This window comes from Argiope bruennichi, chromosome 11 (genome assembly GCF_947563725.1).
Source record: "Argiope bruennichi chromosome 11, qqArgBrue1.1, whole genome shotgun sequence".
Taxonomy (NCBI): Eukaryota; Metazoa; Arthropoda; class Arachnida; order Araneae; family Araneidae; genus Argiope; species Argiope bruennichi.
This window is the reverse complement of record NC_079161.1, coordinates 90,230,126-90,363,182: the sequence shown is the minus strand read 5'-3', so window position 1 is coordinate 90,363,182 and position 133,057 is coordinate 90,230,126. Positions and strand designations below refer to the sequence as shown.

At 35.0% G+C, this 133,057-nt stretch overlaps 3 protein-coding genes across 3 annotated transcripts; 2 read left to right on the top strand and 1 right to left on the bottom strand.

Moving 5' to 3' along the window:
• The first annotated feature begins 13,321 nt into the window (after positions 1–13,321).
• LOC129956478 (uncharacterized) lies at positions 13,322–83,514 on the top strand. Its single transcript, XM_056068379.1, has 2 exons — positions 13,322–13,388; positions 82,646–83,514. The coding sequence occupies exons 1-2, from the start codon at positions 13,371–13,373 to the stop codon at positions 83,297–83,299; spliced, it is 672 nt and encodes a 223-aa protein (XP_055924354.1). The 5' UTR covers positions 13,322–13,370; the 3' UTR covers positions 83,300–83,514.
• Positions 16,498–29,069, bottom strand: LOC129956477 (putative methyltransferase DDB_G0268948). Its single transcript, XM_056068378.1, has 6 exons — positions 28,925–29,069; positions 25,428–25,588; positions 23,830–24,046; positions 22,044–22,141; positions 20,979–21,116; positions 16,498–16,763 (listed from the first exon to the last, which is right to left on the bottom strand). The coding sequence occupies exons 1-6, from the start codon at positions 29,036–29,038 to the stop codon at positions 16,664–16,666; spliced, it is 828 nt and encodes a 275-aa protein (XP_055924353.1). The 5' UTR covers positions 29,039–29,069; the 3' UTR covers positions 16,498–16,663.
• Positions 83,515–94,719: 11,205 nt separating the features above from the next.
• Positions 94,720–95,928, top strand: LOC129956756 (uncharacterized). The gene has a single exon (XM_056068697.1). The coding sequence runs from the start codon at positions 94,720–94,722 to the stop codon at positions 95,926–95,928; it is 1,209 nt and encodes a 402-aa protein (XP_055924672.1).
• The last annotated feature ends 37,129 nt before the right edge of the window (positions 95,929–133,057 follow it).

The window sequence follows — 133,057 nt, the reverse complement described above, 5'->3', positions numbered from 1 at the left end:
GTCAAACTTTTCGAGTATCATCTAACTCAGTGATTCTCGACTTTTTTTTTTCGCGGCACACTTTTAACGATTTATTTTTTTGATTAAGTATAATAAAATGAATATCATCAAAAGACCGCATATACTATCTTAAAAAAACATGCTACAGAAAGAAAGCCAACAATAAAGAATACCAAATAGTATGAAAATTTTATGCATCTCAATAGTACCAAAACAAAAACAAATGAAGTTATGCGGATTCTTTTCCGAATCGGAACTTTCCCAACTAAAGTCAAACTTTTCGAGTATCATCTAACTCAGTGATTCTCGACTTTTTTTTTTCGCGGCACACTTTTAACGATTTATTTTTTTGATTAAGTATAATAAAATGAATATCATCAAAAGACCGCATATACTATCTTAAAAAAACATGCTACAGAAAGAAAGCCAACAATAAAGAATACCAAATAGTATGAAAATTTTATGCATCTCAATAGTACCAAAACAAAAACAAATGAAGTTATGCGGATTCTTTTCCGAATCGGAACTTTCCCAACTAAAGTCAAACTTTTCGAGTATCATCTAACTCAGTGATTCTCGACTTTTTTTTTTCGCGGCACACTTTTAACGATTTATTTTTTTGATTAAGTATAATAAAATGAATATCATCAAAAGACCGCATATACTATCTTAAAAAAACATGCTACAGAAAGAAAGCCAACAATAAAGAATACCAAATAGTATGAAAATTTTATGCATCTCAATAGTACCAAAACAAAAACAAATGAAGTTATGCGGATTCTTTTCCGAATCGGAACTTTCCCAACTAAAGTCAAACTTTTCGAGTATCATCTAACTCAGTGATTCTCGACTTTTTTTTTTCGCGGTACACTTTTAACGATTTATTTTTTTGATTAAGTATAATAAAATGAATATCATCAAAAGACCGCATATACTATCTTAAAAAAACATGCTACAGAAAGAAAGCCAACAATAAAGAATACCAAATAGTATGAAAATTTTATGCATCTCAATAGTACCAAAACAAAAACAAATGAAGTTATGCGGATTCTTTTCCGAATCGGAACTTTCCCAACTAAAGTCAAACTTTTCGAGTATCATCTAACTCAGTGATTCTCGACTTTTTTTTTTCGCGGCACACTTTTAACGATTTATTTTTTTGATTAAGTATAATAAAATGAATATCATCAAAAGACCGCATATACTATCTTAAAAAAACATGCTACAGAAAGAAAGCCAACAATAAAGAATACCAAATAGTATGAAAATTTTATGCATCTCAATAGTACCAAAACAAAAACAAATGAAGTTATGCGGATTCTTTTCCGAATCGGAACTTTCCCAACTAAAGTCAAACTTTTCGAGTATCATCTAACTCAGTGATTCTCGACTTTTTTTTTTCGCGGCACACTTTTAACGATTTATTTTTTTGATTAAGTATAATAAAATGAATATCATCAAAAGACCGCATATACTATCTTAAAAAAACATGCTACAGAAAGAAAGCCAACAATAAAGAATACCAAATAGTATGAAAATTTTATGCATCTCAATAGTACCAAAACAAAAACAAATGAAGTTATGCGGATTCTTTTCCGAATCGGAACTTTCCCAACTAAAGTCAAACTTTTCGAGTATCATCTAACTCAGTGATTCTCGACTTTTTTTTTTCGCGGCACACTTTTAACGATTTATTTTTTTGATTAAGTATAATAAAATGAATATCATCAAAAGACCGCATATACTATCTTAAAAAAACATGCTACAGAAAGAAAGCCAACAATAAAGAATACCAAATAGTATGAAAATTTTATGCATCTCAATAGTACCAAAACAAAAACAAATGAAGTTATGCGGATTCTTTTCCGAATCGGAACTTTCCCAACTAAAGTCAAACTTTTCGAGTATCATCTAACTCAGTGATTCTCGACTTTTTTTTTTCGCGGCACACTTTTAACGATTTATTTTTTTGATTAAGTATAATAAAATGAATATCATCAAAAGACCGCATATACTATCTTAAAAAAACATGCTACAGAAAGAAAGCCAACAATAAAGAATACCAAATAGTATGAAAATTTTATGCATCTCAATAGTACCAAAACAAAAACAAATGAAGTTATGCGGATTCTTTTCCGAATCGGAACTTTCCCAACTAAAGTCAAACTTTTCGAGTATCATCTAACTCAGTGATTCTCGACTTTTTTTTTTCGCGGCACACTTTTAACGATTTATTTTTTTGATTAAGTATAATAAAATGAATATCATCAAAAGACCGCATATACTATCTTAAAAAAACATGCTACAGAAAGAAAGCCAACAATAAAGAATACCAAATAGTATGAAAATTTTATGCATCTCAATAGTACCAAAACAAAAACAAATGAAGTTATGCGGATTCTTTTCCGAATCGGAACTTTCCCAACTAAAGTCAAACTTTTCGAGTATCATCTAACTCAGTGATTCTCGACTTTTTTTTTTCGCGGTACACTTTTAACGATTTATTTTTTTGATTAAGTATAATAAAATGAATATCATCAAAAGACCGCATATACTATCTTAAAAAAACATGCTACAGAAAGAAAGCCAACAATAAAGAATACCAAATAGTATGAAAATTTTATGCATCTCAATAGTACCAAAACAAAAACAAATGAAGTTATGCGGATTCTTTTCCGAATCGGAACTTTCCCAACTAAAGTCAAACTTTTCGAGTATCATCTAACTCAGTGATTCTCGACTTTTTTTTTTCGCGGCACACTTTTAACGATTTATTTTTTGATTAAGTATAATAAAATGAATATCATCAAAAGACCGCATATACTATCTTAAAAAAACATGCTACAGAAAGAAAGCCAACAATAAAGAATACCAAATAGTATGAAAATTTTATGCATCTCAATAGTACCAAAACAAAAACAAATGAAGTTATGCGGATTCTTTTCCGAATCGGAACTTTCCCAACTAAAGTCAAACTTTTCGAGTATCATCTAACTCAGTGATTCTCGACTTTTTTTTTTCGCGGCACACTTTTAACGATTTATTTTTTGATTAAGTATAATAAAATGAATATCATCAAAAGACCGCATATACTATCTTAAAAAAACATGCTACAGAAAGAAAGCCAACAATAAAGAATACCAAATAGTATGAAAATTTTATGCATCTCAATAGTACCAAAACAAAAACAAATGAAGTTATGCGGATTCTTTTCCGAATCGGAACTTTCCCAACTAAAGTCAAACTTTTCGAGTATCATCTAACTCAGTGATTCTCGACTTTTTTTTTTCGCGGCACACTTTTAACGATTTATTTTTTGATTAAGTATAATAAAATGAATATCATCAAAAGACCGCATATACTATCTTAAAAAAACATGCTACAGAAAGAAAGCTAACAATAAAGAATACCAAATAGTATGAAAATTTTATGCATCTCAATAGTACCAAAACAAAAACAAATGAAGTTATGCGGATTCTTTTCCGAATCGGAACTTTCCCAACTAAAGTCAAACTTTTCGAGTATCATCTAACTCAGTGATACTCAACTTTTTTTTTCGCGGCACACTTTTAACGATTTATTTTTTTGATTAAGTATAATAAAATGAATATCATCAAAAGACCGCATATACTATCTTAAAAAAACATGCTACAGAAAGAAAGCCAACAATAAAGAATACCAAATAGTATGAAAATTTTATGCATCTCAATAGTACCAAAACAAAAACAAATGAAGTTATGCGGATTCTTTTCCGAATCGGAACTTTCCCAACTAAAGTCAAACTTTTCGAGTATCATCTAACTCAGTGATTCTCGACTTTTTTTTTTCGCGGCACACTTTTAACGATTTATTTTTTTGATTAAGTATAATAAAATGAATATCATCAAAAGACCGCATATACTATCTTAAAAAAACATGCTACAGAAAGAAAGCCAACAATAAAGAATACCAAATAGTATGAAAATTTTATGCATCTCAATAGTACCAAAACAAAAACAAATGAAGTTATGCGGATTCTTTTCCGAATCGGAACTTTCCCAACTAAAGTCAAACTTTTCGAGTATCATCTAACTCAGTGATTCTCGACTTTTTTTTTTCGCGGTACACTTTTAACGATTTATTTTTTTGATTAAGTATAATAAAATGAATATCATCAAAAGACCGCATATACTATCTTAAAAAAACATGCTACAGAAAGAAAGCCAACAATAAAGAATACCAAATAGTATGAAAATTTTATGCATCTCAATAGTACCAAAACAAAAACAAATGAAGTTATGCGGATTCTTTTCCGAATCGGAACTTTCCCAACTAAAGTCAAACTTTTCGAGTATCATCTAACTCAGTGATTCTCGACTTTTTTTTTTCGCGGCACACTTTTAACGATTTATTTTTTGATTAAGTATAATAAAATGAATATCATCAAAAGACCGCATATACTATCTTAAAAAAACATGCTACAGAAAGAAAGCCAACAATAAAGAATACCAAATAGTATGAAAATTTTATGCATCTCAATAGTACCAAAACAAAAACAAATGAAGTTATGCGGATTCTTTTCCGAATCGGAACTTTCCCAACTAAAGTCAAACTTTTCGAGTATCATCTAACTCAGTGATTCTCGACTTTTTTTTTTCGCGGCACACTTTTAACGATTTATTTTTTGATTAAGTATAATAAAATGAATATCATCAAAAGACCGCATATACTATCTTAAAAAAACATGCTACAGAAAGAAAGCCAACAATAAAGAATACCAAATAGTATGAAAATTTTATGCATCTCAATAGTACCAAAACAAAAACAAATGAAGTTATGCGGATTCTTTTCCGAATCGGAACTTTCCCAACTAAAGTCAAACTTTTCGAGTATCATCTAACTCAGTGATTCTCGACTTTTTTTTTTCGCGGCACACTTTTAACGATTTATTTTTTGATTAAGTATAATAAAATGAATATCATCAAAAGACCGCATATACTATCTTAAAAAAACATGCTACAGAAAGAAAGCTAACAATAAAGAATACCAAATAGTATGAAAATTTTATGCATCTCAATAGTACCAAAACAAAAACAAATGAAGTTATGCGGATTCTTTTCCGAATCGGAACTTTCCCAACTAAAGTCAAACTTTTCGAGTATCATCTAACTCAGTGATACTCAACTTTTTTTTTCGCGGCACACTTTTAACGATTTCAAAATTTGGCGACACACAAAGAAAAAGATAAGTTTAAAAGTTGTTTACTTACCTATAATACACTGTGTAAAATAGCTTATGATAATCATTTTGAATGTAAAATATAACAATATAATATGAACTACAAAAATAACAGTACATTTATTAAGGGATTAATTACAAGGTAATAATAAGAATACTTTTAATGAGAAATTTGAGCTTGAAGTTTTTTGACACTTTCATTTATATTTGGTCGTAAAAATGACAATGCTAATTCACACAAAAAATATGTAGAAAATTATAATAATATTTTTAAAGCTTTTTTGACTATCATGGGATATCGACTCTAATGTTAATCCAAAATAAATTAATTGATTCTTCCGAATATTTTAAAGTTAAATCTCGATTATTAGCAAGCGAAATTAGCTCTTCCTCTTCATTCAACGTTGATTTAAATACAAAAGTATTCGTTATCACAAATGGATTCCGAACCCAATCAAATTTTTTATATCTAAATTTGAGAAATAATTAATAATTATCTCCTTTAATGTTGTCAAATGGTAAATTACAATTTTATGACTAGTTTTATTAAAATCTTTTGGGATTGACTCAAACTTATGCAAATTGCCTTCTTAAACTTTATTCTTTCATAAAGCTATTCGTTTTTAGAATCCCACCAGTTTATCTGTTGAGTTTATTATATTTTCTTTCGGCCTTTGCATGCTTCAATTTATTTTATTAAAAATAACAAAAATCTCTGATAAGTAAGCTAGTTTAGCACGCCACATTTCATGTTCCAGCAAATGAGCAAAATCATAATTTTTATTTTGTTCATAACACAGTTTCATTTCGACTTTTAATTGCAGCACACGAGATAAAATTTTTCCTCTGGACAACCTCCTTATATACATTTCTAAAATCTGGTAGAATACTCTAAGAATTTTGCGACATACAACTGACGCGGCACAGTGGTTGAGAATCACTGGTCTAGCTCCTTTTCCGCTACGCTTTGCTTGCAAGGATAACCAAAATTTGAAACATAATATTTTTCAGTGCATACAAAATATGAAAAACATAGAGTAAAAAAAGAGGTTGGATTCATTTCACTTATTCAAGTGGATTTTCGATCTCTCTCTGCTAAAACAAACAAAAAGAAAGAAAGAAAGAAAGAAAAGAAACTTACGATTGCAAATTTCAAGTTAACTGATTAACAATTAAACCGGTTTGAAACAATCACGAGATTTCTCTATCGGTCTCTATCACTCTCTCTCTCTCTCTGTGAAGAAGACCGTCCACGTTTAAAAACAAACTGAAGTGAACGAACTGTTCACGAGCCTGCGTGCTCTTGTTCCATCAAGGGGCTCAGAATTTTATTTTCATGGATACCTGCTCATGTCGGCATAACAGGTAATGAGCAGGCAGACACTGCAACTAAATTTGCTACTACGTATCGTCCTCAGCCTCTTCATTATACAGATATCAAGAGTGCACTACGTAAGTGGATGCTGAAGACTTGGCAAAATGACTGGAATCAAGAAGTGAATAATAAACTCCACGAAGTAAAACCCTATATCACTACATGGACTTCATCTTTCTACAGGAAATTTGGTGTAATTTTAACTGACTGCGTATCGGCCATTTCACGTATCACACACAGACACTTACTATTTGGTGAATCTCCACCTGTGTGCGGTTCATGCAATGTTCCACTGACTATACGTCATATTTTAATTGAGTGTTCTGATTTTTACAGAGACCTATCGACTTTTTTAACTCCTCTGTTTTTAACTTGTCTTTCCATATAGGAGAAAGTTCTGACACAAATTTATTTCCGTTCTTGAAGAAAATCGGAATTTTTAGTGAAATTTAAATTTACTATTATAGCACTTTTACCTACTGTTTTACCAGTTTTTTACGTTGGATCTTATGGAATTAAATAGAAACTCGATAAGTTGACTGTGTTTTTGGTGCAGCATATCCTAGAAAAGGATCTTGCGCCAGAGAATTATCACATCCAATCCAATCCAATCCATCAATATAAAATATATTTCGTAACTTATTGTATATAAGCATTTTACATAACCGTGTTTTGAGTGTGAATTGATGAAAATATGCTGCATCTAAATCAAATAAATATCTTAAAATACAAGTGACTGTATTTGCTGCTGGATTTTACCATCTTTTTGAGTAATTCACCGAATTAAAGAAGAAATCGGGTAGATTTAAAGGGTCTGATATATCGAAACACTTCTGAAACGAAATCGGATTTAACATTTGTGGCGTCCGGACAGGACACTTTAATCTGGTGAGTGATTTATAGAATATTATTTGCATTTGAAATCATGGATGCTCTTAAAATGAAGCGAAAGTCGTTTAGAACTTCATTTACCAATGCAGAGAGAAATTTGGCGCAATACTTGGCGATACTTGAAACTGACGCCAAGGGTACTGATAAACTTTACGTATTAAATTCACAACTAGAGGATAAATTTTCTTGTTTGGATGAGATTCAAAACAAAATATCCTTATTACTTTTAGAAGAGAACACGGCCGAATACGAAACAGATTTTGAACCGGCAGAAAATTACGGAGGTAGATATCTCGAACTGAAATCGAAAGTGGCGACATTCTTGAATAAAAATTAAAGATGTGTTTCAGAATGTTCTTCAAAAAACAATGCTGTGAAATTGAAACTACCGAAATTTTCTGGTGACCCGAAAGAATTCCTCACATTTTGGAATATTTTTTCTAAAATTCATGAATAGGATGTGCTATCTGAAATCGATAAATTCCAGTATTTATATCAAGCGATGGTGTCTGAATCCAAAGATACAAGATTGGTTTGCAGTTTTCCAATAACATCTGAAAATTATTCTAAAGTGGTTCAATAGTTGAAAATAAGATTTGGTAGGGACGATCTTTTAGTACAGATCTATGTTCGAGATCTTCTTTCTCTTGTTATGAAGAATGCTGGAAGAAATTCTCCTGATTTATCGAGCCTCTACGAAATGTTGGAAACGAAACTAAGAGATTTGGAAAGTTTGGAACGCACGAAAGAAAAATGTGCTAACTTTTTGGAGCCTCTTGTCGAATCGTGTCTACCTGAAAACTTTCTATGTGCCTGGGAAGGAGCCGAGTTTCGGAAGATAATAATGACTCTACAAGTCAAAGATCTCTCGAAAAATTAATGTGTTTTTTGCGTCATGAAGTCGAATAGGAGTAGATGATCAGTTTAGCTCGAGAAGGATTTGGTAAAAATAATGGAGAAGTTAAACGAAATAATAATAAAATTATAGTTGTAGATGCCCCGGATGTAGCAACGGCAACCATGTTAGAAAGTACAAATGCTTCTTATGACGGGATATCCAAAGGTAAGCTAAATTGTGTATTTTGTGAGAAATCTCATTTGAGTTCTGATTGTCTTTTGGTTCAAAAAACGTCTTATAATAAAAAGAGGAAAAAAAAAAGGAAATAAAAAGGGAATTTGGTTTAAATGTTTGAATTACGGCCATACAAGTAGAAAATGCAGAGTTAAATTGAAATGTTTAAAATGTAATAAGCAGCATGTAACTTTAATGTGTTGTGATAAAAAAGAAATTTATTAGGTTAAAGCTAATGAAAGTAGTGAAGTTGCAAATAATCTGTAGAATAATAATTATGATGATAAAGTATATTTGCAGACTATCTGTGTAGAAATTGTAGGTCAGGGAAATAAAATTCGATTTCGGGGACTCTTAGACAGTGCGTCTTCCCTTTCATACGTTAGTAATAGAGTTATTAAGTACTTGAAACTAAAACCTCTCAGACGTGAAAAGGTAATTCATTGCCTTTTCGGAGGGAAAGAAACTGCTAACTGCTCCATTAGCGCATGGTATACATGTGATAGAAATTAATGATTTACATGGCTCATTCAAATTGTGCAGTGAAGTCTTTTCTGAACGTAAGATTTGTGGTTTTGCTCCTAAAATAGAAAACCAGCATATATTAGAGAATTTAAGAATAAATAAGATCGAATTATCTGATGCTTTTTGTAACGATGATGAAATTGACCTTTTATTAGGAGCAGATCTAATTGGGAAATTATTAACGGGAAAGTGTGTTCAGTTAAATTTTGGCTTAGCTGCAATTCATACAGAATTAGGATGGACTGTTATTGGTAAAGAAACTAGACTCGGTACCAGTAATGATGAAATAGTTGTAGATTCTTCTGTGCAAACAGTTTTGTCTTTGTATGTTAATGACATTTCCTTAAAAGAACTGTGTCAAATTGATTCTTTAGGTATTCGTGACTCCATTGAAAATGTTTCAAAAAGGAAATTATTTGACGAGCAGTTAAAAGAGTTTCGTGAAAAATTAACTGTTCTTCCCGATGGCAGGTACGAGATGGAATTACCATGGAAATTAGATTCTTCAAACTTGCCAGATAATAAAGAATTAGCTTCGAAACGACATGAAAAAATTATAAAGAGAGCGCGAAATGATGGTTATCTTTACGAATATCAAAAAATATTCATTGAATGGGAAAATTTAATAATGATTAAAAGAGTCCCAGAATTAGAATTAAACAAAAAATGCCATTATCTTCCGCATAGACCTGTTATTAAAAATAGTAGCCAAAACACTAAGATAAGACCAGTTTTTGACGCGTCGGCACGAGAAAACAGAAAACCGTCTTTAAACCAATGTTTATTTATTGGACCCAATTTAATCGAATTATTACCTGATATTCTTGATAGATTCAGAATGATCCCGATAGGTTTTTTTTAGTGTAGACATAGAAAAGGCCTTTCTTCAAATTGGGATTGCTCCACATGATAGGGATTATCTTCGTTTTTTCTATCCTAATAATGAAATAGAAATTTATAGACACTCTAGGGTTGTGTTCGGGGTTACTTCTAGCCCTTTTATTTTAAGTGCATCAATTGAACATCTCCTTGATCACGTTCCTCATGACTTTGCTGACGTGGTGCAGAAATTAAGACATTCATTTTATGTTGATAACTGTCTTATAAGTGTGAATAATGTTACTGAAGAAAAACATTTTATTGAAGCAGCTCAAAAGGTGATGTCGAGAGCTTGCTTCAATCTCCGGGGATGGGAAAGTAATTTTCCATGTGGATATATGTGCAAATCATCTGGTGTAACTTGTATTTTAGGTATGCTATGGGATCTTGATAATGATTCTCTAATGTGTAACATTAATTTTAAAACTTCAACTTGTGAAACTAGAGTTACTAAAAGATTAATTTTGTCCCTTGTACAGCAAATATTTGATCCCATTGGTATTTTAGTCTCAGCCACTTTGCTCCCCAAACTTCTCTTACAGGAAACTTAGAAGAGTAAAATTTCTTGGGACGAAATACTCCCAAGTTATTTTATTGAACAGTTTTGTAAATGGCTAACTGATATATCGTCATTGAACAATGTAAAAATTCCGCGTTGTATGGTAATTCTAGAAACTTCTGAATTTCATGTTTTTGTAGATGCCAGTAAAAAAGCATATGCAGCCTGTATTTTTGTACGATCTGTTGATTCGGATAGAGTAAAAGTTTCTCTTGTACGGGCGAAACCTAGAGTTGCTCCCTTGAAAACTTTGAGTATACCGCGCCTCGATCTGATGGCATGTTGCATTGGGGCAAGGGTGGCGTATTCTGCTCGTAATGCCCTTGACTTACCAGTTATGAGAATCACGTTCTGGACTGATTCTTCTGATGCTCTTTGGTGGAGCAAGATTAAGGAGATTGGTCAGATTTTGTTACGAATAGAGTGAAAGAAATCAAACAATTATCTAGATCTCAGTTATGGCGCCATGTGCCAGGAAATATTAACCCGGCTGATTTATTATCAAGAGGTTGCTCTATTAAATATATGCTGAAGTCTGAATGGTGGAATGGCCCCAATTGGCTCTTAGTATCCTCGGAAATGCTGGCCATTAGATAATATTTGCTATGACATAAACGAGATAGAGACACAAAGAAGAAAAACAAAATTAAGTAGTGTAAATTTGTCGGAAGAAACAACCCTCTGGTATGCCTCTAGGTTTTCTGATTATGATAAAATTATAAATGTGGTTGCATGTACTTTACGTTAAACTTAATAACTGTACGTTAAACTTAAACGTTAACTTAATAACTGTACGTTAAACTTAAATAACTGTAAGGAAAATTCTGTTTCTAACTCTTCAAAACTTTATCTGTCAGAAATCGAAAACGCAGAAACTGTATTGATACGTTTAATCTAAACCAATATTTTGCTGATAAAAGTTTGATATTGTTAATTGACATTTTTAAAGATGCTGCTGGTATTTTAAGAGTTAAGACACGTATAACTGAACGTAAGATGTATCAGACTTTTTGGGACCAATTCTTTTGCCAAGTGATTATATATTTACTAAGTGTTTGATTGAATCTGTTCACAGAAAGAATTGTCATGCTAGAACTCGGATCATGCTGTCTATTTTAAAAGAAAAATTTTGGATTTTAAAATCATGTAAAACTATTAGAAATATACTTAATGGTTGTTTGAAATGTAAACGTTATAAAGCAAAACCATTGGCTACTGAGTCTTGTCCGCTGCCTGAAGATCGAGTTTTCGACACAGGGGTCTTTGAAGTGACGGGAGTCGAGTTAGCTGGACCACTTTTCTTGAAGAACATTTCGAAGGTTTGGATTGGATTTTTCACTTGCGCTGTATGCCTATCACTAGCTGTTCATCTAGAACTTGTGGCTTCTTTAAGTACCGATTCCTTTCTAATGGCATTCCATCGATTTATAGTTAGAACGGGTAGACAAAGAACCGTCTACTCAGATAATGGCACTAATTTCATAGGTGCAAATAATGAACTATCTGAATTGGATTGGGAAAAAATCACTAGGAAGGCAAACATTCGTAGAATTTTGTGGAAATTCAATCCTTCCACAGCTTCCTGGTGGGGAGGCTTTTGGGAACGGTTGGTTCGAAATCTCAAAGAACTGTTAAGACGCTCTCTCGGAAAATCGATCGTGTTTTTTAAGGAACTCGAGACTGTGTTATGTGACTGCGAGTTTGTTATAAATTCGCGTCCCCTAACTTATATCTCTGAAAATTCCGATGATCTTATTCCTTTACTCCTTCCATGTTTTTAATTGAGAATCGAAATTTTAGAACTAATGATATAGACATAAGAGACCCAACGTTTAAGAAAAAGGATAAGATATAGAACTAAGTTGCTGAAAGATTTAAGACTTCGTTTCCGAAAAGAATATTCGAATTTATTAATTCAAAAAAAAAAAAAAATTAGAAAAAAAAACATTCACGAACCCAAGATTCGTGAAGTTGTATTAATAGGAGACGACAGTAAAAAACGATTGAATTGGCCTTTGGCGATAGTGGTAGATGTGTTACCAGGTGTGACGGAAAAATTCACACCGTTAAAGTAAAAAGACAGTTTGATGATTCTCTGAGACCTGTGCAGCGAATTTTTCCACTAGAATTAAACATTAATGAAAACGATTCTCTCACAAAGAGCGAGAATAAAAGTATTCAAAATGAAACTATATGTAAGGACGATTTTTCTTACACTTCCTCCACCCCTGAAGCTACCGAATGCGAATTTACACGTTCTAGCAGATGCATCAAAGCTCCCAATAAGCTTTATTTATTCAACCAAATTATGTATGTTTTTCAGTTGCAGTAATCACTCAAAAAGTGGGCAGGAAAGAAACATACGTAATAATAAAGCAATACCAGTAGAAATAGGCCAACCTTTTATAAACGTATCTGCTTTCAAAGAAGAATACATAATAATAATACAATACTCGTAAAAGCAGGTAAAAATATGCGATTAAAAGATGATGATGAAAATTATCATTTATGCTTTATTCATTACCTTCGCGATTTCGAGCTTCGAAACTTCCTAAACAAAACGTCATTTTCTCACATGATAAAAAGAAATTAATCGTGATGAAATTTCTTCACTTCCAAGGCTTTGCCTTTTTCTGATTTTAATATTTAAATCATTCTTCTCTTTCTTTTCTTTCTTTTTTTATTTAAATATTTTATCCGATAGTAATTCTAAAATCTTTTCATAATGTAGCTTTGAATAATAATGAATTAAAGGAACTGAAGTGAGCAAAGCTTTCAAAATTCAAATCAATCAGAAGCCTAAACGGCTTTCTCTTTACCTCTGTACTGCCGTGAGTAATTTTTTTTTCAAGATGAAACAGCTTTTTCCTGTATGTTGACAAATGATGCTTTTCATATCTTACATAGAAATGTATTCAATAAATTATGCGTTTAGAGAATATGTATGAAATGAGAAAAATAATTTCCAAACCTATTCTTTGCACAAAGGAACTATGTGATAGACCCTTTCCTCGGTTAATGGATTTAATAGTTCATTATGATACGCAGATATTACCATATATCTATGAACTGTGTTTGTATCAAAGCAGCTTCCAAGTAAAGTAGTTATAAGTGGTTCCAAGGAAAGTGGTACTTTGCGTTTCGATTTAAATTATTGGCTCTTATTGTACCGATTGCATTCTTCACCATTTTTTCAATAATTTCAAGAAGCATTCTTATATCGTACAAAAATGTATGATATAGAATGTGTTTGTTGTTTTGATGGACTCAGGAAAATTGTCTTGTTATTGTTGTAGTATATTTCCAAAAAACTAATATTTTTTTTTAAAAAAAAGAGGCTTAGAGGAGGGAAAAACTTTTCAAAATGCAGAAAAAGTTTTGGGAAAAATATTTGCCTATTACTTAATTGTGATAAAAGTATATTTAAATTATATAATTTTACACAAATGGATAATTTTATGCTTGTATTTAGGAATTAAATATAAAAAAAATTAACTACAGAGAGGTAATAAAAATTACTCTTTTATTCTTATCCAAGCTGATATGTTCTAAATATTTGTTTCCAAATCTATTTTTGATATAAATGTTGTGTGTTATGCTAGAGTTCATATAAAAATGAAGCTCTTGCAGTATCTTTTGTGATATATTCTAAATATCTGGTTGTTGATTGCAAATAAGACTTGGAGCTATAATTTTCATAAGAATGTCTCATTGGCATATTTTGTCCACATTAAAAATAAGATAGAAATATTTGAAGTATTAACAGATGCTCATTGGGGGGAAAAAAAATCATCTCTGGAAAAGAATATTAAAACAATGTTGACATTTACAGTTCTGTTCCTAGTGTTTATAAATTTTACTATTCTTCACATGATTATTGATAAATTATTATCAGCAACTTGAAGCTGTTCATTTTAAAATATTTTCTTATGATTTCATTCTAATTAGTGTTTGTGAGAAATTCATTTATGACTATATTTGGTACCTTCCTTTATTTAGTACTTTCATTCATTCTGCGAGTGTTTGCGAGAAATTCTTTTATCTATTTATCATACCTTCATTCCTTTATTCTGATTATTTGTATTTACTGACTAAGGCAGATGCTTTCTTAAAAAGGTATAGTAAGAAGTACTTAAATTCAACTTTCCACTTTGGTGATCAGCTTATTCACCTAGATTGACTTTTTAGACTGTTAAACCATCAATATGAAAAGCATTTAAAAAACTTCAAACAACTGAAAAAAATAAATTTAATTGAATCACTGTGGGTTGAAATGAAAGAATGCATATACTCTGAAATAAAGGAATTGATCATTATTTCAAAGATCACTGGCAAAGCCTAACTTCCCAGCAGTATAAATCACTAACATATAACTTCATATTATTTTTATTGTAGATTGTGTATTTTACTTAAAAATTAAAAAACAAACAAACATATGCAATTGAAATTAATATCATTAAAAAAAAGCTATTTTTTAAAAAATCCTAAAATAATGCACAAATCATTTTTGTGAAATATAGTTTTGTAGATATGGTCATCAATTTTTACAGGTAATTTCATTGCTTTTACTCATTGGATGATGAATAAGCCTATATTCATGCTGTACATTTTCTGCTTGACGCCTATTTCTATATTTCTTCTATGTCATCTCTGAGTGAATGAAATTTCTTTTTATGATTGCTTATTTCTGGATTTCCTTTGTGGCATCTTTCCTCTAAGTGAATGAAAATTTGATATGCATTGAGTTCTTTCTGGAGCAATTAAAAAAATATTCTCTAATTTCATGAATTGACGATGCATTGAATACTGTTTACATTTGACTATTGCCATTTAGTAATAAGTAATGATTGATTTCTGTGCCTCGTATATTAGCTTTATATATATATATAAAGGTTATTAATCAATTATATTTTTGCCGTTGATTAAATAAATACAAAGATGTTTGTTTGTATTTGCCCATTGAGTAGCAAGTTTAAAGATTGTTTGTCTGCATGCCACATTTTAAGAACATTTCTCCCTTGTGTTTATTATATTTATTATAGTCAATGATGATAATTGGACTATTTACTATTAAATGTAGACACTTTTGGATATCTTTCTCTAAAACGAATGCTTGATTTGTTGATCCTGAAAAAAATTTTGCTGTTCTCCGATGTGAAATATTTCCCATTAAATATGTATCAACTTATATCTTTTTTGAGTGCTTAAAACATAAAAGGTTAAAAGCCTTTATAAAAAAAAAAAAAGCCTTAAAAGATTGTAAAATTCCGTTTGATATCCTAAAAGATTCATTGTAAATTTTCCCCCTTGTTTCTGATGATGAAAAAATGTCACAGAATTTAATAACTGAAATTTTTAATGGATTTTTGAAGATTTACTTGATATTAATCATCCATGTGAAATTGTTATGAGGTTCCAACATAAAGAAATAACTTTTAGAGTGACTTGCCTAAAATATATATTTATATAATCTTTACTAATATAATTTTTAATCTTGGATTCTAGTTTTCTTCAGTTCTCAAGATTGAAAATGTTCCAGATTTTAATTTGGCATTTTCAGTATATATTTGAAGAACCAGTCTGTAAAAATTATTCCTATAAAAGTTTTGTCATTTAAAGTGTTGCATATTTTGTTGAAAATTAACCTGTTTCGAAACTTTGCTGGAACCTGTTGTACTGTTATATCGATCAAATTTTTAAAATAAGGCCTTTAAATTCATTACTTTTTGGAATTGATAAAATCTCAGCTTTTATAGACTATTGTGGAACCATTCTCAGTGTGAGATTATAATTGAAAGGTCTGAATTTTTTAATGAATTACTTAGTAAAGGTTAGAATCTTTTTATAAGTTAAAAAAGAAAGTGTTTTCAGAGGTATTTATATCTTGATTACTTGTGTACATGAACTGCCTTTGACTTATATATTGAAGGAACTAAAAACCACTTGCATAATAATTTAGCAAAAATAACTTTTCCACATATGCATTTATTATTTTAACAGGAGCTATCAATTTCAAAGAATTGTGAAAACACACTTTTAATCTTTGTTTCATAGCAAGTAATAAACAATACAAAATTAAGAGTTTTGCTACAAATGCGATTTTACATTAAAATTTTCTTGGGTTTTTTTTTTGCCATTTCAAGTTTTAGATTTCATCATTACGGCATATAATCAGAAAATAATCCTTCTTGTAAAGTAGTGGTGTGAGTTCAGGACTTGTATTAGCTTTCAGGATATCCATGATGCTGAAAATAGAACAACCAGATTAAATTTAGGAAGAATTACTCATAGCATTTGTTTTAATACTGTGCTAGATTTGCATACTAGCAAAAGACTGCACAAACATGAAGAATAGTTTTTTTTTCACTACTTTTAGAAATTTTTTAGAGGGAAGTTTTTTTTTTTTTTTTTTTTTTTTGTAGAACTTGTTTCATATTATGTAGTTTCATAAAGTGTTGTATTTATATACTTACCTTATTAAATACTAATTCATACTAATAAAAAGTTTCGCCTAACATTTTCCTATTATTTTTTTAATTTTATTTTCTGTTAATTCTGTTTGTTTTCCTTAGAATTTGACTGTATAAAACATAATTTTGTTCATGCAACATCAGATTCAATAACTAAAATTATATTCAAGCATGCGCTTGTATTATGCTGATATTATGCTAGTCAGATTATGCTTGTCAGCTGTATAAACTTTTAAATAGAATCAGCAAAGAAGCAGAATTTGCTGAATGAACAACAGATGTAACTGAAAAATTGAGAAAGAATAATTTGAACCTGATAGGCCAGAATATTGATAAAAACAAATAATCGTGGGATTTATTTATTATTATTTTTTTTTTTAAGTTTGTCTTTCAGATAGAAATTACGAATAATTTTCTAAAATTCTTCTGAAGGAAGTGCACTTTTGTAAATTATAACATTAATAAAGTTTGTAAAATTATTTAAAACTATTACTGAATTTACATCTATATTTAATCAAGTATTATGGCCAGTTTTAGTCAAATCTAACTATTTATTGATTTCAGTAATTTAGACTAATAAGAAATAAACTACAATTTAAATATACAGATGATATGAAAACCTTAGACCACTAAAAGTGAAAGTTCATAGAAGTTTGTAGTACAAGCAGTAGTTATTGTATAGTTCAGTTAATTTAAAAATTGTTACTAATTAATGAAACTAAAAGTTTTTTATCCATTTCTAACACTTCTGCTCAATCAAACCCTTTCATTTGGTTTTTAAATCTATCTAGTGCAGAAAAATTTCAAAAGCTTATCTTTAAATTCTTTTTTAGTTAATGCATTTGCTATGATTTAATATTTATGAAATTAAAATATAAAGTAGCAGAATTTATTTTTTTTATTTATTTTCTCTCATGACAAAAATGGTAGTATATATACATTTGCTTTGTTCTTTAGGTTTCAAGATATTTTGTCGAATTTCAGCATTCTATATTGTTTTTAACAGCTTCATGGATCTTTTATTTTCCATTCTAATTAAGCTTTATGGAATATTTCAGAGTTGCAAAGCTTCATTCAGTAAAAATTTAACTTCATGCAATATATTCTGATTTAGTACTCAATAAAAGTATAGTGGCTCACTTTTTTGTAGTCTGTTGCACTAGAGTAGAACATTTTAAAAAGATATTCAGATATTTGTCTTTTATATCATTAGCTACTTAGCATCAACATATTCATGATTTTTTTTTGTTGGCCCTTTTCCAAAGTATAGACCTTTTTTCTTTTTTAGACTTTTTCCAAACTTATTGTCAAGTGACTCCTTTCAAATAATGTAAAATCTCATTTCAAATATTTCCATTTTGTGTCATTACCTTTATTTTGAAATTTAAAATAATTGACAGCAAAGCATACATTTTGTTTGAATCATTATACAAATTAAACAACTCTTTATAATAACTTTGTTTATTCTTTTTTTGTTTGAATATTTTTACAGTTTTATATTTCAATTGAAATTGGAATTTCCCTCCACGTCAAATCTCTTTATTATGTTACAAATGTAAGTTCTATGAAAAAATTCAATTATATTATTTACTTTTTTATATCTTATATTTAATCTATGAAAATATTTCAAAATCCCAAATTTTTTAACTCAAACTCTTCACAGAGTTGCTGCTTCATGTTTATGTGATTTTCATCAATTCCAATAATAATATCATTCATATATGGAGAAATAAACATTTTGTTGTTATTAGTTATTTTACTGTATAAATCTTGCTGCTAACAGTAATTTGATTTGGGCCTGTATCTAAGATAAAGTGCTAATTCATTGAAACTGTCATTCCAGCATTTTCATGATTGTTTCAAACCATATATTGATTTGTTGAGTCTGCACACCCATTTATTGTTATTTGTAGAAAACTAATTTATTGAAACTGTAATTCAGTATTTTGAAGATTTCTTCAAACCATATATTGATTTGTTTAGCATGCACAACTATTTATTATTATTTGTAGAAAACTAATCTTGCTTTGTGCCTTTATTAACACTATCCTTTTTCAGTTTAAATATTCAATTGTAATTTGTTAAATTTGCATTCTTTGAGGTTTTCAGAAAAGTCCAAGCTTCATTTTTCTGCCATGATGACATTTTCTGCCATGATCTGCATTCAACTTATTTTAGACTTCTAGGACAATTATATATGTACCGCTTAGTATTCAGTGGCAAATGGGTATTTTTGCAGTCATTAAACCAGGATGGCTTTCCTTGTGTTACTTTGCTCAATTGAGGTTCCACTAATTTTATTACAGTTTAAAGAGTCTGAATTTTGTATTTCATCTTTTAATGTTCTCTTCGACGTATTGGTATAAGTTTGGTTGTGACATTTCTTTAGAGACAAATTAATCATAGAAAATGACATCTCTTGATATAACAATAAGTTATATACGAAACACAGCGGTACTTTACGTAGGATGCAAAGGAAATTTTACTGTAAACTCGGCATGTTAAAATATTTTGAGAGAAAGTACATAGTACCTAAGATTTAAATAAAATAATAGGAAACAAAAGTTTATCTTTCATTTTTTTTTTCACATTTATGTAACTAAATTTTGGTAACCAAATTTGACTACTCTTGTATTAATAGTAATCTTCGATTCCATAAGTTCAATGAGATACTTTTCATTATTTATTAATATGCTTTGCACAATGCATTTTGCGCACCATAAAACCCAAAACAACAATCTTTATTCTTTAAATTATCAGTTTTATCTTTGAACAGTCATTAATTAAAAAAAATGTCAAATTTTTCATCTTCTGTTTTGACACTGGCAACTTGTTTTGCTGTCAAAATTTACACTCGCTTTTATTATATCCAGTCTGTCTATGGTGATAAGATTTGAATTTAAATTTCACTTTAATAAGATTAGCAAATTAAGTAGAACAATGACTGCTTTGAAATGTATTTAATGTTTAGTGACATATAATGGCACATGGTATCCGTCATTTCTGAACGATTGGTTTCATCAGATTTCACTTAGTACACCTTTATTTTTTTCATTTACGTCAATTTCTTTCTTGGATATAGATGGCTAGCAATGCCTTTTCTTTCAAAAGTAAGAAACTACTCTAGATTTCTCTTGTTTGTCTAATGCATTCCAAGTGCAAATCTACTATACGTTATACATTAAGTGATGTACACTTCCTTTCTTTTTCCTCCACTGGATGTCTTTTGCTTCTGATTTGGTTTTTCTGTAGCATTCATTTAAAATCATGCTGATCTCATACAGCTTCCATTTGAAATTACCAGTTATCAAAATTCGTTTCATCAAATTACCTTGAGATAAATTTCGTTTTCAAAAATGATGAACTGGGATAGCATGATTAATAGGGCGTTGGATTCGTATCCCTTAGCTTGTGAGTTCGAACCCCGCTGGTCGAAGACTCCGTGTTCATGGTGGCTGGTGCACGTATAAATCTGTCTTAAAGTTCTTAAAAGTGAAAATAATGTTTATTTTACAGATAAGTCATTTACAAATTGTTATCAACTAATAAACCCGAAGATTTGTTTGACCATTTCTAACGAAATCTGTATGTAACTTGACAGGAAATGCTTTGTTTGTAACTTGATAGAAAATGAATTATTGAACATTGGAACAAAATTACTAATTTTTGATATTTTCTCCTACATTTTGCTCTTGCATTCTCAAATTTAGTTCGATAAACTGTTATCAGTTAATATCAGCTCTTATAAGGATTTGATGAAGATGTACGAGTATATGCAATATACATTTCAATAGATGGGTTGTTACTTTTTCGAAAAAAAAGTAGAAAACTTCTATTAAATGCGATTTTAAAAATAAATTACTATAAAATAAGCCAAATTTTTAATATAAACCCAGCCTCTCAATGTCGACTCAATAAACCCATGTTTATGTATTTTTTAAACCAAAACGAGCGTTTTCTTTAAGATTAATATACTAATCTAAATCTCACCTGTCCTCGTAATCCTGTAATAATTGGTCTGCCTTCAAAGAATTGACGGCCCTTAAATTCTGGAAGGTGGACATGGATTTGATGTATCCGGCCGCATCTGCCGCTGTTCCTATGTATGTTTGGCCAATGTTTTGTATTCTATACATTATGAAAGGAAGAGAAAAAAGAAAAGCAATCGGTTATCAATTCTTTTGGCATGATCTGACATCGCATAAAAATAAGGCTCAATAAGAAAGATGTATTCTTCAATGGTTAATCTCGGAACTCCAATTCTTTGAAATATATGTGCTTTACGATTCCTTCAAAGTAAGGGTTCTAAACCTTTTTATTGGATTACAATTCGCATGAGAATATTCTAGCCCAGAAACTGTCGATTTTGCTGCAAAATTTGTTTCTTTCATGACCTTGGAGACTTCTTTCCTATGACATTAAGAAAAATACACAGCTTGTTTTCACCTGTTTTTTATTGTTCAAGAAAAAGGGGATCTTCAGATTTCTAACTAATTGCATTCTATAAAATCTTTTATGGTTTATTTGGGAAATGAAGATTCGCATTTCTAGTTATTTTTTGTGAGTAATTTAAAATTATTCATTAACTCTGTGGAATCAAAATTTTTAAACTTATCATTCCAAAAATTAATAAAAATTATTTCATTGATTTGTATCTTGGAAAATAATGCACATATTAGAAGCTCTTAGGGTATTTATATTGTGAGGTATAAACTCGGTATTGAGATCACATTATTATCCAGTGGGTTGGTTGGTTTTTTGGCGCAAGAGCCATTTTTGGCCATGCTGTGCCAAGTATATGGTTTTACATCTGGCAAGATTAAAAGAAATTATCAAGTGGGAATACACTGAGCAGGTAATTGCGTTCCCATGTTTTGCTTAGTGCCGGACCTTGCTGCTCAGGCTTGAATAGAAATTGAACCAATAAAATTTTTTATTAGTTCATTTCCGATTGAGGTGACGCTGCTAAATGAATTAAATTTTACCTCATACGACTTGCAGTGCTTTGCTGCAAAAGTTTATAGGAGGAATAGAATGCTGTAATTGGTACTTTACCTTACGACATTGTCGAATGGGAATTCGATATTGTTGTATTGTTCGAATACTTGCTGCACTTTGGACGATCTGTATGGTTTGAGGTCGTCATACAGAAACTGAAAAATAAATTCATAATATTAACTTCTGAAGACACTTTTAAATAAGGCAGTCTGTGAGATTCAACTAATCAAGGCAAGGTTTTTTTTTTCAACATTTTTTTTGGAAACAACAATATATTCAGTCTTTTTCATTGCTATTTTTTGTATTTCATTTTACTCTCATTAGTACTGTCAATACATTTAACTTGTTCTGAAAGCAGAACTAGTCTTTTTTTGGAAAAGTATTTAATACCATTACCAACCAAATGGGAAAAAATTATCTTACTTAATGACGATATCGTGAAGTAAAGATAATTTTTTCGACATTGGATAATCTTGGAACTATGCTTGGAAATATGGCATATTTAAAGATAATTTTAAATTGCTTGGAAACCTTCTTAGCTTCATTGAAAAATTCGTCAAGTTTCGTACAAAGAGTGTTTCTGAAATGTTTAATTATTTAATTTAGTGGAAGGCGTATCTGAAGAAAAGTTTTGATACTTATTAATTTAAATGTGTATGACATTTTAAATTGCTAATTTTTTGCTTGGGGATATTTTAACATTGTAACTCGTACATTTCTTCTACGGGGGTCCATACGAATATTATGGAAAGACAGTTTTATATGGCGTTACCAGGATTGCATCATGGTATACAAACAGCTTTAAAATCTCTACTCAAAATCAATAGATGTCTATGTTTGCTTGAAACATATTCCGAATTTAAATTTGAAAATTGAATTCAGTGATTAAATATTTACTCCACTATCGAAGCTTTGATGAATAATATAATAACTTAATATAAGCCCGTCGTTTCCAGTTAAAAGTTCTGCCTTTCTCATGTAATGTCGTTCTGGAAGGAAATGCATCTCAAAATGCCGAACATCATTAAAAGTCTTTTTTGCTGCAAAGACTTGAAAAATCGATCGACTTTATAGGTTAAAAACTTTTAAGGCTATCCTACTTTTGACGTCAAACTACCCTCTGAAATTATGCATCGCTTGGTCCTTTTTTGTCTGTGATCTTCCAAGGCATGTATAGTTAAGTTTTATGATGCCTTTTTGAGTGTGCATTTGATTTAAAACAAATACTATGTTATTATAATATGATTTTAAAATTACTTCTTCAAATTTCAGATTTATTTCATTTTTTATTCAATTCCAGGAAGCAGGATAATCTTTCTATAAACATTTAATAAAGTAATATAAGAAACAATGCAACAAAACGATAGTTTTCTTTCTTGTAATTCGCTAAAATTATACTATTTAAATCCTCTTAGAAGCCATACTAAATTCGAAACAGCTGATATTTCTCGGAAATCAACATCAAACAAAGACAGTCTTATCAGGATTTCATTTCCATTTATTCAAATAGATCCGTATTGCAACATTTCATTCACTTCAAATCTTTTCACCTCTTTTGAATGTTATAACTTCATATAAAATATGGTTTTGTTTTCCTTCATTCGTTTGCGAATTATTACTATTGATCTTTCGAATTTTTTTTGCATTTTTGGATCATTTACTTTGTTCTCTATATACTTAAATGCTCTATAACATTTTAAATAATACATTGAATCTAATACACACCAATAATTAAATCATATTTGCAAAAAGTAAATATATGACCTTCACATAATCCAAACGAATCCTAGAAGCCGTATCATTTATCAAATCTAAAAATCCTTATTTGTGACTTAGAACTTACCTTATTGGTCAGAAATTCCAACTGATTATCCATGGTATCATCTCCTATGATGGGATATATAACAGGAGAGGAATATATAGCTAAGACACCTCCAGGTGCTAACACTCTGCCTGCCTCTTTGAAAAAGGCTTTTGTGTCCAACCAGTGAAAACAAGTGGCAGCTGTTAGCAAATGGACGGACTTATCACTGACTGGCAAACATTCAGCTGGAGCAACCCTGGAAAGTATACATTAAAAAAATTATGCATTGTATTACAAATATAAATGGTCTATAGACATAACTGTAAAGTTCTCAAATGCTCTGTGTGCTCCCTCGATTACATGACGGTAGTTTAACTTATTTAGCTATTGACCTTCCTCTCGGTAGTTAAACTCTTTCCACATATTTTGTAGCATCATCTTGCCGATGGTCATCATTGATCTGTCCCCTGAATTCTAATGTTTTTGGTATGGGGTACATAAACAAGTTAGTGAATGTATTTACAGAGGAAGAATTCACAAGGCAAATCAAATGGTTTGAAGGGTCCAAGGAAACAAAGTGAGATCACCCTCACAAACATGACCAATCCATCGATGTGGAAGTTCCTCGTGCTGGTATCGATGAATTTGAATGTTTGAACTGATGTGGTATCCCTGGAATCAATAGCCAGTTGTGATGATTCCGATTATATATTTCTTGAGTTTGAAATAACTTATGTTCCAATAAATACACTGAGCGTCTACTTTATTATAACCACCTAACAGTTTTATGAAAATGAGCATATTGCGTAACAGTGTTGCTTCTAGAGGGCGAGATAGTCACAAAAAGAAAATGCAGGACAAGTGAACTATCAGTTACTTTGTGTTGCTTGCGAAGATAGGGCAAAAAAACATGATTTAAATGAGTTGGAACCCCGGATGATTTTAGGTGCTCGGAGTGTCGGAACGAGTATCAGCAAAACAGCTGCACTTGTAAAATATTCGAGAGCAGTAGTTAGTAATGGACTACCAAGCAGAAAACCTGGTCTCAACGTCAGGCTTATGGTTATCATAGGCTACTGAATGCTTGAGCTGAAAAGATACTTTTTAAAGTTGTTCATATTAACAGAAGAGCAACTATAGGTCAAATAATAGGGAATCTTAATTAAGAAGCAACTGGGACGGTCTATGAATGAATAGATAGCCGCACGTTACACCTTATGTTTTGAATGGTTGGATTGAATGAATGAAATGATTCGAAGAGCATGACGGAGCATTTACCTTGCTTCGTTGGCCGCAGAATCATCAGAGGAAATATAAGGGAAAGATATGAACCCCTTTTCTTATATAACATATCATTTAACTAAAAAATATTTTTTAAATAATGTTTGGAAATAATAGCCTTTGATATAATTCAGCCGATTTGTATTTTGAGTTGTAAGTAATAAATTTATTGTAAAATTATTACACGAAATTCTTAATACCATTCATTGATTTATACCTTCATATTTATTCTAATTATACCCTGTAGTATTTATAAATGCACACCTTCCAAATTTAATTAATTCAGTGTTATTGAAAAATAAATAAGTTATTCTCCAAACTATTCCATTGGAAACTTCCATGAAAAATTATCCTACCTATAATCTATATTGCCAATTTTTCTTGTCAATATAGCCTCTCGTATCTGTGACTTACTGACATCGCAGCCAATCACAGACCGGAAATAGGGTGCCAAGACTACGGTACTTTGTCCAGTGCCACAACCTACATCTACAGCCGTGCCGAAAGGCATAGGAACCTGAAAAAAAAAATGTATTCACAATGACATCAAAATTCGTATTATTTCCTCTTGTATGATCATGATGAAATAACAGTCAAGACAATCGTTTAATTTTTTTCATGAGAGACAATGTAATTGGATTTCATAAATTTCTGGCAAAAATGTTCCATATTTTTTATACAAGGACTAAGCGCATTCTAACAGCAGTTGTCATTATTTTGTTGCGCTGTTATACATTGGTACAGGATAAAAATAATTTTTCGAAGTCTTAATATAAATGCAGAAATGTTGAATGTAAGAATTAAATGAAGGGATTCTATTTTTGTTATAATAAAAACTTGTAAATTTAAAAAAATAAAAATTGTCATTGACAATATTGCATTTCTTAATTCTTTATTAGTTGTTTTGAGATATTCATTCCATTGTTGTTGTCGTGTCTATGGAAATTCAAAAAGTGAGGGAGGAAAGTTTCCGGTTAGTTCTTGCAGTAAATATATGTTCTTGTCCCATCCGGAAGGATCTTCATTCCCTTATAATGATTTGTTCTTAATCTAGCCAGTGTAGTTATTACATTTCTAGGGAAATCAGAGTCGGTGATTAAAGACTTCCTAGTGGGCTGATTTATAAGTCTACATCTGGCCACAGTGTTCGCATCTGCAAGTGTGATGATTCGAGTGGCGCAGCATAGCCAGATTTGGCTTTTGTGCCAAAAACCCTAAATAACCAAACCAAACCTGCAAGTGTGATGGTGGAACTAGGTTGGACAAGATTTCGTGCCTCTGGCCAAAGCATTCGCAATCTGATTACCCTCGATGTTTACATGTGCTGATATCCACTGCTGCACACAAGATTTCATTCCGTTAAGAAATTATTATACCACTTTTTTAATTTAGGAAATTTTTAAATAAATGTTTTAATTATTATTTAAACATTTAAAAGAATATATTGCAACATGATTTATTGCAATTGAATTTCAATAATTTTAAATAATGCAATAAATGATTGTTAAACAAATTGTGAGAAATGAATGAAAAATACACTTGTAATAAACTATAATACTGTCTAAAATATTTATAAAAATTTATACGGTATTGATTCTCTAATTGTTTCTATAACCTCAAGTTCTGTTTTCCATTGAAATGGCTAAGTTGTGAAGTTCAAATTTGAAAATATTGTACCATTGTTTTACAATGGTTTTTTTCCAGTTCATTGCCAAATGAAAACTTTAGTATAAAATTAGCGAGCTAATATACCTCAAAATTTTTCTATGGTGTTCAAGTCTGTACTTCGATTTTTCCTTGGCAAAACATTAGCTTTTTCTTTTTTAAATCATCCATGAATGGATTTGGATGTATGACAAGAAGCATTGTCCTGCTGGAATTTCATTATTTGTTAGTTCATTATTTGTTTGTTTCAATTTAGTATTTTCTATCATTAGTTTCATGTTTTGGTTAGTAGTTCAGATGCAAACAGAGTGTGTGTCACTTTGAACAGCTAAGACACAATATTGAGGTCCCAATTCAATAAATTTAGGGAAATCCATTTTTATATTGCTAAATTTAAAATGAGCAGAATACGCTTCCTGTAGTAGCATGTCAGTACTGCATTTCATGTCTCCAGTCCTACAACCTGTTCAAAAATCAATCTAAAATCTTGCACTCTCATTAGTTTCAGATGATTTTAGTGAATTTTTTTTAATGTTAATTTTGACGGATTCTTGAGAATGGGATTTTTTTTTCATTTATAATGTCTCGCAGTCTATTTATGTTTTTATGTATTCTATTATTTCTTTATAAACTATTTCAGCCCTAGTTTCATAAAATTTTCAATTATAAATTTATTGGAAACTTTAAATGTTAATTTAATTTTTAGTTTTTCTAAATTACTGACCTCCAGTGCTTTTAAAGATAAATTATATCCATATTTAACATTGCTTTTTTTTGCGCAATTTCGTCCATCAATTTTAATATTAATCGAAGCTTCCTCAAAATGTCAGATTTACAATAAGGTCTCTCAATTATTTTATCAATAGAGTCAATGATATTATCGATAGTTTCAGGTTATGATTTTTTGGACTATGATTGTGAATGAGAAAAAAACTGAGACATTCCTTTTGATTGATTGAATTGTTATTTGTTATTACAGTATTGCCCGAAACTAAATAATTGCCAATATCTTCCATCTTAGTCAGTCAACGTCTTAAACATTCATATAACTTCGGCTACGAATTGAATCAGCATATTAAATTCATTTGTTTCAAGTTTATTATTTGCTTCTCGATAACTCTTGCTAATTGCGCCAATAGAAATACCGGCAATGTGGCGCATTTCAAAAGACTTGTAAGGGGGTTAATTCCCTGTTTTCTGCTTCTCTGTTACAATATTTAATAACATTAAATAGCATGGTCAACATCATGGCTCCTGCACTAGAAAACCCCAAACAAACAAACAAACAATAACATTAAATAAAATATTTTTAGTGCCACTCCTAAAAGCTTTATTTCCATGTTAACTAGCCATAAGAATAATAAATATACAAATTTCGAGTTAAAATTGCATGGTTCAGAAGGAGACCAGAGGAAAAGAAAACAACTGAAAGAAAATGCTTCTAATGGTGCAGATATGAATCTGAAAGCCTAAATAATAATTTCCGAAATGCATTTATCCTAATTGCGTATCACCTCCTGACGGAGTAATCGACCAAAAGTGCTGATCTTAAGTTCCTGAACGAACAGCAATGTATGGTTATAAAAATATGTGCATTTTTAACTTTGAATCAAGCTGTTCAGATGATCTTCAACTGTACGCGATGCACTTAAGAACTACTTATCAATTTCTTGCAAAAAATAAGGTACAATTGATGCAAGTCTGATCATTTTATTTTATAAGGTTTTGTGATAACCCTTAACTTATTTTGGAGAATGCAAGAATATGTACTACACTATTTTACCATGAATGTTTTTGTACTATTTTGAGAGCGATACTTTTTATTCGATCAATTTCCTATCTAATTAAACATGATAAAATAAAATTTGAAAAAGTCATTCTTGCTATATTTTAGAGACTTAAAATATACCAGCATTGAACTGAAAAGATAGTTTGTTCATTGAAACAGTTTGTTGATTTTTTTTAAAAATTGGCGTTAAATTATTTTTACTTAAAAATATCTAAAACTTGACTAAAAAAAATCCAAAGAATTGAATTTGTTAGAATTAGAAAGAATTGAATTTTCGGAATTACCATTCTTATGAAATGGATCAAACGCATTTAAATAACAAACGAGTTTTTAAAATAATGTGCGTGAACAAGTACAAGTTAGACAAAAATAATGTCATCTAGGAGATATTTCACTGACCTCTTCGCTGAGATAGCTGACAATGATGTCCAGTAGTTCTTGAGGTGGTTCAGGCCTGAATTTGCTGTAAGCTTTGGCCTGATCCAACCTTTCGTACTGCTGACTGGAGATCATGGCTGTCTGGATGCTGTACCTAGTCTGATAATTTTTGTGTGGCAGGTTCTTTTTATAATAATTGGCTATACAGCTAGCTATATTGAACACACAACTCTGTATTCAAAATAACTGTATAGTCACTGTTTATAAAATTAACAGCTCACAAAGACTTCTGTGGCAGTTTGCTTATGGAACATTTGTCATCATTAAAAAAACAACTTCTATGAATACTTCTATTGCCAAAGGCTTCCTTTTCTTAATGACTACGTAAGGATCGTGGATAATAATAAGACGAGAGAGTAGTCTGCCAGAAATAATGGAAGGGATGTATCAAAATAGATGTGCCATAAACCTGGCGAAAATAACAGCGTGTAACTTTCAGTGCAACATAAACCTTGAATACTTTCTTAAAATAATTGTGGAGAATTGAATAGAAAATCAGCTACGTCAACAGATTTAAAGATTCTGAAGTATTTTCTCGTTGATCTTTTTTTAAATTTGACGTGTAGAATGTCACGATATAGAGTTGATATTAATGGCTTCTACTCAAATATTTTGAATTGGCATTAATAATATTATTCTAAAATTACCAAAATTGTTTTTATCAGCGATGAAATAGTAATTGCTAATTTTGATTTTTAAACCTTCTAAACTAGAAAAGAATGTTTAGTAGTTACGAAACAATTGGAAATAATTATTGCTTAATGTGCTATTTTCTCATTGATTTCTGTTTTTTTTATTGGAAAACATTTTTATTAGTTGGACAAATAATTATTTTTAATATAGTTGTGCTTGGCAACCAGCAAGTGTTTTAAAGGTAATAGTTAAATTTTTTTTTCTTTTTAAATTCAGAACGAATAATACTTTTGTTGAAAATTCTTTTTAATAATTTTTATTTTAATTTCTTATTACAATTAGTGTAAGTGGATATGTCTTTAGGAAAGCTATTAGCTCCTGAATATATATTCATTCCAAAATATTAAGAGCAATGCCCTTCATGTGCAAAATGTCATTAATTTTGACAATCCGAAAGGTTTTGAGAGAATACCCTGATTTTAATCATCGCTTAAGATTTTTTAATTTATTATCCTGCGAGTTGCGAGACTTATAGGTGAAAGTCCTCACCCTAACATTTAAAATTTTTTTACATACTATTGTTTTTTTACATTCTATTGAGTTTTGCTTTCTCAATTTCTTAAAATTTTCAATTTTATGGTGTTTGACGTTTGTTTTAGAAAATCTGAAGAGTATACATTTGTTATGGTCCCAATTTTTATACATACGTTGATTTTCGAAATTTGACTTTTTATACATATTCTGTTATTACTACTTTTTCGTATGCATTGGATTTTTCCGACCTTAACAACCTAACTTGAAACCGACCTTAAACTTAAACAACCTAAGCTAACCGAACCATTCCAAAATATCATACCTATTTGTAAATTATCTTATGGGGCCAATTCACCAAATTTTACCCACCTAACGGTTTATTTAAGTTATAGTAATCGTTTTCATTTGTACATGTAAGGCACGATACAATTAAAAGCGAATATTCTTGAAAATCTGAAGGCCAAGTTTTTTCATGTTTCAACAAAGTTTTACCTCTGAAGAAACTCGACTTTTGTGCTGACAAATATGGAACTTTCGTGTTCTGTTATTAAAGGAGAGCTTGTATTTTAAAATTTAACTAAGCAACTGGCTTATATGAAAAATCTCGAATTCATCATTAAATTGTTAGCTGTGACTATACTAAACTTCGGAAAAGAAGAGCTCTTTTGAGTTTTGATTAAAATAGAAAAGCACAAAACTACAAAATGACCATAAAAATGAAAAAAAAAAAAAAAAAAAATATTAGGAGTTTAATTTTAGAATAAATTTTTTTCGTATTTCGAATTTTTTTTTCTCTTAGGGAAAAAAGTTATGAAGAAATGATGGAAAATATTTCGTGAAATGAATGTATGAGGGCACTTATTGTATATCAAGTATCATGTTTATTGTGAATTACACTTTAGAGACTCTCAATGATCTTTTAATTTTTAATCGTTGGCAAACGCCCAAGTATCATTCATCGTCCATAATTTTTTTTTAGGTGGGTTGAAACAACATCGAGATGTTTTTAAATTTTTAAAAGTAGTCTTTTGTTGTTTTTGGATTTAGCACTTTGTAACTTAGCCATCTAGTTTGTGTTAGAAATTTCTGAACATAATATCATTACTATCTTATTTTACTTTTGCTTTAGAATCATTATCACTCTGATTTGATATTTTGGCTTTCATATATTAATAGTTGGATAATTAATGGATTGTTTATAAATTCAATTCTCTGTATTCGTTAAGGTTTATACTAAAATCGGTTTTCAAATTCAATATTTCCAAAAAACTGGCTTTAACCAGTTTTCGAATTTTTGTCAAAAAAAAAATAGAATAGGGAAAATATTTTTTTTAATTTATATAAAATAACAAAAAAAAAAAAAAAACTGAAATAAATATCAAAGTCAAAATTAAAAAAAAACAGTTAAGGATTACATATACATATTACTTACACAAAGTAAGAAAAACTGAAACAAAAATTTCAAATGATATTTCTATTCTACTCTATTTATATTCTATTATATTCACTAATTTTATTTTCTCCAAGACCTAAAAATTTAGGATATTCAGCTTCATCCCACATATAAGATGAAATAATAATAAAAAAACAATCTTTTACTGCCAGAAATCTTCCAATTATGTCCTCCATATAAATTCCATCTTGTTTTGCAGTCAAGAATTAAATTTAATTCCTTTCCTTTTTTTTCCTAAATAAAATTTTGAAGAATGGTGTTTTTTATTGGAGATTTTCTAAAGAATGTAAAACTTTTTCTAATTTGTGAAACTGGTTGTTTATAACTGTCAGGCAAAATAGGAATAGAATGTTCTCGGTTACAGACATAATAAAGAGAACTTTCATAATCATTATATTCGTCTTCATCTTCCGATTCCTCACTTGAAATATTTCCCCTCAGCGGCTCATCTACTATAGGTGAGTACGGGTGTCCCAATCCCGAGGTACCCAGGGATCTTTACTCCCTTCATGCTTACTCTCCTCTACGCCTTCTGCTGTTTGCTTGATCTTTCCATCCCTCGACGGCAAGCTAGGGAGCTCTCCATGAGAAACTATCGTCGCTCTGTTTGCTTCTTGCTTCTCATGGACAGCCTAAACCCCCACGTGTTGGCTGTGCGTGGCGACCCATTAGAAAGACGGTTGGTGCACTGTAGTCCCCTGTGCATCAATCGGCTGGTAGCTAGTAACTTAAGTGGCTAGTCTGCTTGGGATCAAGCGAGAGGGTCATTCTCTGGGACTTGGCGTTAAGGGTGGTCAACGTTCTTGGAGATGACTCCTAGGCATTGGCTAGCATCAAGGTAAGTGCCGAGGCTGGGGATGTTCAGTGCCGGTGGCTGAATTCCCTTGTTGGGCTCCGTGATGGGCGGTGCCGTCAGGGCCTGAATTTTATCATTTCTGTGCATGGGGTCTTGTCAAAATTTTTCTGGTGTGTGGTAAATTCTAATCTGGAAAGGAGCAAGCAACATAGACTGTTTTAGTAAATTCGTAAGATTTTTTTATCTTGTCTTGATAAATCGAAAAACATTACTTCTCTTTCACCTTTTGCAGTCTACAAAATATTACAGGCATTGATGGAGAACCAAAATCAATTAAAAAATTAAAATCGGGTGATTTCTTAATTGAAACTTTGTCTTCGATGCAAACAAAGTCTTTTCTTATTGCTAAAACATTCTTGACATTCCAATATCTGTAACACCCCCCAAAACTAAATTCTGTTCGAGGTGTTATCTTTGAGCCTGGGTTGTTCAATACTTAAGAATCGGATATATTAGGTTTCTGTGATCAGGACGTTATTTATGTCCGTCATATTTTTGTGAAGATGAGTTCAGAATTGCAACCAACTAATAACATAATCTTAACTTTCAATAAAACTGAACTGCCCAAATCAGTTAAAGCTGGTTACTTGTATTGTCGTGTACGGCCTTTTATTCCTAACCCGATTAGATGTTATAAATGCCAACGGTTTAGTCATTCAAAAGCTGCCTGTCGCGGAAATTTTGTGTGTTCTAGGTGTGGATCAGTTGGGCATTCTTCTACTGATTGTCATTCAGAGCCGAAATGTGCGAATTGTCCGCAGCCGCATGAATCAAATTCAAAGGTTTGTCCTGCTTGGCAAGAGGAAAAACAAATTCAGAAGCTGAAATCATTAAAAAAATATTTCGTATGCAGAAGCAAAAAAACTGTGTCTGCCACCTTTAAGTTTTACGAGCTTGTTCTATGCATCTAAAATCTCTGTTTCAACTCTCACTAATGACAAAATTTGTAATGTCACACGGCCACCAAAAAAGAAAAAAGCGATGCAATATAACAGCATTGATTCTAATGAAAATGTTTTTAGAGATTCAAACACATTTGTTCAAGATACAACCGAACTATCATGTTCAACCAATCCACTGACAGTATCCATATTAACTAATAATTTACTTCCTGATGATGCAGTATCGGATGATTTCATTGATTATGATCCCGAAGAAACCATTGACGAAGACATGATAAATGTCTAGAGACGGCAGCCATCAACAATTATTAATCCACGCTTTTACCCAGCTTTTAAAAAGAAATATACCAAGCATCCATACAAGAAAAAAAAGCTAACATTAATTTTTAGTATTTGGATTTTAACTGTTGCAAACAACATTGGTATTTGTCAAGAGATCATTACATATGTCACAATCTTTTACCATTTCTTGAATATTTTTATTGTGTATTTCAGATTAATAATCTTTGCTAATCTTTCATTGTAGCTTTGTTTTAGAAACGAATCGCATTTGAATCATTTTACCATTTTTATAAATCCAGTTATAAGAGTTTTAATCCACCGTTCGTGCTTGATATACACCATGTTTGGCGCAGCATAACCAAAATTGGTTTTTGCGCCATAAAACCTCACTCACTTGAAACATTTATTTCGGCTTCAGCTTCAGCCATTTTTCTACGTTTATCTAACACATCAATAACTGCTAAATGGATACGCGTGAATAGCATAGTTGATTAATTGTAATGATAATATGCAATTTTTTTTCATAACTGCAATAACATCTTTTGTTGATGCAACTGTGTCAGTTTCTAGATTCAAGTTGAAATTTCAGATACCAATTTTAATGTTCTCTGAGCATCACATGAACCAGCTATTGGCACTAATCCCAAATTGAAATCTTCTGCCAAGTGGTGTACATTAATGTTTAAATATCTATGATTTCTTTTGCTAGTCCACTGGTCTAAAGTTATAGAGAATTTTTTCCTGTTCTTTTTTTTTTTTTTGGCCATATATGGCTTTTGTGCCAATATACACCACCAAACCAAACCTATTCTTTTTTTATTGAATCTAATATAATAATAGTTTTACGTTTAGCATTGTCATAAAACGCACGAATGAGATCCATTACTCGAGTTGTTTCTTGGTAATGAATATCCTTGTTATTGAAGAGACTCTCGTATGAATGAGCTATTTGTAATACTATTAATAAAAAATCCATCCATTGCTGCAAGTTTTGATATTTCTTCTAAACTGCTCCTTTTCACTCATAAAATTCATTTCTTAAATTAATTTTTTTAAAGAGGAATATCCAGGCATGTTTTCTTTTTTTCTTCGCCGATCGTTTCTGATTTCTTTCCGATAATTATTTTATGAAACTACTTTGAAGATTATATATTAAATGGGCCACAGAGTTGCTGACACGTTGTTTATGAAAGAATATTTCTTTGGGACATTTCGACGTATCATAATATCGGAACTTTCATTTGAATTTTGAGTATGACAATGAAGACATTTTTCCAACAATTCATTTTATACAAGTCTGATATAGACAGGGAAATCTTACTCGGATGTTTTTCGTTCATTGGAGTTTTTCACATTTGTTTTGTGATTTCCTGGTTTTATGGATTTAGCAATTGTAGAATTATAAAAGCTGCAAGAGCCTTGGCCTTTGGACATTAAGTATACTCGTTTTTTTGAATCTGTTGACATGCCATGGAAAAGTGTAAGAATAAGTTGCAGTTTTCATCGCCTTCTCATTACTTTTAGGGTATAAAATTGCTCGTTGATAATACGTAGCAAATGTTTTTTCAAGATATTGTGGTTCAAACTTCCATATTTTTACCACCTCATGTTGCGTTTCGAGCTCGCCACTCTTTCACTGGTTTTCGCAAAGCTGACCCTACGCGTTTGCTTATGATTTATATACTCTTCCTTGAAGGTCTCAATATTTTTACCATTAACTTTTAACCCTTTCGCGACGCGAAGCGCAAACGCGCGCTTATCGCTGAGGCCGGCAGTCTCTCTCGCGAGTGTCTGTCCACGGCCGGAGGGTTTTTCACTGTTAAGCCTAAATCCATGAAATTACCGAAATATCAACGCGTTGTTTAATAATATTCTGTAGAATATTTAAATGGCATATGCTTCATATTTATTTCTATAGATACTTTATTTATTTAAGTTATTTCTTGTTTAAATATATATTTTACACATTTTATTTTCACTATGTACTTACCATTTAATAACTTTTAACATCATATATCTCAAAACTAAATATATGACTTAAAATTCTTTTTTCGTATGAAAAATTTGAAAACAGGGATCTACACACAGTCCTACGTTACAGTCCTTGCACTCATAATAACTCATTTGCCGTTTTGGAGGATTTTTCCGGGAATGTGAACAAACGAAGCATCGTCGTCTCACTTTCTCACCCGTTTCTTTTGAACAAAGTTTTGGGAAATGTCTTTCAGTTAATCGGAGTGGATTTAATGATTCTGCTGATTTTGGTATGACATTAACTTTGGGGATTTTAGAGGAATACTGAGAAATAATTTGATTAACTAAATTAAGGCGATAATTAAGGAGAGGAAGATTGTTCTTACTTTTTTTGTTGAAAAGAATATTGGCATTAAATACAGCCATATCCATGATATTAAAGAAAAGTTTCTTATACCATTTAACAGTTTTCCTGAAAGATGGATACTGAATTATGACGGCATCGCTTAAGTCTATCCCTCCCATATTTTTGTTGTATTCTACGATACACTCTGGCTTCATTATGGGATTAGATGTTGCGCGATCTTTTTTACCAGTATCAAGCAATTTTGCATCATGCATAGTTGATATCACTAGCACTTCTCGTCTATCTTTGAAAGCAGTTTTCATGTTCTTTTTCTGCAAAACCAACATCTCACCGATTTTCATTTTGGGCGGCGGAAAATTTTCAGGCATTCCTTTCCTTCTCCTCATTACAGTCCCACAAGTATTTGTTTGTAGTCCGAAGAGTTCATCCGCTAATGATGGAGACATAAAAAAACGATCAATATATAAATGGTACCCTTGACCAGAAAGTTCTTCAAGTAGAGATTTCACAACTCTTTCCCCATATAATCCTAAAGTTTCCTTTAACACTGTATCCTTCCCCGTATAAATAATAAAATTGTATATATATATCCTGATTTAGATTCGCATAATTTATAGAGTTTAATTCCATATCGAGATCGTTTAGCAGGGACGTATTGGCGAAATCCAAGTCTTCCTTTCCACAATAATAAACTTTCATCTATTGATATATTCCTTTCAGGGGTGTAAGCGGACTTGAAATTTTCAATTATTTTATCTAAAACTGGTTGAAGCTTTCCGATTTTTTTGGCATCGCTGCTGGCAAAATGCAAACATCGAAGAATTGCAACGTATCGATCACGACTCATTACGCTATTAAAAAATGGCGTTGCAAGCATGGGATTCGTTGAGAAGTACATTTTGATTTTGGGTTTTTTTATAATGCCCATCAAAATTGTAAGAGCAAAGAAAACAAACATTTCTTCCTCTGTGACAGGTAAATAGTTCGAAGAACGTGCACCAGATGCATCCTCAGGATATATACTTCTCTGATACAGATTGGTCTGTTCCGTAATTAATTTCATTACTGTATCATCGAAATAATGCCTAAAGAAATCAATTTCTTCTGCAACCGAATCATCCACTTTTAGTCCAGGCACTGCTTTGAATGGTAATTGTGTTAAATTTTCTACTGTGGATGACCATGGAGAAGTACTTGCTTTCAATGTACTCGGCATACAGATATCAGTAATGTCCTCATCATCACAAGATTCGCTAGATTCTTTATGATCAGAATATATTATAGTGTCACTATCACTGTCACTATCCGAATCTGTTTCAGAATCAATATCTGAAATATTTTGCATCATTTCCGCTATTTCAAGCTCAGTTAAAATTTTTCGACGCTTCGACATTCTAACGGTAAAAAGAGAAAAAATTCACGTCTACAAGATCTAACTATCCACTAAAAACTGGACCTCAAATCGAAATACCCAACGCTGTAGCGAAAAAAAAAAACTTCCCCTGCTTACTGTAAACAAATACCACGTGCGAATTGAAAGAGCCGTCATAATTCACGCCATTCGGAAACATTCCTTTCTCCTTCATTCCTTCCCCCTAAAAACCACGTGCATGTGAGTCATACTACTCTCATTTTGAGTAGAAGGTCAAATCTACATGTATCTGAAACCATATGGACATATAATGCCATCTTCTGGCAAAAATTTTAGTTTTTAAAACGTTCCAGGACACTGGCACTAATGGGTGACGGCCGGGGGTGAACGAGAAAACGCTCTTGCACGCCGGCGTGTCGGCCGGGAAGTGAGTGCGTTTCTTGCTGGCACGTACAGGTGACAGTCGGCGCGAAAGGGTTAAACTTTCAAGTTGTTGATATGTCCTATCAGGTAAAACAGTGGTATATCTGAATCCCAAGAATTTAGAATCCACACATTTTTACAGCCTTTAACTCCATGGAATATAATCCTTACAATCCCGTATGATTTATATTTCATTTTTATGCTCTCCATACCAGATGTTCCCCAAATTCATTAGAGGCATTTGAACAAAGTTGGCATACTTAATACATGATTTCAAGATCAACAACATAGCCGATTAATATATCAATCAGGATTTTAACTCCTAAAAGCGATCTAAGTATACACGTGTTACATATGTTGCATCATATGTGACAGAAATGCCTGCTACGTATAAAGTATTATTTGCATCATAAGCACTCTTTACTTAAAAACACAGAACAGAAAACATCAGTTCAGTCATAGTTTTATATGCTCCATCTAGCTTCCCAGCGCAATTTTGAAAAATACGAGATGAATATGGCTCCCTACATTCCAAATCCTTTGAGATGCTTTAAGTGCCAGCGATTTGGACACTCGCAAACTGACTGCCGCGGGACGCTCACTTGTGCCCGTTGCGCAGAAAAGGGCCATGTTAGCAAACAATGTACAGCACAACAGAAGTGTATAAATTGCAATGGCAACTATACTGTCTATTCCCGGTTATGTCAACGCTGGCAACTCGAAAAAAAAAATCACTGCAGCAAAAATTAAAGAACAGATATCTTATTCCGAAGTATGACTTAAAAGTTTTAGATAAAACACCAACAGATGGAACTAGCTACGCTTCTGTAGCTAAAAGTATTTCTAAATCTAAAACCAAAAATTCACAGCCACTTCGTTTAAAAACTTCTGATTCTGAATCGGATTTGTCGGTAACAAGCATTCCAGAAGCATCAAAACCAGAAAGAACAAACTTAAATTCTAAATCTCAAAATTCTTTAAAACTGAAGCTTTCGAAACGTGGATTGTCAAAGACAGATATTGCATCAAAGTTTAAAAAATCAATTAAAAATTCCGTCGCTTTGGGGCTTGCGACACAGGGTACAGCCCATAAAGACTTCCCGTCTATATTCAGTGGTGTGCCCCAAAGTCCCGACAACCTTTCACTCCATCCATCCGATGAGGATGAAGATTTACAAATGAGTTGCGAAATTTCTCCAACTCCACCACATGTTCCTATTAACTCTTCAGCAGCTCAATTTTCTTAATTTCTTCTTTTCTTTCACTTTTCTCTCTTGGGATTGTCGTGGCCTTCGGTCTAAATTGCAAGACATCAAGTCCATCATTAACAAATATCATACTTTTTGTCTCTGTCTTCAGGAAACTTTCTTGAAATCTGATAATTATATTAAACTGCGCGGTTATAATTGCGTTCGTAGAGACATAGACACTGGAACAAATCATTCAGGGGGTGTCTGTATTTTGAAATTGACTGTGTGTCCACGACAAAAACACTTCCAGACAATCGTCTATGTTTACGGTAGGCGCTAATAGTTCATTTTGCAGAGGTAGAAATTAATTCAAGTTTCTAACGTTGGCACGTTTAGCGCCAAACTGGCGATATTTGGTATTATTGCATTTAATTTTTGAAAACAAATTCAAAAAATAATTCACTAAGTTGAAAATCATTTGCATGCTCGAAATATTGAAAATAACTGATTCCTTGGAAGACACTCCGTCCATAGCTTCGCACAACAGATTCTGTAGGTTTTCTAAACTTAAATCTCCTGTTACATTTCTCTCTTGATGAGTCTTTTAACTGAAGACCAAACGTATTCAATAGCGTTTAAATCGCAATGGTAGAGGGGGAGTCGCAAGACATAATGCCCATTTTCTTTTATTATGCTGTCAATTATATATATGATTTCTTTAGGGCGATTTATATCAATTAGCGAATACAGTTCCGCTTTCCTCATTTTCATATCGCATTCTATTCCGTTATTAATTAGCCAATCGGTCATTTCTTTCTTCATACTGTATTTGGTAGGTGTTGGATTTGCAACTTTTGTGATATGGAGCATTGTCCATGCACACGACACTTTTTGGTTACAAATGACAAATAAGGAAAGAGTTTTTCTAACAGCTATTTCTCAAAATTTTCATAATTCATTTGGCCATAATAATCACCGGTCTTAGTTGACGCTTTGTAAATTAATTGAGAGCCAGGAATAAATCCCGTGCACGAGCCAACATGCACAACGATCAATCGATTTTTTGAATTTATATTTATTTCGGCTCCTGAAATTGTATCACTTTGCCAGCATTTTCTAAATATTAGATTACTGTTGACTCGCGTTTCATCAATAAAAACTATATGGCATTTACTTTTTCTGTACTGCCTCATTTTTCGCAAGTATTTATTCCTCCAAAACGCTATCGGGTCTTCCGATGAGAAATTTTCTTTTATTCTCGCATTTCTTCCAGCGAAAATTCATTGAATGTAAAACTTTCCTCAATGATTCCTTATTCCAATGAAAATTCTATTTCTCTCTCAATTTTCTTAAAGAAGGTACTTTCTTTTGCTGGACGTAAAAATCTTGAATTAATTGCAGAATTACACATTTGTCGAAGTCGTCAATTTCACAGTTTCGGTGAATAGGCCTTTTACGGTGCTTTCCAGGTGTACTCAAAACTTCCGTTTCGTCCAGTGTCGAAACTTCATTTTTAATTTTCCTAATAGTGAATTCCGACACTCCAGTCGCCAGACCAGCTCTTTTCATCGTTTGTGGAAGAGGAACTTTCAAAGATTTTGCTGCAGCTTCTTCGGAGTAAAACTCTGCAACATGCACAATTTAACGTGCCTGTGATATTAAAGTCTCTCCTTTCTTAAATCGAAAAGGCATTTTAAAGGATGTCAAAATTTAAGAGACAAAAAAATTATTAAATAATGAAATGCAGTTAATATAGACGATTGTCTGGCAGTGTTCTTGTCGTGGACAGACAGTAACTTATATCCAAGCACACAGCTATCTCTACGCACTTCTCTGCAGGCCGTGACTGTACGACGTGACTCGAGCCTTGGTCACAGTCTGTTGCCTCTATCTACCGCCCCACGCTACTATTTGCCAACAGGATCTTGACAGTTTAATAGATCAGCTTCCTTCCCCTTTTCTAATAATCGGCGATTTTAACAGACATAGTAACTTGTTGGGTTCGGACAATACAAATTCTCGTGGGCGACAGATCGGACAGATTATTAATAATAACTGTCTGTCTGCACAATAATGATGAAAAAACGCATTTTCATGAACCCACACGTACCTTCCATAGTATCGATCTGGCCCTTTGCTCTCCTGAAATACTACCATTGTTAAATTTGACAGTTGTAGAGGATTTGTACAACAGCGATCACTTTCCCTTAATAATCTTCCATGCTGACAATAGCGGTGCGACTCCTTGTCCTCCGCGTTTTCTGTTCCAGTGGGCAGATTGGAATTTATTCTCACAACTTGTCGATATCACTGAGACCATGGTCAACACTACAGACATAACGGAAGCAGCACAATACGTCGTTGACATAATTATAAATGCCGCTAGTAATACCATTCCAAAGATTTCTCCACGCCTACGAAATTTTCGTAGGCCGTGGTGGAATGAGGCTTGTCGCGGCAGTCGAGGGAGGGAAAAGAAATTGTGGAACATTTTTAGAAAATGTCCAACGACTGAAAATTTTATCGCGTTTAAACATGCCAAGGCCATTGCTCGTCGTATTCGTCGACGTAGCCAGAGGGAATCCTGGATAAATTTTGTGTCTTCTATTACGTCCTCTACATCCACTAAGCAATTGTGGGGCAAAGTCAAGGTTGCTAATGGAATTTATCGGAAATTTCGCTTTCCTATTTTAAAAACAGGAAATACTAAATATACTGCTCCATTAGACATAGCCAATATTCTTGGACAAGCATTTGAAGAAGTTTCCTCATCTAATTCTTAGAGCTCTAATTTTATAGCGATTAAACGTCGCGTGGAACAAATGCATTTAATACATAGATGTATGAGGTGAAATCCGCTTTGTCTCGAGCATATGACACCAGTCCTGGGCCAGATGGAATTGCATACAACATGCTTCGTCATTTGAATATCACTTCCCTTTCCAATCTGTTGAATTTATTTAACAGAATTTGGACTGAACAGAAGTATTCTTCTCAATGGTATGAAACGATTGTGATTCCTATACTAAAATCAGATAAAGATTCATCAAATCCTCTGAACAACAGGCCAATAGCCTTGACTAGCTGTGTATAGCCAGATATGGCTCTTGCGCCAATAAACCAAACAAAACCAAACCAAAACCAAACCTTGACTAGCTGCTTGTGCAAAACCTTAGAGCGTATGGTCAATGGCCGCCTCGTGTATGAATTGGAGAAACAAAGCTTGCAGAGCGTTATCCTGGAAACCCATATTGTTATGTTTTTGTCCGGAGAAATCACCTTGTGTCTGTTTTCTTCGACGTCGAAAAGGCATATGATCGAGCATGGCGCTATGACATTCTCTCTACGCTTTTTAATCTTGGTTTCATAGGAAACATGCCCATATATTTAAAGAACTTTTTATCTTGCCGAATTTTTCGAGTTTGCATGGGAAATTTTTATTCTAGTCATTTTAATCAATCTGAGGGCGTTCCACAGGGCAGCGTCCTCAATGTTACTTTTTATCGTTCATTTTAGTCAGGTTCTTAATCATTTGTCACCTTCTGTTCATGGAAGTCTCTATGTTGACGATTTGCATATCTCCCGCGAAGGAAGTAACATGCCTCTAATAGAACGACAGCTGCAGAATGCAATTAATAAGCTGATAGTTTGGTATGATAATAATGGATACACTATTTCTCCTAAAAAGAGTCGGTGTATCCACTTTCGTAGGAAACGGGGCATTCATTTAGATCCAAATGTTCATGTTCGCAATATTCCTATTCCAGTAGTACCTGAAATACGCTTCCTAGGAGTCATTTTCGATCGAAAGCTCACCTTTCTCTCTTATACTTTATATTTATGGAAGAAATATGAAAAATCATTGAATATCCTAAAAGTGCTCTCCAAAACTTCTTGGGGAGCAGATAGAACCTCTCTTCTCCGTATTCACGAGGCAGTCATTCTTTCCCGACTCGATTATGTGTGCATGGTATATGGTTCCGCTCGCTCATCTGTTTCACGAAGATTGGTTACCAGCCACCATTCTGCCTTGCGAATATGTTCAGGAGCTTTTCGTACTTCACCCACAGAGAGCCTTTATAATATATGTCATCAGCTACCGCTGCATCTGTTGTTGTTGTCTTTTCCAGTAGTGCAATAGGATTAGATCTGTCCGAAAGTGTCTAAAACGGTTTTGGCCACATCAATAACCTCAGTAGAGGAGTTGATGCGGTGAATCGAGATGGATCTTGAAAAGTTTCGCCAAAATGGCTGGGCAATCAGATATGGTCGGGGGAGAGTTCAGTATCAATGCAGTGAGCACCGCTTCATCTAAGACGTAAAAAAGGACCATCCTTATATATTTTAAGAGTAACATCTGTTCCGAATCGTCGCATAAGTCAAATGAAACTTCCAGTTAGTCTTCGCAGACTCTATGCTGCTCGCACTTCTCACATTCCCCCTTTCATCGAGAGGGTCAAAGAATTTCTGCAAGAGTTGGAACTTGATAATATTTCTCTTAAGTCGGTCGATTTGACGTCGTTTCTTCCTTGAGATATACCATAAATTTCCTTTATGAATCCCTCTGTTGGATTTGATAAATCCACAATAGCGCCAGTAGTTTTCAAATAGCTATTTCTGTATCATCGTTGTCAATATTCAGCTTTCATACCAATTTTTACAGATGGCTCGAAGTCGGATGGATATGTTGGTTGTGGCATTATTATTCCATCCAAGACGCTTATCTATCGTTTACATAATTTTTGTTCTGTATTTACTGCTGAGTTGTTGGCAATTCTTTGTGCGTTTCAGGAAATTTCATCTGCCAATGAACGCAATTTTATTATATGCACTGATAGCACGAGTGCTTTGGAAGCACTATGCCACTATGACAATCGATTGCATTCATTTGCCTTGGAAATACTGACTATTCTGCAGTTTCTCAAGAGTAAAGGATTTAATATAATTTTTAGCTTTGTTCCGAGTCATGTGGGAATATATGGCAATGAAGCGGCTGATTATGCCGCAAAAACTGCTTCTTCACCTTTATCACACCAATTACCATATGGTGATGCGAAGAAAACATTACTTAGACATCTTTTTTCTACTTGGCAGGGGAACTGGGATCTGCATATCCATAATAAATTATATTCTATCAAATCTTTCATTGGATTGTGGCCTGCTCTTCCTATACGAGAGATCGACGTCAAATTGACTCGCCTCCGTATAGGACATACGCTCATAAGGACCATTTCACTCATAAGCACCTCATTTTTGGAGGTAGCGCGCCCGTATGTCCCACTTGTCATACAAATTTTACTGTCAAACATATTTTGATCGAATGTCCTTTTTTTTATTCCCATCGTCAAAACTTTTTTAATTGATCATCTGTTACCTTGCGTGACTTGATGGATGAAATACACCATCCAAATGTTTTTAATTTCTTGAAAGCTTTTCGTTTTTTCCCGTATATTTGATAATTTCTGTTTCTTGCTTGCATTGTAATTTTTTTTAAACAATTATGCGTACCATGTTTTTTAGTGCACATTTTTGAAACTTCTGTTGATTTTTCAGCATTTGATGTCGTTCATTTTTATTTTTGACCATATGCATGGCGCAGTTTAGCCATTTATGGCTCTTGCGCAAAAAAAAAAAAAAAAAAAAAAAAAAAAAAAAAAATTATACGCTACATTTATTTATCAATATCAAAAACTTTTAACATTAAGCAAAACAAAAAACAAACAAACATACCAGCATCTATAACTCCTATCTTCAAAGTATTAATCCCTACAAATGTGTTTTTGGGAATTCTTTCCCATATACAATTGTTAAAACTCTCATTTGGATTCCCCTCAGGGGCCCACCTTCTTTAGGTGGGTACGGGTGTCCCAATCCCGAGGTACCCAGGGATCTTTACTCTTTCTTCTCTCTTCCTACTCTCCCCTACCCCTTTACTCTTCTTTATCCCTTTCTCTCTTTAAATCCCCCCTTCCCCTCCTGTTTTTTTCATTCTTCCATCCCTCGACGGTAAGCGAGGGAGCTCTCCATGAGAAGCTGTCGCCGCTCTGTTTGCTTCTTGCTTCTCATGGACAGTCAAAAACCCCACGTGTTTGCCGTGCGTGGCGACCCTTTAGGCGGGTGGTACATTTCGGTCCCTGATGTATCAATCGGCTGGTATCCCAGACATTTGACTGGTCTGCTCAAGGGGATTAAGCGAAGGGGTCACTTCTTGGGCTTGGCGTTAAGGGTGGTCACTGTCCCCGGGGGTGACTCTAAGCGTATAGGTTCTGGCTAGCACCATGGTAAGCGCCGAGGCTGGGAATGTCTAGAGCCGGTGGCTGCCATCCCTTGTTGGGCTCCGTGGTGGGCGGTGCCGTCGGGCCTGAACTTTTGTCTTTTTTGCATGGGTCTTTTTTCTCAAACCGATTCCGATAAGTCAATTAACGTTGCACAAACTGAGCTTACGAAGTTTTTTCCAAAATTTTTAGTTATACATGGTAAAGACGATAAACTTAAAAACATGTCGCCTTTTTTGATACAAAAATATATTCAAAGTACTACTGGGAACGTCACATCTGTAAAGAAGCTTAGATCTGGAGATTTGTTAATAGAGTCTGCGACGCCGAAACAGTCAGAGCAACTTCTATCAATAAAGAATTTCGGTGATGCCCCAATAGAAGTATCTGGTCATAAAACTCTGAATTATACCAGAGGTGTCATATCAAGTATGGACCTTATTATGGTGAGTGATGAAGAATTTGTTTCTGAACTGCAGTCATTTAGAGTAACAAGTGCACGCCGTATAACATTAAAAAGAGATGGTAAAATAATTCCAACTAAGCATGTTATTTTAACATTTGCTACTCATGTACTTCCCAGAAAGATAACAGCTGGGTTTATAAGTTGCGATGTACGTCCTTTTGTGCCAAACCCGGTGCGTTGTTTTAAATGCCAGAGGTTTGGACATACAAAAACTAGTTGCCGCGCTTCTTCCTCTCGTTGTCCACAATGTTCTGAAATTGGCCATGATGACACTCCTTGCACAAAGCCCGAAAAATGTGTTAATTGCAACGGTAGTCATCCTGCTTATTCTAAGTCCTGTCCCAAGTGGAAGATTGAAAAGGAAATCCAGACCATTAAAATTTCTAGAAATATCACTTTTGCAGAAGCTAGGAAAATAGTTGAAAGTCGAACTCCAAAAGAAAATCTCCCATACAGTACAGCTTTAAAAAGGACGACTTGTTCAAGTATGCAAACTGAACCGATACAAATTCAAGAAAACAGTAGTCCATCACAAACAATCTCGAAGCCTTTCCCTTCTCCATCAAATGAGGAATATATTACCATTAAACTGAAAGATTGGCTTGAAATAGTAAAATCTAACAAGTCTTCCATAATTAAAGAAAAAAACATTACAAAAAACCAAAAAGCTTTAAAAACTGTTCCACAAAATAAAAAGAAAAAGAAGAATCTTTCCATTCAAAACGAAAATGAACAGAAAGAAAAGATAAACGTCAATAAGGATGTCCAACTCAACATCCAGCAAACGTTCAACTCAACATCCAGTAAGGAAGTTGAGTTGGAAATTCATCCATCCGATGAATCTCTCAGCGAAATGGATCTGAGCGATGAAGCTAGAGTTGGCACAGCCAAGCCAAAAGTTTTCAAATCTAAATTCTTCAGGAAACCGAAATGACAAATATTAATTTAGTCTCTTGGAATTGCCATGGTTTTCAAGCTCATAAAGAGGATATCAAATCTATTATTAACAAATATCAACCTGTTTGCTTGGGGATACAAGAAACATATTTAACTCCACGTGTCTCTCCCAATCTTAAAAACTATGTTCTTCAAAGAAAAGATAATGAACAAAATTCTAGAGCATCTGGAGGAGTTGCATCTTTAACTTTAAGTCATTTGCCAAGTAATGAAGTTATTTTAGACACAAATTTACAGGCAATTGCTGTCCAAATTCAGTTGAAAATTCTAACAACAATTTGCTATTTATATCTGCCCCCAAATGAACATATTGAACAACGACATTTGGATCAATTAATAGAACAGTTGCCAGAACCTTTTTTTCTCCTAGGTGATTTAAACGGACATAATCATATCTGGAATAATGATGATATCAATACTAGAGGAAGGCAAATAGAAAAACTGATTGATGATCATTGTCTCTGTATACTTAATGACAATAATCCCACTCACTTTCATCAAGCTAGCAAAACATTCCACACGATTGATCTTGCACTTTGTTCTCCTTCCCTTGCACCCTACTGGAAATTTTCCGTGGACTCAAATTTATACAACAGCGATCACTTTCCTATTGTACTGACGTACATGCACAATGATTTTTTATTTCCTAAAAGACCTGTGAGATATAATGTTAGTAAAGCAAACTGGCCATTGTTCAATTCAATATGTCAACTTACACCAGATATGATTGATGATACTTCTATTGATTTGGCAGTCAAGCTTGTAACCGAACATATAATTGCAGCAGCAGATCTCAGTATTCCCAAAACATCGGGGAAAATACCAAAGCTATGCAAACCGTGGTGGAATGACAAATGTGAAAACTGTAAAAGAGCACTAGACAAAGCATGGAATACCTTCAGGAGATACCCTACCATCCAAAATCTCATTAAATTTAAAAAAGCAAAATCTGAATTTCGTAGAATCCGACGCATTAGTCAGGAGCAATCCTTTCATTCGTATGTCAATTCCATTCGAGGACAAATACCTTCTAAAATCATGTGGGACAAAATAAAGATTTTTGGCTGTTACTCAAATTCAGATAAAATATCCTTTTTAAAATTGAACGGACGAGTAATTTCTAATGCAAAAGAAATTGCTAATCTAATTGGACAAACTCTTTCTAACATATCGAGTGAAGAATTTTATCCAGAAGATTTTATTGCTTTTAAAAAACAGACAGAGAAACAAACATTAGATTTTCTACCTTCATATGGGGAGGAATATAATGCTACTTTTAAATTTCATGAATTGAAAAATGCATTAAAAAAATCCCATTCTACATCGCCGGGACCTGATAGAATACATTATGATATGCTGAAACATCTAGGTGATTCGTCATTGCGGGTACTCTTAACTTTATTTAACAGAATTTGGATAGAAAGAGTCTTCCCAACCAATTGGCAAAAAGCAATAATAATTCCTATTCTCAAACCTGGGAAAGATCGGCAAGATCCCTCTAACTACAGACCAATAGCCCTTACTAGTTGCCTCAGTAAACTAATGGAACGTATGGTAAGTCACAGACTGATGTACGTCTTAGAAGAGAAAAACTGGATTTCCCCTTTCCAAAGCGGTTTTCGCAAAAAGAGAAGTACATTAGATAATTTACTAAAATTGGAGACTGCTATCAGAGAAGCTTTTGTAAGCAAAAAACATCTTGTATCTATTTTCTTTGATATGGATAAAGCCTACGACCGTACCTGGCGTTATGGCATTTTGAAAGATTTATTTAACTTTGATTTAAAAGGGAATCTACCAATTTTTGTACAAAACTTTTTGAGAACAAGGATCTTTCAAATTCGTGTTGGTGATATTTTATCAGATACTTTCATTCAGCATGAAGGTGTTCCTCAAGGTAGCGTACTAAGTGTTTTACTGTTTATAATTAAGATAAATGGGATTGTTTCGAAAATCTCACCATTTGTACACACTTCACTTTATGTCGATGACATCCAGATCCATTGTGCTAATGAAAGTTTGGATTTCATTCAAAAACATTTACAAACATCCATAAACAATATGATAGACTGGGCTTTGAAAAATGGGTTTGTTTTTTCTCCTCAGAAAACAGTTAGCGTTCACTTCTGCAAGCGACGTGGCCTTCATACAGATCCAGAGCTCCGACTGAATGAGTCGGTCATTCCCACAGTTAGTGAGAAAAAGTTTCTCGGCGTGATATTAGATAACAAACTAACATTTCGCTCTCATATTCAAAACTTGAAAAGAAAATGCCTTCAAACGTTAAATATTATAAAAGTCCTATCAAACACCTCTTGGGGAGCAGATAGAGCCTCTTTGATGAAGATATATAAATCACTGATACGCTCAAAGCTTGACTACGGGGCACCCATTTATGGCTCAGCTGCCAAATCTACCTTGAAATTGTTAGACTCAGTGCATAATCAAGGACTTCGTATAGTTACAGGAGCTTTTAGAACATCGCCAATTCAAAGTTTACAAGTTATAAGTGGTGAGCCCTCCTTAGAACTCAGGCGGAAACGACTTTGTTTATCCTATTTTTATAAAATTAAAAGTGTCAAAAACCATCCACTGTGCAACAAGGTTCTCCATCCTATATACGGATCATTATTCTCTAGGAGATTGTCTTTTACACCAACTTTTGGATTCCGTATAGGAGAGATTTTACGAACATTCAAAACCGAAGACTTCCCGATTGTTGTAAATATTAGTGGTCCACCTCCATGGCAGGAGTCGTCTTTCAGTTTTGTAGATGATTTTATGCACTTCCTGAAACCATCAACATCAGACGTGATGTTTCAGAAATTTTTTTATGAACACAGACAACAGTATCATTCTTTTCAACCTGTTTATACAGATGGTTCGAAATGTGGTAATAATGTTGGCTCAGCAGCAGTTTTTCGTAATGTAGTAATATCCGAAAGACTTCACCCTTTCTGTTCTGTTTTTACATCCGAACTTTATGCAATATATCTTAGCCTTCAAAAAATTGCAACCTTATCCCCTTCTAAATTTATTATATATACTGATTCTAAAAGTAGTATTGCAGCTTTTAAGAATGTATCATCGGAAAGTCATCCCTTAGTTCTAAATAGTTTGCACATATATAATTTGCTAAAAAATAATTTCGCAATTAAATTCTGTTGGATTCCTGCGCATGTTGGAATTTGGGGAAATGAAAAAGCTGACAAGGCAGCAAAAAGCTCAACCCTGCTGAAGGAAAATTTTGTTCCATTATTCGATGCATTACAAGCAATAAAAATAATTCAAAGTAAATTCTGGCAAGCTACGTGGGAAAAGCTATCTACAAATAAACTTTTTCAAATACAGTCATCTGTCAAGGGTTTCAAAAGTAAAATTCTGACTAGAAAGAAAGATGTCATTATCACGAGACTTCGAATAGGCCACACCTATTTGACCCAAAAACATCTTTTACACTCTGATCCTGCACCACTTTGTGATAAATGCAATTCTGTTTTAACGGTTCAGCATATTCTGTGTGAATGCCAAATTTTTAGTACACAACGACAAGTCCATTTTGGAGCAACTGTTTTCAACTTAAATGACATTTTAGGAGATAACCCTCATCCAAATATTTTTACTTTTTTAAAAGATATTCAAATTTTACATCAGATTTAATTGTTTCTTTTTCTTAAAATGCTTTAATTTTTAACACGAAAGCCATATTTTAACAAATGTTTGGCGCAGAATGATCAAATCTGGTCCTTGCGCCATAAAAACCAACAAACCAACCAATCTCATTTGGATTTTGAGTTTGCCTATGGAGACATTTAGACAGAAGGTTTTTGCAAGTTAACTCTCTGAAAACTTTCTTAATTGCCAGTAAAACAGATTCTGGAAGAGAATGCCTGTGAACATATTTATGACTAGTTAAACTTTTGTTAAATCCGCACCAGCTGTCTGAGCCCAAAGGACACAAACCGTGTTGGGGCGTGGCCATTAGTTGAAAACTTGTGGAAATATATTGCCCAAATTGATTTGGACATTTCAGTAACTGACTTGGAAGCATTCCGTTTTATTGCTAATCCATCATATTTTTGAATTAGCAGAATTTCTGCATCTGTAAGTCGACCACGTCCCGAAATTTTCTTTCCATCTGCTAACTTAGTTGATTTGAGCTTATTTTTTAAGGTTTTTAATCTTGCTCCCATTCTTTTCTGGACATGACAAATGCACTCCCAGTTCTCTACCATTATTTCCTCCCCATACACTTTAGAATCACTAATTTTTTGGTATCCTTTAGAATCTCCATCCCCTAGATATTTCACATAGCGAACATTTCTCGTAGAAACAGAACGCTGAAATATTTTTATAGCACCTTTGCTTTCCATTCCACCACTGAAACCTTCATAATTTTTTTTTTTGGCAGTTTTCACCATTACTTGACTTGTTTTTGCGTGTGAAGAAATACTTGGATAAACATTCCAAGTCGATCACTTTCCCTGTATCCAATGATGCGACGTAGCTGTGATGACACCATTCATAGATGAATGACCCTTTTTTTGTCAGGTACCGTCTAATGTCACCGATATATCTCGAACATTATCATTTAATGACACAGCACCTTCAATAGCTTTCATTACTGATTTGGAACAAACTTTTTCAAGTGCAGTAGACAACGAATTGTTGAAACATTCAAATTTTGCAGGTGGTGGAGGCAGATTAATTACTGCACAAAATGTACTAGCAGCAATTTTACCCTTTCCAATAATCTAAATGCATACACTAAACGAGTATTTATATCATAACCAGTCTGAGATATATTAGAAGTCATTGCACTAGTAGAATAACCACATGATTTGCAAACATAAAGTAAAGAAGCAACAAGTCCTTTGCGACTGTTTACTTCTTCAAGAACATCAAAGCAATTTGAACTATTACATTGCTTATATTTTGAAATTGCATTAAAAATTGTTCTCAAAATATTTGTCTACTATGACATTTGTATTTTGTTCATAGCACATAAATACCGCTGTTCTCCACATCTTCCGAAAACAAATTTACACCGCTATTCAATTTTCTTTTCGACGCGCTTGCATTGAACAATTCGCAATCAGCAGGCATCGCATTCTGTTTCTTTTCAGAAAACTGATTAGGGTGCAATTTCCGCTTTCCAAACTGTTTACGTCTAGGCATCCTTATTACTTATGTTATTTGAAAAACATCTGGAAATATGAACGAAATTTGATGAAAACAATCAAAGCGAAGCAACGTAAGAATATCCAAAACAAACGAAAGCCAAAACAAAGGAACAAGCACGATGTAAACAAAATAGACTTCGAAGTTACTTTGTTGAATAGTTGGTATCCTTCATGAAAATGTTAAAATAAGAAAAAACCAAAATGATGGCGTTTTTAGCGTTCTTATCAAATGTAGTCCCTTTAAAAAGGGGCGTGGCATCTTTGTTTACATTTTTTAAAATTTATGAAATTTCTATATTTCAAACATTCACATGCTATACATATCAGTGGAATTTTCTCTATTTTTAAGGGCTGAAATTGAAAAATCGATTTTTTTGAAGGTAAAAATGTCCCAGTTGCCTTAAATTAATACTACCTGAGGGACCTGTTTTGTTTATGTTTACAAATACGTTGTCCCGTGGCTCTCTCTGTTGAGTTGGGTTACCGTTAAAAAGTTCAACGTAAGTTTTTTTTTCCGAGTTTGAGCCTGCTTAATATTTAATGTTCTCTTGGTTTGATTATAGTAATTGTCCCTGTGGTTGGGGTTATTAACGAGCTTGGGGAATGCTTCACAGCTTCTATAAGATGCAACATGTCCAATTTTGTTGCAGTTGATACATTTAGGTTCATGTATTTCTTCTTTAATTGTTCATTGATTTATTAGATTCTCTTGATTGCATTTTAAACATCGCGTCATTTCACAGCATTCAGCCGTATGGTGGAATAAGTTGCATTTATAGCACTCATGAATTGTTTTTCTTCCTCTAAAAGGTTTGACTGTAACTTTTAGGTAATTAATGTGCTCGATGTTAAAAAAATTTTGTGCCTCAGTTGTTCTTCGAAGTTTAATGAGAAAGAAAGGGCGCAGCCTTCTTGTTCTCAACCGAGTTAGCTGTGTCATTTGTTAACTGGTGAATTGTGTTCCAGGTAATTGTGTTAATATGTCTTTTAAGTTCCTCAATATTATGCTCATGAGGTAATCTTTTGATAACGATTTTGAGGGGCCTCTCATCACGGGGTTTAATGTTATAAAAGTCGTATCTTTGTGCTTTTCAGAAATTAGTGATTTTATGATAATGTTCTATGTTGCTGGGGAATATTTTGCCATATCCGCTTGCGAATTTATTTTCAGTAGGTCCACAGACCTTCCTTATTTGAGTGAGAATTTCTGCATAGGCTGGGCTAATATTTAAGCATAATGGGAGGTAATTTTTTGATTGAAATAACTGTGTCCTCAACATGAATATGAATTTTTTTCGAAGGGCGCAAATTTATTTGCTGTTTCTACATTATTAGTTGAAGTGGCTGGGTTTTCTTGCGTTGGTCTAGCTGTTTTTCTTTTTTGGGGAAGGGGTGAATTTTAATTGATTCTCTACTCCAGCTCTAATTGTACAGTCACAACAATTAGATGCTTGTCTTTCTTCCATTTTACTGCACTAACTCCATTAAAATAAGTACAAAACTTTTTACGTACATTTTGAGCCATTTGCCCAGGGTTGCTTCTTTTCTTTGACAATGGAACAAAGGCTTCAGATGCACGATGCCTCCAGTCACATCTTTGAAATTCTTTATTCTGAATTAATTCAATATCAATACTACAGGGTGGTATTATAGATATTAGAATTGTCGGAGATTAAAACATGACAATACTATTTTTGTAACTTTCATTGGAGTTGTTCCCCTCAGGGGCTCACCTACTATAGGTGAGTACGGGTGTCCCAATCCCGAGGTACCCAGGGATCTTTACTCCCTTTAGGTTTACTCTCCTCTGTGTCTTCTGCTTTCTGCTTTGTTTTTTCTTTCCCTCGACGGCAAGCGAGGGAGCTCTCCATGAGAAGCTGTCGCCGCTCTGTTTGCTTCTTGCTTCTCATGGACAGCCAAAACCCCACGTGTTGGCCGTGCGTGGCGACCCATTAGACGGGTGGTACATTTCGGTCTCCGATGTATCAATCGGCCGGTATCCCAGGTACATAACTGGTCTGCTTAAGGGGATCAAGCGAAGGGGTCACTCCTTGGGCTTGGCGTTAAGGGTGGTCACTGTCCCCGGGAGTGACTCCCAGCGTATAGGTTCTGACTAGCATCATGGCAAGTGCCGAGGTTGGCAATCACCAAAGCCGGTAACTACCATCCCTTGTAGGGCTCCGTGGTGGGCGGTGCCGTTGGAGCCTGAATCTTCTCAAATGTCGCATGGCTCTTAATGTTTATACTGATTGTAATGCTTATTTTAAATTTTTCGTTATTGCATCTGAACAAAGTTCATTGAAAAAAGTATCTCCACTGTTGATACATAAAGCAATTATTGGAATTGTAGGTGAAGTAAAAACTATCAAAAAATTAAACAACGGGAATCTGTTAATTGAAATAAAAAACAAACAGCAATCTCAAAACATAATGAAATTGAAGCAAATTGGAGAAATACCCGTCACTGTTACTGCGCACCGTTCACTTAACCAAACCAAGGGTGTAATCTCGGAGAAAGAGTTCCAGAGAGACCTTGAAGCAGACATTTTGGAAAACTTGAGGGAACAGAAAGTAATTGACGTTCAAAGAATAAGTATCAAGAAAAATAACCAAAAAATTCCTACCAAACATCTGATTTTAACTTTTAATACACCAGTCTTACCAAAATCTGTGCAAATAGCGTACATAATCTGTCCAGTTAAGCCATATATTCCAAATCCACTCCGCTGCTTCAAATGCCAGAAATTCGGACACACAATAACAGCTTGCAAAGGGACCAGAGAAATTTGTGCCCGATGCTCTCTCCCAGATCATAAAAGTGATAACTGCTCTGCTCTAACGCCGAAATGCTCAAACTGCAATGGCGAACATCCATCTTATTTCAGATCATGCCCAAAATTTAAAATAGAAAAAGAAATACAAACAATAAAAATTACAAAAAACATATCTTTTCCCGAAGCTAGGAAAATTGTAATAGACAGAATGCCCAAACCAGGTGTCTCTTTCTCGGAAGCCCTAACAACCAATATTATACCTTCAGCACAAACAAATCGGCAAAATTCTCAAACTAATCCAACTGCTATAGGCACTCCCCTAATGAACATAACCCAAACCGCTAATAACGATATGGTAACCATAAAACGAAGCGACTGGTTAGCTCTGCTCGAAATAAAAAAAGCATTTGAGAAAGCTTCATCATCTGCTCCCACTTGTCAAACTATTTCAAACCAGCCTGTTATGCAAATAGATCAACGACCTTCTACCTCTACCTCAGTTGGTAATAATGACCTTCAAAATACTGCAATAGTACCTCCTGAGACAACTTCATCAAATATGGAAATAACGCCACAACAAATTACATCTATTCCGAAAACATCTTCATTCTCGGAGAATGATTCAACTGTGAAATCTCGTGTCAAAAACGCTCGTGATTCTAGAAAGCACGAGAAAGATAGTGATCTCGTTCCAAAACGTAAAGAAAAACTCTCAGCTAAACGTGCGCGAGCACTTGCCGCAAAGAGAGGACAAGATATTTCTAGCCCTTCTCGAAGCGGTCCCCTGACAAAAGAAGACTTTTTAAAAATTCCTCCTGATAAAACAGACGGAAAAACTAACAGTGTTAAAGATGATACTGATGCCCTGCTTAAAGTCCATCCATCTGATGATGATATGTCCGTTAGCGACGCTGACGATAAAGATTTATCTTCCTAGTTTTTTTTCCCTTTAGGCGGCTTTCCTTTTTCTTTTACTTCAGTGCTTGTCGTCATGGCCACTCTTATTTCCTGGAATTGTCGTGGTTTCCTAAATAAATCATCAGAACTCAAAGATCTCATCAACAAACATAATCCCGCCTGTATTGCTCTCCAAGAAACATACCTCAAGACGGATAAACACAATATCCGATATTATAAAATGTTCTCCAAACATTATATTCATAATCGAGCTTCAGGTGGCGTTGCTATCCTTGCAGCTGACCACGTTCCCTCAATGCCTATTAACCTGAACACAAATCTGCAAGCTGTTGCTATTCAAATCCAGATGCATTCTTTGATTACTGTTTGCAGCCTTTATTTACCCCCAAATGAACGTGTTATTCAATCTGACCTCAATAATCTTATTTCACAGCTTCCGTCACCATTCATAATTTTGGGCGATCTCAATGGCCATAGTCCTTTTTGGGGTAGTCCCGATTCCAACCCCCGTGGCTTGCAAATCGAGCAACTACTTACAGACCACAATTTATGCCTACTAAATTCAGATGAAAAGACTCATTTTCATCTCCCTACAAGAACCTTTCATTCAGTTGATTTAGCAGTTTGTTCTCCATCTCTTTTGCCATTCTTTAATTTAACAGTTGATAATGACTTGTATAATAGTGACCATTTCCCTCTGATTGCCTCAGACAATAGGTGCAACCCGAACAATCACTCCCATCCATCCAAATACATCCTGAATGCAGCAAATTGGCAAAAATTCACCATTTTAGCTAATATACAACCCGATATAATCCAATCCTCCACCATAGATGATGCACTAAATTACATAGTTGATGTTATAATTGAGGCGGCAAATGATTCAATCCCGAAATCATCCGGTAAACGAAAAAAGCAAAACAAACCTTGGTGGGACGACGAATGCAAACAAGCATACAAAGAGCAACGGAAAGCATGGGGCATCTTCCGAAGATATCCAACAGCGTCGAACTTTATTTATTTTAAAAAGACTAGAGCAGTTTCGAGGAGAATACAACGTCGAAAACGAAGGCTTTCATGGCAAAAATTTGTATCCAGTATCAACTCTAAGATTTCAAGCCATGAGCTATGGAAAAAGGTAAAGAGGGCATCGGGTATTTCTACATCAAGCTACACTTCTGTTTTAATTCATAATGGAGTAACATTATCATCCACTAAAGACATAGCAAATTCTATTGCTTCGACCTTGGCACTTACATCTAGCAGCCAGAATTATCCTCTTCCAATTTTAAATTATAAAAGAAAAGCTGAAGATCAAAAACTAAAATTTTATTCCCGAGCTGATTTACCCTATAATTGTAATTTTACTTTCTCCGAATTTCAGTCATGTCTCGCCAGTGCCCGTGACTCTTCACCGGGGCCCGACAATATTAACTATTCCATGATTAAAAATTTGACAGTCGAATCCCAAAAAGCGTTACTGTTATTGTACAACCGTATTTGGAATGAGCAGTACTTCCCTACTCTCTGGCAGCAAGCTATAGTAATCCCGATATTAAAACCTGGAAAAGATCCTAAAAACCCAGAAAATTACCGTCCAATTGCTTTAACATGTTGTATATGCAAGCTCTTAGAAAAAATGATTAATCGAAGACTCGTTTACCATTTGGAGACTAATCATTTCCTTCATCCTCATCAAAGTGGTTTTAGGAAATCTCGGTGTACTCTTGATAACCTACTCGCACTAGAAACTGATATTCGTCTGGCTTTTTTACAAAGGAAACATCTGGTTGCGATATTTTTTGACATTGAAAAGGCGTATGATCGGACCTGGAGATTCGGTATTTTAAAGGATTTACATGACCTAGGATTAAGGGGCAACTTACCCATTTTTATTCAAAATTTTTTAAAATTGAGGAAGTTCCGTGTCAAAGTAGAATCTGAATACTCTGACTATTTTATTCAGGAAGAGGGAGTTCCTCAAGGTAGTATTTTAAGTGTGACTCTTTTTATTTTAAAAATTAATAATATTTTAAAACAACTTCCCCCTTCTGTGAAAGGTTACTTATATGTTGACGACCTGTACATCTCCTGTACAGGGATGCACATGAATTTTATAGAGAGACAGTTGCAGACTGCTGTAAATAATATAACACAATGGTGCAATGCCAATATTTTTACCATTTCGGCTTCAAAAACTACTGGTATCCACTTTTGTCGAAAAAGAAATATACACATGGATCCTGAAATAAAACTAAATGAAATAATTATACCATTCAAAAATGAAGTTAAATTTCTAGGTATTACCTTTGATAAGAAGCTTACCTTTCTCCCTCACGTAAAAATATTGCGTAAAAAATGTGAAAAAGCATTAAACATAATAAAAGTTTTGTCAACTACGGCTTGGGGAGCAGATCGACCATCCATGCTTAAAATATACAAAGCTCTCGTTCTATCCAAGCTCGATTATGGTTGTGTTATTTACGGGTCAGCCAGAAAAACAGTTCTACAGAAATTGGACCCTGTTCACCATAATGCTCTGAGACTCTGTTCAGGAGCCTTTAGGACCTCTCCAGTTCAGAGCCTATATGTTGATTGCTTTGAGACTTCCCTTGAATTTAGGCGAGAAATACTATCTCTGCACTATTATTTTAGAACTGAATCAAATACACAACATCCTTTCCATAATTTTAAACTCCGGCCATTCTTAACTCGAATACAAGAAGCACGAAAATTTTTTATACCTGTATATTTTACTAGAATTCATAATATTCTCAAGGACCTAAATCTACTTCACCTGCAGGCAACACCGCAAGTGGACAACATTTTTCCTCCATGGGCAATTCCTAATATAGAATACTTAAATCCATTTGAAGGGTTTACCAAATCTGACACTACAGATTCTATTTATAGAAAAATTTTTAATGAACATAGGCATCACTATAATGATTATATTGCAATATACACAGATGGATCAAAAACATATGATAGTGTCTCAATTGCTGTGGTTTTCCAAAACGCAGTCTTCTCGTTTAAAATCAATCCTTCTTGTTCAGTTTTCACAGCGGAGATAACTGCTGTTCTATTTGCCCTAGAAAAAATATCCGACTGTCTGCAAGATAAATATATAATTTACACAGATTCATTAAGTGTTTTACAGTCTCTAAAATCCTCTCATCCTCATTCTAAAAATCATCCTTTGGTCTTAAAGATTTTAAACCTATTTAATAGACTTTCCTCTCGTGGATTTACTATTTTATTATGTTGGGTGCCTTCTCATGTAGGTATTGGGGGCAACGAGAAGGCGGACAGTGCCGCCAAATCGGCTACTTCTACAGCAAATATTAGTATCCCTGTGAGTGATTTAAAAAAACACATAACTTTGCTCTACCTCTCAAAATGGCAGACTCAATGGGATCTGTTAACAGAAAACAAACTTCATAGTGTTAAACTTCGTGTTGAACATTGGCCATGTCTTCCAAATAGAAAAGCAGACACTATCTTAACCCGTTTGCGGATAGGTCATACCAGATTCACCCATCGCCATCTACTTTTTGGAGAAGCGGCACCAATGTGCTCTCAATGCAATGGCACCATGTCTGTTTACCATATTCTCAGTGAATGTCCAAATTTTAGTACTCAACGTTTATATTATTTTAACAACTCCACACTTTCACATTTGCTTGATAGAATACCACATGCTAATCTTTTTGCTTTTTTGAAATCAGTAGGTTTTTACCCCCATATTTAAGTAATCTTCATCTTTTTCATTCTTTTACATTGCTTTTTAAAGTTGAAATTATATTTTTAATCCTAAAATAAATACAGTTTGGCGCAGCTTAGTCAATACCATGGCTCTTGTGCCAATAAAATCCAAAAAAAACAAAAAAAAAAAAAAAAAAAATCATTGGAGTTGTTAGAATTCTTAAAGTATTTTCTCTAACCTTCAGTCTCGAGACAAACGATAATTGAAAAATCTTCTCTCTTCATTCAAGCCTCTGTCAGGATAAGGTTTCATGAGATTGAATGACAGAGGAAAGGCATCATCAGCAACAATTACGTATGGCACTTTAGTATTAGTTAGTGGCAAAGTATTAGCCACAGGAATATTCAATGCATTTTTATCTAGAGGTGACTTTACATTTTCCCCACACACCCATCAATATTTCGTCCATTTGTCTCTGCATCTTCAAAAAGAAATTTTAAATTGGCATCAACTAAAGCCATTAATACAATACTAAAGTCCCCTTTGTAATTGCAGTAGAGTGAGCCAGAATTTGGAGGGGGAGAAATTTTTATACCTTTTTTATCCAGGGCATCAATGCATTGAGGAAATTGCCACATAGTGTAAAAATCTCCGCTCACAGGTTTCCATCCAGTCTTTGTTGATGGCATGATGCAGATGATTGGGGCTTAGTACTCGTAATACAAGTGCATTGCACACGAATTTAATCCCTAAGGAAATTCAAAAATAGAATTTGAAATATATATTTTATACAAGTAAAAGTGATGTAGGGAAATTAAAAATAAAAAATCAACATCCCTTATATATTGTTTTGAGGATTTCGAAACTAAAAAGACAGGAAGCTTTGTGTTTAACTTATTAGATAAAGTAGCATAGGAATCATGCCGCTCATTTGTATTATTTCATTAACACAACATAAAAATACTACATGCAGCATACAAATCGAATTTGTGGTTTATATTATCCATTATTTATCCAGTGTCAGAGGACATTCTCAACTTTAATAACTCCAATAATGAAATTTAAATTTTTGAAAATTATTTACAAACATTTTTATAAATTCAAAGATGCTATTTTAGTTATGTTACGCAAAAAGGACGGGAAAAAACCCCATGTGTTTTTTTGGGGGGGGGGATGTATTGTGAGAAATAAAGTTAAGAAAGCAAATATTTATTATTTAAATATTAAAATGCCTTTTGTCTTTTTAATGTAAAGAGTGGTTTATGAGTGAAAAAAATATCTCGCCAGATGAATGATTTCTTAGGATCAAAGCAAGTTTTTCTCCTGGAGTGATAGCTATTCTCATATTGGTATCTCTTCCAGAAATATATGGAGATACCATTGATAGAAGAAACTGTTTGTGTGATGCTGTGTTCATTCTCAGCCATCTTCTATAACCTTCAGCATCCTAAATTGAAAAATACAATTTTGATTTTAAAAACTGAAATACTTTAAGATAATTATTCATGCATCAATTGATTAAATGCATTCTTAATGATTGGTTGATTGGTTTAAGCGTTCAAAAAATATCAATTCTGTTCATTGATACAAAATATGCTAATAATTAATTATTCAAATGCTTTAGAAGTAAATAGTCAATAGACTAATCTGGCATGCGTATCTTAGGGATTGCAACTGAATTAATTAAAAAAATCACTCAAACAAGCAAGAACAGTGCTTTTTCTAAGCGAACGTAATCATATAAATTCATTTTATAACTGCATCATTCAGAAAAATTATAACACAATTTATATAAAAAATGCGAGCTAATTTTTTGCTTACTTCTAAAGCCAATTATCTCATTAAATTTTCATAGCAAACTTTCTGTCTGCGTCTAAACAGTCATTTCTGTGACCACATTATTTTTTTTCGAGATTATCTATCCTTTCCTTTCAGCGTTGTCTCAGTAAAATTCATTTTGCACTTAAGCAATTAACGGAACACGATATAACTGGAATCCCACGAATAATGAAATGAGAAAACTGTAGACATTCACTAAGTAGGAGCAGTGAATAAAGAGCAATAAATACACCATGAAGTACATCTGCTTTTTTAAGTTTACGAGACAGTAAATGCTCAAGTGACGTCACTTCATACATTTTAATTTTACATCCCCTTACTGTTATGAGTATACTTTTTGTATTTTAAGTTAACTCGAGTTCGGCACAGCTTGGCCAGTACTGGCCCTTGCGCCATAAAAAAACAATCAAATCCAATCAAATCATTCATTTTTTTATGGTCGTTTGTTCACGAAAGTGTAGAAAGTATTTGCTCCTCTTATAAGGCCTTAACAATCGAAACCAGAAAGCCAACGATTGCTCGATTTCCTCTCGTACGATGCTTTCGATGGATTGTAGTTCGGAATATTGGCTTTCGACTTGTGGTGCAGTCATTCTTTGTATTTCTTCCCGAACAATTTTGCGTATCAGCGATGTTAACGGTTGCTCCTCGTCCACGGAAGCTATGGGAATAACATTGGGTAAACGAGAAAACTTCTGAAGTCTAATTCTTTTTTGTTGCATTTCCTCGATGTACTGGAAACAATGAAATCGACTGTCGTTTTTACCTCTTTAGGTAACAGTGCCTGGTACACATCTTCTGCGACTCCTTTCATTAGGTGGGACACTTTTTCTTCGTCGGACATGTTTGGATCTATTTGGTTGCAAAGTCCTAGTACGTCTTGAATATAGGATTGTGTAGCTTCACCAGTATTTTGCGCTCGGCCTTTCAGACGATCTTTTGCTCGCCTTATATACAGTTGGGTGTCACCAAAGGTTTTTGTCAGTTCTTGAAATTCGGCCCACGAGTTCAGTTTATCTTCGTTATTATCAAACCAAGTCCTGGCGGTCCCATCCAGGAAAAAATATACATTAGCTAAGCAAAGTGTGTCATCCCATTGATTAAATTTCGATACTCTAAGGTATTCTTTCATCCATTTGGTCGGATCTTGTCCAAGATCCCCTGTAAAAATTGTTGGCTTTTTAGGCTCCCTTATTAGGGCAGGAGAAATCAGAATAGGTTGAGGTTTTTCTTCTCCTTCCGGCATTTCCGTGCGATTGGGTAGTTTTCGTGGGGCAACAACGAAAGGTCCAAATTCCGGAGGAAGATTTAAGAGTCTGCGGCTTCGCCGTATTTCTTCCGCTTCCAGACTGAGAAGTTACCCGGCGCCTCCACCAAACTTGTCACGTTTATAGGCTTAAGAAGAGAACACTTTTGAACAATATCACTTTATTTAAAGTAAACCAAAGACCTCGGTTACTACAAATCAAGCTCTTATATTTACATGTAGAATGTTCTAGAACATTCCTAGAACTAACTGAAAAGGAAATGACGTACAAGGATTAAGGAAATTATAATAATTGAATATTCCAGAAACTTCTGGAAGAACTGAAAGGAAAATAAATTAATAAATAACAAATTTTTTTCCCGAGGATCGAACCAGCAATCTCTTTGCCCGCAGTCCGATGTCTTATCAACGAGCCACGGAGACATGTGGCTAGCTTCGTTGCAATATCCTGACGATGGACGTTGGGAAGAAGGGGATGTACGTAGGTAACTCAAGGCTTTGAAGAATTGAGTAATTCATTGTGTAAGTATTTTAGAATTTATTTCTCACAATATAACTATGGTGTCCAAAATCGAATGCACTGATTGCAAGCATGGTTTGCTTTTTAATATGGAAATTTATGAATGTATCTCCGCAAGTAAACAGGAGAATTTTTCACTTATTTTGAAAAGTCATTTTACAGTATTGATTGGGATGCTTTGGCTTCTAAACTTGTAAAAGTGAACATTAATAGACCATATATTTGAGGGTTTGAAGATGAGTTACTTTCAGGCATTAATACTGAATTTTTTTTTTTAAATCGAAAAGATGTATGCAAGTTAAAAAAGTTGATGTAACTTCGTCGTCTTAAATTTATTCAATTAGTTTTCTTAAATTTTGTTTTTCAATAAAGTGTTTCGAAATTTTTTTTTCACACGAGCTTGTATGAAGATTTTTTGTAAGTTCCACGTGTTCTCGTGAGGTGTGTGTGGGTGCGAGAAAACTTAATTTAAATATTATTAATTTTAAAAATCATATCGCCAAATACTATTGATGGTATTGCGGATTTGATGTTCTTTAATTACTACTGATCAACAAAAAAGAATCCACATACCTTTCTGCTGAACCAAGTTCGAACCAAAGTGTCCGGGATAGAGCTTGCCTACACTAAAAATATCCAATAACTTCTCTACTGACCACATTACAAAAGCAGTGAGGACGTTTTCTTCAACATTTTAACATTTTTAATGCAGATTTTTAAAATACAAGCACTCCTTTAGGAGTTCTAACCGACAACTAGTTAATTTAAAAAAAACCAATATAATAATGATCCCTTCAGGCGCAACCAGACCGGAAATGAACAGATGCATCATATAAAAAAAATAAAAGCAAATAAAAAAAAGGAATTACAGGAAACTACGAAAAAAATCAAGTTTGTTCGTTTCCCGTTGCAACAGATGGGTTATCTTCCAAGACTGTAAGATGCACTTCGTTCTCACATCCTTCATTTCAGTGATAGGGTCAAAATATTCCCTTACTACTTGAATTTTGAGGGGATCAATTAAATCTGTTGAGTACCTTTTTACACATTGGAATGTACTGCAATTTTTTAAAAATCCCTTTTCAGGATTCAGCAAAAAATCTTCAACTTGTTCGTATGTTTTCCAACAGCTTTTTCTCTAATCTCGTTATCAGTTCCTTTGAGCCAGTTCTTATGGATGCTTCGAAATCAGAGAACACTTTGACTGTGGTATTGTTTTACCATTCGATACATTAAGTTCTTGTCTGCATAATGGTTGCTCAGTTTTCGCTGCTGAGCTAGTGTCAAAATCTTGTATAATGCAACAAATTTCGCCTTGTGCTCGACGAAAATTCATTTTTATACTGATAGCATGTGCGCGTTGGAAGCACTTACTCACTACAGCTAATCAACTCATTGCAACTATTTTCAAGGATGCATCCAGTTGCTCTTGGTATCGTTTACATTTTCCGCCTCCTACCAAATGAGGATTTCAAATAGTTTTCCCCTGGATTTCGAGTCATGTAAGCATTTCTGGGAATGAAACAACTGATGCTGTTGCAAAATCTGCAGTTTTTCCGGACCTTTTTATGATATGAAGAAATTCCTCAAAGGAAATTTATGGAACCTGGCAGAACACATGGGATCTCAAGATCCATAATAAATTACTTTCCGTGAAACCTCGTATCGGTATGCGGCAAAATCTCCCGATACAAAAGGTTGATGTGAATTGCCTCCATACTCGCTACACGCATAAACATCTCATTTTGGCGAGACGGTACCAAAGTGCCTTACATGTCGTGTGGATTTTACCATAAATCGCATTTAAATCGAATACCTTTTATTTCCTCTCGATTACATTTTTTTAAGTCATCGTCATTAACTTACAAAACCTCGTGGGTGAGAAATACCGCCCAAAATATTTAAATTTTTCACAACCTTTACCTGTTGTACTTATATCCAGTACTTTTTAAATTCTGTTCATTTTTGATTTTTTTTACATGGACTAATTGTTTTTTTCGCATCAGTATTTTACTTAAATTTATTAACACTGTGCACTCTTGCACATATATTTTTTGCACTTGAATGTTGATACCTTCTACTATTTTATTTTAACACGTGTTTCTAGTCTGCTCTATAGTTTGCGCAGCATAGCGAAACATGGCTCTTGCGCCAGAGAAATCAACCCAACCGACCAATCTGTTAGTGTTATTCAACAGAATCTGGACGGAGCAGAAGTAGCATTCACAATGACCCGAAGCTATTGTAATTCCAGTCTTAAAACCTGGCAAAGATACAACCAACACTCTGAACTACAGGTCAATTGCCCTTAGAAATTGCCTATTTAACTCTTAACTGCGCAAATGCAGTCTACGAAACCGCATTGTCTTTACATTGAAATTACACTTCCTAATAAAAGTACCAGTATGAAAATCAGCCAATATATTCTGCAGTTATTTTTCTTGAAGTTTAAATTTTAGAAATTTTTCAAAAGATATTTTCAGTGGAAAAAAATAATTACTTTCGAACATACATTTTCGTCTCAATATACATATTACAAAAAACATTCTTTAAAAAACATTTTACTTTTTAAACGATGTTTATTTTTCTGGTTTATAAAGGTATACAGAAAATAATGTGATGAAAAATTCAAAAATTATATAAAAAATAAAAATTTAAAAAAAATTGAAATGGGTAAAATTGACCTGTTTTATGGAATCATTTCTATGCAGTAACTTATGAATATTCGTTGCACAGTTCTCGAGTGCATTCTAAACATGCAGGTTCATTACAAAGTGTGCATAAATATGAAGTTTTCCTCTTTTCTCTTCTTAGACACAAATTGTATTTTTTCTCAGCGCCAACTTTGTTTTATCCGGGATGGTCAAGTGCTCCTGGACATCTGCATCACTTCCTAAAATCCGCTTCATTGTAAGGTGGAATTCTTGATCAATTCTTGGATTTTCCACTCTTCGTCTTATTTTAGGAGTATTAATTCTTTTGCTAAGGTTTTTTAAAACTCCAATCTATTCATATATTAGTAATACATAGTTTACAGGAGAACATTTGTATAAAATATATAAATTTACAGTACTCATATCCAATAATTTAAAAAAATAGCCATAGGCCATCTCTTGCTCATTTGTTGCATGAATATACGGAACGCTCTTCATCTATTAAATCAACTTCCCGTTTGGTTCGATAATAAAAAGATAATAGCTGATTTTTGAGTTTCTGGATCAATTTCTTTAGAATGATACATGGATGGAATAAGAATTACAGATTCCGCCCCCTCTTTTTTTATCACATGCAAGGTTTCCCCGCCCAGCTACAACGAGTTTCACTACGGCCCGGGTTGTCCGTTCTGTTAATTAGTCTGTCAGATCATATAGTGTAGATGTAGCCAATTGTCTGTCGGCATAAAGAAAGACCAAGCGTCAGATTCTAGGCTATATATTTAATTACAGTTAAATTATATTATATACAAGGGTTAACATTTGGGGAATATACAGCTTTGGTGGCTCAAGAATCATTTCTAATCCATCAACAAACACTACTGGACATGGCGTCTCCTACTTTTCTTACCTTGCTTCTTCACACCCCGTCCCTCTCTTTTTTCTCTGGTCAATGCTTTTCAGGGGTGACCTTGGATTCAAAATTTGGCCGGATATCGCCTGTGGATGTGAGACCCATGGCTGATCCTTACTCGTATCCTATTATAGTAATATCTTTTGTAAATCCATATATTGTGGAAATTACTTCCCTTAATTTAATTGGTACCAACTAACTCATTAGGGATAATTCGTATTTTTTTGTGCAAGGACCAACATATGTCAATTCTTTATTTTTAATTCGGAAATAAGCTCAATTACAGCAAACCAGTTGTCAGCTGTTATATTTCTATTCGATTTGTAGATAGTTTTATTCAACTTTAAAAATGCGTTTTTTGGTTTATTGTATTTAATTTTTTTTTCTTTTAAACTAATACTATCCGAATCTTTGCCAGAATATGAATAAACATTATATGCATAATTATTCCGAGTATCTATTAAGCACATGAGTTTAAGACTTATTTAAGAGGCTTCATTGGTCTAACATTTATAACGTGATCTGCTTCTGAAAGCAACGAGTACTTCATCTGTGCAAACGCACTCACCTACAGTATTAATCTTTTGCTTGTTCAAAATAAACAGATCAGAAACTTGTTCAGAAAAAGTGTAGCAGGATCAGTCATTTTGCGAATGTCTATATCATGAGGACAATCAAACCTTCAGCAAACCTTAATATCAAATGGAATATTATGTTCTTCTAACCATTCTGATAACTTTTACCTTGTGGTGTATTGTTAAGGTACAGAATTTAACACTTTTGCGTGATAAGAAGAGTTGTCCATGCAAATCGCACAATATGGAGGAATCTTAGAAAGAAGTTCTTCTTGTAGCTACTTGGAAAAGTTATCATAGTTCATTTGGCCATGGTAGTCTTCCTTGGCTGATACAGACTGAAAAACTAAGCTTGCTCCTTCTATAAAACCATACTGGTTTCCTGCATGAACAACAATCATGCGTTTTCCAGCAGTTTGTTTGGTGACATATCCAATTTCGTCTGATTATACTCATGATTATAGCAACCTTGCCTCCTCTTGTTTCCAACCGGTTTTAAAGTGGACTTGTCCGAAGACTAACGCCAACAATCGTGAAGTGGGCTATATATCTCTTATAATTTTTGTATTTTATCTCGGATGGTATTTATTTATAATTAACTGAATGGGTTCATATTAATCTGCTCTTAAATTAAACCTTATTGGCCCAGTATGACCTCACATGGCCCTTGTGCTAATAAACTCGACATACTCGCCACAAAATTTCGGCAGCTTCGATCACCATTAGATTTGAAGATCTTGTATAGTTTTTACTGTATTCAGATTTATGTGTTTTGTACCATATGGAAAATTCACGACCTTTAGAGGTAATACATTCTGGACAATATCTTGAAACTATTTCGTAATCAATGATGAGTCCCGTTAAAATATCTATAACGATGTCCCTGCTTTTGCCATGTCCCATCATATGAGACTGTGATGTCAGTCGAGTCATCAACATTTCATCAGATGATGATAATTCCCGATGCTTTTTACGAATAATCTTTCGAGAAACTTCCATAATGTCATCCTTATAAGTCTCTTTCTTCGTACAGCTGGTACAAATATTTTGAAAATCTTTTCTTTTTTTCATTGCATGTATTCCAATCGTCATGGAGAAAACTTCAAAAGCTGCATGACATTTTCCAATTTTCAGAAAAGCTTCAACGAGCTTATTATTTACGCAATCGTCTTTTAAAGCCAAAACAAGAATTTTAAACTTTGGATGTGGTTTATTGAGGATAGTCTGAAACTTATTGTGCTAACGTTCAATTGCATTATTTGTTCGATATTGCTGCTTATAGCAATTCTACATACTTATAGGTATTACTGAGTTGTCCAACCATTCTTTAACAAAATAATCATAAAATTGTTGCAATGGAGATGTTTCTCGAATGCTTAGCCAACCGTCTTCAGCATCATCTTTTGTTGGATGTGATGCACATGCGCACATGAAGGCGAATCTCGTTATTTTCTTTATATTCTTGAATTAGTCCAAGACTCTGAATTTGTCTCCATAAACACTGGTTGAAATGAAAGTTACATCCAGATATTTTATTTGACGGGAAAAAACCTTTCTAGTTCTTTTATAACAGCCGTTTCCTAATCCATAGTAATGGAATGAGGATTCAATCCTGTATATTTTAAAACAATAAAATGTTTTAAATAAATTTCACTATTCTTTCTGGAAAGCAGAGAAAAAACTATTGGTACAATTGTTCGATCTTCCTGATTACTTCTTGTCAAAATTGCATGAGTGATGTAAACCTGGTAAAATTGCATGCAACAACTTTTGAAGGTACCATCCATGAAGAAATTGTTACTATTTTTCAGCGTATTTCTTCTTCTTGAGTGGCAAAAATTAAAATTCTGTTGCCTGAATTGATATCGGCAAAAAACTGGACTCATCGTCCATGATGATATCATCATCCAAAATAATGTCTTTTGTGAATTGTGAATTTTTTGGTTCTAGTTCTGCTCTCTCTTCTTTTTGCCTCTGGCAGGAGTCTTGGGATCTGGAGACACATAATAAGCTACATTTCATTAAACCGCATATTCATTTGTGACCCATTGTTTCCATAAGAACAGCCGACGTGAAACTGACACGACTTCGCATTGGTCATACTCGTTTTACTCACAAATATCTATTATTTGGTGAAAGAGCGCCCAGATGCCTATCATGTAATGTTGATTTTACAGTTGCGCATATCCTAGCTGAGTGCCCAAATTTAATTCTCATCGCATTAAATATTTTAACTCAACTTCACTTAACATACGAGAATTAGTGAGTGAACCTCCCCATCTGTATATTTTTAAGTTTTTAAAAGCTATTGGATTTTATCATTTTATATAGATTGAAACTTGTTTTGCTTAACTTGTCTCTCATGTTTTGCTGACCTGATCTTTAATGTAATTTTAAATTTCTCACGTGGTATCATCTCAAACCATACGATTGGCGGAGTATAGCCTACCTTTGGCTCTTGCGCCATTAAACCCGAATAAACCAACCAACTCTTCTTTTTGCCTCATGCAATTCAGTTGCCTCCTAATTGCAGACAGTGTTGGTATAGTTCCTGTTTAATCGTGACCTCGATTAAACAAAGGACTCATTTTTTGCATGTAAATTTTCGAAATAGAACTTCTTTCCCCCCGAATTCGTTTTTTGACTGTGCATAATTTCTTTGCTATTTCTTTCGCTGCTATATCTGGTTTTCAGTTATGAGTAGAAACATGCAAAACTTTTCCATCTTTTGATTTCAGAGTGCCTCGACAAGTTGACGATCTTTCTTTTATGCACAACCAACTACTAATATTTTTTGTTAATTTGATGTAATCGGTACTGATAACCATCGAATAAAGCAGAATCCTTATTCTTTGAAGTATATAAGATCCAATACCTCCATTTGAATATCGATCAAATAATAAATAATTAATAGCACTCAATTTTTTTTTAAATGGAAGAAATTGCTAGTCTTAACTGGAACCGGCAAAACAACTGTTGACTGAAATATTTTGCTATCGGAAAAAATGAGAAAAGCTGCGTTTGCACTGACCAATAGCAAGAGTGTAGAACAGTAAAAAGATAAAGTTTTAAGTATAACATACATGAAAGAATTGTAAAAGAAGGAAAATAAACTTAAAAAACGAAATAGTGTATGTAACTCAAGCTTCTCCAATGTTTGAGTTCCCGGCACCCTACGCAATATAATGAAACCATTTCCACCCAGTCTAACTTTCAAAAGTACTGCTGTTCCCTTACTTGCTGGAACAAGATGCTGTAATATGAGGAAAGTTTTCTCTAATATTTCAAAACTACACTGCTTACAAACGAATTATCATTACATCGATATACAGGTTCACTATCTAAGCAGTATTAGGATTGAAATATGCGATAAATTTTAGATCGAATTTTAATTATCTGTTTAAAAAATGAATTTATGAGAAAAAAAAAACATTTCAACAAAATAAGCTTTAAGTTTTTAATTTTCACTGCAACTTTTTCCCAGTATTTCCCAATTTTGCAGACTATTCTTTCTTCTCCCCCAGATTTATTCAATTTCTTTTTTAATTTGAAGAGTATTTTTCTTTGTTGCTTTTTTGACTAATCACTCTTTGTTAAGATTTGTCATTTAATCAGACTCGTCATAAAAATAATTCTTCATCCAATTAGATAGTATGTTAACTTACCTGCATATGCATTTAATAGTTATAAGTATTTTTTATATGCTTCGTATGCATTCTACTTTCAAAATTTACAGCATCAATGGAAATTCAAGAGAATACAGCGTTTCAAAACTACCTAAATTTGTAACCACACTGAGAATATTTTAAAATAATATTCAATGCATTGCAATGTTATAAAAATCAAATAAATAGTAAATGTTGGATAAGTTTAAAAAAATAATAAAAAATGCTTTCTTCCGTTTTATTATCCATTTTCAGTTGTAATGATCCATATCTCAAATTTCAATTTTAATTCATAAAATAAAATAAAAACTGTTGTAGGAACTTGAATAACAAACTTCCACATAACACATACACACAAAGAAGTGGGGGGAATGGATTTTTAACACGGAAGCATATGCTTTAAATTTGACAGGTATCTTCAAATTTTTCGCTTAAAATTATTCAAAAATTAAAGTGTAGAATATTCAGACTTGAGTCTAAAAATTTTAATTCCCACTATCCATTCACTTTTATTCTTCCAAGAATAAAATTGAATGTATATATATGCGTCTATCAGTCTATTTAAAACATAGACCATTGTATGTAAAGACACTAAATTTAATACAAATATATTTGGGAGAAAGAAATGTGCAATTCAGTGCAACTAAAAATATTAACACAAAAAAATAACATTATCTTTAACGTAAATTATCTTAAAATTAAAAAAAAATCATTAATTTTATTGATTTATCAGTTTTTAAATTGCGTATTTTCATTCTGTAAAGAAACAACAACAACGAAAAAAAAAATCTTAGCATGTTTGTTTTATAGTCAAGATCTTCCAATTATATTTATTTATGAAAAGATAAAGTTTTCATATAAAGTGAATACTAGATTTTTAAATATAAGATGTATTTTTATAACTATATCAGGCTTGTTAAATTATCTCGTGTGTATATGAATTATTTATTTGATTACCAGAAATTTGAAAGCTTTGAACAGATTTAATTTCAAATAGTAAGAAATTTATCAACTATTAAATTCTCTTATTGTGCTATTAATTAGCGGAAATGTATATTTAAATGGTCCACGTATCTTAACCCTTTGTTTACCGCATTATCAATTACATAAAAAATTTACTTCAGATTATTTTTTTTTTCTTGATTACTTAGGAGCAAGATATAACCAATAAAAATAATGATTATTACGTTATCATAGTAATTAATAGCTATTAAATGAGACGGTACTTTAAAGTACCTTCGGTACCCAAGTGGCAAAAAAATATTAGGACTTAAAATTTTTTTTGAAAATAATTTATTTTTATTCTTATTCACATGTTATTCTTTACTCATGATATTGATAGAAAAAATTTTTTTTTCATTACAACACAAAAATACGTCACACGTACTAAATTTAGAATGTGGCTTGCTTTGAATACCATTTTTGGAGCAAACTTCTCACCGAGCGTGAGAACTCGCAAATGTTGGCCAATGACATCCTCTGTTTTGTAGACGAATTTCTTTCGAAACGGAAAAGTTTTTTCCCCTCTGCTTACTGCTTCCAAGATGTGGTGAGACATTTTGCAGATTTTCAATTGATTTTGGCTTTCCTGCATTCTTTGGCTCTGATCTCGATAGTGTGATCAAACACTGAGTCACTCTCTTTTTATATTCGAGTACAGATATTTTATTTAACTCTTCATAGGCAACGTTAGAGTTCATTATAGCCATTTCTAGCATTGCGTAAAATAAGCGGTGCTACACTTCTTGGATATTCTGTCTCTATCATATACCCCTCAGGGGCTCACCTACTATAGGCGAGTACGGGTGTCCCAATCCCGAGGTTCCCAGGCATCTTTATTCCCTTTCAGTTCACTCTTCTTTTCGCCTTCTGCTGTCGTTCTTCCTTCCCTCGACGGCAAGCGAGGGAGCTCTGCATGAGAAGCTGTCGCCGCTCTGTTTGCTTCTTGCTTCTCATGGACAGCCAAAACCCCACGTGTTGGCCGTGCGTGGCGACCCATTAGAAAGACGGGTGGTGCACTGTGGTTCCCGGTGTATCAATCGGCTGGTAGCTAGTCACCTGAGTGGCTAGTCTGCTAGGGATCAAGCGAAGGGGTTACTCCTTGGGCTTGGCGTTAAGGGTGGTCACTGTCCCCGGGGGTAACTCCGAGCGTATAGGTAACCGATTAGCACTATGTTAAGTGCCGAGGCTAGACGTCTAGAGCCGGTGGCTGCCATCCCTTGTTGGACTCCGTGGTGGGTGGTGCTGTCAGGACCCGAATTACTCTTATCTTGTGTATGGATAAACCAAAGAAATCTCCCTTCAATGAGCATCTATGTGTAGAAAAAATTTTAAAAGAACATTTTGGCTTGTTTTCATTGTCAAACAAAAATCTTCAGCTAACGGGGCTTTCCATACAGTCTCTCCATTTTTGGCAGAAAAGGCTGTCTCTGAATATCTTGGGGAAGTTCCCTCAGTACGGAAACTTCGTTCTGGTGACTTGCTTGTTGAGGTCAATACTCGAAAGCAAGCCCGGACTATATTGAAATTAAATAATCTTGGTTCTATTCCCGTTACTGTCAGTGCACATAATACTCTTAACTTTTCCAAGGGAGTTATTTCGTGTGGTGAATTGTTTCACACACCAATTGAGGAAATTACACAAAAGCTTAGAAGTCAAGGAGTGACTAATGTCTGACGTATTTACTATACGAAAGGATGGACAACTTCTGGACACTATATATTTAGTGCTCACATTTCATGCCACCAGAATACCAGATTCTATAAAAGCGGGTTACATGTAATTGGCTGTCCGGCATTATATTCCGAATCCCTTACGGTGTTTAAAATGCCAACGTTTCGGTCATTTGAAAGCTTCCTGCCGCGGGGCACTTACTTGCGCCCGTTGTGCGGAAGCAGGCCATGATAGTTCTGCTTGTACTGCGGTTGAAAAGTGCAAAAATTGCAAAGGTTCTCATGCTTTCTTTTCTCGTGCATGCCCCACTTGGAAATTTGAAAAGGAAGTCATTTCAGAAAAAGTTATGATACAAATAACGTACGCAGAAGCAAAGCGAAATTTCAAAGCCCGTTTACCGGCATTTGAAATAAGCTGTGCAAGCGCCGTGCAAAAAACAGTTCAAACAAAAAGTGCTCAAATGGACCATGTGGTCTTGCCTTCTGTTTCTGTCGTATTCCAAGCATCATATATACCTTCTGAAACTTGCCCTAAATCTGCTGAAGCCTTTATAAATTTGCCTTCAAATAATACTGCTAAAAAACTAAGTTTATCTAAATCTGTAGTTCCAGATTGTATTGCTGATCCACCAGACTTCTCTAATTACAAGACTGTTCAAAATAGGAAAAAACTGAAAAAAGATTCTAACATTAATACGAATTATTTGTCCAAAAATGTGGGCAAAACCTCGAAATCTTATAAAACTGTACGTAGTGCAGCAGCATCCAAGCTAAATTCAGATAATAATCACAGTTCTGTTTTGGAAAACTTCACCCAAACAATATTCAAACACCATTTCAAAAGAGGCCAACTCTTCCTCGAATTCTCCAAAAAAAAAAAAAAAAATCATAGTTACTGATGAAGATACCTCTCATGTTCATAACTATCCTGCATCTAAGAAAGTTGCAACAACAACAAGAAAGCGGAAGTTTTGGCAACGGATGAGGAAGTGAGTACTTCGAGTGCTCCGGAGGACATTCTGGAATACAACATTAGTGAGGAGTTAGAGGAGACATCTTCAGATGTTAGTACAACCTCTCCACCTCCTCCTAAAGCAACAAAACAAAAGCTTAAATATATTATTCCAACGAAGTACAAAAATGTATAATTGTTTGCTTGTTAATGCCTACTTCGTTCTTTCCATTTATTCTAGCAAATTATTTAGTAATGTTCGGAATATAAATTTCTTTGCCTTTGAAAATTTTAGTATTTGCATTTTAATTCTAGGGTAAAATTAACTCTTGTTTTAAACATTTCTTCGTGTTTGATTGTGCAATTTTATTCGCTGGGATTCTGTTTTTACTTTTGTGCTAATTAGGTTTTAAAACTTTTATATCCATGTTTTTATTCAATTGCTGAAACTTTAAAATTATATTACATTTTAATTTCAAGTTCATATGCTTGGCGCAGTATGGCCAAATCTGGCTTTTGCGCCAAAAAACCTCAACTACCAACCAACCAACTCTATCATATAAGGAACGTAGCATATCAGCTTTATCAACACCTCCCATTTGTTCATTGTATTATTTTACAATAGTAAGTGTGGGTACATCTAATTTAGTTCCATCCTTCTGTGTTCTTTTTTAACTGTACAAGTTTCATTTCCGTGGTTCTTAGATAATTTATGTATGCACCTATTATGTTTCCACTTGAAGTAGGAAATTCCTTGATCTGTTTTTTGGCGATCAAAGTCTCCACGCTGTAAATCTCTATCTCCAGCAAGGTTTGGGAAATATGCGTCGATCTGATCTAATTGCATAAATATGCTGCGATTTTAAATATTAATAAAGCTCGAGTATTGAATAATAATTGTCCATTGTGATGATGTGGTTATTTCCTACCAAACTTTGTGTGAAATTTTTTACATTTTCACCCAGTCCAAAGTCATTTCTCAACTTGTTTTTTTCGGCGCTTTTTACTTTTCCTTGATATACGTCAAACTGATGAATATAGCCAGACATATCTGCTCTACACCATAACTTGTATCCTCTTTTTATTGGTTTCATTGGATTATATTGTTTCAATGCGGATCGTCCTTTGAAACGAACCATACTCATCAACTGACTGATATTGTGTTAGCAAATGAAGGGACTGAAAATTACCATTCAAACTTATTATCAGAGGTCTGAGTTTATATAATTTATCCTGGTTATTTTGAGGGATTTTAGAATTGTCATTCACATTAACATTAGCCAGTATTTGAAAAAATCTATTGCGGGATATGGTTTGAGGAACAATTCCCACCGAAAAATCCGTGTCATTTGCCCAATAATGGCAAATTTTAGGCAGTCTATGATAACTAAAAAAGAATTCCAGTCCTTAAAATCCATACAGTTCATCTCTTGTGATGGGGAAATATTTTTACCTTTTTGAGTACTGTACAGATTTGATTGGAAAATAATATTTTCAAATAATATCGTTGTCGAAAAATTTTAGGAAGAAATCCACTGGTGAAGACAAACTATCAAAAAGAGAAGTAACAAATCCAAAATTCAGGGAAAATAGAGTTACGGTGGTAGAAGAGTTTCGTTTTCTCCATATTCTTTGGACATCCCCTTCATCTGAACTATTTTCTGATTAAGCTACCTGAACATTTGTGAGTGTTTCAGTGGGCATCATTTTGTAACGCAATCTCGTGAAAAACATTTTGATTCATTTTTTATCATTCAAAGAATATCTACTGATAAACAAACGTTTCATACGGTATCGCGGTTTTTAGTTGAAAAATCAGCTCACGCTCCACGACCCGTTTAAGAACCCAGCTTGAGGGTCACGGGATTTAGGCAATCCGGCCCACTCGCTGCACGGAGGCGACATCTTGTGATGACGCGCTTTTTCTCATCAGGTGTAAATTCAGGCGGAAGGGTGCATTTGCTTCTCCCTGCTCATTCAAGCTGGCCGCAGAAGCCATTGCGCGTTTCAAAGAGTGCCTTAAAATGTTTTTCAGCTGTCTTGAGGTCCGGCGTTATCCGGGTATTGGCGTCGTCGATGATCGTGGTTGTGAGTTTGTCACGAGCAATGTCCCACAATTTTTGCACTTTGGCAAAACGGCTTTTACGCTTCTGACAGTAGGACGGCTTACCCACTCGTTGCTTACCTCCCTTTCGGTTAGACTTGCATTTTTGGGTTTTTGGCCCTGACATCTCAATACTCTTGATCAATCTTTCTGTCGTTTTAACGACATATCTCCAGCTCTCTTTCAGCTCTTGCGCCGCTTCATGCTTACACTCTCTAGTGGTCGGTTCTAGCTCGAGAGTACTCTCGATTCTTACCGTTTCCGCACGAGGAGTCACTGGACTTGCTCGCTGCGACCGAAGCCGCAGATGACGCAAGGCCTTCCACTTGTTTAGGATCTGGGTTTTCGTTTTCCCCTGGGAATTCTGTCATGTGTCTCGTGTAAAGGGAAGAGAAATAGTTCAATAATGTAGACGCCTGTGTCCACTGATCTGCATACACTCGTACCGTTATTTCGAAGCAGGACTTATCAAAAATGAAAGCTGCTTTATCTAACGTTAAGTCTGTCACGGCACCTAAGATTGTGTGCACTGATGTTGGTAGACGCTGTAAAAACAATTCTAGCATGAATTTTTCTGGGACATCAATAATTCGGAAGGTTTCCTGCCACTTACTTTATTTCTATAGATTTATTTGCGAGTTCTGTTTTTAAATGAGGGTACGGATATTCGATATCAGGTGTCATTAAAATATCCCGCACAACTGACACGACCTCAGGCGGCAAATGGGAAACAACGTAGTTATATTTCGTCACAGATTCTGTAATGGGTTTAGGAACAGCTAATTTAAATGTGCTTTCGCACATAATAAACCAAGATCCGATCTATTATAGATCGGTATTTGCATTGCACTTGCCTCAGACAGGTTGCTTGAAATCCTTTAGTCCCAAGCAAGTAGACAACTGCGAGGAATTCGAAAGGAAAAGTATTTAAGAACCGAAACTAAAAATCCACCAAATCCACCATCCCTTTAATTTTTTTAAATGCTTGTAACTTTTTAATAACCTAACTTCGAAACATGCGGATTTTTGTATTAGATTCAGTAATATGAGTAAAATTTTAATATATATAAAAAAAATCCACATTAGTCAATTTTCGACAATTTCTAAGTCCACCGGCTGCTTAATAAAATCACTAGAAATTTTTTTAATGAGGGAATTTTAAAACTAATAACTCAATCATAATTGAAATCATTTGTTTAACATCAGTTTCAGTCTGTTGTTAATTTTGAATAAATCTCGGCATGTTCTTGAAGACAGCCCATTTATTAGACATAGAAATGAAACGAAAGGGAAAGAACACAGGTATTGACGATTACGCTCACAGCACGTTAAACAGTTCGCGGGAGGAATGCGCAAGAACGAAGCCAGCAGCATAACCAAACAGATGTTCTTACGCGAGGAAAAATAGTTCACTCGCTTCATCCCAACACACCCCTCCTACAAGTGATATTTTTCAAGCATTTATAATAACACACGTAAAAATTCTTCAGTTCACACGACAGTACAAAAATTACATGTACATATGAAAATTAAGAAATATTTTTCACAGAATATTTTAACTTTTCTTCACTTACAGCTTTTGTAAGAAAATCTGCAATCTGTACAAACCATTCTGTTTGAATATATTCTAATTTAATTACATTGTCTTCCAACAAATCTTTTTAAATGATATAATTTTACCCATTGTTTGGCGCAGTATGGTCAACATTATGGCTCTTGCGCCATAAAACCCCAAACAATCAATCCAACAAATCTTTCACAAAATGAAAACGTAAGTTCACGTGTCTTGATATGTTTGAAGATATGGTGTGCTTAATCCACTGAATTGCTGCTTTATTATTTGAGTTTAAGGTTACAGTATCATTTATAAATTGTTTACAGTTTAACTCGGTTAATAAATTTACAGTGCAAATAATATCTTTACATATTTCAGAAATAGCAAATAACTCCTCTTTACATGTTGACAGACTAACACTTTTTAGTTTATGACATTTCCATGAAATTAATGAATTATCTAATAAAATTACACCACCAGAGAATGATTTGCCATTTTCAGCATTCACCCAACTAGCATTAGAACTTGCATTAAGAAAACCAAATGTACTGTCATAAAATATTTTTTGATCTTTTGAACCCATTAAATATCTTAATACTCTTTTATCCAAATTGTAGTGCCTTTTTTCTGGTTTATGATTAAATTGTGATAAATATGTTGTTACAAATGATAAATCAGGCCACGTTCTATTAGCTAAATATAAAAGTTCACCAATTCTTGATACATCGTGATGTCAATCAGTTCATTTGTGGAAAGGAAACTCTTATCTTCTCTTTTACAATTGGAGTTTTAACACTTTAAAATTTTTCTAGATTATGTTTCATCAATAATAATTCAATATATTTAGACTGACCTAAACTAATACCATTTTCTTGTTTAACAATTTCTATACCTAAAAATTTACCGGTTTTGTTTTCATGGGGCTATTTACACAATGATAGAATTTGATGAGCGCATTTACAAATGAAGTAGACTTAAATTAATCAAATGATCCGTACACCAAAGAGATGAAATAACGTAACGTAAAAATTCTTCCCTCAAAGCAAAGAACATATTCTACTTATATCAAAACCGAATTGCCAGATTCCAGATTGGAATAAGATGCAACGCAAACTCTAAATTAAAATAAACAGGAAATATAAAACTTAGGAGTGGCAACAATTGCTCTTGCATCTAAATTAAATTTATTTTTTAAGTTCTTTGATGTTAAAATTGCATTTTTATATATTGATATTGAAAATACATGTCACCTCCATCTGGTGATGAAAAAGTTTGTAAGTTGTGAAAGAGTTCTTATAGCTTATCACAATCTGGTAGAAACTGGTATGACTATAAAAGGTAAATTAGAAAAATTTGGATTGATGCAACTGGTTTCTGACAATTGTGTGTTCATTAAAACTGTTGATAAAGTCATAACAGCAATTAACATTCTGAAAGATTCAATGTTTACAATGGGTGAATAGGACTCGGAATAATCTTTATTTTTTATTTGATTAATTTTAAATTTGCCCATTTGCTTTTTATTAATTTCGTTTTTGCAAGCTTGTTTACTATTTCCCAAACTTCGTTTTTACTTAACGAATCAAATTCATTTTTCATTGCTGTTTCCCAGTTCTTCCACTCGGTAGTATTTCTTGCCTCTAAGTATGTATTTGGAATGTTATGAACTACATTAGCTGACATTTGTTTAGATTGGAGTGGAATCTGATTTACGATATTATTACTACTTGACTCAACTTCTGGTGTTTCGTTTTGATCCCCCATAGAGTATGTGTAACGTGAAGTTCCGCTGTGGTGAGGAATTGTCATTTTCACACTCCCTGCCGATTCGGCAGGGATTTCTAAACTAGATATTTCACTTTTTTTTTTTTTTGATTTATCACGCATGTCGCTGGAGAAGTTTCAAGCAGTGGATTAATATCCCAAGATTATGCTTACGTTTTCCCCAAATAAGTACTACCTTTTAAAGATTCATTGAATTTAACTGATCTCTCTTTTATTATTTTTCGTCTTTTAAAGTCAAATTCGATAACCCTTTCTTTCTCTAGCGTATCCTAGCTTTATACCATGAGTTCCTGGAAGTTCAAATTTATTTCTCATTCATGAAAATAAATTTTTTAAAGATAATTTAATTTTGTTTTTCTACCTGTCCAAATTTCAAGAATATATTTTCTTTTCCTTTACGTGGGGTTACATTAGATATTTAGTTGCTACAATTAATGGCTTTGACCCAAAATTTTAATGGAAACTCACTTTTATATAATAAAGATTTAGTCGTTTCTAAAAGGATACGGTTCACTCTTTGAGCTTTACCGTTACTTTCACTATTGTATGGAATAGTTTTTTCATGAAATATTCCTGAATTAGCAAGTTGCTCATTTACAAATTCTAAGCCATTGTAAGCTCTTAATTTTTTAATTCTTTTATCAGTTAGATTTTCATATTTGGCTTTAAATTGCGAAAATATATTAAACACTTTATTTTTTAAGAAATAAGTGAAGTACATGTCAGAAAATTCATCCACCAATATTACTTTATTTTTTAAGAAATAAGTGAAGTACATGTCAGAAAATTCATCCACCAATATTATGAAATATTTTGCTCCACGAAATGATTCAGAACTTTGATTTACGTCAACATTAGGATGAGTTTTTCTGTTTAGCTTACTTATATTACAAGTTATACATCTAAGATCATTTATAACATTAACATCAATATAACCCTTCATTTTAAGCATATATTGAGGATTTAAATGACATTCTGTAATGTCAAATCTCATAATTACTAGTGGATTGCTTAGAAAAGTAACACTCTGAATTACATAATGGTTCCAAATATAATTCTAACCTATTGTTATTTTTAAATGCTTTAGTAACTAAATTATTAGTTTTATCAAAAATCAGCATACAGTTATTATTCGATTTAATTTTACAACCCTTATCCATCAAACATGTTATTGACAATAAATTATATCTTAGTTCAGGAACATAGCTAACATTAGTAATTGTTAAATTTGTAGGATTATTAAGGTGGGTTCAGACGAGGCTTATTATTGAGCGCAATAGAAGACCACGCCTACCAGAGGATGATCACGTGACCAATCCTCAAACAGGTTTAGTAAGTTTGTAGAGGGCATTGCAAATCTCTTCATGTATCGCCTTTTGGCTCTCACTCTCATTCCACGCACAGCTCTGTGATTAGTGTCTGAAAATATTTTTATCTATCGACATACCATCATGGCTGAACGAAGCATCCGAAGAAGGCATTTATCAAAGAATCAGAAAGATTTTTTGAAAAAAACTCTACTTCGTCTTCTTGCGGTTCTATCTGAGGAAGTAGAGGGAGAAATGAACGCCACAAAACGTACTTGGGTTAAAAAATGGATTAGAAGAAGAGATGAACTCGGCACTTCTAATCTTTTAAAAGAGTTAGCTGCCGAGGATCCGAAAGAGTACCGGCTTTTTTTAAGACTAACTCCGGAGATGTTGAACAATTTGCTATGCCGAATTTCAGATACAATTTAACGGCAGAATATAATAATGAGAGACAGTTTATCTGCAAAAATTAAACTGGAATTAACGCTGACCTTTTTAGCCAGTGGATGCAGTTATAGAACGCTGAAACGCTGAGTCATCCCTTCCGTGTGCCTAAGAGCACTATCGTTTCTACGATTCCAGAAGTTTTGGATGCTATTTGTGAAAGCTTGAAGGAATTCATAAAGGTATAAAACTTATGTTTATATAATTTGAATAATTAGTGCTGAAGGAGTCGTATCAAAGAGTTTTAATAAATCTGTCGTGATTGAATAGTAATATGTATAGAGAAAAGTTAATTTGCGACCATAAAACTTCCACAGTATGTGAATTTTTTATGGCCTAATAACATTTACAGGTATAAATATTATAGGAAAATTGAAAACACACCACTACAGTGAATTTTTTTAATACTTGATTTTAAAGCAATAGAAATTAGTTGCTGGTGTTAGAAATAGAGAAGTATCGTAAGGAAAAAAAAAAAAAAAAAAAAAAATTGTTCACTCACTATTGATATAGAACCATAAGAGATCCTAATTTTTTTAGTAACTACTTTATATTATAGCAACTATAAGTAGATATTAAATAATTCAATCATGAAACACAAAAAATCAAATTATAATTTATTTATTAGTCGTCAAAAATTGTACATTGCATGACTGCAGCTAATACATCATTTGATGCACTTATGGGTGTTTTTGCACACTCTGCAGCCATGTCATGCAGCCGGTACTTGCTGATAATGCCTTGAATCTCCAATTGTGCCTGAATCGCTGACTCAGGCTTCAGTTTTTTAATATGTAATGCGATTGATCTGCCAAAAGCATCCACTTCATCATTTGAATCTACATTAAGTCTGTCCGCAAGCTGTTTTATATCCCCAGTTATTTGAAGCAAGTCCCTATTCCTCTTTTTTCTTTTGCCAAATGAGGTTCTGCCTCGTTCAAACTGAGGAGTCGACATTGAAGGAAGGTGAGGAGTACTCGCTGGTGTTGATGTAGAGATGATCTCCACACCATTCCTTTCAGCATCTGCTTCCTCAAAAGTTGGCTGAGGTTCCTGAAAAATTGATAACAAATTACGATTTTGAATGATGTCACAAAAGCATATTTCAGAACACGAATAATAATTTTTCATTATTCTCATTGTATAAAAATTTTATTACAGGTCCCCTCTACTACAGAAGAATGGGCTGCTATTAAGCAAGGTTTTTTGAAGGCGTGGAATTTCCCAAATTGTCATGGGGCACTTGATGGAAAACGTGTCCTGATACAGGCACCTCCTAATTGTGGCTCACAATTTTCCAACTACAAAGGATTCCACAGTATAATTCTACTAGCATTAGCTAGTTGGGATTACACGTTTCTGTATATTGATGTTGGATGCAATGGAATAGTTTCCGATGGAGGAGTACTACAGAACAGTGCGCTCTACGAAAAATTAGAACGATACACTTTATTTGGTACAGATGGATGCATTATTGGGGATGATGCGTTTCCCTTGAAACCATATTTGATGAAGCCATTCAAAATTCATCCACTGACTACTGAGAAAAAGATATTCAACTACCGCCTAAGTAGAGCTAGACGAGTTGTAGAAAATGCTTTCGTTATTTTAACTAGCAGATTTAGAATCTTCACAAGAAAAATTGAATGCCAGTTATCTACAACTGACAAAATTGTGAAAGCATCTTGTGCTTTGCACAACTGGCTCATCAAAACATCTGCATCATCTTATCTATCTCGGAGGTCTTTGGATGAAGAAAATATTGAAACAGGTGAGATTATTCCTGGTCAGTGGAGAACAGAAATAACTGAATGATTCAACATTCAGAGTATTTTTGGTTGAAACTGCAAATCATCAAAACTTGCCAAATTGTACAGGAATAATCTTACCAGATATTTCAGTAATGAAAGAGCTGTGCGATGGCAAAATGGTAAAGTGTAATAAATTGTCAAAATTTATTTATATTCCTTTTTTACTATATTCATTATAATAATTTTGTAAAATGTTTTATTGTTATTAAGGAACCAGAATGTGGCCATATCTTGTATGTTTAATTTTTTAATATTACTTTGCTTATTGTATAAATAAAAGATGTTAGTTTACTTACCAAATTGTTTGTCGTATTCCTCTTTTCTTTCACCACATTCATGAACTCGTCCATTATATGAAACCATCTGATATTAGGTACATAAACTTCTGCAACGCCAATCTCCGATCTTTTGGAGGCTCTAATATTTCTGCTCTCTATGTTATAGGTTCCTCGAAGGCTTTTAATCTTAGCCTTTACTAGCTCAGGAGTCCTATCTTGAAGACCTATTTCAGATGAAATGGCTTCAGTCATGGTCTCCAGAGCCTTTCTTTTTAAATTTTTGTTCTTATATGAATCGCTATCGGCATTCCATAGACATTCATGTTCCCGATAAAGGGACAGAAATTTGCTTGTCCCACTGTCAGACAGCTTCATTTTCTAAAATGGGAAACAGAAACAAAAAATTCTTCAGTTAAAAATTTCAGTTTGAATAAAATACAACTAAAGTTCAATAAAAAAGTACACATCAAAATGTTAATGTATACCATAATTGCTAAACTTTTTTTTTGTATGTAAATATTAAAAGCATTTGAGTTAGTGGTATGCTGAATTTAGAAAACAATGACCATGCCAAAATAATGGTAAACAGTAACTGTAGCAAGCATTGAATATTTGGGTCATTCTCATGAAAACAGTCATTATGAGAGCAGAAAATTAAAAAAAAAATTAAGTTGATGAAAAGTTTTGAAACTTTTTATATAAATATATGTATGTAATAGCTTTATAATAAAAATATTGATCCTGCAAAAAAATTACAATATTTAGATAAATTAATTAATTTAAAAATATAAAAAGTGAGGGAATGACACATATGGTGAGGGAATGATGTTCCACTAAAATATAACACTTTACACTTTTATTTTAACAATTACAAATACATTAAATTAAGAAAGTCATAATATATTTAAGTAATACAAGTAAATATAAGTAATACACTAAAAGAAATCATTTATAAGTTTGGAAAGTAAAATTGGCTGGCACGATTGTCATATGGAATGGGTTGAGAAATTTTTCTTTTGATATCTGTACGTGGATAATTATGTATATCTTTTGGGAAAGGCCATTTGTATTTTCCTTCCCTTGCTGGAACCATTACATCAACTGTGACATATTTTAAACACATTGCTTTTAATTCTCCAGGGTACAGATTCTTTTCGTATTCTACCAACACCCAATCTCCTATATTTAACACCTCAGAATTTTTCCCTTTATTGCAGTCATCTACTGATGAAACTGTACTTTTACTATTGTACTCAAATGCTGTTCCCAAATTATAGTGTTTGCACAAAATTGATGCATCGCATGTAAAACACGAGAGAGAACGGAAATTCATCATATTACTTTTTGAACTGTAAGCTACTTGGTGTACTTTCATTGTTCCAAAGAATGTTTTAATATCTTCGGATATTAGTTCATCACTTTTATTAACATCATCATTTGTAACTTCAAATAAAGTTACTCCTTTACAACTCTCTCTCAAAACAGATATGAATGTGTTATAATTATGCACATCTTTTCCCTCTGCAACTATTCGATCTGCTGTTCTTTTTAGAACAGCTCCAATTCCGTCAGGAGCGCCTTTTCCATGTCCTGTTTCACTGTAGTTCCAAGTGAAATTCTCAACACCAGGAACAAGTTGCTGCACATGGTTAGATATCAAATAGAACATTTTTTTGTTTCTATACTGACTTGATGGCCCATCACTCAACATATGAACATATTTAGGTTTCTTTGTAAATTTTTGAAGAATCCACTCAAAAATTGGTTTGAGATGTGCCCATATTGATGCTGAATCATGTCTGAGTGAAGGACTTATTGTAGCAAAGGAGTATGAAATTACATCATCATTTTCTTTGTTGTAGTAAACACCTGTATGAATTGTAACTTGTTGCCGACCACTTCCAAAATGAACTGACTGAACTTCTTGGTTATATTTGCACACATAATTTTCGCTAAAATCGATGTGTACTAATATCGAGTCTGTTGATAAATTGTTTTTCAAATTTTTCATTGCTTGATACTGATGTGATATGTTTGAAATGTGAGTCAGATATTTTGGTAAGCTGCCTTCTAATTCTTTAATTAAATCAGATGTAGTAGCTTCAACTTCTACCTTCACTGGTTTATTAGAAATTTTTGTTTGATTTTTAACAACATATGTATTTTTTTCAAAGATCCATTTTTTGTACTTCAGTGTTTCTTTCTCATCATGCACATTATACACAGGTAATTTGTTCTTACAGTCCTGGCATTTCCTTGACAAACAATCTTCGCTCTTGGAATCACAAGTTAGTGCTTTTATTAAACATGCAGGTGACTTGTAATCAGATACATTAACCTCATACAGCTTTGAGATGATCATCTCCATATTTGCATGTATTATACATTTACATGTATCTCTATCTTGAATTTTCGGTTGCTTAACCCAAAATGGACGCATTCTACAAAATGTGGAATAACTCATTCGGTAATTTGGATTTTCATTAAAAAATTTTCTATAAAGGTTTTTTAATGTATCAGTAAGCACTCTCTTTTGTTTCTTTATCTTTTCTTTTGTAATACATTCTTTTTTGCCAGCACACATTCTAGATACATCATCAGATTCAAAGAAAGCTACCACATCTTTTGATACAGTTTCAGAAATTAATTTGAATTTTTTCATATTTGATTCGCTTGACTCTTTAATTTTCTGATACTTCATAAACCGTTTTGCATAACACAATGCTCTATACTTCTTTAGAATTTTTCCATGCAACAGTCTATGAAACATCTGCTTTTCCCTGTGTGTCTTTCCTAAGGTTTTGAAATTACTACCTACTTGTAAACGCAGTGCTTCTCCAAATACCAACCTTTTGCGAACTGAGGGTGATACTATTTCTTTGCCTAAAAATTTATTTATTTGACTTCTTGGTGACATTCTGTTTTGGTTTTGGTTTTTAATTCTATAAAATCTCTTCTTGTAGCGTTCAGCTCGAGTTTTTTGGACAGAGATCTCATGTTCAAGATCCTTTATCTTTTTTTGCATTTTTGCTCTATTTTTGGAACGTATTTTCTTACCAATTTCTTTCCTTGAATTCTGAACTTCAGACAAAGACACGTTTTGTTTACTTGACTGTCCTGGAAAATTCTCAGTTGATGGTGGCTCATTAGCATCATTTTCAATTGATTCTGTTGCAGCTTGTTTCTTCAATCTGTAGTTCCTAGAGTTATTCTTCCACTGCTTCCTCTTTATCCTTAAATTACGGTTGGTCATTTCAGAGACAGTTTTCACTTGCCCCCTTTCCTTTTTTCTTAAGTATTTGATTCGCTCTTTCTCCTTTAATATTAAACATGACTCTGGATTCATCTTGAGTCGTTCCCTTCTTTTCCGATCATATTCTTTTTTCTTTAAACGAGCTTCTTTAGTCTTCCCCATAACAAAAATATCTGGACGATAAAAAAATATTATATAATGTTCTTAAAGCATACATTCTAAATTTACTAATTAGATTTTTACTTTGGTGAAAACTGCTTTTTATCTCTTGATTAATTTTATACCATAAAAAATTCATAAACAAATTAAATTTTAATATTTAAATTCACAAAATAATATACAAGTTTTATTAATTAGCACTGCTTAAAAAATAATATTGTTTATGGCTTCTCTAAACAGGATATAACTTCTTATAACATTCATAGAAATTAACCATATTTAATTCAAAAATCAGTTTAAGTTATATTTTATTACACTTAATTTCATTGGGTAGTATTAGATTTTACATATAATTGTATTTCATTACCAAATTCAGAATCAATCTTAAAAATAGACCAAAAACAGACTATTTATATTAAATGGAAAAAAGAACACAATATAAAAATTAAGAACAAAAACACAAATGTATTTAAAATTAAAGAAGAAACTCATTTTTTGAATATTTAATACTTAAGAATCATTCCCTCACTTTATACTTTGGTGAGGGAATGATAGTGAGGGAATGACAAATTTATTAAAATTTGTTAATGGTAGTTAGGCTTAACTACTGTCTGAGTTCCATCATGTACAAATGCATTCAAACAAGAAAGTAAATTATAATTATCCTCAATTTAGATATTATTTTGTTTTATTTTATTTTATAAAAAGACATGAGGGAATGATATATGTAAAAAAATTACCTGTTTTGATGTATTCGAGTGGATTCCAGAGCCAAAGCTTCAGTAAGTTGAAGATGAAAACATGCTGCAATGTTGCTGGGTGTTGTCAATAATAAATCACTAAACTTTTTCTCAAAAATTTTTTACTCCATGATGACTGTGATAAATGTACTGTTGTGAGGGAATGATGCAACACACTGGAGACAAACTTTAAAATAGTGCTGTGTCAATATTTATTGCTGAAATTAAATTTAAAATGGATTTTCTCCATTCTACATTTCATTATCCTGAAATAAAATATGCAACTCCATGAACTTCTTTCTTGTTTATCTAGAAACATTTTTTGTTTATTTTTGATCAGTAGTGGGGACAAGTGAGGGAATGATATTTTGGTACATTTAAGTTATATAAAAAATAAAAATTTTAAATTTTAATTTTGTTTTCATGTTAAACTGCATTCTTTAAGATATTCTATCCCCCCAAAATTTGTATAAATAAAATAAAAAATGATAAATTATAGTGGGGACATGAAAATGACTGTTTTCGTGAGAATGACCCATTTAAAAATTATATTAATTGACTACAGAAATGTGATAAAATGACCATTAACATGCTAACACTAATATTAAACAAATCTATAAATATTGACCGAAGGGCCTTTTCATGCCTCTACCACACCTGACAAATTGTGTCAAATATATATTTTATAACAAATATTTTTATTATAGTATTGGAATACTTTTTCATAAAAATTAGACATAAATAAAACTTACCTGATAAATAAAGAAATAGCTGAAATGAAAGGTAAAAGAAATAAAAGATCAAGTAAATTTTAATGAAGAAAAAAATGAAAATAGAATGGCTGTAAAACGATAATCGAAATTGCGAAAAACAAAGAACAGACGTTGTTTGGAGGCTTCGCACTTTGGTACTTTTTACGCCAAATAAATTTTGTTTACACACCAACAAACATAATTTTTTAAGCCAAAATCTACACACACATGTGCAAATAGAGGAAATGTTGGGACAAGGGCAAATAATTGTCCCGCCGCGACAACCGTTTGCCGTTGTCTTAACTGTTCACACAGGGACAACAGTAGAGAGACAACGATTGCGCACAATAAAAAGCCTCGTGTGAACCCACCTTTACTCAGAGTTTTTGCTTTAACTGTTCCGACTACCTCACACAACATTTTAGTCTTTACCTGCTAAATAAATAACCTTTGTTTCAAGGATTATTTCTTCAAATTACAAACTGTCTTTGGCCATATGACAAGAAGCTCCACTATCCAACAATCATATTTTATTACTTAGGCTTTCTTATTGATAAGAAGTAGTAAACACATTATCACTAACACGTCGCTGTTTTGTTGACTGTTTGACATGGTGTTGTGTATTTCGCCTTCGTTTATTTTCATTACATGCAGCACTTCGGCTAGTATTTTTATTTTTTTTTAAAGCTGTCCTTGGCTATATTATTTGGACGTCTGCAGATATAACACAGCCTTACACCTGAACTTCTGTTTTTTCTAAAGTAAAACATTTCCGCTTTGATTCCTTCAGCGAATAGTAGGTATTTTTTTTCTTCATGTAAAATTTCCAGCACTTCGTCCATTGATTTGTTACATTGGGATTTGAGAATTTTTTGTACTTTAGAGAATTTTCCTTTCAGTCCGTGCACTGTATAATAAACGAGCTCCCTTGGTGTGACATCCAGTCCTAAACAATGACATTTCGTAGCCGTTCCTCTTGATCTGGCAACATAATCGTTTGACGATTCATTTCTTTTCATTTGAAGATTTTTCATTTAATTTCCGGTTTTTATTTTGCGGTCTTCTGCTTAACCCGTGAATGTTGACTTTATTTTATCCCAAAGAATTTTTGTATTTTCTTCTGCTGCGAATTGCAGGGCCAGTTCGTCTGACAATGATAACTTAATATAAGCAACGGCATCAGATTTTTTTCTGGTTCCATTTTGCTGCATCTTTTTCACTTAGATTATCTGGTTTCACCGCGGATATAACCGAGTTCAATCTTTTCGAATTCAGCGCTGCCTGTATTTTCAAATAAAGTAATTAGTTCCATTAAGTTCAAAGACATTTCATGCTGATGATTTCGTTTCTGAAAGTTTCGTTTTAGTCACACAGTTCACTTAGAATTTTAACGAAAAATAACCACGCTCTGCTACCAATTTGTTGTTAATTTTCAATAAACATCAGCATGGTTGTTGAAGATATCGCATTTATTAGACATAGAAATGAAAACAAAAGAACACAAGTTAATGCGCCAGAACGAAGCGAGCAGCGCAACCACACACATATTCTTACGAGAGAAAAAATAGTTCACTCGCTTTATCCCAACTGAGTCTAATCCAGCTATATGTAAAAGCAAAAATTTTAAAAGCAGATGGTTCTCCTATACTGAAAGAAACTGATTCGAATAGTTCATCTACATCATCATTGTCGTCATCAACTGCATCTGCATCAACAAAAATTAATATTAGCCCTGTTAGTTTATTTCCTCATTCACTCTTCAGTCAAATAGGCGTTTCCTTAAACGATCGTCTTGTTTTTAACTCTAGCAGTACATATTCTTATTGATCTTATATTATGACGTTATTCAATTATGGCTATGACGGTAAGACTTCTCAGCTTACATCTGAAATGTTTTACAATACTAATGGCAACGGATTGGAAAAACGATCAAAATTTTTTGATCGTTACATTGGATTTACAAAATACGCTCGGAAGATTACATAGTGATTGTTTAATCAAGAAAGACTATTATTGAACTTAGTAGATGTGAAAATTAAATTGATTCGAAGTAAACCCGAGTTCTGCTTGCAAGGAGATGAAGGATACAAATTTGTTTTGAAAGGGAAAAAAAAAAACAATTTATTAGTTTGAAAAGTTCGTGCCAGTCCTGATGTTTCATGATAATAATTATATTAAAGGTTTCAATAGTTTATTTTTTGGAACTGATAAATTCGGCCAAGACCAAGGATTTTCTATCTAGAGAGAATTATACAGGGTGTCCCATAAATATTGGGACAAACTTTAAGGAGAGTTAGGGGACATCACAAGGATTCAGATTTGCATAGCAACCCGTGGTCCGAAACGTCTTCATTCGGCGTTAGGTGGTGTTTAAGGAAGCAGTTACTGCTTTCCGCAGATTATCCTCCTCATGAACGTTTTGCACGGTGGCTCTCGACCAATGTTGCTAAGATGCGAATTTCACATCCTACGTTTTAAAGCGGATGAAGCGTACTTAACGCAAGATGAGATGTTCAACAACCACAGTGCGTGCACACTTATGGGCTGGCGAGAATCCCTATGGCATAAAACCACATGTTGCCCAGCATCGCTTTTCAGTGAATGTTTGGGCTGGTGTGGTTGGTTACGTCTTAGTCAGATCTTAATTGTTGCCATCGCCACTAATATCTGCACAATATCTCATCTTTTTGCAAGAGGTTCTACCAACATTACTTGACCCTGTGCCACAACATATCAGACACCATATGTGGTTTCAACATGATAGGGCCATTATGGCTGATGAGTTCGTGAAAATTTGAATCAGGTGTTTGGTCACCGATAGATTAGTCGTGGTGGACCGGTTACCTAGCCACCACGCTCTCCTGATTTAAACAGCATCGATTTCTTTCTTTGGAGTGCACTTAAAAGTGGTATGTGCGCAACACCTGTGGATTCAGAAATGGATCTGGTTACAAGAATCGTCTGTGCTGCTGCGGATATCCAACAAAATCCGGGTGTATTTGAGAGAGTTCGCCAGTCTATGGTCCGACGGTGTAACGCATGCATCGCTAACAATGGTGGAAACTTTGAACAACTTTTGTGACATTTTCAAATTTCATGTGCCATAGCACATGTAATATCTTTGACCAATAAGTATTTCAGATGATCTCAATCTCAATCTTGTCCTCTTCATTTCTTGTACCTGTCATACTACTTTTCCATGGCGTTTCCGACCACGGGTTGCTATGCAAATCTGAATCCTTGTGATGTATCCTACCTCCCCTTAAAATTTGTCCCAATATTTATGGGACACCCTGTATAATGGTAAATACATTGTTTGCTATTAATTTATCACCGGCTCTTTGTAATGGTGATTATTTAAATCTCATTAATCATAGCAATTTCAAAGGTGCTTTTACAAACTATGTGTGTGTTAATTTTCGCCGAGTTCGACAACGTAATAGAAATAAACAAAACGAAGAATACTTTGTAGGACTTTGTAAATTGAAAATGAATAGAAATCAGATACATTACATTTTATCAAAATACTTTTATACTTCACCATTTTTTGTGGCGTATTTGCATCCGGCACTATTCCAATCTTGAAATAAATCTTGTTCCATTAAACAATTATTTTCTCATTACCCAAATATAACCAATGTTGATACACGAATAGGAGGAAAGATCGATAGTAAAATATATTGGTACAGAAATGCCAATATAGATTTAAAAAAAAAAAAAACATTACTTTGTTGTGATGTTGCTGTTGAAATTTTAATCTCATGATAACGATGCGTGAAAATGTTTCTAAAAGCGTTATTTAATATTTCTAAAGTAACTAATCTAAAATAGTTCCCAAATCACTAATATAATTAGCAGTACTTACGAGGAATTGCCCGTAACTTGAAAAACATTAGCAAACTGAGAATCATAAACATGAAATACAGCTATTAAATTGTATTAATCCTCAACAAGCAAAAAATAATGATTTTATACGTATTTTTAATTTTTTGATATAGATATTGTTTTTTGAACTAATGTAATATACATACACACATACATTTCTTTTTATGAGTATAGATAATAGCGATTTTGAAGAAAACGTATTCAGAAATATGAGAATATTCAAATATTGGTAAATAAAAGAGGATATAGATTTTCTTATATCTTATTTCTCTTTAAATGAATTTAATTCCACTAATTATTTTTCTGATAAAAGCAATATTACTTTTCCATGAGGAATAAAATTTATTACTATTTATTTCAAAATATATAAAGAAGATAAACATTATGTACAAAATCAAATAAATAAAATATTGATAAAATACGTAGACAAAATAGTATCGAATTACATATATAAGAAAGCACAGTTATAAAAGCATCCAGAGAACAAAAAGCTTCGGAGACTTTCTTATTGTGTTTTCTCCTTATTTTTTTTCTTTTGGTCCTCTATAATATCAGGATCCCGAATTTTCATCGACCTTGGATATCTGAGATCAACAAGTTCTGGCAATAACAGTCTGGCAATAATCAATTTTTCTCCATTTTTTTTTTTGTTGCCTCAATCAATTTTCAATTTATTACATACTATGTAGGATGGAATTAAACATATGCTTGGCGCAGTATGGCCAAGATTGGCTCTTGCGCCAATAAACCCAACAACATCAACAACCATTTATTGCTACAAAAATAAAAGATAACGAATTTTTTTTTCTGTTTTTTTGCCCTTCTCCGTCCACATTGAAAATAAACAAAAGCATCTTTGTGTTATATGCAGCTGGCCCTGCACTTGAAAATAATATTCATGATTTTTTTTACAGTGGTTTTACTATCTTTGTTTAATTTCGAAAATGGAAATTTTTTAGCTTTTATTGTCTCATCTGGAGTAATATTTTTGCAGGATGCTGGGCATTTTACTTCAACAATCAAATCATTACCAGTTAGTCGATCCGGAGATGCAGCTAGCTATGCGAAATATGGGTTTACGAATAAACCGCAACATTGAACTTTCAAATTAAAATTTTCTTCTAATGACCTAATAGCATTGACCTCGTTTTCTTGACCGTATTTCATAGCCGCAAAAAGAAAATGCGAGTATAATTTATTTTTAATTATATTTTCGCAACTGGTTGATTCTTTTCTGCAGCAAACGACTCCAAAATTGGAAGCCGTTGGTCGCTACCGACGCTTCTTTTTCCACAACGATCTTCTTTTCTATTCAGTAGTTGCCCTTTCTAAGGCTGTAGCTACAGAACTAGATAACTGCAGGGATTTTATAATTTGCTCTCGTTTTTTGCGAAACTCCTGTTCCGACAAATCAGGCTTTTCCGCACTGGGCCCGTAACTTATAAAAGTTTTTCTACATTGACGTAGTTTTCCTTTTCTTTGCCGCCTCTCTTTTTGTCTTTTTCTTTCCAAAGATTTCTCACAAATTCCAGGATTTGTATTGTACAAGTTTTTATGAACTTCATCAAACTCTTGGAATTAGGCGAAATCGCTGCGCCATTACAACCAGCCTGGTAACTGTTGCAAAGGCAGAAATTATATTCTTTTCCCGCAAATAAAGTTTGTAACAATTACATCGAATTGCTCCACACAATTGCGGTTGGCATCAAAGAATAAGCTTTTGCTATGGTCGACCAAATTTTGCATGGCGGTCATTACTGTAATAAAGCAGTCCGCTGTTTCGTAGATCCTCCACTTTACCTCTTCCAATTCTTTTTTCTTTCTTACAAAATGCTTCGTGCCTACGCCCCTCAGGGGCTCACCTACTATAGGTGAGTACGGGTGTCCCAATCCCGAGGTACCCAGGGATCTTTTACTCCCTTTAGGTTTACTCTCCTCTGCGCCTTCTGCTGTCGCCTTTTTTTTCTTTCCCTCGACGGCAAGCGAGGGAGCTCTCCATGAGAAGCTGTCGCCGCTCTGTTTGCTTCTTGCTTCTCATGGACAGCCAAAACCCCACGTGTTTGCCGTGCGTGGCGACCCATTTGAAAGACGGGTGGTGCACTGTGGTCCCCTGTGCATCAATCGGCTGGTAGCTAGTCACCTTAGTGGCTAGTCTGCTAGGGATCAAGCGAAGGGGTTACTCCTTGGGCTTGGCGTTAAGGGTGGTCACTGTCCCCGGGGGTAACTCCGAGCGTATAGGTTCCGGCTAGCATCAAGGTAAGCGCCGAGGCTGGGAATGGCCAGAGCCAGTGGCTGCCTTCCCTTGTTGGGCTCCGTGGTGGGCGGTGCCGTCGGGCCCGAATCATTCGCAATATCGTATGGGGCCTCAAAATCAAATTCCATCACCATCGTTTTTCATAATTAGTCGTGTATCATCTGAAAATGAAACATTTCACGGTGTGTCACCATTTCTAGTTGAAAAGGCTATATCTGGGCATATCGGTGAAGCTAAAGCAATAAGGAAAATTCGCTCTGGCGATTTACTTGTTGAAATAGCCAATAAGAAACAAGCTCAAAAAATTTTGAAAATTAAATCTCTGTCAACGATACCTGTCACTGTTAGTGCACACAGATCTCTGAACTCTTCTAAAGGAGTTATTACTTGTGGAGAGCTGTATAATGAGGAGACTGACGAAATTTTAAAAGAATTACGAAACCAAGGCGTTACGGAAGTCCGGCGAATAACAATTAAAAGGAATGGTAATGTTATGAAGACCAAACACCTTATTCTGACATTCCACTTTCCAAAGACACCCGAATTTATTAAGGCGGGTTACATGCGATTAGCTGTCAGACCATACATACCAAACCCACTTCGTTGCTTTCAGTGCCAGCGCATAGGTCACTCCAAAGCTACTTGCCGAGGTACTCTTACCTGTGCCCGTTGTGCTGAGGCCGGGCATGAGAGCGTTGATTGCACTGCAAATGAAAAATGCGTTAACTGTAAAGGAGAGCATAGCTCCTTTTCCCGCACTTGCCCTATCTGGCAATTAGAAAAGGAAGTACTCTCTGTCAAGGTTAAGAATCAAATATCTTATCCGGAAGCAAAAAGGATTGTGAAAGCCCGTCTACCACCGGCTGGCATTAGTTATGCAAAAGCGGCAAAGGTAGTAACTCCTTTCACTCCTGGAAATGCACAGGATAAATCGTGTGTAGGTATTTCCCTTTCTAATAATCAGCTAACAACTGAATTAGATGCTTCAGATGCTGGTTCACCACACAAGTTAAAACCAAAGAGGAAAAAAATTTCAAAATCACAGAAATCACTGGCATTGAAACTTTCAAAAACAGGTCGTTCTTCTAAAGACATTACCTTAGCTCTTTCTACCAAAAAATCTCTTGCCTTAGATATGGCAAAATCTGGCCTTGTTCGTAAAGACCTAACTTCCTTATTCGGTGGTCAGCCGAAGAGTCCGGAATTATTGCGACTCCATCCCTCCGAGGAGGAAGATGATTTTCAGATGAGTTGTGATGCTTCTGCAACTCCGCCTACGAATGATAATAAAAATTCCCCAAATAATTCTTAATGTGTTCTTTCCTTTCCTGGAATTGTCGCGGCATTCGTTACAAGATTTCTGACATTAAGGTTTTATTAAATACATTTCAACCTGTTTGCTTTGCACTTCAGGAAACCCACCTGAGGTCAGATATTCCTTTTAAGATTCGTGGTTATAATTCTGTACGGAAAGATGTTGATACTGGGAGAATCAGTTCCGGTGGAGTTTGCATTCTGACCTCCAACCAGTTCCCCAGTACCCCACTAACTCTTCATACTTCTCTACAGGCTGTAGCTATCCAGGTTCACGTTAGAACTCTCGTTACAGTCTGTTCTATTTATCTACCGCCAAATGAAACTATTTGTCAAAACGACCTCAATGCTTTAGTTGATCAGCTTCCTAGACCTTTTCTCCTGATTGGTGACTTTAACGGCCATAGTCCTTTATGGGGTTCAGATAGCTCAAATTCTCGGGGGAGACAGATTGAAGAATTTATCTCGGGAAATTGTCTCTGTCTCCTTAATAATGATGAGCAAACGCATTTCCATGAGCCGACGCATACTTTCCATAGTATTGACCTTGCTATTTGTTCTCCCTCACTTTTCCCATTGCTGAATTTAAGAGTTGGAGATAGTCTGTTTAATAGTGATCACTTCCCTCTCATCGTCCCCCTCAGGGGCTCGCCTACTATAGGTGAGTACGGGTGTCCCAATCCCGAGGTTCCCAGGGATCTTTACTCCCTTCATGTTCAAACTCCCCTACGCCTTCTGCTTTCTGCTGTTTTTTCCTTCCCTCGACGGCAAGCGAGGGAGCTCTCCATGAGAAGCTGTCGCCGCTCTGTTTGCTTCTTGCTTCTCATGGACAGCCAATGTCCCACGTGTTGGCCGTGCGTGGCGACCCATTTGAAAGATGGGTGGTGTACTGTGGTCCCCTGTGCATCAATCGGCTGGTAGTTAGTCACCTGAGTGGCTAGTCTGCTAGGGATCAAGCGAAGGGGTTACTCCTTGGGCTTGGCGTTAAGGGTGGTCACTGTCCCCGGGGGTAACTCCGAGCGTATAGGTTCCGGCTAGCACCAAGGTAAGCGCCGAGGCTGGGAATGGCCAGAGCCGGTGGCTGCCTTCCCTTGTTGGGCTCCGTGGTGGGCGGTGCCGTCGGACCTGAATTGTTATCAATATCGCATGGGCTCCTCCCGGAAATCTCCCTTCAGTGGGCATCATCTTCAAATGAAAACTCTAAATCACAATTTTGATTCCTTTTTTGTTTTGAAACGTGTGTCAGATGGAAAAGATTCATTTCATTCAGTCTCACCATTTCTTGTTCAGAAGGCAATTGCAGCAACAGTCGGCGACGTATCATCTATCCGAAAAATGCGTTCCGGTGATTTGTTGGTTCAAGTCTGCTCAAAGAAGCAAGCCCAGCAAATCATCAAACTTAAAGCTTTAGCTACCATAAAAATAACAGTTAGTCCACATACATCTCTGAATTATTCAAAAGGCGTAATAACATGTGGGGAACTTTTTAATGTTCCTTTAGAGGAGATAACTAAGGAACTAAAAATCCAAGGAGTGACAAACGTACAACAAATAAATGTTAGGCGGGATGGACAGCTCCTCCCCACAAAACATTACATCCTGACATTTCACACACCTCAATTACCCGAATACGTATGTGCTGGATATATCAAATTACCTGTCAGACAGTATATTCCAAATCCTTTAAGGTGCTTTCAATGCCAGCGTTTTGGCCATTCGAAGGCCAACTGCCGCGGGACTCTTACTTGCGCCCGCTGTGCAGAAAAGGGCCACGATAGCCAGCAGTGTTCGGCACCAGAAAAGTGTGTCAACTGCAATGGCAACCATACATCATTCTCTCGATCATGTGAACGCTGGCAATTAGAGAAAAAAATAACCACAACTAAAATAAAAGAAAATATTTCTTATCCCGAAGCTAGAAGGAAAATTCTAGCCCAAACTCCGAAACCTGGTCTCAGCTATGCTTCCGCTACTCAAAAATCCTTTTGTAAAAATTGTTCATGTTCAGATTGTTCAAAACGCAATCCTAATGCAAAACTTCCTGATAAGGCATCTGAATCTGATACAGAAAATTCTTCAACCTGTCCCTCCGAACCTGTCAAACAAAAAACACCAAAACAGAAAGCAAAGTCTAACAAATCTTTAAAGCTAAAGCTTTCCAAGCGTGGCCTTGCTGAAAAAGATATTTCATCAAAATTTAAAAAATCCCTTTCGCAAAATTCAGTTGCTCTGGGACTTGCGAATCAGGGCATAGTTCACAAAGACTTAGCTTCCATTTTTGGAGGCATGCCTAAAACTCCTGATCTTATCTCACTTCACCCATCAGACGAAGAGGATGATTTGAAAATGAACTGCGATGTTTCGCATCCTCCTAACATTGTATTTAATTCCTCTTCCGTTACAAGACTTTCTTAATGGGTACCTTCCTTTCATGGAATTGTCGCGGCCTTCGATCCAAACTCTCTGACATCAAGACAATTTTCAACAAATTTCATCCTGTCTGTTTCTGTGTCCAAGAAACATTCCTGACTGCCAATATTCCTATTAAATTGCGCGGCTACAACTGTGTCCGAAAAGATGCAGACACAGGAACTCACAGTTCTGGTGGTGTCTGTCTCTTCACATCCAATCTTCATCCGAGCACACCACTCACTTTACATACGACTTTGCAGGCTGTGGCTGTGCAGGTTCATACAAGAACGTTAGTCACAGTCTGCTGTATCTATCTGCCACCTCATGATGTCATTCGTCAACAAGATCTTGACGACTTACTGGACCAACTTCCAAAACCTTTCATTATTCTCGGTGATTTCAACGGACATAGCACTTTGTGGGGTTCGGATAGCACAAATACTCGTGGAAGACAGATCGAACAGTTCATATCAAATAACTGTATCTGTCTTCTAAATAATGACGAGAAAACATACTTCCACGAACCCACACGTAGCTTCCATAGTCTTGACCTGGCCATTTGTTCTCCCGAGCTTCTTCCATTGATGAATTTTAAGGTCGATGATGACCTGTACAATAGTGATCATTATCCTGTAATAGTCTCCCAGGCTGAGTGTGGTGTTCTGACTCGCTGTCCACCACGTTTTCTATTTCAGCGGGCAGACTGGGCTGCATTCTCCCAACTGGCAAATATAACAGAGACAATGGTCAAAACTTCCGACATCACGGAAGCAGTACAGAATGTTGTTGACATTATAATACACGCCGCAAATGCTTCAATACCAAAAACCTCACCGCGTTTAATAAAATATCGCAAACCTTGGTGGAATGATGCCTGCCGCGACAGTTTTAAGAAGCAGAAAAAACGGTGGGACATTTTTAGAAGGTACCCTACGACAGAAAATCTTGTCGCTTTTAAAAAAGCCAAAGCCTTAGCTCGACGCATTCGCCGTCGTAGTCAGAGGGAATCTTGGATAAATTTTGTTTCCTCAATCACATCCTCAACTTCCACTAAACTTTTGTGGAAAAAGATAAAAGCCGCAAATGGGATTTACAGCGAATCTTCTATTCCAGTTTTAAAAACAGGAAACACGGTGCATTCCGCCCCCCTAGATGTAGTTAATATCCTCGGTCAGGCATTTGCACAAGTTTCCGCAACAGATTCTCCCCTCAGGAGCTCACCTTCTTTAGGTGAGTACGGGTGTCCCAATCCCGAGGTACCCAGGGATCTTTACTCTTTTTTCTCTCCCCTCTCCCTTTTCTCTTCTCTTCCTTTCTCTCTTTTAATCTCCCCTTCCCCTTCTGTTTTCTTCATTCTTCCATCCCTCGACGGTAAGCGAGGGAGCTCTCCATGAGAAGCTGTCGCCGCTCTGTTTGCTTCTTGCTTCTCATGGACAGTCAAAAACCCCACGTGTTTGCCGTGCGTGGCGACCCTTTAGACGGGTGGTACATTTCGGTCCCTGATGTATCAATCGGCTGGTATCCCAGACATTTGACTGGTCTGCTCAAGGGGATTAAGCGAAGGGGTCACTCCTTGGGCTTGGCGTTAAGGGTGGTCACTGTCCCCGGGAGTGACTCCCAGCGTATAGGTTCTGACTAGCATCATGGCAAGTGCCGAGGTTGGCAATCACCAAAGCCGGTAACTACCATCCCTTGTAGGGCTCCGTGGTGGGTGGTGCCGTTGGAGCCTGAATCTTCTCAAATGTCGCATGGCTCTTAATGTTTATACTGATTGTAATGCTTATTTTAAATTTTTCGTTATTGCATCTGAACAAAGTTCATTGAAAAAAGTATCTCCACTGTTGATACATAAAGCAATTATTGGAATTGTAGGTGAAGTAAAAACTATCAAAAAATTAAACAACGGGAATCTGCTAATTGAAATAAAAAACAAACAGCAATCTCAAAACATAATGAAATTGAAGCAAATTGGAGAAATACCCGTCACTGTTACTGCACACCGTTCACTTAACCAAACCAAGGGTGTAATCTCGGAGAAAGAGTTCCAGAGAGACCTTGAAGCAGACATTTTGGAAAACTTGAGAGAACAGAAAGTAATTGATGTTCAAAGAATAAGTATCAAGAAAAATAACCAAAAAATTCCTACCAAACATCTGATCTTAACTTTTAATACACCAGTCTTACCAAAATCTGTGCAAATAGCCTACATAATCTGTCCAGTTAAGCCATATATCCCAAATCCACTCCGTTGCTTCAAATGCCAGAAATTCGGACACACAATAACAGCTTGCAAAGGGACCAGAGAAATTTGTGCCCGTTGCTCTCTCCCAGATCATAAAAGTGATAACTGCTCTGCTCTAACGCCGAAATGCTCAAACTGCAATGGCGAACATCCATCTTATTTCAGATCATGTCCAAAATTTAAAATAGAAAAAGAAATACAAACAATAAAAATTACAAAAAACATATCTTTTCCCGAAGCTAGGAAAATTGTAATGGACAGAATGCCCAAACCAGGTGTCTCTTTCTCGGAAGCTCTAACAACCAATATTATACCTTCAGCACAAACAAGTCAGCAAAATTCTCAAACTAATGCAACTGCTATAGGCACTCCCCTAATGAACATAACCCAAACCGCTAATAACGATATGGTAACCATAAAACGAAGTGACTGGTTAGCTCTGCTCGAAATAAAAAAAGCATTTGAGAAAGCTTCATCATCTGCTCCCACTTGTCAAACCATTTCAAACCAGCCTGTTAGGCAAATAGATCAACGACCTTCTACCTCTACCTCAGTTGGCAATAATGACCCTCAAAATACTGCAATAGCACCTCCTGAGACAACTTCATTAAATATGGAAATAACGTCACTACAAATTGCATCTATTCCGAAAACATCTTCATTCTCGGAGAAGGATTCAACTGTGAAATCTCGTGTCAAAAACGCTCGTGATTCTAGAAAGCACGAGAAAGATAGTGATCTGGCTCCAAAACTTAAAGAAAAACACTCAGCTAAACGTGCGCGAGCTCTTGCCGCAAAGAGAGGACAAGATATTTCTAGCCCTTCTCGAAGCGGTCCCCTGACAAAAGAAGACTTTTTAAAAATTCCTCCTGATAAAACAGACGGAAAAACTAACAGTGTCAAAGATGATACTGATGCCCTGCTTAAAGTCCATCCATCTGATGATGATATGTCCGTTAGCGACGCTGAAGATAAAGATTTATCTTCCTAGTTTTTTTTTTTTTTTTTTTTTTTCCTTTAGGCGGCTTTCCTTTTTCTTTTCCTTCAGTGCTTGTCGTCATGGCCACTCTTATTTCCTGGAATTGTCGTGGTTTCCTAAATAAATCATCAGAACTTAAAGATCTCATCAACAAACATAATCCCGCCTGTATTACTCTCCAAGAAACATACCTCAAGACGGATAAACACAATATCCGATATTATAAAATGTTCTCCAAACATTATATTCATAATCGAACTTCAGGTGGCGTTGCTATCCTTGCAGCTGACCACGTTCCCTCAATGCCTATTAACCTGAACACAAATCTGCAAGCTGTTGCTATTCAAATCCAGATGCATTCTCTGATTACTGTTTGCAGCCTTTACTTACCTCCAAATGAACGTGTTATTCAATCTGAACTCAATAATCTTATTTCACAGCTTCCGTCACCATTCATAATTTTGGGCGATTTCAATGGCCATAGTCCTTTTTGGGGTAGTCCCGATTCCAATCCCCGTGGTTTGCAAATTGAGCAACTACTTACAGACCACAATTTATGCCTATTAAATTCAGATGAAAAGACTCATTTTCATCTCCCTACAAGAACCTTTCATTCAGTTGATTTAGCAGTTTGCTCTCCATCTCTTTTGCCATTCTTTAATTTAGCAGTTGATAATGACTTGTATAATAGTGACCATTTCCCTCTGATTGCCTCAGACAATAGGTGCAACCCGAACAATCACTCCCATCCATCCAAATACATCCTAAATGCAGCAAATTGGCAAAAATTCACCATTTTAGCTAATATACAACCCGATATAATCCAATCCTCCACCATAGATGATGCACTAGATTATATAGTTGATGTTATAATTGAGGCAGCAAATAATTCAATCCCGAAATCATCCGGTAAACGAAAAAAGCAAAACAAACCTTGGTGGGACGACGAATGCAAACAAGCATACAAAGCACAACGGAAAGCATGGGGCATCTTCCGAAGATATCCAACAGCGTCGAACTTTATTTATTTTAAAAAGACTAGAGCAGTTTCGAGGAGAATACAACGTCGAAAACGAAGGCTTTCATGGCAAAAGTTTGTATCCAGTATCAGCTCTAAGATTTCAAGCCATGAGCTATGGAAAAAGGTAAAGAGGGCATCGGGTATTTCTACATCAAGCTACACTTCTTTTTTAATTCATAATGGAGTAACATTATCATCCACTAAAGACATAGCAAATTCTATTGCTTCGACCTTGGCACTTACATCTAGCAGCCAGAATTATCCTCTTCCAATTTTAAATTATAAAAGAAAAGCTGAAGATCAAAAACTAAAATTTTATTCTCGAGCTGATTTACCCTATAATTGCAATTTTACTTTCTCCGAATTTCAGTCATGTCTCGCCAGTGCCCGTGACTCTTCACCGGGGCCCGACAATATTAACTATTCCATGATTAAAAATTTGACAGTCGAATCCCAAAAAGCTTTACTGTTATTGTACAACCGTATTTGGAATGAGCAGTACTTCCCTACTCTCTGGCAGCAAGCTATAGTAATCCCGATATTAAAACCTGGAAAAGATCCTAAAAACCCAGAAAATTACCGTCCAATTGCTTTAACATGTTGTATGTGTAAGCTCTTAGAAAAAATGATTAATCGAAGACTCGTTTACCATTTGGAGACTAATCATTTCCTTCATCCTCATCAAAGTGGTTTTAGGAAATCTCGGTGTACTCTTGATAACCTACTCGCATTAGAAACCGATATTCGTCTGGCCTTTTTACAAAGGAAACATCTGGTTGCGATATTTTTTGACATTGAAAAAGCGTATGATCGGACTTGGAGATTCGGTATTTTAAAGGATTTACATGACCACGGATTAAGGGGCAACTTACCCATTTTTATTCAAAATTTTTTAAAATTGAGGAAGTTTCGTGTTAAAGTAGAATCTGAATACTCTGATTATTTTATTCAGGAAGAGGGAGTTCCTCAAGGTAGTATTTTAAGTGTGACTCTTTTTATTTTAAAAATTAATAATATTTTAAAACAACTTCCCCCTTCTGTGAAAGGTTACTTATATGTTGACGACCTGTACATCTCCTGTACAGGGATGCACATGAATTTTATAGAGAGACAGTTGCAGACTGCTGTAAATAATATAACACAATGGTGCAATGCCAATATTTTTACCATTTCGGCTTCAAAAACTACTGGTATCCACTTTTGTCGAAAAAGAAATCTACACATGGATCCTGAAATAAAACTAAATGAAATAATTATACCATTCAAAAATGAAGTTAAATTTCTAGGTATTACCTTTGATAAGAAGCTTACTTTTCTCCCTCACGTAAAAATATTGCGTAAAAAATGTGAAAAAGCATTAAACATAATAAAAGTTTTGTCAACTACGGCTTGGGGAGCAGATCGACCATCCATGCTTAAAATATACAAAGCTCTCGTTCTATCCAAGCTCGATTATGGTTGTGTTATTTACGGGTCAGCCAGAAAAACAGTTCTACAGAAATTGGACCCTGTTCACCATAATGCTCTGAGACTATGTTCAGGAGCCTTTAGGACCTCTCCAGTTCAGAGCCTATATGTTGATTGCTTTGAGACTTCCCTTGAATTTAGGCGAGAAATACTATCTCTGCACAATTATTTTAGAACTGAATCAAATACACAACATCCTTTTCATAATTTTAAACTCCGGCCATTCTTAACTCGAATACAAGAAGCACGAAAATTTTTTATACCTGTATATTTTACTAGAATTCATAATATTCTCAAGGACCTAAATCTACTTCACCTGCAGGCAACACCCCAACTGGACAACATTTTTCCTCCATGGGCAATTCCCAATATACAATACTTAAATCCATTTGAAGGGTTTACCAAATCTGACACTTCAGATTCTATTTATAGAAAAATTTTTAATGAACATAGGCATCACTATAATGATTATATTGCAATATACACAGATGGATCAAAAACATGTGATAGTGTCTCATTTGCTGTGGTTTTCCAAAACGCAGTCTTTTCGTTTAAAATCAATGCTTCTTGTTCAGTTTTCACAGCAGAGATAAGTGCTGTTCTTTTTGCCCTAGAAAAAATATCCGACAGTCTGCAAGATAAATATATAATTTACACCGATTCATTAAGTGTTTTACAGTCTCTAAAATCATCTCATTATCATTCAAAAAATCATCCTTTGGTCTTAAAGATTTTAAACCTATTTAATAGACTTTCCTCTCGTGGATTTACTATTTTATTATGTTGGGTGCCTTCTCATGTAGGTATTGGGGGCAACGAGAAGGCGGACAGTGCCGCCAAATCGGCTACTTCTACAGCAAATATTAGTATCCCTGTGAGTGATTTAAAAAAACACATAACTTTGCTCTACCTCTCAAAATGGCAGACTCAATGGGATCTGTTAACTGAAAACAAACTTCATAGTGTTAAACCTCGTGTTGAACATTGGCCATGCCTTCCAAATAGAAAAGCAGACACTATCTTAACCCGTTTGCGGATAGGTCATACCAGATTCACCCATCGCCATCTACTTTTTGGAGAAGCGGCACCAATGTGCTCTCAATGCAATTGCACCATGTCTGTTTACCATATTCTCAGTGAATGTCCAAATTTTAGTACTCAACGTTTATATCATTTTAACAACTCCACATTTTCACATTTGCTTGATAGAATACCACATGCCAATCTTTTTGCTTTTTTGAAATCAGTAGGTTTTTACCCCCATATTTAAGTAATCTTCATCTTTTTCATTCTTTTTTTTTTTTTTTTTTTTTTTTTTTTTTTTTTTTTACATTGCTTTTTAAAGTTGAAATTATATTTTAAATCCTAAAATAAATACAGTTTGGCGCAGCTTAGTCAATACCATGGCTCTTGTGCCAATAAAATCCAAAAAAATCCAAATCCAAAATCCGCAACAGATTCTTATAATCCTAATTTTCTGGCAATTAAGAATAGCGCGGAACGGATGCCTTTGCATTTTAATGACCGAAGTACCTCTCCTTACAACTGTGATTTTCGTTTGTATGAATTGGAAGCGGCATTATCTAAAACCCACAATACCAGTCCCGGTCCAGATGGAATCACATATAACATGCTTCGCCATTTGAATTCAACTTCCCGTTCCAATCTGTTATTTCTATTTAACAGAATTTGGACTGAACAAAAGTTCCCTGCACAATGGCACGAAGCTATTGTGATTCCAATCCTAAAACCTGGCAAAGATGCATCCGACCCTTTGAACTACCGACCAATTGCACTGACGAATTGTCTTTGCAAAACCTTTGAGCGAATGGTTAATACCCGGCTTGTATTTCAATTAGAAGAACAGGGTTGCATTTCCCCCTGGCAAAGTGGATTCCGTAGAGGACGATCTACTTTCGACAATCTAGTCTTTCTGGAAACCCAAATTCGAAATGCCTTTGTTAGAAGAAATCACCTTGTCTCTATCTTTGTGGACATTGAAAAAGCTTATGATCGCACATGGAGACATGGCATACTTTCTACTCTTTTTACATTCGATTTTAGAGGTAATTTACCAATATTTTTAAAGAACTTTTTATCTCGTAGAACGTTTCGTGTTCGCATGAGTAATTTTTATTCTGATAACTTTATCCAGGCTGAGGGTGTCCCGCAAGGAAGCGTCCTCAGTGTCACACTATTCATCCTTCATCTTAGTCAGATTTTAAATATCTTGCCACCATCTGTTCATGGAAGTTTATATGTTGATGACCTTCAAATTTCCTGTCAAGGTAAGAACATGTCGTTAATTGAGCGACAGCTGCAAAATGCAGTTAACAAGTTGGTAACGTGGTGCGATAATAATGGACACACTATATCTGCCGATAAAAGTCGGTGCATCCATTTCTGCAGAAAAAGAAATATTCACCTTGATCCGAGCATTTATATCCGAAATGTTCCTATTCCTGTTTCTAAAGAATTGCGTCTTTTGGGAGTGATTTTCGATCACACGCTCACCTTCCTTCCACATGTTTTACACTTGAAGAAGAAATGTGAACAATCTCTAAACATTTTAAAAGTGCTCTCAAAAACATCATGGGGAGCCGATAGAACCTCCCTTCTTCGTATTTATGAGACAGTCATTCTTTCTCGTCTAGATTATGGATGCATGGTGTATGGATCTGCTCGCCCTAGTGTTTTATATAGGCTGGATACCATTCATCACAGTGCTCTAAGAATTTCTTCAGGCGCCTTTAGAACTTCACCAGTAGAAAGTCTGTATAATATTTGTCACCAGCTACCTCTTGATTTAAGACGGAAAAAAATATCTATATTATATTTTTTCCGTGTGCAGACTGTGCCGAACCATCCTTTGTGTCGAATTGATCTTCCGCCTAGTCTTCGAAGAATTTATGACGCTCGACCCTATCATGTTCTTCCATTTTGTGAGAGAGTCAAAATGCTTTTGCATGACTTAGATCTTAACAATGTTAACATCAAATCTGTTGATTACTTTTGCATTCCTCCCTGGGATGTTCCACAATTTTCATTCTTGAACCCATTTTATAAATTTGATAAATCTGTGACTTCGCCTGTGGTTTTCCAACAATTATTTTCTAGCCATCGCTGTTTGTATTCTTCCCACCTACCATTTTTTACAGATGGCTCAAAATTGGAGGAATATGTTGGTTGTGGCATTGTCACTCCGTCTCATACTTTGAGCTATCGGCATCATAAATATAACTCTGTGTATACCGCTGAGTTGGTGGCCATTTCCTGTGCTCTTCAGGAAATATCACCTGCTACTCAGCATAATGTAATTATTTATACAGACAGCATGAGCGCTTTAGAAACTCTGTCCCACTACAACAATCGAATGCACCCCGAGGCTTTCAAAATTTTATACTGTTTACAACAACTTCAGAAAAAGGGTTGTAATATTACCTTTTGTTGGGTGCCGAGTCATGTAGGCATTTCTGGCAACGAAGCGGCAGACTCTGCTGCGAAATCTTCTTCTTTTCTGACACAAGAACTTCCCTACTGTGATATCAAGAAAACTCTTGTTAGCTGTCTTGATACCACGTGGCAGGAAAAATGGGATAAACAAATTCATAATAAATTGCATACCCTTAAACCTTCCATTGATATCAGGCCTGTTATTCCTGTACGAGAGTTCGATGTGAAACTGACTCGTCTCCGTATAGGACATACTCGTTTTACACACCGTCATCTTCTTTTTGGCGAAAGACCACCCGTCTGTCCTCGATGTCATGTTGATTTTAGCATTGCACATATTTTGGTTCAATGTAGTTCATTTAATAATCATCGTTATTATTATTTTAATTCGCTCTCTGTAAATATGCGAGACTTGGTGGGCGAAAAACACCACCCGAATATTTTTAACTTTTTAAAATCCATTTCTTTTTATAATCGGATTTAGTAGATTTCACTTTCTTCCCTTGTTTTTTGAATGTTTTTATGATTTTGCATTTTGTATCGTGGTATTTAAGACGTCATTTTTATCTCTGTACATTTGTTTTGTATATTTTAATAAAATATGTATCTTTTAGTTTCATACTTTACCATTTGTGTGGCGCAGCATAGCCAAATATGGCTCTTGCGCCAATGAACAACCACAACAACAACAAATCCCTCTCATCGTCTCCCATGCTGATAGTACTTGTGGAACACAGCGTCCACAACGATATCTATTCCAGCGGGCAGATTGGGGAACATTCACTGAACTTGCAGTTATTACAGAAGCAATGGTTGCTGTTGAAAATATAACTGATGCTACTCAAAATGTTATTAACACAATTAGAAATGCTGCTGACATTGCAATCCCTAAGAGCTCACCCCACCCACGAGCATTTCGTAGGCCGTGGTGGAACGATGCATGCCGCAACGCTTACAAGACACAAAAGAAATCATGGGGAATTTTCCGTAGGTATCCAACTACGGAGAATCTCATTGCCTTTAAAAAAGCCCGAGCAAATGCACGGCGCATTCGACGTCGTAGCCAAAGGGAATCATGGCTCCAATTTGTCTCCTCTATCACTTCAAATACAACCAGTGCGCAACTTTGGAGAAAAGTTAAGGCAGTAAATGGGATTTACCAGGAGTTCTCGTTTCCAGTTTTAAACACAGGAAACGTTTCATATTCTTCTCCTATAGAAGTCGTTAACATTATCGGTCAAACATTTGAGAAAGTTTCAAGCACAGCCTCTTATAATTCAACATTCCTCGCCACTAAGAGGCGTGCTGAGAAGATACATCTCCATTTCGAAACCGACCATCTTCATCCGTATAATTGCGCATTTCAAATCAATGAATTTAAGAGAGCACTGTTTCAAGTTCATGATTCTAGCCCTGGTCCGGATGGAATTACATACAACATGCTCCGCCATCTGGATGAAGATTCCTTGGCTAATATTCTTTGCCTATTTAACAGAATCTGGAATGATCAAATATTCCCTTCCCAGTGGCATGAAGCAGTTGTAATACCACTCCTAAAACCTGGAAAGGAACCATGTAATCCATTGAACTACAGACCAATCGCCTTAACAAGCTGCCTGTGTAAAATTTTCGAACGTATGATTAACGCGAGACTTGTATATGAATTGGAAAAAAATGACTGTATTCCCCTCTTTCAGAGTGGTTTCCGAAAGGGAAGGTGCACCATCGATAACATTATTCATTTGGAAACTCACATTCGTAATGCCTTTGTCCGTCGAAACCATCTTGTTGGGGTGTTTTTCGACATTAATAAAGCATACGATCGCACATGGCGTTATGGAATTCTTCGCACATTATTTGATTTTGGTCTTAGAGGAAACTTACCTGTTTTTATAAAAAACTTCCTATCTTGTCGTATTTTCCGTGTTCGAGTTGGCAGTTATCTTTCAAATACTTTTGTTCAACAGGAAGGCGTTCCTCAGGGAAGCGTCTTAAGTGTTACTTTGTTTATTCTACATTTTAGCCAAATTTTTAAAGTTTTACCAGCAACTGTTACTGGAACCTTGTACGTGGATGATCTTCAGATATCCTGTCAAGGATCGCATATGCCTTTCATTGAAAAACAACTGCAAATCGTTATCAACAAACTTTTATCTTGGTGCGATGAAAATGGACACACACTTTCTCCTGAGAAAAGTTGTTGCGCTCATTTCTGTAGAAAGCGAAGTCTTCACCCAGATCCTGTGGTCTATATCCGTAATACTGCCATTCCGGTTGGTGCAGAGATGCGCTTTTTAGGAATTATTTTTGACAGAAAACTCACCTTCCTTCCACATATACTTCATTTAAGGAAGGTATGTGAGAAAAAACTCAATATTCTAAAAGTTCTATCGAATACAGCTTGGGGAGCGGATCGACTTTCGTTACTTCGCATTTATCAAGCATTGATACTCTCACGCATTGATTATGGCTGCGAAGTATACGGTTCTGCTCGATCCAACATTTTACGAAGACTCGATCCATTGCACCACTCTGCATTACGGATCTGCACTGGAGCCTTCAGGACTTCACCAGTTCAGAGTTTGTACGTGATTTCCCATCAGTTACCTTTGCATTTAAGGCGAAGAAAGCTAGCAGTTCGATACTTCTTCCGCATGCTTTCTCTTCCCAAACACCCAGTCCAGAATTTGACGGTGCCTATTAGTCTTCATAGACTTTACAATGCCCGTCCTTATAATATTCTGCCTTTTCATGAAAGAATAAGGGTTGATATTCAGGATTTGGGCCTTGGTAATGTCGAGGTTCATCCAGTTAACTTTTTATCTTTCCCCCCTTGGGATTATCCAATTTTTTCATATTTTAACCCTTTTTTGAATTTTAATAAAGCTACTACATCTTCTGTAGTTTTCCAGCAGTTATTTAATTTTCATCAACTTTCAACTTACATACCGATATACACTGATGGATCAAAATCCTCTCAATCTGTCGGGTGTGGTATTGTCTTTCCAGAGGTTACATATAGTTACCGTCTGCATGATTCGTGTTCTGTTTTGACTGCTGAACTATCTGCAATTTTGTTAGCTCTCGAAAGAATTTCTCTTTCTAAAGAGACTAATTACTGCATTTATTCAGATAGTATGAGTGCTTTAGAGACACTGTGTAACTTTTCAAATTGCAGGCATCCTATTGCAATTGATATTCTTTGCTGTTTGAGAGATCTTCAGACTAAGGGGTATGACATCCAGTTCAGATGGATTCCTAGTCATGTTGGCATAACCGGCAATGAAGCGGCTGACATTGCAGCCAAGGAGGCTAAGCATATTCTTCAGCGTTCTTGCCCACATATTGACCTTATTAATATGTATAGTGGTTATATTCTTTCAATTTGGCAAGAATCTTGGAATCATGAAACTGAAAACAAACTGCACTTTATCAAGCCGACAATTGGAGTGTGGCCTGCTGCTTCGGTTCGATGGGCTGATGTAAAATTAACTAGATTACGAATTGGTCACACCCGCCTAACTCACAAACATCTTTTGTTTGGCGAGAGGATACCAATGTGTTCGGATTGTAACGTTAATCTTACAGTTTTACATATTTTAATTGAATGTCCCAAATTTAATTTTTATCGTACGCATTTCTTTAATTCATCATCATTTGATTTGCGTGAACTGGTTGGAGAACAGCCTCACCGTAATATTTTTGACTTTTTAAGAGCTACTAACTTTATTCATTTTATATAAATATCATTGTTTATTTAAAAAAAAAACATTTGTTTTAATCATAGACTTTTCTTATTTAAAGTTTCGTACCTTTTTATAAATACTTTTAACAAAATGTTTTTATCAATTTTTAGCCTGGAGGAAACAAGATTTTTAATCGTATGGTAATATATTCATACCATGTGTCTTGGCGCAGCATAGCCAATTCTGGCTCTTGTGCCATAAAAATATAAACCTCAACCTCAATCAACCGCTTCGTGCCTACGAAAAACGTGATAGGTAACATTTATCATGCACTTCTGCAATTCATGCATTCCGTATTTTCTAGGAAATTTGGAATAAAAAGCAGCAGCGATAGATATGGCCTTTCGTATTTTTAAAATATTTTCACTGGGAGTTTTCTATGGGCAATGGGTCCTGACTTTGTATTCTTGGCAATGTCCTTCAGTTTATTACAAAAGTTCTTGTAGATATGGTTGTGGCACTCTATATTTTCCACTTGGCACTTATCATAAGGTCTGGAATCTCAAATCATTTTGTAAACATTACTGTCTGCGTCTGCCACGAGCTTTGCATATTTCACACCATACATCAAAATACTGTTCTGGAATCTTTCTTTAATAATGTCAGCCTCCATTTCCGAAGAGTTTCCATTCCAATTTTTATAACATGTATGATTGTTCGGTAGTATTTTCGATTTATTTGCTCTGAAGCAGATGGAGTAATATCTGTTTCGAACACACAAGTGAAGAATTTTCTTTGTTCGAAATTCAACGTTTGCCGCCTAAAATATATATATATATATATATATATATATATATATATATATATATATATATATATATAATTCTTGTAAGACATAACGAATAAATAAATGCATTGGAAATAGTTTTACAACATTGTTATGAAATATTTCCACAAATGTGAAATAATTTAGGCAGAAATAACAGTAGTATTCTCTGTTTCAATTTAAATAAATAAAATTTCGGTTTCGTTTACTTTCTAATGCTCATATTGTACTTATGTTTTTAAAATACGCTTTTCAATATATTTAGCCCGAGAAACACAAAACTATTAAAATATTTATATTTAATAACCATATAATCATTTTTATTGTTTAAATATGTAATTACATGCCTGTAGCAATCTTTCCGGAAATATTAATGATTATTAGAAAAAAAAGTGCATTTCTTATTAAGCAATTATCTCAGATATTTATACCGTTGAAATATATTTTCCTTGGTTTCAGGATCAAAATAATAATTGCCTTTAGCAAATATTTTAGTAACCAGCATCAGTGAAATTAAAGGCTTGAGCGTTCTTCGCACCGTATTTCAAAAGTATCCATTATTAGTAATGTATCTCCTCTTTTTCCCCTTGAGCAGAGAGCGCCCCCTTGTGGCGTTTTACAGAAGACGAGCAGTTGAAAAGCAGACTTGCATCCTCAGGTCGACTTTTTCTCTATGTGCAATCCTTGCGCTAACGCTGAATGCCTTCGGCTGGAAATGGTGGAGTCCCTCCACCATACTGTTTTCTTGAACCTAATGTTCTACGTGTGTGTAGTAGATAAGTTTTTGTGAATTTTATAGTGGAGCTGTGTTTGTAAAGATTAAAAATATTGTATTTAAAACCGGGCAGTTCTTTAGAAAACCGCTACACACCCACTATAAAATGTGGCGCCAAAACATGGAGCCGATCCAAGGATTAGATAAGTAGTTTTGTTCTGTTTTTGAAAATAATAGGAGAGTTATTTTATAACTTGTTTTATTTCAATTTAGAATACTAATATAACTTTGCAAAATAACTTTTGTTTTAAAGAACCGTTCTGTAAGTAACAGAGCCAGGTACTTATGTTCGGATTAAACCATTTTCTTGATAAGTTTATTAAAAATACTATGCGAGTATTCATTTTGTAATGAAATATCTTTCTGAAAGCTTTTTTTATGTGCTTCATTTCTGTACTTCATCAAAACGTAATTTTGTTTTTATTGAATCGTTTCGTTTTGAAACGAAACAGATAAATTATTGCTTTATTATAGAATGCTTTATTTTTTATTTAGCATATCCGGTGTTCTGTTCTTCTTTTTGTGTCTCTATACTGCATTCTATTTAAGAAGAGGCTATTAATCAATTTTGTTTTATTCCTTTTATTAAAGGAAGTTTTCTAAAACAAAAAGAAGGAAAAAAGGAAAGCAAATGAAAGTATTCTTTTTATCTCGGTATAGGAAAAGTTCCAAGAAGATAAATTGTTTTATTGATAGTATTTGTATTTTCTGTTTTTTTAATGATAATGATTACGTTTTTTTTTAATCTTTTGAAATTCGATAATATATCCCAAACAATTTTATTTCACAAATGTTAATTGAGATTTTTTTATATATATTTTTGCAGCCCTGAAGGAAATAGACATACCTGCCTCTTATATTATTAACCGAAAAATATTTAAAGATATTGCTGTAACAAAAACAAAACAAATGTAATTCAAAAGAAACACATGGATAACATTGATGTATTATTTTTATTTTGCAATAAAAAATAGAAATTACATATGTAGGACTCAGGAGTCACTACTATTTTAGAGTCGCGTACATTTAATTACATTTAGGACGGACAATTACATTAATATAAAGGAAATGAACATTAAACAGATTTCGTCGAATATGTCGCAGGATTAATTTAAATGTTAATATCGCAGTCATTGCTTGGCAATATTTGTCGTTTCGTCAGCTGCATTCGTAGTCTCACAGCTCTCGTCCAGACCTACGTCGCGTCTTTCTTTCAGAGACCCGTCTGATCTGTACTCCGTCTAACAAGCATCAACACCTGTTGGCCAGCAGATGGCGTTCGTCACTACATTCGACGATCCTGACCCCCTCAGGGGCTCACCTACTATAGGTGAGTACGGGTGTCCCAATCCCGAGGTACCCAGGGATCTTTACTCCCTTTATGTTTATTCTCCACTGCGCCTTCTGCTGTCTCCTTTTTTCTTCTTTCCCTCGAGGGTAGGCGAGGGAGCTCTCCATGAGAAGCTGTCGCCGCTCTGTTTGCTTCCTGCTTCTCATGGACAGCAAATACCCCCACGTGTTTGCCGTGCGTGGCGACCCATTAGACGGGCGGTGCACTGTGGTCCCCGGTGTATCAATCGGCCGGTAACTAGCAACCTGAGTTACTAGTCTGCTAGGGATCAAGCGAAGGGGTTACTCCTTGGGCTTGGCGTTAAGGGTGGTCACTGTCCCCGGGGGTAACTCCGAGCGTATAGGTACCGATTAGCGCTAGGGTAAGCGCCGAGGCTGGGAATGGCCAGAGCCGGTGGCTGCCTTCCCTTGTTGGGCTCCGTGGTGGGCGGTGCCGTCGGGACCCGAAACCATATTCATATCGCATGGGGCCTAAAAACTTTCAGCAACGAACGGAAATCAAAAAAACTAAACTAATCTATTTTGATCATTTTTTTGTCATCAAGCGTTTATCAGACACAAAGGAAACATTTCACACAGTTTCGCCATTCCTTGTCGAGAAAGCTATTGTGAGCGTAATTGGAGAAGTACCATTAATCCGTAAACTTCGTTCTGGTGACCTACTTGTGGAAGTTGGTACTCAAAAACAATCTCATCAAATTTTAAAAATGAAAGCTTTGGCTACAATTCCTATTGAAGTGAGCACTCATTCTTCCCTTAATTCCTCAAAGGGTGTTATAACCTGTGGGGAGTTGTATCATTCTACGATTGAAGAAATTACGGAAGACCTGAAATCTGAGGGAGTAACTCATGTGCGTCGTATCTTTATCAGACGAGATGGACAACTCCTCCCCACAAAACACCTTGTTCTCACTTTCCAATCTCCAACTTTGCCAGAAAAAGTTAAAGCAGGCTACATGAAATTGGCTGTGCGACCTTTTATTCCTAATCCTCTGCGATGTTATCAGTGCCAGCGATTTGGACATTCTAAAATTTCCTGCCGCGGGACACCCACTTGCGCCCGTTGTGCAGAGAAAGGACACGACAGCCAGCAGTGTACGGCTCAAGAAAAATGTGTTAACTGCAGCGGCGATCACACATCTTTTTCTAGATCTTGTCCGCGTTGGCAGTTGGAGAAAGATATCATTGCATTGAAGATTAAGGAACAAATATCGTATGTAGAGGCAAAAAGAAAGATTCTCGCTCAAACACCTAAGCCAGGTCTAAGTTATGCTACAGCTGCAAAAGTTCCAGTTCAGGGAAATTTCTGTACAAACTGCTCCTGCATGAATTGTACTAAATTTACCACCAAAACAAAAATTGTTGAAAAAACATCAGAGTCAGAAACTGAACCATCCTCAAATAGTGTTCCAGACACAGATAAACCCACAAAACGGAAAACATCATCCAAATCGCAGAGATCACTTAAACTAAAACTTTCGAAATCTAACATTCCAGAAAAAACGATTTCAGAAAAATTAAAGGCAAAATTAAGAAAATCAAAAATCAAAAATTCTGTTGCTCTGGGGCTTGCAAATCAGGGTGTGGTCCATAGAGACCTTGCGTCTGTTTTTGGTGGCATGTCCAAGAGCCCCGACCTTATAACGCTACATCCGTCTGAGGAGGAGGATGAAGAACTTCAAATGAGTTGCGATGCCACGCACTCTCCAACTACCGTCTCAAATACCTCTCCCCAAAATAAACTTTCTTAATGGGTACTTTTCTTTCGTGGAATTGTCGCGGCATTCGTTCAAAACTTCACGACATCAAGTCCATGTTCAATCAGTTTCATCCAATTTGTTTCGGTGTTCAGGAAACTTTCTTGTCACCTAACATTCCCATCAAATTGCGCGGGTATAACTGCGTTCGGAAAGATGCAGACACTGGATCTCGCAGTTCTGGAGGAGTCTGTATCTTCACATCTAATATTTACCCGAGTACAACTGTCACATTACATACATCTCTGCAGGCTGTGGCTGTACAAATTCACATACGAACATTGGTCACAGTCTGTTGCATATATTTACCACCTCATGATGTCATTCTTCAACATGATCTGGACAGCTTGGTAGACCAACTTCCTCCGCCTTTTATTATGCTTGGTGACTTTAATGGGCACAGTACTTTGTGGGGTTCGGCGAATGCTAATTCTAGAGGAAGACAGATTGAACAGTTAATTTCAAATAACAATCTCTGTCTACTTAATAATGATGAAACAACATACTTCCACGAACCCACACGCACCTTCCATAGTCTCGATCTTGTTATATGTTCTCCAGAATTGTTGCCGTTCTTAACCTTCGAAGTTTGCGAAGAATTATATGATAGTGATCATTTCCCAGTTATTGTTACCCATGCTGATAGAGGCGGTGTGGTTCATCAGCCTCCGCGTTTCTTATTTCAGCGGGCAAACTGGGATAATTTCTCGAAACTGGCAGTTATCACTCAGGAAATGGTTAGTTCCGAAGACATTTCGGAGGCCGTTCAACATGTAATTGATGTCATAATGAATGCCGCTAATAATAGTATCCCTAAGAGCTCATCGCGTCCAAGAAAATTCCGAAGGCCATGGTGGAATGATGCTTGTCGAAATAGCTATAAAAACCAGAAAAAGCGATGGAATATTTTCAGGAGATATCCTACGACCGAAAACCTTGTAGCTTTCAAACGAGCGAAAGCCATAGCCCGTCGCATACGGCGTAATAGTCAAAGGGAATGCTGGATAAAATTTGTATCGTCTATTACATCCTCTACTTGCAGTAAACATCTATGGAAGAAGGTGAAGGCCGTAAATGGGATTTATACCGAATTTTCTATTCCTGTTTTGAAATCGGGAAATTTGATGCATAGTGCTCCATCAGACGTAGCCAATGTACTCGGACAAATGTTCGCACGAGTTTCCGCAGTTGATTCTTACAGCTCTGATTTTCTAGCAATTAAGAATCGCGCGGAACAGTTGCCGTTGTGTTTCAATGACCAAAGTACCTCTCCATACAATTGCGAGTTTAGGATGTTTGAATTGGAAAGGGCCTTATCTCAAACTCACGATACCAGTCCCGGCCCAGATGGAATCACGTACAGCATGCTTCGCCATTTGAATAAAACTTCACTTTCCAATCTACTGTTGTTATTCAACAGAATCTGGATAGAGCTGAAGTACCCAATACAATGGCGCGAAGCTATTGTGATTCCGATCTTAAAACCGGATAAAGACTCATTCAACCCTCTTAACTATCGGCCAATAGCTCTGACGAGTTGCCTCTGTAAGACTTTAGAACGGATGGTCAATGCTCGCTTTATGTATGAATTAGAGAGACAAGGATGCATCTCTCCGTTGCAGAGTGGTTTCCGTAGAGGTCGGTCAACGTTTGACAATCTCATACTTCTCGAAACCCAAATCCGCAACGCATTTGTTAGGAGAAACCACCTTGTTTCTATATTTTTTGACATAGAAAAAGCTTACGACCGCACATGGCGTTACGGCATACTTTCAACACTTTTCAATCTTGGTTTTAGGGGAAATTTACCTATATTTTTAAAAAACTTTTTATCTTGTCGAACATTTAAAGTTCGCATAGGAAACGTTTATTCTAATAATTTTATCCAAGCTGAGGGTGTTCCGCAGGGAAGTATCCTTAGTGTTACCCTTTTTATCCTACATTTTAGTCAGATACTAAACGTATTATCTCCACCCATTCAAGGCACTTTATATGTAGACGATCTTCAAATATCTTGCCAAGGGAGCAATATGCACTTGATTGAGCGGGAATTGCAAGTTACTGTTAATAAACTCGTAGATTGGTGCAATGAAAACGGACATACGATTTCTCCAGAGAAAAGTCACTGCGTTCACTTTTGTAGGAAGCGGGGTATTCATTTGGATCCTATAATCCGTATTCGAAACGCTACCATTCCTGTGGTTAATCAAACTAAATTTCTGGGTATAATATTCGACCATAAGCTCACTTTCCTTCCGCACGTTTTACATCTGCGGAAGAAGTGTGACAGGTCATTAAATATACTCAAGGTACTTTCTAGAACCACCTGGGGAGCAGATTGTACTTCCATGCTCCGAATTTATAAAGCAGTTGTTTTATCTCGTATTGATTACGGATGTATGGTGTATGGCACTGCGCGTTCTACCATCTTACGCAGACTTGACACTTTACACCATTCTGCTTTGAGAATTTGTTCAGGAGCATTTCGCACCTCACCAGTGAATAGTTTGTATGTTCTCTGTCACCAATTACCACTTAGTTTACGACGCGAAAATTTATCCGTACAGTACTACTTTCGAGTTTTGTCTTTTCCGAAGCACCCCTTGTCTTCTATGACTTTTCCGGATAGTCTTCGGAGACTTCATAATGCTCGACCGTCTCAAATCCTTCCCTTCTGCGAGAGAGCTAAATCTATCCTTCATGATTCTGAACTCCATGGTAGGGTAATCCAAACTACTGATCTCTTTTCCTTTCCCCCTTGGGATATTCTCCAAATTCCGTTTTTAAATCCCTTCTCTGGGTTTGGGAAGCAGGGTACTGCTCCTATTGTCTATCAGCATTTATTCAATGCTCATTGCTGTCAGTATGCAAAATACTTAAAAATTTTTACGGATGGTTCGAAGTCAAATGATCATGTTGGTTGCGGTATTGTTTTTGATGCCGACACATTCAGTTACCGTCTTGATACTTCTCTTTCAGTTCTATCTGCTGAATTATTAGCAGTTTTTTATGCTCTTCAGAGGATTTCACTCTCTCCTGAGCGTAAATTCTGCATTTATACTGACAGCATGAGTTCATTGAAAATGCTTTCTAATCTCCAAAATCAGGTTCATCCAGTTGCCTTGGAAATCCTGAGACTCTTAAGGACTCTACAAGACAGGGATTTTCAAATACTTTTTTGCTGGATTCCTAGCCATGTTGGAATAATAGGTAATGAGATGGCGGATAGTGCAGCAAAAAATGCGTCTTTGGTTGTGCAGCAAGATATTCCGTACAACGATGCAAAAAATGCCTTTAAGCGTCGGGTATACTCATTATGGCAAGAGTCATGGAATAATCAGACGAATAATAAACTCCATTCTGTAAAACCGATTATTTCTTCCTGGCCTTGTTTACCAGTGCGAGAGTTAGATGTCAAATTGGCTAGACTCCGCATTGGCCACACACGTTTTAGCCACAAACATCTTTTATTCGGCGAACGGGCTCCTTTCTGCTCGAAATGCCAAGTGTTTTTAACGGTTTTTCATCTTTTAATTGAATGTCCTAATTTTAATCATCATCGTTTGAGATTTTTTAATGCTTCATCTGTGGATATGCAAATGCTTGTGGGGGAACATCCCCACAAAAACCTTTTTAAATTTTTAAAAGCAACTGGATTTTACCATACTATTTAACATTTAACTTTGTTCTTATCTTGTTTACAATTTTAAGACGTACTGCTTTGAAATTTTATCAGTGTTCAGTGTTATCAGTGTTCCAGTTTTTACAATTATTTAAATAAAGTCAGACTACCTTTTTACCATGTGTCTGGCGCAGTATAGTCAGATATGGCTCTTGCGCCAATAAACGCCAAATTCCACTCCACTCCAATTTTTATAACATGTATGATTGTTCGGTAGTATTTTCGATTTATTTGCTCTGAAGCAGATGGAGTAATATCTGTTTCGAACACACAAGTGAAGAATTTTCTTTGTTCGAAATTCAACGTTTGCCGCCTAAAATATATATAATTCTTGTAAGACATAACGAATAAATAAATGCATTGGAAATAGTTTTACAACATTGTTATGAAATATTTCCACAAATGTGAAATAATTTAGGCAGAAATAACAGTAGTATTCTCTGTTTCAATTTAAATAAATAAAATTTCGGTTTCGTTTACTTTCTAATGCTCATATTGTACTTATGTTTTTAAAATACGCTTTTCAATATATTTAGCCCGAGAAACACAAAACTATTAAAATATTTATATTTAATAACCATATAATCATTTTTATTGTTTAAATATGTAATTACATGCCTGTAGCAATCTTTCCGGAAATATTAATGATTATTAGAAAAAAAAGTGCATTTCTTATTAAGCAATTATCTCAGATATTTATACCGTTGAAATATATTTTCCTTGGTTTCAGGATCAAAATAATAATTGCCTTTAGCAAATATTTTAGTAACCAGCATCAGTGAAATTAAAGGCTTGAGCGTTCTTCGCACCGTATTTCAAAAGTATCCATTATTAGTAATGTATCTCCTCTTTTTCCCCTTGAGCAGAGAGCGCCCCCTTGTGGCGTTTTACAGAAGACGAGCAGTTGAAAAGCAGACTTGCATCCTCAGGTCGACTTTTTCTCTATGTGCAATCCTTGCGCTAACGCTGAATGCCTTCGGCTGGAAATGGTGGAGTCCCTCCACCATACTGTTTTCTTGAACCTAATGTTCTACGTGTGTGTAGTAGATAAGTTTTTGTGAATTTTATAGTGGAGCTGTGTTTGTAAAGATTAAAAATATTGTATTTAAAACCGGGCAGTTCTTTAGAAAACCGCTACACACCCACTATAAAATGTGGCGCCAAAACATGGAGCCGATCCAAGGATTAGATAAGTAGTTTTGTTCTGTTTTTGAAAATAATAGGAGAGTTATTTTATAACTTGTTTTATTTCAATTTAGAATACTAATATAACTTTGCAAAATAACTTTTGTTTTAAAGAACCGTTCTGTAAGTAACAGAGCCAGGTACTTATGTTCGGATTAAACCATTTTCTTGATAAGTTTATTAAAAATACTATGCGAGTATTCATTTTGTAATGAAATATCTTTCTGAAAGCTTTTTTTATGTGCTTCATTTCTGTACTTCATCAAAACGTAATTTTGTTTTTATTGAATCGTTTCGTTTTGAAACGAAACAGATAAATTATTGCTTTATTATAGAATGCTTTATTTTTTATTTAGCATATCCGGTGTTCTGTTCTTCTTTTTGTGTCTCTATACTGCATTCTATTTAAGAAGAGGCTATTAATCAATTTTGTTTTATTCCTTTTATTAAAGGAAGTTTTCTAAAACAAAAAGAAGGAAAAAAGGAAAGCAAATGAAAGTATTCTTTTTATCTCGGTATAGGAAAAGTTCCAAGAAGATAAATTGTTTTATTGATAGTATTTGTATTTTCTGTTTTTTTAATGATAATGATTACGTTTTTTTTTAATCTTTTGAAATTCGATAATATATCCCAAACAATTTTATTTCACAAATGTTAATTGAGATTTTTTTATATATATTTTTGCAGCCCTGAAGGAAATAGACATACCTGCCTCTTATATTATTAACCGAAAAATATTTAAAGATATTGCTGTAACAAAAACAAAACAAATGTAATTCAAAAGAAACACATGGATAACATTGATGTATTATTTTTATTTTGCAATAAAAAATAGAAATTACATATGTAGGACTCAGGAGTCACTACTATTTTAGAGTCGCGTACATTTAATTACATTTAGGACGGACAATTACATTAATATAAAGGAAATGAACATTAAACAGATTTCGTCGAATATGTCGCAGGATTAATTTAAATGTTAATATCGCAGTCATTGCTTGGCAATATTTGTCGTTTCGTCAGCTGCATTCGTAGTCTCACAGCTCTCGTCCAGACCTACGTCGCGTCTTTCTTTCAGAGACCCGTCTGATCTGTACTCCGTCTAACAAGCATCAACACCTGTTGGCCAGCAGATGGCGTTCGTCACTACATTCGACGATCCTGACCCCCTCAGGGGCTCACCTACTATAGGTGAGTACGGGTGTCCCAATCCCGAGGTACCTAGGGATCTTTACTCCTTTCATGTTCAAACTTCCCTACGCCTTCTGCTTTCTGCTGTTTTTCCTTCCCTCGACGGTAAGCGAGGGAGCTCTCCATGAGAAGCTGTCGCCGCTCTGTTTGCTTCTTGCTTCTCATGGACAGCCCCACGTGTTGGCCGTGCGTGGCGACCCATTAGAAAGACGGGTGGTGCACTGTGGTCCCCTGTGCATCAATCGGCTGGTAGCTAGCCACCTGAGTGGTTGGTTTGCTAGGGATCAAGCGAAGGGGCTACTCCTTGGGCTTGGCGTTAAGGGTGGTCACCGTCCCCGGGGGTAGCTCCCAGCGTATAGGTACCGATTAGCACTAGGGTGGATACCGAGGCTGGGAATGACCAGAGCCGGTAATTGCCTTCCCTTGTTGGGCTCCGTGGTGGGCGGTGCCGTCGGACCCGAATCAATTGTCATATCGTATGGGCTCCTCCAAACGTGGTCCCTTCAGTGGGCATCATAAAGTTCCAACAAATTTTAATTCAAGTAACCACTTTGATTCTTTTTACGTTTTAAAAAGAATTTCGGATAATAATGAAACCTTTTCAAATGTCTCTCCATTTTTAGTTCAAAAGGCCGTAACTGCAACTGTCGGTGAAGTTACATCTATCAAAAAGATGCGCTCTGGTGACTTGTTAGTAGAGGTGAATTCTCGAAAACAAGCCCAGCAGCTTCAAAAACTAAAAGCCTTAGCAACAATAGCCATCACAGTAAGTTCTCATCAATCTCTGAATACTTCCAAAGGCGTTATTACCTGCGGAGAACTATTAAATGTCCCCGTAGAGATAATAAAGAAAGAAATGAAACCACAAGGTGTAATTGACGTTCGCCGCATAAATATAAGGCGAGATGGGCAGCTTATAGAAACTAAACACCACATTCTGACTTTTCAGACACCAAAATTACCCGAATACGCTTATGCCGGCTATATTAGATTACCAGTCCGTCCATATATCCCAAACCCTCTTAGGTGTTTCCAGTGCCAGCGCTTTGGCCACTCAAAGGCGAATTGCCGCGGGTCACTTACTTGTGCCCGTTGTGCTGGTAAAGGGCATGAGAGCCAGCAGTGTTCCGAACAAGAAAAGTGCGTGAACTGCGATGGCAGCCATCCCTCTTATTCTCGATCCTGCCCGCGTTGGGAACTGGAAAAAAAGATCACAACAGTCAAAATAAAAGAAGGTATACCTTACCCTGAGGCCAGGCGAAAGGTGCAAATACAAACTCCTAAGCCTGGTATTAGTTATTCTTCTGTTGTAAAGAAATCATTTTGTGAAAACTGCACCTGTAATAATTGTAAAAAAATCGCCATAAAATCTAAAAACTTTGAGAAAAAATCAGATACCGATACCGAAAATTCTACAACGAGTTCACCTGAAACTTCCCAACTTGTCAAACCAAAATCGAAATCAAAACGAAAATCTCAAAATTCGCTGACACTGCAGCTTGCGAAGCGCGGCCTTTCGCATAAGGACCTTAGTGTAAAATTTAAAAAATCCAAAGCGAAAAATTCCGTCGCCTTAGGGTTAGCGACGCAAGGTGTGGTCCATAAGGACTTATCATCTATCTTTGGTGATGCACCTAATATAAACCCTGATATAAAATTGCATCCATCTGAGGATGATGATGACTTGGAGATGAATTGCGAAATTCAGACATCTCCAACTACTGCCTCTTCTCTTTCCTCTTCAAAAAGACTCTCTTAATGGGTACCTTCATTTCTTGGAATTGTCGTGGCATTAAGTCCAAACTTCCTGACATCAAGTCCATTTTCAACAAATTTCATCCAATCTGTTTTGGTGTTCAAGAAACCTTCTTGACACCCAATATTCCGATTAAATTGCGCGGTTATAATTGTACTCGTAAAGATGCAGACACAGGAACTCGCACTTCTGGAGGTGTCTGTATCTTTACATCCAATTTATATCCGAGTACACCTCTTTCTTTAAGCACATCTCTACAGGCTGTGGCTGTACAAGTTCACACAAAGACATTGGTCACAGTCTGCTGTATTTATTTACCGCCTCATGATGTCATCTGTCAGCAAGAACTCGACAACTTAGTGGACCAGCTTCCTTCACCTTTCATCTTACTCGGCGATTTCAATGGGCACAGTACCTTGTGGGGTTCAGATAGCACAAACTCTCGTGGAAGGCAGATTGAGCAGTTAATTTCCAATAACTGTCTCTGTTTGCTAAATAGTGAAGAGAAAACTTACTTCCACGCACCCACTCGTAGCTTCCACAGTCTAGATCTGGCCATTTGTACACCTGAACTGCTACCATTCTTCACTTTAACAGTTAGCAATGATCTTTACGGCAGTGATCACTTTCCAGTTATTGTCTCGTATTCTGAAGGAGATGGTACAACTCTGCACCATCCTCGTTTCATATTTCAGCGAGCACATTGGGATGAATTCGCACTGTTGGCAGATATCACTCAAACTATGGTCACTTCATCAGACATCTCGGAAGCTGTTCAATGTGTCCTTGAAACCATTATGAACGCCGCTAACTATACTATACCGAAATCTTCCCCACGTCTAAGAAAATATCGCAGACCGTGGTGGAATGAAGCCTGCCGCGACAGTCATAGGAAACAAAAGAAGATGTGGAATATATTTAGAAGGTACCCGACAACAGAGAACTTGGTTGCTTTTAAGAAAGCCAAAGCGCTTGCTCGTCGCATTCGCCGACGCAGTCAGAGAGAATCGTGGATATCATTTGTTTCCTCAATAACATCCAATACTTCCAGTAAAACTGTGTGGAGGAAAGTTAAGGCTGCTAATGGGATATATAGTGAATCTTCCATTCCTGTTTTAAGTACAGGAAATGAAATACATTCCGCCCCATTAGACGTAGCCAATATTCTGGGTCAAGTATTTGCACAAGTTTCCGCAATAGATTCGTATAGTCCTAGGTTTCTGGCAATCAAGAATCTCGCGGAACAGATGCCTTTGCGTTTTAATGATCAAAGTAACTTCTCATACAACTGTGAATTTACGATGCATGAACTGGAAACAGCGTTATCTAATTCGCATGATACCAGTCCCGGTCCAGATGGGATCGCATATAACATGCTTCGTCATCTGAAAAAAACTTCACTTTCCAATCTACTGTTTCTATATAACAGAATATGGAAGGAGCAAAAATACCCAACACAGTGGTGCGAAGCTATTGTGATTCCCATCTTAAAACCTGGTAGAGAACCATCAAATCCTCTGAACTACAGGCCAATTGCTCTGACGAGTTGTCTTTGTAAGACCTTCGAGCGCATGGTCAATGCTCGCTTGATATATGAACTGGAGAAACAAGGATATATATCCCCATTGCAGAGTGGTTTCCGTAGGGGTCGAACTACCTTCGACAATCTCGTATTACTGGAAACACAAATCCGCAATGCGTTTGTCAGGAGGAATCACCTTGTCTCCGTATTCTTCGACATCGAAAAAGCATATGACCGTGCTTGGCGCTTTGGCATACTTTCAACACTTTTTAACTTTGGTTTTAGGGGAAACTTGCCCATATTTTTACAGAACTTTTTATCTCATCGAACATTTCGCGTTCGTGTAGGGAACTTTTATTCAAATCATTTTATTCAAGCTGAGGGAGTTCCCCAAGGAAGTGTCCTCAGTGTCACACTTTTTATTGTTAATCTCAGTCAACTTTTGAATCATTTGCCTTCATCTGTTAATGGGACCCTTTATGTTGACGACCTGCAGATATCATGCCAGGGTAGTGATATGAATGTAGTAGAGCAATTAATGCAAAATGCTGTGGACAAATTGGTGGCTTGGTGCAATAGCAATGGACACAATATTTCGCCAGAGAAGAGTCGCTGTGTGCATTTCTGTCGCAAAAGGAACCATCACCAGGATCCTAACATTCAAATACAGAGTGTTCCAATTCCTGTTGTGAATGAAATACGTTTTCTGGGAGTGATTTTCGATCGGAAACTCACCTTCCTTCCACACATCTTACACCTCCGGAAGAAGTGTGAGAAATCATTAAATATTCTAAAAGTTCTTTCAAAAACATCTTGGGGTGCCGATCGAACCTCTCTTCTTCGTATTTACCAGACAATAATTCTCTCTCGAATCGATTATGGTTGCATGGTATATGGCTCCGCCCGCTCAACTGTTTTGCGGCGGTTGGATACCGTCCATCACTCCGCTTGACGCATTTGCTCTGGGGCGTTCCGTACTTCCCCAATAGAAAGCCTCTACGTTATTTGCCATCAGATACCACTTTGTTTAAGACGTAAGAAATTATCTGCTACGTTTTATTTCAGAACACAATCCCTTCTAAAACACCCATTAAGTGAAATATCGCTACAAGTTGGCCTTCGCCGCCTATATAATGCCCGTCCTTTTCATATTCTACCATTTTGTGAGAGAACCAAAATACTCTTACGTGACTCGGGTCTTGACACAGTTCATGTTAAAGCTGTTGACTCATTTAGTTTCCCACCCTGGGATATTCCTCAATTTACCTATTTGAATCCTTTCAGAGAATTTGATAAATCTTCAACCTGTCATATTGTTTTCCAACAGTTTTTTCTACTGCATCGTTATCGGTATTCATCTTTTGTGCCAATTTTCACGGATGGCTCGAAATCAGAAGGTCATGTTGGTTGCGGCATAATTCTTCCTTCTGATACACTGAGCCACCGTTTACACAATTGTTGCTCCGTTTTTACTGCTGAGTTGGTGGCTATTTTCTTTGCCCTTCAGAAAATTTCAACCTCCACTCAGCGTAAATTTGCCATCTATACCGATAGCATGAGTGCTTTAGAGACCCTTTCACACTACCACAATCGGATGCATCCGATTGCTATTAGAATTTTATTTACTTTACGTCTTTTAGAAAATGAAGGCTTCCAGTTTATTTTCTGTTGGGTTCCGAGTCACGTAGGTATTCAAGGAAATGAAAAGGCAGATTCAGCTGCAAAATCTGCAATGTCATTTTTGAGCATTGGACTTCCCTTTCATGATATCAAAACGTCCATCTCTTGTCAAATTTTTTCTGACTGGCAAAAGTCATGGGATCTGCAAATACAAAATAAGTTGCATTCTGTGAAAACTGACATTATTTTATGGCCTGTACATCCTATACGTGAGATGGATGTCAAATTGACTCGTCTCCGTATAGGACACACTCGTTTCACCCACAGACATTTAATATTTGGCGAAAATGTGCCTTCATGCAACAGATGTCGAGTAAATTTTACTATTCACCATATTTTAATTGACTGTCCTGTTTTCAGTTCTTATCGTGTTCGTTTTTTTACCTCATCTTCCTTGACTTTACAAGACTTGGTGGGTGAAATACACCACCCAAATATTTTTAAATTCTTAAGAGCGATTGGTCTTTATACTTGCATTTAGCAGTTTTTTTTTCCTATTTCGTATTTAAATATTTGGTTTCCACTTTGCATTAGTTTTTTTAAATTTGGAGTAATCATAAATTGTTCGTTAAAACTATCTTTTATTTTCAAATTATAGAATTTTATTATCATATTTTAGGCTATTTTATCTTCATATGTGAACTTCATAAAAAATAAATGTGCTTTTAAACCTATTCTAATGTTACCACATGATTGGCGCAGTATGGCCAAGTGTGGCTCTTGCGCCAATAAACCATACAAAACCAACCAACCAACCATCGACGATCCTGACGTCTCTTTCGTCCTCGAAAGTTAAATCAAAGTAGAAAAATCTGAAAGAATAAAAAAAAAAGAAAACAGTATCTGGATAAACGAATAAACATTTGTTTTTAGTCTGAAGACCATGCTTTCATGAAATCAGCTGCTGTGGAAGTTGTATTTGGTCCGTCATGACATCCAACTTTTCCCACGTCATAGCGATCCTTAGGTTTAACCTTGACAATCCGATACGGTCCATGAAATTTGGCCTTAGTTTGAGTCCAGTTCCAAACTGAGTCCGTTTTATGGCCACTAATTCACCAAGTTTGTAGAAGCGCGCCATTTTTCTTCGTTTGTTGAAACTTTTGCGATTCTGTTCTTGCATCTGAGAGAGACGTTTGGATTTCTCCTGGAAGTGATACAGCTCATATCTGAAATTATATATATCAGTACCCCAAAAATATTTATGCAGATAATATGCAAAGGATTGAGAAAATGATACTTTTGAGATTAAATAGCCTTTCTCAACGGCTAGTTTCACTTCTTCCGTCACCCATGTTCCTACGATAGATCTTTCTTCGTCGCTGTGATGACAAGAGCTTTGGTTTAAGCTTTCAGCACAGCAATGGCAGAGCGGAAACATTAGTTTTCCATTACATCTGACAGGGAGAACAGGCAGATGGAGTCCTCGGGGAGGCAAGACACGGCATTTTACAATTCCGAAGTAATCATCAATACTCCGGAAATTTTCGGTGATGACTTCAGGATTCCCCACGGGATAGAGACAATACTTATTAACCTAACGGGAGAAGTTATATTTTAGGAAGAGAATATATTTATATAATATTCCAAACATACGCATAAAAACTTCTCAAATTTACTTACCCAAGGATACAGTGAAGTAAAGTCAACATATTTAGCTGTCCCTTCAAAGAACAATTTCACCGCATTTGTCCTACCACCGTAGAAGGCGTTTTAAATGATATAATTTTACCTGTTGTTTGGCGCAGTATGGTCAAAATCATGGCTCTTGCGCCATAAAACCGCAAACAAACTCAAACTCAAAACCGTAGAAGGCATCCCTTGGTTCAAGCCGATCTTTTAGTTCATGACTTAGAAGGAATTGATGTAATTCTAAGTCATCATTTGATCTTCTTTTAAAGACGTGTTCCCATTCTTAGATGACTCTATAGCCTTGATTCTTAATCTGGCAGTTGATTCCTTTGTTCTTTCAAACAAAGTCCTCATACTAACGCCAGATAAGGAATTCAAAGTGCCTCCTTCGAAACATTCAGGGCAGCCATGGTAAAAACAGCCCTAGAATAAGAAGAATTCGTTTTATTGATATATTCTAACATAAGCCGACGAAATGAATAATTCAGACTATGTATTTGAAGAAAGAACCTTACATGAAATTGATAGACGGCATTTGTTTCTTCACAATATCCATCAACAGACACTCAGTTTATTCGTTTTTCGCCCTGTTTGTTCAACGCGTGCTGAATTTCAATATTTTCCTGGGTTGCAATTAAATCCAGCCAGCGTATAGCATCAGGGCTGTGGCACCATGGCTACTGAATTCTTCTGAATATGCTTGTATCTGTATGTTGCCATACAAGCCGAGGTAATGATCACGTAACTGAAAAAAAAAATGATTTCAAGTTTTATATTTCAAAACAAGTCAATTCAACAAAACAGGCGAATATTTAAAAATAATTACCAAAATGGGTCCACGTCTGTAATTTCGAGAAACGGCTTCCTGAACTCGAGACAACACCTTCTGTGTGAGTATATCCACATCTGATCTACGATTTAAAAAAAAAATCAATATTTTAATATACTTAACAAAAAAAAAATACTTACAAATAATACTTGTTGAAACAATACCTACTTGCAATAAGAGAGCATTTCCTTTTGAAAATCAAATTCTACCCCTTCCTGCATTCTATGCCATTTTAGAAACTCCTCTCGCATTGCTCCAGACATTGTACCTGGGCTATAAAATGTGATGTCAGGAATGGGGCCAATATACGTTTGATTTTCCCTCTTATTGAAAAGATGTGGAAAAAACCCTTTTTTCAGTTCACTTAGTCCAAAGCAACCCGGCAGTTTGGACAAACTCATTGGCAGAAAATTGAAGGAGTCGATGAGAGTTATCCTCAATGTCGGGTGGCCAATGGACATTAGCTTTGAACCGTTGGGTATAACAGATGGTGCTATCCCTTGCTCCAGAAGCCAAGCCATGACGAATTGTCCATCAAAGCTGAAAAATTAGCATTTTAAATATTTTCGTCAACTTGAAACATTATAGCAAATAGTTAAAAACAAACTAAATGAATATTTAAAAATATTTAATATACTCACCCCTTCATGTTATGCGCTATTGCAGTGTATCCTTTGTGTATGCGAGTGAACAGCCATGCACAAAATTCTTGGCACGCTGTATACCCTCTGAAGATTGTTTCCTCCCCATTGGCATTCTGTGCTACAGCAAAGTTTACTTCATGGGTGCCTCAGGAGTGATCCGTTTCGAAGTCGTAAAAGATCAGTTTGTCAGAAAGCATTTTGGGTGAAACAACCTCCAGGAAGCATCGATGTTCCGACACATTCACAAACTGCTTGCATGAAGGGCATCTGGACGTTCCACATTTGTGCATGGTCATAGGGCAGATCCTCCGTAATACGACTTTGCCACAGTTTCTGCATTGGTACATCTAATAAAATAACAATTTAAAGATATAAATTTTGGATTGAAAATTATAAACATTAATCTTTCGTCAAAAGTATTTTATACAATACAAATGGAGTCATTACCTTATCGCATAAAGATTTCTCTTTTTCCAGAAGTTGCTTTATGCCGCTCTTCCAGTTGCTTTGAATGGCAAAGTCTATCACAGTCGGAGCAACGCCGGGGATGACCGGGTAAGCAATCTTTCCTGAGACAGATGGGACACAGAAACTGGCATCTGTGGTCTTCAAGATTCATAAAGGGTTTTTCACATGGCTCGCAATAGTTATCGGAGCCATAAACCCCTTTAAGACTTTTAATTACATCGTAATGCCCATTATGAAGCCACAGATTGATGCGTCTTTCTCTGTCTTTGTAAGAAACCTTTAAAAATAAAGAGAATAAAAAGTTACAAGAGTCGCTTTTCCAAATCCATGATAATATTATTTTGTCAAGCAAACAATATCTAAAGATAAACTATCAAATCTTACCTTGTTCAAACTTTCAGAAGAAATGACAACAATTTGGATGTCGAGGAAGTCTTCAAACGTCCCGATTTCTGAATAAGAACAAGGTCCCAAAGGAACTCCTGCATCATTGTGAAGAATTCTGACTCTGTTAAGAAGAGCAGGCCTTCTTCTATCCTTCATGGAGTTTATTGCAGCCCGGTCATTTTCCAAGTGAGCTAAAGCATATAAAATGGCCTTAGCACAACATAACCCCTCTTTGCCAGTCGGTATCGATAGAACTGATCGTTTTTTAAGACGATCAGTTTCGATATTGATGATTCGGCGGTTGCCACCTGCACCTATGTCCCTGTGAATGATGATGTCAACATTGACGCCATCTTTCAGTTTTTAGCTTCTTGTAGGATTGAAGCTCCCGCATTATGGGTGCAACAATTCTTTCCACTGTCACATCGGATACCGGCATTAAAACCGTTGACACAGGCCTCTCTAATCCTATTGCCATGAAGCAAAAGCGAATAAGATCAGAAGGCCTTGGATTAGCACTAAGGTACAACGCAGAATGAGTAGGCTAAAAAGAGCCCTCACTGCTGCAACCAAGGGAGTGCGTTGAAGCCTAGGTGGTATTTTCTCTTCCTCTATCCTAGCCCTAAATGTCACCTCTTCTGCGTTGTATCGCTGATTGACCCTCCTATTTGTTTCGTCAACGATTACCGCATTATCCAGCTGCAAAAAAAAATACTTTAGATGGGTGATAATCATAACATAAGGCTACTCGTATTTATAGAGAGAAAATGTGTATGAATTTTACATTTAATTATACCTACGTACTCGGACGAAACATTTTCCAGGAAGGCAGGGCCACGTGTCGAAGGTCTAGGCTGGTTCTAAAAATTAATGTTAAATGAATATCCACGAGAAAAAAAATAGAAATGAAGTCAGAAATCTAAAACTCTTGCTATATTTACCTCAAATCCAGATCCTACTTGATAGTAGAGAGGAAGAGGCATAGGATTATCGTAAAACATTTGCGATGTCTCACTCTGAGGAAGCTAAAAAAAGTAAAAATACTTGAACTGGAATAAATATAAAATAATTTAGGTAAGTTGGAAGAAAAAATTATGATAAACATACATCATCGTCATCAAAGTCGTTTAAATAATCGTCTATTCCATCGATTTCATTGTCGTTAAACAATTGTGATGTTTCACTCAAAACCTAAAAAATAAGATTTAAGATGATAATATTCATGCAGAATAATCGTACATATCAGGAAATTCCAGAATGAAGCGAAATACATACATCACTATCACCCATTGCAATCGCTTCCAAGTCTTCAATCGCATTTTCGCAAAAAACTTGCGAAGTCTCGCTCAAACACTAAAAAGGAAAAGCACCCCCCCCAAAAAAAATTGCGGTATTTCTAATAAATACAACATTACTACAAATTTCTTTAGAAAATTCCATAATATACGTACATCATCAAAGTCTTTGAAGAATTCCATAGCTTCTATATCATTTTCCAAAAGTACTTTTGCATGACTCGGGCCTTTCAAATGTTACAATTAAGACTGTAGATTTATTTTGTTTCCCCCCCTGGGATATACCACAATTTTCATACATGAATCCCTTCTCAGGATTTAATAAATCGTCAAATGATCCAATTATTTTCAAATTCCTGTTTTTGCATCATCGCTGTCGTTATTCCTCCTTTATACCAATTTTTACGGACGGCTCAAAATCAGATGGCCATGTTGGATGTGGCATAATTCTTCCTTCTGATACAATGAACTATCGTTTACATAATTGCTGTTCAGTATTCACTGCTGAGTTGATGGCAATTTTCTGTGCTCTGGAAAAAATTTCGCCCTCCTCTCAGCGTAACTTCATTATTTATACCGATAGTTTGAGTGCTCTGGAGACACTCACGCACTATAGCAATCGGATGCATCCGATTGCGATTAGAATACTATTTACTTGGCGTCTCCTACAAAATGAAGGCTTTCATATCCTTTTTTGTTGGATCCCGAGTCACGTAGGCATTTCTGGGAATGAAGAAGCCGATTCAGCGGCAAAATCTGCTGACACTTTTTTGTCCCATAAACTTCCATATTGTGACATTAAGAGATTTTTCATTAAACATATTTATTCAACATGGCAATTAACATGGGATTTGAAGACGGAGAATAAACTTTATTCCGTCAAGCCTA

Bases quoted from the DNA above. Each gene is read 5' to 3' on its own strand.
- LOC129956756 (XM_056068697.1), top strand. From the start codon at position 94,720: ATGGGGCCTCAAAATCAAATTCCATCACCATCGTTTTTCATAATTAGT.
- LOC129956477 (XM_056068378.1), bottom strand. From the start codon at position 29,038: ATGATCTCCAGTCAGCAGTACGAAAGGTTGGATCAGGCCAAAGCTTAC. The intron at 25,589-28,924 runs GTCAGTGAAATA...TTTTTTTTTCAG, and splicing joins TCAGCTATCTCAGCGAAGAG to GTTCCTATGCCTTTCGGCAC. The intron at 16,764-20,978 runs GTGAGATTTAGA...TTCTATTTTCAG, and splicing joins TTACAGGATTACGAGGACAG to CATCATGGATATCCTGAAAG.